At 35.5% G+C, this 144,179-nt stretch overlaps 1 protein-coding gene across 1 annotated transcript; it reads left to right on the top strand.

Annotated features, from left to right (window-relative positions):
- Positions 1 to 29,809: 29,809 nt before the first annotated feature.
- Bard1 (BRCA1 associated RING domain 1) lies at positions 29,810 to 100,627 on the top strand. Its single transcript, XM_026402362.2, has 11 exons — positions 29,810 to 30,054; positions 39,917 to 39,973; positions 45,220 to 45,368; positions 55,627 to 56,588; positions 65,627 to 65,707; positions 67,311 to 67,483; positions 76,177 to 76,285; positions 81,349 to 81,481; positions 82,029 to 82,121; positions 99,112 to 99,209; positions 100,179 to 100,627. Exons 1-11 carry the CDS (start codon positions 29,912 to 29,914, stop codon positions 100,509 to 100,511), a joined length of 2,331 nt encoding a protein of 776 aa, XP_026258147.2. The 5' UTR covers positions 29,810 to 29,911; the 3' UTR covers positions 100,512 to 100,627.
- The last annotated feature ends 43,552 nt before the right edge of the window (positions 100,628 to 144,179 follow it).

Here is a 144,179-nt window from a genome sequence, read left to right as displayed (position 1 = left end):
TACTGAGTAAGCAGAGGGGAGAGTAGTTAACATTTGAAGTTCAAGGCAGAAGTAGGGCTACCTCACTAAGCTCATGAAAACCAAATAAAGAGTTTGGGTTTTACTTCAAGTGGGGGAAGCAGCCATAAGAGAGTTTATAGCAAAAGGAGCAAAAAAGGGACTGGGTCTGTTTGCCCTTGCAAGATCACTCTGGCTGCTCTGTCGAGAATAAAGTATCAGAGTAGAAATTCAGAGAACTAAGAGTGAAGTTGTTGTTGTAGCCAAGGAGAAAAATGGTGGTAATTTGGGCCAGGATAAGAGTGAGGTAGAGAGAGACAAGTTAATGGATTTTTGATACATTTGAATACAAAGGCAACAACTATGAAATAAAGGTTAGATATTAAGAGGGGATGAAAGAAAGGGAGAAAAAGGGAGGAATCAGAGATATCACTTAAAATTTTTAATCAAGGCAGTATGTTGATGGTGTGCCACTTACTGAATTACAAGGCCAAAGGAAGGATACATTTTTGATGGAAAAATCAAGAGTTCTAAGAAAAGCGTGGACCACAGGTTGGAGAAAGTAACACACTAAAATAATATAGCAATTGGGTTATAGAATAAAACATATCAACCAGTGCTGGATGAACTACAATTAAGCAGGCAAGAAATGTGGTTATTCCAGAGTTATCTTTCCTATGCTCAGAAGACCAATAAAGGAGCACAAGTAATTTAATGGGCTGTAGCTTAGGGAGTACGGTGATTATATTTAGGTGGAAAAGTACAATGGAATCATAGCACATTTTACAGAATATTTTAAAACAATGATACATTCCATTTCATCATATAAAGAGTATTTTGTTGGCAGAAAAATTATATATATATATATATATATATATATATATATATATAAAATCTTGAAAAGTACATTTCTCATAGTATATACTTAAAAAATATTTGCTGAATGTATACAGTATGTATAAAATAATTATGAGTACATGTGCTCATGAAAAAGGCAAGTAAGCATCATTAACTGTTTATAGTTGTGTCTAATCTAACTTGATTGTTAGACAAATGGTAGCAAATAGCAAAGGTGAATACATAACAGCAGGTTTCCAGAAAATATATAATTTGAGAACACTGGGATAGTAGAATTCATTTTGAACTGCAGGAAAAACTAGATCCAGGTATCAGTTCTGCATAAATTATTTAATTTAGGACTCTCAAACATAAATGTCTACAGCCAGGCAGGAAGTAGGTAAACAAAAGGGACCAGAGGTATGTCCAGTTATGGATAATTTTTCAGATTTGGGAATACTTGCACATACATAATGAGATATGTTGGGGATGGAACCCCCCCAGTCTGAACATGAAATCTGATTGCCTTATATACCTTATCTACCTAGCTTATAGGTAATTTTATACATTTTTAATGGACCTGCATGTTGACTACATGTAAAGGGTCAGCCCTTCCCATGGTAAAATGTGGATTTTCCACTTCTGAGGTCATGTCAATACTTTTTTAGTCCGCTTTGGCATCACTGTGGACCAAATTCCCAACAAGAATAATCTAGAGGAGGTAGAGTTTATTTGGTATTCATAGTTTCAGAGATCTCTATCCATACGCAAGTGACTCCATTGTTCTGGGCACAAGGCAATGAACAGGGGAATGATGTGTCAGAAAGAAGCTGCTCCCTTCTTGGCAGCATGAAAACAGAGGGGAGAGGAGAAGCAGCCACAGGAAAGACACACCCTCTAGGACACCCCCAGCCAGTGACTCACCTTCTCAAGACACATACCAGCTGCCTAGAGTTACCACCTAGTCTATCCAAAGTAAAATGTACTGATTCAACTTTGGCTTTCATAATCTAATCACTTTACCTCTGAATAGTTCTGTGCCTCATAGTCAAACCATAATAATACTCAAAAAGATTTTGGATTTTGGAGCACTTTGGATTCTCAGATTAGAGATGCTCAACCTGTATTGGGAGTGGTGACCATGGGATAAACTGAGAGAGGCCACTTTCTTGGATCTAGGGGGCATACATTTCTCTGCTCTGGTAGATAGTTATTGCAATGCTACAACCTCATACTGCCAGATAGTCCCATTTTTCAAAAACTTTTTTAAACACTCCAGTTTTTAGAAAATATATCAACTGTCTAAATCTATTCTTGGACTCTTAATTTTAACCTTGAAATTCATTTGGGGGGCCTTAGATTATGTAATTACATGACATTGATGTACAAGCTAAATACTATTTTCTCCCCCATGGTTCATAACGCAAACTCCTTTACAAATTTGATGATATTATGGGCACTTTGCTCAAAAAAAAAAAAAAAAAAGAATCTCCAAATCGATGACATTTTGGATAAAATTTTACAATGTTCATAGATTCACTGAAGGTTGTTAATAAATTATTAAGAATTACATGGACTCATCTTAAGATTCCCTGGTTGAAAGAAATACAAAACCAAAGTATTACAATGATGTCTCTCTGTTTTTTTTTTAATTGCTGATACAATATACAGGCTCAGTTCTGTAGCTCAATTATAATTTTATAAAATCTTAAAATATCTGATTTTTGGTTTGACTTTGCTCCTTAGTCTTGGCCTTGTAAAAAAAAAATTCTTTTATTACTTCTATTCTCTGAAATTATAAACTATGTTTCAAATATAGTTGTCTAGTTTATTGACTCAAATTTTGCTGCCCATCTAAAAAATTCCTTACACAAGAAATAAATAAGAAATGATAGTGAATCACATTATGAGTAATGCTAGTTTAGTCATAAAATTTTGTATCAAAATTTTTTTAAAAATAAAAGTAACCATGAACTTGAGACAGTTTGTCTTGGCATCCTCAGACCTTTCTTTTCTGCTCTCATTTTCCCTGTATTGGTATTCCTCTGCCTCTCTGAGTGTGGCCTCAACTGCTCAGAGTTCTCCACAGGGCCGCTGTCCCTTGGCAGTAGTCTAGGTCTCCGACTCTGTGGGGCGAACCCCCTTAGCCTCTGCTGATGTCGCTGTCATTCAGTAGAACTTCAGGAGCACTTTATGACCCATCTTGACACTTCATTGCATTCTGCTTCACTATGTTATTATATGTTCCACAACTCGATTGTGTCATAGGGCTGCTTAATGTTTGGTGTCTTGTCCCTCTTACAAGCTCCATAGAACTGAGCAACGGGTTCAGGATATATAACAGCTTAGTAGTCACAGATTAAGTCTGATGGAACTGCTTCTGTTTCAAAGCTTCCTATTTTTCCACTTCTTTTTTCCAAATAGGGCAAATCACTCAATGAAAATGTCATTTTTAAAATAAGCTTTCACCTGCTGATGCAATGAAACCTGGATCCACAAGGGAACCTGAGGATTTGGGCAGATGAAGGATGTTCCTGTCTGGAAGCTGTAAGAACTCATGCTGCAATGGCTTTGACTGGATTCTAGGGATGATTAAGTGAACACAGATCACTGGGAGCTGAAGATTAACTAGGAGAATATGTTCTTTGCTATAGAGTAATAAGCTGGGAGTTTATGGTTTCTGATAATTTATCAATCCATTTTACATTTTTATTAAACCTGTGTTATTGGAGTACAAGTTATTAGAATTTAGATGTAGCCTGTTATTCATTGCAAAACATAGCCTTCAAGTAAATGCTAATATGGCTTTTAAAGGTTAATGTTGCCAGTGTCAGATTTTTCTAGGCAGCAGTTTAAAAGGCTTGACATTTGCTGAGTAGCCCCTGAGAAAGTGCTTCTTATTAAAAGTGCACCTCCTCCCAGAAAGTGCAGTTCCAGGAGCTAAACTCAGTGCAGCAAAGAGTAAGTGCTATGGTACACAAGGCATCCTAGTGTGGGGAGAAAAGAGTGCCTATATTTAAGACAGTGGAGACAGAGATTAGATTTTAAAAAAACAACAACTGTACTCTGCCCATTCCCCACTGTAAAGAACCCAATGTAGACAGGTAACAAGAGAGTGTAAAGAACAACCCCACACCCGCTATAAGGCCCTGGGAGGACCAAAAAATCCTTCCTGAAGGAGGTTACAAAACACCTAGTGTTTCAGAGACAAGTTAGACTTAATGAGGTTTACTTTATCGGTTGATTGATTGATTGATTGATATTGGTGGTGCTGGGGATAAACCCAGACTCTGTGTGCTCTGTCACTGAGCTAAAGCCCAACCCCTGATGTTTACATTTCTGATATCTATCAATACCACATATGTATCATCCATTGTTTCTTTTTTTAAAAAAAATATTTCTTTTAGTTATAGATGGACACAATACTTTTATTTTTTATTTGTTTTTATGTGGTGCTGAAGATCGAACCAGTGCCTCACACATGCTAGACAAGTACTCTACCACTAAGCCACGACCCCAGCTCCTCCATTGTTTCTTATATCTAAAATTTGTATTGTGTTGCTGGGCACATAGCACATGCCTGTGCCGGGAGTCACCCTGGAGACCAAGAAGAGCATAAGTTTGAGGCCAGACTTGGCAACATAGCAAGATCCTGTCTCAAAATAAGAATTAAAAAAAAAAAAAAGACTAGGGTCATAGCTCAGTGGGAAAGTACCCTTGATGTTTTAGTCAGCTTTTTTGTCACTGTGACCAAAAGACCCAACAAGGATAACTTTAGAGGAGGAAAAGTTTATTTGGCGCTCTTGGTTTCAGAGGTCTCAGTCCACAGATGACCAACTCCATTGCTCTGGACCTAAGGTGAGGCAGGGCATCATAGTGGAAAGGTGTGGAGGAGGAATGCCATTCAGACCACAGCCATCAGGAAGCAGAGAGAGCTCTTGCTCACTAGGGACAAAATATAAACCCTAAAGTCACCCCCAGCAACTCTCACCTCTTTCAGCCACACCCTACCTGCCTAAAGTTACCACTGTAGGATTAATATACTGATTAAATTGAGGCTCTCATGATACAATCATTTCACCTCTGAATCTTGTAGTATTGTCTCATACATGAGCTTTTGTGGGATGTCTAATATCTAAACCTGAATACCTGGATTCAATACCCAGTAAATATATATATATATATAAATTGTCATCTAAGGATGGATATCATTATATATTAAAACCAACTTTGTATATTAAAACCACTAGAGTTTTAATCAATTCTTACACAATTGAAATATTGTGAACTTCTCAAATTATATGCCCAGAGCAAAGGCTTGTAGAAATACCTTTAAAGATGAGGTGTACCTGTGCACAGGTGCTGTGACATTCCTCAGACTTCAAGGAACATATTCTATTACTAGAAGTTTATTGAGTGCTGTAGTTTGAATCTTCATTGTCCCACAAAGGCCCATTTGTTAAAGAATTGGTCACCAACCTGTGGGGTATTCGGAGATGGTGGGCCTCATGGAAGGAAGTTAGGCCATTATATGTGTGCCTTTCAAGGGGACACTGAGACTCTTGCTCCTTCCTGTCTCTCTCTTTGTGTTTTGGCTTCCCACAGTCATCCTTTACCACATGTTTCTGCCATGATATACTATGCTGCCACAAGCCCAAAGCAGCAAGACTAAGCAACCAAGAGCCCAAACTAAACTTTCCTCATTTTAAGCTGATTATTTTAGCTATTTTGCCACAAGGAAAGAAAGATAACTAAAATATTGGGCAGGGGGTGTAAAATGGTACATGGGAAAGGATGGAGGAACACTGTTTAAGCCTCATGTTTCTCAATCTAAAGATTTTAACATAGCTTCGAAAAGAAAAAAAAAAATGTTTCAGACTCTGATGTTGACCTAAATGAGTACAAATATAAAACTAAACCTAAATTCCTTAGGTTCATAACTCTTATAAACTGAAAATAAATACATAAATAAAAAAATATAATTTCAAATTAAATATAAAATGTACAATGAATGTAATTTCAATTGAAAACATTAGTATATATACTATTTGTTTGCTAATACAAAAATTATGAAACATACTCAGATTTTACATTTATATGTACATTTGTACATTTTTTTTGGCGGGGAGGGGAGTACCAGGGATTGAACCCAGAGGCCTTACCTTCTGTTATGATTTGGATGTAAAGTGTCCCCCAAAAGCTCACACGTGAGACAATGCAAGAAGGTTTAGAGGAGAAATGATTGGGTTGTGAGAGTCTTAACCCAATCAGTGATTAATCCCCGGCTAGAGATTCACTGAGTGGTAACTGAAGTGGTAGGGTGTGGCTGGAGGAGATAGGAATTTCAGGGTTGGCTTTGGGGTATATATTTGTATCTGGTGAGTGAAGTCTCTCTGTCTCTACTTCTTGATCATGTTATGAGGTTCTTCCCTCTGCCACACTCTTCCACCTTGATTTTCAGCCTCATCTTGCTTGAGCCCCAAGGAATCGAGCCAGTCTTCTCTGGACTAAGACTCTGAAACACGAGCCCTCAAATAAACTCTTCCTTCTCTACAGTTGTTCTGGTCAAATCTTTTAGTCACAGCAGTGAAATAGCTGACTGAAACACCTGCTGAGTCAGATCTCCAGTCCTTTTTATTTTGAGACAGGGTCTTGCTAAGTTGCTTAGGGCCTCAAACTTTATTAAAATTTTGTATGAGGTCATTCCTGGTTGTCATTTCATTAAATCTACTTTAAATAAGTACAGAGAGCCAGTTATTGGGGGAAGAAAACATCTATAAGATGTATCTCCTGTTCACTAAGTTGCTGAGGCTGGCTTGAACTTACAATCCTCTTGCCTCAGCCTCCCAAGCTGCTGAGATTACAGGCATGTACCACTATACTTGGCACAATTTTTAGCCTCTGTAAAAATAATACAGAGAATGTCAATTCACTTTAGTATTAGTAATTTCTTTTAAGTTATTTATTTTTATAGTATCTGATATTGACTCCAGGGGCTCTCTGAGCTATATCCCATTAATTTTTATTATTTATTTGGGAAAGGGGCTAAGTTGCCCAGGCTGGCTTCGAACTTGCAACCCTCCTGCCTCAGCCTCTCAAGTCACTGGGCTCATAGATGTGCACCTCTGTACCCAGCTAGTATTAGTAATTTTAAGAATGTGCTTGCTATTTGAAAATAAAAAGACCTCATACTTTATTAAAATTTTGTATGAGGTCATTCTCGATTGACATTTCATTAAATCTGCTTTAAATAAGTATATAGAGCCAGTTATTGGGGAGGAAAACAAAACATCTATAAGGTGTATCTCCTATTTACTACATAGAAATGTGACACGCCGCACCTTGCGTCTCTGTTAGTTTCCTACTACTGATGCCCAAATTGTCACAAATGTGGTGGCGTAAAACAACACATACTCATTCTCTTTCAATTCTTAAGGTCAAAAGTCAAAAATCAATTTTTTCAAGTTCCATTACTGAGAAACTGGTATTAACTTTAGTTTGCCTTTAACTCAGTTCATAAAATAAAAATACAACATAGAAACAGCATGAAATTGCATGACAGTACTCAACCGTAAGGTGGCCTTCCCAGTGATCCATAACATGCTTGTCTCAGTTGATTTTTCAGACTATAACGCTATTAGCAGTCTCCAAGGCCCAGTCTAGCAGCTATGGAATAAGCATCAACAAGTACAACTGTGAATAAAGGACTTCCGACAGAACTACTTCTCAGAAGGCAGCTCTGGGCACTGCAGTTTCTCAGGGGTGTGCAGTGAAATTGCAAGTTTAATTGCATATTTTTTTTCAGCAAAAGGAAAACACATTCCATGATTATGAGACAATGGAATAATGAGGGTCACTAAGTAGTTACAATTGAAGAATACCCAATACCAAAGAAGAATACCCAAATTCATTAAATCTTATTCATTATCAGTTAAGCTGTGTACAAGGTTAAACATATTGCTGAGCACTTATGACAGAGAGGGAGGTGAGCTGAACTTGAGAAAACTGTCCAGAAGCTTTTATATCTTTATGGATTTTATTGTATGCAGGAGGTTTCTTCTCCTTGGAAGAAAGGAAGGGAAAAAATTGTTAAGGAAGGAATAAATGCAGAATCAGGTAAAAGTGAGAGAAGCCCATAGGAAAGACCAAGTTGCAATGTGTCTAACTTTCGCAAAGAAATTAAGTTGGAAAAAAAGCAAAAGAAGAGATGCAATAAAAACTTAAAATTTATGAATGTTGTGACCTCTAGAGTGAGCGGAAATCCCATTTCAAGCCACAGCATTTACACCTACAGTTCAGGATTTTTTATACCTGTCATCTATATTGTCAAGAATTTGAAAGCTTTACAGAGATGGCATATGATGACCAAAGATGTTTTCAGTTCCATAGAGATTGTTTGGAAGAAAGATACAGTACTTACCATGGTTCAACATTTTCATATTGTTCGCCATGTACTTCTCGTGCTAATGTGTAATTTTTAAATCCCCTTAGGAAATTTTAAATAATTTGATAATTTTATATATACTGCTAAGTTTCTAAGAACTTACTAAATTTTGATATGCATGAACTAACCCCACTGTGTAATTGAGTTTACTGAGAAATTTAATTCAAAGACTAACAATCACTGAGATTAAGATAACATTTTGTTTGTATTACTCCCCAAACTATAATTGCATTTTAGATTGTCATAATTTATAATTATTTTTCCTACATATATCAAAACTTAACAAAAGTTAAGATCAAACTAATAAGCTGACTAATGATTTTTACCAATTTAAACTATCTTAGCAAAACACAATTAAAATAGAAAATATTTTATTGTTGATGAAATATAACTCATACTTAAAAGTAAATAAGCAATTTTTTTCTACTTTATCTTTTGTAAATATTAAGATGAATAATTGACTTACTAAAAACAAGGTGTGTATTCCCAAAAATTTTTATTATGCCTTAAGAATAGCGTAACAAGATTTCTAACAGTGAAATGATAACATGCTTCTAGGTTACATTTCCTTCCTATGAAAGTCTAGTCATTTATGTAGTATGTTTGGAATGACAGGTCATTCTTGATTACTCAGAGATCAGGATAGTCTTTCTCATGAGTTTTCATTATTGAATTTCTGGAATCGTACAAAATTATGTAGGGAAGTAAAATACAAAATACATACAAAGACATAATACAAAACTAGCCACCAAAAAATTAGTTACCAATCAACACAGAATTCTCTCTGACAAACTTTAGCTTCTAGATTTCCCAAAGCTTAAAGCATTAGTAGCTGGACGGCAAAATGTAAAATCCAATTCAAAGTGAAAATGCAAACATTACAGGAGATGTAATTTCTTGAAGTCATCAAAAGTACAAATGGAGATCTGTGAAAATCACAAGCACATGAGAGTAAACCACTCAACAACTGGAAAAGAGAAGGACACAAGTATGAGTATCCAAAGAGATTTATTTGAATATCAAAGGAATAAGACAAACCCTGAGAAAGATGTGGATTGAGAATGCCATTTTATACTATCAAAAACATTTTTTAAGTAAAATAGCTGTATTTTTTTAATAAACTATTTTTTAGAACAGTTTAAGATTTATAGAAAATTTGCAAAGATAATACAATGAGTCCTATTTATCCCATACTCGTTTTTCCTATTTTTTATATCTTATATTAATATGGTATATCAGTTCCTATAACTTAGCCAATGTTGATACACTATTGTTTAACTAAAGTCCATATAGATTTCCTTAGTTTCCTATCTAATGCCCTTTTTTTTTTGTTACAGGATCTTTTCCCAGATACTACCAATATATTAAGTTACACTGTCTCCTTTGGTCCTCTCAATTGTGATAGTTTGGCAGAATTTCCTGTTCAAAATTATTTTTTTAAAAAACTGGGTATGGTATCTTGGGAAGCCGAGGCAAGATGATTGCATATTCCGGGGCTGGGGTAGTGGCTCAGTGGTAGAGCACTTGCCTAGCATGTGTGAGGCACTGGGTTCAACTCTCAGCACTACATATAAATAAATAAAATAAAGGTCCATTGACAACTAAAATTTTTTTTAAAAAAAAAAAAAAAAGAAGTTTGCATATTCAAGGCTAACATAACACGATCCTGTCTCAAAATTAAAACTAAAAAGGGCATGGGATGTAGCACAGGGGTAGAGTAGTCTTGGGTTCTATCCCTAGTACAGCAAACAAACAAAAAACATTTCTTTTGCAATGTTAGAGATACAAACCAATAAAATTTTAGCTTTATTTTTCATTCTAAAAATCATTTAGTGGCGCTGGGGATGTGGCTCAGCGGTAGCGCGCTCGCCTGGCATGCGTGCGGCCCGGGTTCGATCCTCAGCACCACATACCAACAAAGATGTTGGGTCTGCCGAGAACTAAGGTAAAAATGTTAAAAAAAAAAAAATCATTTAGTTGTAGTTATAAACTGAAGGTGAAATTTGATCATTTATTTTCACAATTTTTATTTTCTTTTCCATGCCAAAGAACCATCAAATCTTTTTAATCTTCCTCCTCTTCTTTCTTCTCTTCCTTTTGCTTCTTCGTATTTATTATGAAAATTTGGCCCACATGTTAAGGAGGATCTACCTTAAGTGAACTTTTCTCAGAGCCAAATAGTGTCAGATGATGCAGATCATCTGTACAATCACAGAACAAACGATGAGCCAAAGCCATCTTGAAGTTCAATGTTCTGAAAAAGAGGAAAGGACAGGCACCTTTGGGACAAAGATGATAGCAATTGTTCAGGATTACCATCAAGTTTTTGGAAGAGTGTCCAAATCCTGTGTCCTGTTACCAATTCTCACTTCTCTTATCACTGGAGTAATGTCATTTAAAAAGACAAATGTGACCAGTAATATATCCTTCCCTGCACCACCTTCTTCACTTAGAATTCCAAACACTTCTTCAAGGTATTTCAAGCCTAAATAATACATCCATTAAATCTTATGCATTAATGAAGTTTATTTTTTTCCCTTTAACCTTCTGATAGCTTGCTTCTCTTAACTCCTAACAGTAGATATTTCCAGAAGTGCTTGTCTCCTTTTCTCTGAGAACTATCTTCTTGAATGTCTTAGGAATCAGGAATCATGTTTTGAACTGCTTTATATTTCATCTGGTAGAAAGGTACATTTCAGAAATCTTTCAAAATACTTTCTGAACAAAACAAAGTTCATTTTCTACATGAAAATCAAGTTTTAACAAAGCAAACAGTTGTAACTCGCAAAATCCCAGGAGGCCCTTATTGTATTACTGTTTTGTTGTGTGTAGAATAAATCTCTTTTATTCTGAATTTGAACTTTAATCTTTTCCCTATCTGATATATTTTCTTTTAATTCTAAATATCAGAGAATCCCCTTGCCTGAATAAAATTTCAATCTCTTCCTGGGCTGAGTAATTGAGAAAGAAGATCTGACTGAATAGCCTTGCTCACATGTTCTGGCTAAGGCCATCTGTACAAGTGAGGAAACAAGAAATATTGGTACATTCCTTCCCAGTACATTCTAATGTACCATAGCTAATTAGTACTTGATATTTTGATCATATTTGATTCTGGTATAGATGTATAACAGAAGTAAGTACTGAGCATAAATTTTAGTTTGAGTTCCAATATTAAGAGGCTATCTATAATTGCAAATTAGATTCTTTAGCTACCTTATAATTTAATCTCAACAGACTATTTTAAAGAAAATTGGACCAGTGATATGGCTCCATATTTAAAATGTGAAATTATAAAGAATTTTGTTATATTTCACTTAAGTAATTAGGTAAAATTAAATAAAGTAATTAGGTAAATGTGACTTTTTGATTATGATTATAAACTTTTATAAAATTTTCATGATACTCTTAATTTCACTGATGTAGAATGAATAGCATATTGTATGAGGAAGTTCCTATCCCTTCTAAATTCATGTTGGAAAGCAATAAAAATGGTGTATTATTTTTAAAAACAATTCACGATTTAAGGTTATTCTTCCTATACTTCACTTCTGTGAGTTAAAATACTGCTTTTCACAAACTTTATTTTTTACTTTTATCATGTTAAAAAATAACAAACTTTGTAAAATAATGTAAAAACAACATTTTTATTCAAAATTATTTTTATTCAAAATTTATTCAAAATTCAAAATTCAGGCATGTTACCAGACCCAATTCCAACTGTTTACCACTCAAAAGCCAATACTCACAAGACAAAAGTAAAAAAGGAAATTAATTTATTTAAGGGGTAGACATTCTGAGAAGATTAGGGGGAACTAATATCCCCAAAACAAAGACAAACTGAAGGAATTTGCATTCATGAAAGGGCTTTTATGGAAAGCTAAGAGTTTAGCCAGTTCATAGGCAGGAGGCCATGTCCTAAGTTGCTCACCCAGGTTCTATAACCAGCTCTGTCACTGAGGGCATGTTTCCCTTGGAATATCCTTGAGATAACAACCAACTTTAAACTCATAGGCCAGTCCCTGTAAATCTTTAGACAAATACATTATTTCCCTGCAAGTGAAATCATCCCAGTATTAATTAAAGAACAAGAGTAGAAAGTCCTTGGCCTCACTTGGATATTATCTGAAGAACATCAGTTACTTCAAGCTTGGAAAAATTAAAGATTGTTGACTAGGGAGTCTTGGGACCAGTACTTATTTAGTTCCTTTTCCTGCAGTAGTTAACTCCACAGTTATTTTCTTAGTCATTTTTAAAATTTAATTTAATTTTATATTTTGGTATGGGGATTAAACCCAGGGGCAATTTGCCAATAAGCCACATCCCCAGCCCTTTTTTAATTTTTAATTTTTAAAATATTTATTTATATCTTAGTTGTAGTTGCACACAATACATTTACTTATATGTAGTGCTAAGATCGAACCCAGGGCCTCGCACATGCTAGGTAAACCTTCTACCACAGAGCCACAACCCTGGCTGCATAATTTCTAATTTAAATACAGGATCTCAATAAGTTGCTTAGGGCCTCACTAGGTTGCTGAGGCTGTCCTCGAAATTGCGATCGTCCTTAGTCAGCCTTCCAAATTGCTGGGATTACAGATGTGTACCACTGTTCCTAGCTGTCTCCGTCATTAAATCAGTTTTCTTTAGAATTACAACATGAGGCAAAGGGGGGAAATGAGGAATAACTTTACAAGGGGCAATTTGCAAATTTAGAACTAATCTAAAGTGGGGTGACATAAGACACAAGGATGTTGCCATTATTGTAGTTTCAACCATTTTAATAAATAAACCATTTGTACTAAGTAGCATGAAAAAAAAAATCATTACATTCCAAGTTCATTCTACTTGGAAAATGAAGGTATTTCCTTTCTTTTCCAAAAAGTGTAGTGCCATTTTTTCACCTTAAGTTTTTCCTTTAAGAAATGCATTACTTGGAATTCATATTGCTCTGTTACCAAGGCTGGGTTCTTTGCTGCCTTGACAGGATATGAAGGTCTTGATTCATGTGTGCATAGAACTAAGCTATCACAGTATATCATAGCACTAATGAACTATTTTACTGGCTTTCTGTCACATTACAAATTGATTTTAAAATATGTTTGCTGTATGAAGGCAAAGACTGCATTACTTGTGCTTCAACACTGCATAAACCATATTTAGTGATCTGTTTTTTTATTCATGTTTGCACGGATCACATTGCTTACACTTCAGAATAGCCAATTGTCTGCCATAATTTACTGCAGAATATTTTTTCCCTATATTTCTAGAATCTGTAGCTCTTTCAACCATATGAATTTAAAAATAATGAGTCAGTTTAATCTTACATACTATAATAACATATGTATACACTGTTCAATTTATATACATTTGATCTTAAATTTGATATATAGTGGATTTGTTCTATGCTTACTTAGTTGTAAATTTAAGTGAAGTGCAACAGAGAAATGTATACTGATACTGATTTAGTAACTGCAGACACATTTCAGTTTGTGGAAAAGATGATGTATTTATCTATTTTATTGTCTTATAATGTCTATATGGGTATCCTTTTTTTTTCAAAGTTAATAGCAACTGTATTTGGAAAATCAATGGATCAAATACCCATTAAAATGTCATTACCATTTCTGAAAATATGTGAATAAAATCAAAATGTTGGGCTGGGGCTGTAGCTCTGTGGTAGAGCACGTGCCTTGCAGGTGTGAGGCCCTGGGTTCAATCCCCAGCACCACATAAAAATAAATAAACAAATAAAGATTTTGTGTCCGTCTACAACTAAAAAATTTTTAAAAGCAAGCAAACAAACAAACAAAACCCAAAGTGCTTTTGCTATTCTCTCACTCACCAATTAAAACAGAAGACTTCTGTGTCCCCCGTTGCCAAAATTTATATGGGAACTTGTCCCTATCAACAACTAGTCAATCAGTTCTGCAGTGGGCAGCAGTGGCCGTCCTCCAATTCAATTCAGTTCTGACACTGTGTCTCTGGAAGTACCAGTAGATCCCACAGGTTGAGGTCTCAGCCCCTCAAGACGGCTCCCAACTTTAGGTACCAACTGCAAGCTTCCTCCCTGGGGTTTGACTAATTCCTTAGTGTGACTCACATAACTCAAGGGAATACTTACATTTACAGTTTATTACCATGGGCATCACAAAGTTTACAGGGAAAGAGATGTATTGGGCCAGGCATGAAAAAGGGGTGTGCAGCTTCCTGCCATATCCAGGAACTCAGTCCTCCAAGAACATCCATTATCTAAACCTGTCCCTTTCATGTTAGATGAAGTTTCCATTATGTAAGAATTATTGATAAAAGTCACTGTTTCCATTAGTGACCAACCTAACCTTTAGCACCTTGTCCCTTCCCCAGAGGTCTGTCAGGAGAGCTGTGAATTTTAACCCTGAGTACTTTTCTGGGTGCCCTGGCAGCCAGGGCTCAGGTCCTTTGGTTATGTAAAGACTTTTAAAAAAATCACCTCCTTTTCATAAACTCAGGTGAGGTTGAAAGGGGGTTGTTATAAATAACAATAAAAGCTCTTTTACCTTTGAGGCTATTCAGCAACTGTCTTAGGAGCCAAGGACAAAAGTCTACCATTTTAAGAAAAGATACTTATTTTTCTAGTTATTTAGAAAACTTATAATAGTAGCCAGATGTGATGATGTCATGCCAGCTACTCAGGAGGCTGAGGCAGTCAGATCACAAGTTCCAAGCCAGCCTGAACAACTCAGTGAGACCTTGTCTCAAAATAAAAAATAGAAAGGGCTGAGTGGTAGAGCACTTGCCTACCATGTGCAAAGCCCTGGGTACAATCTCTAGTACTGCATAAAACAAAAACAAAAACAAGACAGACAACTACCAGATTATTCAAGCTATAATAATCCAAGAACTGGGGCAAAACCCAAAAATATCATCATAGCAAAACCCTATGTTACACCTGGTATGCTTGTCGACCATACTTATACTCATATAACACTCATTTGAAGTAATATTTAATTTTTGAATTATGATAAAACATTTAGGAGAGCTGAGCTTATCAAGATTGCTTTCTCTGTGAGGATGTCAGTCCTGTAATTTTATTTAAAGAAACAGAATATAAATAAGAACAGAAGAGGACATAGGGCTATGGTTCTATTTGATTCAAAATTAAATTTTTTTCTCTAAGAAAGAAGAGAAAATTATTGTTTTAATTTAATATTTTTTAAAAATTAGCCTTAGGTATGGATTTTTCACCATCTTGTGCTGATGTTGTATAATAAAAAAAATTGCCTAACATCTGAGGATATTGCTATTAAAGTTACAGTTTTTTTAGGTTTTTCTCTTTTGTTTTTTTGTCTGCAGTTCACCAACCAAGATAGAACAAGTTATATTTTGTGATTCTTACTCAATACTTCTACTGTTTATTCTGGCACCCTATAATTCAAGAAAGGAAATTTAATTCCTTCTTGGAAATGAAACATAGAAGCGAAATTTCAAAGCAAGCCACATTACCTATTGATCATAATGGGAATTGCACAAAACCTTGTGAGGTTTTTAAAGGAAGGTTTTTATTCCCAAAGGCAATTGCGCACTGACAATTGAAGTTAATAATTTTGTTTTAACTTTAACAAATGTGGGGTTGGCTGAGTACTTATTCTAGTTTGAACAAAGGGAAGTATAATAATAATCTCTCACATGTATGGTTTACAAATTGCCTTTACATAATGTATCTTCATTTGATCTTCACAGCAATGCTATGAAAAGGCAATTATTATTTTCCTTACTTTAGAGCTAATTAAAGGGAAGCACAGGTCGTATACTCTATGAGGCTGTGAGGATAGAGTTGGTCACTCATTTACCCCTGTGTTTCTAGAACCTAATAGTGACTGGCAGATGGGCAAGTGATAAGCTCTCCAAACCATTCGATGCATGAGATGATTTGGAAAAAAAATTAAGCATGAAATAGCTTAACAAAGGTTAAAAAAAAAAAAAAAGCAAATTGGAGTGTCTCAGCATTGACATATATTTTTCTAGCTTCAAGAACACCTCCCTGTTTTTTCTTTTCCCTCTGTCCCAGCTCCCTTTGATATTCATGCCTTCTTTTATTATACATCTTAAAAATATTTTCCTTTTAGTTTCAAGTACTCTTTACCATTAAAAATAGTTGGAAAACAAAGAGTGTTTTCTTTTTTCCGATCCTTCTTGGTTTTGATAATTACTGCTATCACAGCATCCACAATCACCTAGAGCAAAAAGCCAGAAAGATGTGAAAATCTTTGACTTGAAGTTACTGACTGTGAAAACAGAACTCTATTGAGAGGATAATATGATCAGAAAAAAAAAAAAAAAAAAAAACTCAGGTAATATGCTTTACCCATCATGATTGTCATTTCTTACCTCTGGCAGGATGAGCCTGCATTTCACAGGCTGGTTGAAAAGTTTTAGAGTGAGACTGGAAAACGGAAACAGCTAGTGGAATCTTTGCTTATCTTAATATAGTAGCAAAACATTTCCTGTTGTGGGCAGGAATTTGGGTTGTTTTTGTTTTTGTTTTTGTTTTACAAATAACATATATCAATATGTGCATACCTTGTTTATAAATCACCATGGTGTGGCCAAAGGGGCAGGGAGGGGTGGAAGGGAGGAGAGAGGGAGGGAAAAGGAGAGAAGAAGAGAGCATGGCTTCAAATATATATTAATATATATATAATTTAATATATATTATATATGATATATATTAATATATATTTATATAATATATTCGATATATTAATATATAACAAATACACCTATATTAATATATAAATAAATAAACACCAACCAACCAGTAAAAATACTAGAAGCCTGAGATACAGAACTCTATGAAGATTAAAAAGATTGGATTTCAGTTAAGACCCTCCTCCCTTCCTTCCTGTCCCCTCCCTTCTTCTCTCTTTTTTCCTCCCTCTCTCCTCCCTTCCACCCCTCCCTGCCCCTTTTGGCCACACCATGGTGATTTATAAACAAGGTGTGCACCTACCTTTGCTTTCACAGAAGGGACCTGTTGGGCATGTAGTTTCTTTACCTTTATACTCAGTTACGTAGCTTTTCCAGGAATCATAAATCTGCAGATTTCAGGTTTGTTTCCATAGCAATCTTGCATGCTGCTAAAACATTCCCTAATTGGCATCTCTTCTAAGTTCTCAGCCACTCAAATCCTGGAACTTTTCACTGGCTGCCTTTTCTTGTTTAAATCTGATCTCATGACATCTTGCCTCCTTTGCCTCTTCTCTCTCTTCTTCCTTTCCTGGCCCTAAACCTAGTTTTTCTTTCCTTGCCTCATGAAAAATAGTGTATACATTGTCATGATTCTACTTTGGGTTTGGCTAATAATCCTCATAGCCAAGGGTCTTATCAAGAATGGTCCCCAAACCATTCTATAAATTTGGTCTGAAATGTTAAGCAAGTAGATTTATTTATTTTTGGTACTGGGGATTGAACTCAGGGGCACTGAGCCACATCCCCAGCCCTATTTTGTATTTTATTTAGAGACAAGGTCTCACTGAGTTGCTTAGTTCCTTGCTTTTGCTGAGGCTGGCTTTGAACTCATGATCCTCCTGCCTCAGCCTCCCAAGCTGCTGGGATTACAGGTTTGTACCATTGCACCCAGATAAGAAAGTGGATTTTTAAAAATTTTTTAATTTTTATTATTGGTTGTTCAAGACATTACATAATTCTTGACATATCATATTTCATACATTTGATTCAAGTGGGTTATGAACTCCCATTTTTACCCCGTATACAGATTGCAGAATCACATTGGTTACACATCCACTGTTTTACATATTGCCATACTAGTGTCTGATGTGTTCTGCTGCCTTTCCTATTCTCTACTATCCCACCTCCCCTCCCCTTCCCTCCCATCTTCTCTCTCTACCCCATCTACTGTAATTCATTTCTCCCCCTTGTTTTTTTCCCTTTCCCCTCACTTCCTCTTATATATAATTTTGTAAAACAATGAGGGCCTCCTTCCATTTCCATGCAATTTCCCTTCTCTCTCCCTTTCCCTCCCACCTCTCATCCCTGTTTAATGTTAATCTTCTTCTCATGCTCTTCTTCCCTGCTCTGTTCTTAGTTGTTCTCCTTATATCAAAGAAGCCATTTGGCATTTGTTTTTTAGGAATCGGCTAGCTTCACTTAGCATAATCTGCTCTAATGCCATCCATTTCCCTGCAAATTCCATGACTTTGTCATTTTTTAGTGCAGAGTAATACTCCATTGTGTATAAATGCCACATTTTTTTTTAATCCAAGCAAGTGGATTTATAAGAGAAAGTTTTTGTACTGGTCTGTAAGTTGGAGGTAGAGCACATGCTTATTTTTTTTCTCTTAAGACAATGTCTTGTTAAGTTGCCCAGACTGGCCTGGAACTTGCAATCCAAGGAACTGGGGTTACAGGCCATCGTGCCAGCCTCCTGGGTTTGATCTTAGCAGCATATACACACAAAATTTTCAGATAGTCACATATATAGGTTGTATTATAATTGCTCCAATTACAACTTTATGTACGGTTAAGGGATGGCATGAAGAGAGAATGTAGACTGCAGCTATGCCACACCTATCAAGGAGCTAGAAGAACTGAATCATTTTAGAAAACTCCTTGGCCACAAATGATCTAGGAATCTCCAGGGGAAATAAACATATGCTAAGGAAACAGGAAAGAGAGCAAGTTGGGTTCAGAAATAATGCTTTAGCATCAAAGAGCCAAGTTGGTTTTGACCAATTTGTGAATTCCTGTTTTATCCTGGTGCTTTTCTGGATACTGGGGATGTGGTAATGGATAGATAAAATTCCCTATTCTCTTGGAGCATAGAATTCTATATAGAAAAACAGATAGCAAATTAGATAATTGGGATAAATATTTAATGATATGTGCTAGAAACAAAGGAAAAGTGGGCAAGGAAGTGTTCCTCCACACCAGCTCCTGGTGGCTTTGCAGAAAGCACAATGAAACCAAAAGAGTCAGTTTCATACCCCACTTCTGAGAGATAATGAAGGCAAAAGGCAATACTAAAAGTGTTCTGAGTCAGCCTCAAATTGAGGAAAAAGCATTTCTCCTTATTTTAGTAGAGCAGTGTTGATATGGCATTCTTTGAAAGTTAGCAGCTACAGACAGTTTTGGACTGGAGGGGTTCTGGAATCCAAAGAAACAAGGAGCTTGTGATCTCGGGGCATGTCAAGCTTCTGAGCCGAGGCGACAAAAATCCTCATGGGGCTCAGAGAAAGCCTGAGGGGAGGGGGAACAAAATCAGGATGCCATGTTGTGAAGGTAGCTATGTGTTTGTTAATAAATGTGAAACAGCCCAAGACTTCCACAGGATGGTAGTCATGGGAGACGGAAAACCTGACAGAATGGTTAGATGCGCTGATGTGCTGGTAAATATTGAACAGTGAACTTTCTGTGTGAAGTTCCAACATACCTGTTGGTTGAAACTCGTATTAAAATAATGGGCAAGACCAAAGTGAAATTTGTCCATCAGTGATGTGAGTGATCCATTTGCTGAGCCAGTTCTAGATACTACAGATGATATCATCTATGTTTTGGGTCTGTTCACAATGTAACAGCTATAGACATTATAGTGTCTTGATTTAACATCTGAGCAGCCACCTTAGATGTTAACCACTGTCTTATGAGATGTTTCCGCTTCCTGTACTTCCTCTTACCCAAACCCCCCACCCCCATTAGTGACTTATCCCATGGTACCATCTACCTAAACCAATCTCATACTATTCCCTACCCACCTAGCTCTGATGTAAGCACCCCGGATACTATCCCATAGCATCACAACTACAACTCTAAATTCCTACCCCACAAAAGCTGAACACCTGAACATCTTGGGGCCTCTCACTCCTATAGAGAGATGGCCTTTATGTGCCAGCTCTGACAAATAAACTCTTGTATGTATCTCTGCCTGGTCTCCATCTTTCATTTCTCGCTTACCCGTCTCTCATTCCTCACTTTCGCTTCAGACATGACATTGCTTTTTCTGTGCTGGGGATAGAACCCATTGTCTTTGAGATGCTAAGCAAGCACTCCACCACTGAGCTATGCCCCCAGCCTGGCATAACATGCATTTAAGTCTAATCTGTATTATCAACATTTTCTTCACCTAATTCTAGAGTCAACAATGAACAAAACTATATATGAAGTCCAAATTGATAGCATAAATACTCTTAACATGGCTGATTTGGGCTACCAAAGTGGTGTCACTGAACATAGGGTTGGCAAGAGATGTGCAAGAGCAACCCTTCAAATACTATAGTATTTCTGCCACAAAGATTTTAAAGCATGCATATAACATCAAGAACATAGATAATAAGAAAATGTAGTATAATACTTAGAAAGTTATGTTTTGCATATTTATAACGATTACTTTAAAATTGATTTAATTCTAAGCTCACATAATATGATTTTAAATGACTATTTTGAGTAAACAGATGGTAAAATTTCTAAAAATGTAATACATGGTTCTAGTGAGTCCATACTTGTCAGCTACCACACACCACCAAATGCCGAAGCTATATAAATGTAGATTATTATTAATAAAGTGACAATGTTCAATCTCAAGCTCAAGTTGTCCTGAAAAGCAACTTGAGTTGCTTTAAAACAGACATTTCAGTTCCTTTTTTTTTTTTTTTTCTATTTCCTTTCATTAGATTAGGGATGTCTCTATCTAAGCACCACATTTTCAAATCTCTCTTCAGGTGAGCAGATAATTATTCAGCCATTAGTTGATTCCTGCTAGCTTCCCTCTCCAATAGTGACTTTTCAAAAATTCCTAGGAGCTCCTTACTGCATTTGGCTATGTAATAACTGTAATCAGTGCTACCAAATATGTATTAAATTGAGCCAAATGAAATTGCTATTGTCTGACCTTTTTTGACCTACGGAATCAGCAATTTCAAATGCTTAAATCTAATATCTTGGCTCTAGTAGAAACTAGTGCTGTTTCCCTGTCATGTGTATGTTCATATGACTTTTCCTGTCTGAAATAATCTTACCCCTCCCTTCTATTACTCAAAACCTATCTTCCAAAGACTGAATTCCTATTTTCACCTCTCCTACCTAGCTATCCATGATCACTCCAATCTTCATTAAGCAATTTTAAGTATTCTCTCCCTTAACTTTTTTGATACTTATATGTACACCTATGATTGAATATGTAACTATAGTCTTCTCATGTTATTTGTATTGTTTCTTCCATTCATCTTGTCAGGAAGTTGGCAGTCAATTCTCTGAGAGGAGAGACTACAATTTAAAACTTCTTTTGCTGAAAATTAGTATGCACCCTGGTATTTAAACTGATTTGCCTTAAACAAATTTCTTTGACATTGGACTTAATTAAAACTAGTTTATGTAGATACTGAAAGCTCAGACTTTAAGATCAAGCAAACCTGGATTTATTTTCTTCTCTGCTACCTATAAGCTGTGTGTCCTTGGGAAAGTCACTTAACAATTCGAAGCCCCTTTTCTTCTTCTGTCAAGTGGAATGATGATGATGTCTATACTTTTGGGTTATTGTTAGGATTATATAATGAATCAGGATCATACACATTATTTTCTATAAATTAAAATAAATGGAATTTTTTCTCAATGATTTATATAATTTAGAGAAAGGAAAGTTTATCATTATGCATGTCTGGCTTAATGAAGACAAAGGTGCTGTCATGAAAGTTATTTTTTTAAGATACTGTATTTTGGTTTGACTCAACTTCCCAATATCCCTAAAAGTGGTGCATTTAATACTTAAAAATGATGCATGTATGTTTATAGATAGATAGACAGGTGGATTCATATAGAAATAACTACATGCATACCCATGCATGGCTTTTGAGGGGCACAGATATTTTTAAAAGCTGAAATACACAGTGTTCCTGTCCAGTTAAGTATCCAGGAGGATATTGTTGTTACCAAAGAAAATTTTTTCTTATCATTTTATTTTATTTTAATTATTTATTTTTTTGAGATAGGATCTCCCTGTGTTGCCCAGGCTACTCTTGAACTCATAAGCTCAGGTGATCCTCTCCCTCAGCTTCCTGAGTATAGTCATGTGCCTCAAGGCCCAATGTCATTTTATTATTACTTTGAACCTAGAGATTTTTTGTAAAGTAGTACATATTCTCATTTATTAAGAACTTATTATGTTGCAAGTACTTTGCTAAGTGCATCTGCTTATTTTATCCATACAACAGCAATGAAGTAGTTTCTGTTTTCTCTACTTCACTGATAAAAAAGACATGTAAGACATCTTTTGAGGTAGGGAGAAAAGTGACTATGTAAATGCATGTGCAGTAATATCAAGGAGAGATTTAATAAACTATCTCTCACAGAGAGTGATTTTACAGTAGTAACTAAATTTTAATTCAGCTTTCTAAACTCTAAAATGTATTGTTGAAGGGCTATTACGGTTCCTCCAAATACTAATAAAGTGAGTCCAAAACAAAGAAGGCATAATTTCCAAAATAATATATATGGATGGAAAAAATAAAGCTGAAATGCAATTTGTAATTGGTCACTGCTTTTATGGACAATGGCATATAATCATTCAGCATTTATGCCCATATTTATTGAACACTTATTGTGAATGAGATATACTTAAATGTATCGGTTACTTCTCAGTTGTCCTTTGAAAGAAATTTCAACTATTGCATGAATTTTGATTAAACTGATTACAAAATTTTGAAACACAATGAAGCCCAAACTAGGGCCAATGCTCATTTCGTAAATGAACATTTTATGTGCAAACAAACAGCTGCTGGGATCCAACAGAGTTTAAAACAAGCTGTTTGTAAATTTTACTGACAGCTGTTTTTGGTGATTTTTGTCAACAGAATTTTCCTGCTTTGCATCACAGCATTCTTTTATTATAGTGTCCCCTCGAAGAATAACTTGCTTGCTTTAATCACGTTTACAGAGATTTATGACTTGATGCTTATTCGGTGGTGGAGCTTCTCAACACAAAATGTCACTGAGCCTGTTATAAATTGCTTCTGGCATTCCCACTCTATCTTTTATTTGGCTGGGAGTATTTCCACCTGAAAGTGATAAATTCCTGCTATAACCGCTTTATGTGCTTCAGTAATTACACTGTACAGAAAAAGGGGGTTTCTACTGAGGTGTCTCCTTAAAAATAAGCAAGCAATAAAAGGCAGTGGAATGGGCTGAACTCTGAAGTCTATTGAACAAAAAACAATGACCAGTGAAATATCTGTGTCAGACCAAATTTGATAAATGATCAGGAAGTACAGAAGATACCAAAATCTTTACAACAATTGTTATAGGGACATATTAATGTAACTATATCCTTAGACTAGTTGCTTTCGATCCTGTGACAGAAATTTGGCAGATGCTTACAAGAATGGAGTAAACATCCTTCCAAAAACCATCTCAAACATCTAGTAGATACTTCTAGAGGCTTGGGAAAATTTTCACTGAATACCAAGGTCTACGTGACATTGTGACTGAATTTGTATGTGGGAAGCAGAGACCGTGGCAGTTCAGAATAGTTCAGGACAGCCCATTGCAGCCAATAACTTGATCAATGCACATAAGCACAACTGAACCAATCAAGAGAAGATCCACATTAATCATGATACCTATGGGTGGTAAGTATAGATTGGTTTTGGATCTACGTGGTGTGTTTACATCATAAAAAACTGTCTGTAGTACACAGGAGCAAACTAACTGTTTTTAATTACTGAGGTTTTTTTTTTTTCTCTTGAAGAAGGAAGAAAATGATTTTAATAAAAGATCTCCATGTTAATTAAACAAAAATTTTAAAGATTTTCATTATTAGGTCCTAATGTCATGCCAAGGATGGTGTTAGGAATATAGTAGCTGATGTATTTCAGATAATACTAAAAGAGATTATGATCATTAAATAGGATTTAAGCTTCCTTTCAGGGTTATTACATCATTTTACAAAGGAATTGCTACAGCAAGTATCTCTGTTCTAACAGTTACAAAATGAGAGGCTCCTTCTTGCGTAGAATATGTACTCTTTCATGAGAGAATTTTAAAGCAAATATATCTGGGTTAACTCAACAATGATAAAACCAGTCCTAAAAATGGGAAAATATATTGAGTGCTTATTGTACGTTAAGCTTCAATATTATGCATTGAAGTTCAATGAGTTAGTTTATTGTAACCAGCACCTTTGCTTGCTAACTGTATACCCAAACCACTGCTGAGATTGGCACATATTAATCCTAAATTTACAAAATATGAAATAAGTTCTCAGGTAGGTTAAACAAGAGATGAAAGACACAATCTTAGTAAATGGTAAGGCCTGGTTTATAACCTGGTTTTGCTTATCTCCACTCTGTACACTTAATCACTATGCCACATTGGATTTCAGGGAAAAAAAGTAGCACAGGGCATATCTCTTTAACTTTAGCTAATAGCATTTTCACACAGGGAGGCTATCTTAGATAATGCACAGAGCAACAGAGCAGACTCCATAGTCCTAGACTCTGGGGTGATTTGTTCCATTCTGTCAATTACTATATTTGATTACTACTCATCAATTACTTTTGAACTGCATTATCTTTTTCCCCCTAAACTCTAGATTCCCTTTAAGTTCTTGCAAACAAAATTTGTATCTGACAAAGAAGATGAACTCAAAAGTATCAAAGTGCTTGATCTTATTGCATGATACCCTAATGAAAAGCCAGAAGAATTAGTATAAAGGCTGGAATTTGTAAAATATCTTCACGCTCCTTGGAAGGAGTGTCTGGGTATTACGATTATCCCATTTTTCTTGTTAGATAGGCTTAGCCAAGTGAATACAAGAAAGATTTATTACTTTGTAAAACCCTTCACAATACAACAGAAGAAAAAACATTAGTGATGAGACAGTTTTCAACAAACCATAATATTGAGCCTGAAGATTAGGAAAGAGATTCAGGCTGGAGATGCCTTTGTAGCAGAGCAGCACTACAGAGGATAATTGAAGCACTATGTGGAAGAGGGAGGAAGCATGGAGAGAATCCTCCAGGACCAGAGTGTTACTCTGGGGGAGGGTGAATAACTTTGAATCTAACACACTTGGGGCTACTGCTTAGGTGGAAAAAAACAGACCAGGAGAGAGACGGAGCAATAAACCTAAACTTTTATGTACACAGGAAGTCCTTGCAGAGAAAGTCTGAAAGGAATGTAAGAGATATCATTAAGCCTTTTTTAAAGTGAGAAGATATTGTTAATGCTGTAAACTGAGCCTGTGCTAAGACTTTATTGATGGATTGAATTTCTTTGCAGAACTTTCTTCCTCTGGGAGAAGAATTTCAGGATTTTATTTATTTATTTATATGTTGATGTCATGAATTGAACCTAAGGCATTCATGCATGTGCTGTATTTCTGAGCTACTTCTCGACTCCAGAATTCCAGGATTGCATACAATGTGGTGTACCTGGAAGGGGGTTGCTGTTTTTTTTTTTTTTTGGAAGGGTTGCTGTTATGGTTTAGATATTAGGTGTCTCCCACAAGCTCCTGTATAAGACAATGCAAGAAAGCTTAGAATTGAAATAATTGGATTATGACAGCCTCAACCCACTGGGTGCATTAGTCCACTGATAAGAATTAACTGGGTGTTACTGTAGGCAGGTAGGGTGTGGCTGGAGCTGCTGGGTTGCTGGAGGTGTATCTTTGGGGTATATATTTGGTCCTTGTTGAACAGAGCTCTCTGCTTCTTGGTGCCATATTCTCAACTGCTTTCCTCTGCCACAGTCTTCCGCCCTGATGTTCTTCCTCATCCTAGACCTTAAGGAATGGAGTTGCCTCTTCATGGACTAAGACCACTGAAACCCTGAGCCCCCAAATAAGCTTTTCCTCCTCTAAAATTGTTCTTGTTGGGTCTTTTGATCACAGCAACAAAAAACTGGACTAAAACAATTGCTCATTGTTTACATACAAAGTACATGGACAAGTGAGAAGGAATTGGTTCTTGAAATTCAGGATCTAGTGCTGAAGGGATTAACTGGTTCAAAAACACAACCCATCTCCCCTGAAAGCAAAGCACTAGCAACTTGAGCTATAGCAGACTAAGGCTTGAAGGAAGAAAAAGGGATAGGAATTTGCAGTGGGAGAGTAACCTTGCTAGTTGTCTTTATGAGTTTACTATGGTTGTCAAGAATGCCATGAGCCTTGGGGAGAGGATAGAGGGCAATGTAGAGGGAGGGAAAACAGGAAACTAACAGGAGAAAGAACTCATTGCACCTGTATAATAACTGATTTATAGTATTGTACAAACAAGCCAATTACAGTTGTCTGGCCCCCAAAGTATTTTACCAAAATGTCATTTTTAAATTTGCTCTGCACAATTGTATCCTAACTTTAAAAAAAAAGAGTCTGAAAAAAATATAAAAGCATCTGATAAAAATACTCCATGGTATTTTTTTTTAGTAAGCAAAGCAGTAATGGTACTGATTATACACAGACACACAAAATCATCTTCATATTAGATACCATTTATTAAGTATTTATGATATAGGTGATTTATATTTAATCTCACTTAGTAATTTCAAACATCTACATGGTAAGCATCATTCTCCCCCTTTTGCAGATAAAGAAACTAAATGCTCAGAGAGCTTGAGATTTGACTTAAATAGTTCCTTATGTGAGATCAGAAGTGGGACTGACTCAAGATCCTCAGTTTACTCCATTAACACTATAGCGTCTGTTCAAGTTTTAACATTTACATTTTCTAGAGCTTGACTTTCCCAGTTCCCAGAAGACTAATCAATGGCTTAACAGGGTTAATAATCAAGGAACAACTTCTTAGGTACCTCTGAGTTTTAAAAAGTTATTTGGCTGTTATGGGACAGGCTATATGGGCAATGACCAAACAGACTCCATTTTACCTTGAAACTCCAGGTCATGTAAGAAATGCTTCTCCCATGAGAAAACTCTGCCTCTGCCATCTTGAGCCTGCTTAGCATACCCTGCTTAGAAATGCAAATGTTTCTGTTCTTCTTATTCAATGTAAAATTGTTCCCTTTTTGGTTATCATTTTTCTTGGGCAATGTACCCTAACCACATAGAATGTTAATGTTTGTCTAGAAGTTAGTAACCATTCTTTGACTTTTTACACAATTAGGTTCCTTTTGACCCACCTCCCCTTTTGCTTATGATTTTAGATCTCATGATTTTTATTTATGGTTTTGAATCATGACATCAGCCACTTATGATTAATGTACTGATAGGCTTTACTTGTGGTTTTAAACTATAAAAGCTATGCTCTAATTCCTGGAAGGGGTCACAGAATGCAGGCTTGCAGCTTGCCCTCATCCTGCCAGCTCTGGTGAATAAAGATGGTTCCATCTCCTACTTTAAAATTGACTCAAATTTATTGCAATCTCACCATAACATGGCTAGTTTATATACATTCATAGGTTTAGTTAAAACATTTGTAAGACCTAATTTAGGAGCTGGGAATATAGCTCAGTGGTGAAACACTTGTCCATAATATGGGTGGACTTGGGGTTTGATCCCTAGTACTGGAAAAAAAAAAAAGACCTAATTTAGTTTTGTTCATTGAACCTACACTAACAACTGGATGATTTCAATCCAGCCACTTAAACTTGTTGAACCTTCATAATTTAGTGGAGCTGTTGAAAATCAAAAAGTCTGGGTTAAAATTCTGCCTCAAATCAATTAATATCTCTGAGCTACACCTGTATCCTCTTATAAAGGATGCCCCCTCCTTCCTTCCTTCCTTCTTTCCTTCCTTCCTTCCTTCCTTCCTTCCTTTCTGACATGGGGATTGAATCCAAGGGCACTTTACCATTACACTACATTTCTGGTCATTTTTATTTTTTATTTTGAGATAGGGTCTTGCTAAGTTGCTGAGGGTCTAACTAAATTGCTGATGCTTAAACTTGTGATCCTTCTGCCTCAGCCTGGCTGGGATTACAGGCTGTGCCTGGCAAGTATGCTATCTTGGTTGGGGCTATTATAACAAAATACCATAGTTTTGATGGCTTCAACAAAACAAATGTATTTCTTACAATTCTGGAGGCTGGATGTACACATGTAAATTTGAGGTAAATCCAAATATTCAATTCAAAACAGATACAATACTCACTCATAGTGTTCCTTGGAGGCTTAAAGCAGGTATTATGGTGGTGGCAGTGGTGGTAGTGATGGTGGAGCAAAGCAGGCCTGCTGTAAATGTAGTCCAGTGATTCCAATCCTTAAGACCTATTTAGAGTCATGCACTACATGTTACAGGCTGTTGCTAACCGGGGATCAGGTCAGACAACCAATCTTTCGGAGGGTTTGGACTGGAGGGGGAAACACATATACTCATATATATATCTATGTATGCAGATTATAATGATAGGAAGCACTTGAAAGAATCTAGTTGAGTGACCAGGAAAACATCTGAAAGGCTGTGTTGGGAGCTGAGATGGGTAGAATGAGTCTTGGTCAACATGGGGAAGAGGACAAGTCCAGATTCCAAACTGAATCTTTGTGCAAAAACCCAGAGGCAGCCAGGTCCTTATTTGAAGGAAAGTCCTGTAGGGGTGGGACACTATTAGGTGGGGGATGTTTTGAGAAGCATCATAGGTCATGTGAATCAAAGGGCAGGGAAATATCCTTAGAGTTTGAATAAAGTGCCAAGATGAATTTTGCATTTGGAAATATTTTAGATATTTCCTAGGATAGGAGGGAACTTGGTGGACAAGCAGGTGCCAGTTGAAGTTTTATATGTCAGCACATGTGAGGATGAGACAACTGGGGCTGCAGAAGAGACACAGAAGTGGGCGCATTAAAGAGAAGGTTGGGGGAAAAAAACAAAAAACATGGACTTGGTGATGAATTGGGGTGGAGAATGGACAGGTGCTCCATTGGTGTTATTTGTAAAACATGACCCTTATGGAAAAGGTAAACACACTCTTTAATAAGCAAAATGCTTTTTGAAATTTTGTCATATTGTAAAGTAAGCCAGAACTTCTTAAACATGCATTTGGAGAGATTTTTGCAATTAGTTTAATAAAATGAGATAGAATCCTTCCTTGTTTTTAATTGGCTCTTATACTCCACATTGGGGTAGGGAGAGGGAGAAAAGAAAAAGTTAGTTTCTTTGGGGAAAAAGAGAGTGCTATCTGCATTGTCACAAAGCTTTTCCAAGTTCAACAGTTGGCAAAACTTTTTTTTTTCTTTGTGGTGCTGGGAATCAAGAGTGCTTCAAGTCCACGCTAGGCAAGCGCTCTACCTAGGCGACACCTCCCGTCCTAAGGGGCACTCTTTATAGTTAATGGCAACGAAAAGTTTCTCCATTGGTGGTTTTCAGTGAGTTAAATTTGGGCGAGAGAACCGTGGACTGGCAGAGATCCTGGGCTCCGCCTCTCCCAGCGGCCGGCCCCACTTCCCGCCAACTCCAGGCGCGCCTCCGTGGCCCCTCCCACTCGGCCCGCAGCGTGCCCTCGCGGCCCCGCCCCTTGGCCCCGCGCGCCGGGACTTTCAGCGCGATTGGGCCGCTCCGCCCCCCCGGCGTCCCGCCCGCCCAGACGCGGGAACGGGTCGACCGGGTCGGTTCCCGGGCCAGCAGTGTGCCCCACGCTGCTGGAGTCCGCCTGGCCCCTCGGCCCCCAAGGAGCCCTTCCCGCGACAGCTAGGCGATGCCGCGCAGCCGGCAGCCGAGGGTCCGCTCCGGGAACGAGCCTCGCCCCGCGCCCGACATGGAACCGGCGGGTGACGGGGCCTGGGCCCACAGCCGCGCCGCGCTCGACCGCCTGGAGAAGCTGCTGCGCTGCTCGCGCTGGTAAAGACGGAGCCTGGCTCCAGGGGATGGCCGCTGGGGCAGTGGCTCGGGGCATGGTCGACCCTCGAGGGTCCTCTCCCACTTCCCGTTTCCTCCTGAGGTTCCCGTGCGGCTTTCGGGCCGGCGTGCAGTTAGTCCTGCCCCAGCGATCTGGCGTTAGTCGTCCCCGCCCAGGTCCCCATTCCCATCCTCTCCAGCCGGCTTTTCAGCCTCTTGCTCCAAACCGAACTAAAAGGGTAGTTCTGGAACTTTAGCGGGCTGCAGAAGTGCCTGGAGGTGTGGCCAAAATTGTGGGTCCCTGGCTCCACCTCCGGGGTTTGAACCTGTAGGGCTGGGGTGGGGCTAAGGCTTTGGCGCGTTTTATGGTGCCAGGAAGGTGGGACGCCCTTGAACCCGGAATGCCCAGGGCTGGGGCCGCTATAGAGGAACTTGAAGTTTGAAGGGTAGTTAGTCTTTGCTGAGCTGGCCTTTTGGACATTTTCCTCATAACAACTTTAGGGGAATGGAGTGGAGTGTTGGAGACGCTTGTTAGGGGCGTATTGACAATAACGATGTGATGGGCACTACTATTCTAATTTTCCTTTCCTTGGTTGGATCATTAGGCCTGGGATATCCTGTATCACCGAGCCACATTTCTAGCTCCCCTCTTAGACTGCGTATTCGTTCCAAAGGCATCATTTAAACGACTGGTGTTTCTTGCTGCTGCTTTTCCTGTAGCCCTTTCTAGTATAGAATCCAAGAAGGTTTGTGAGTTCCAACAAGGGCTTTTTCATATCTTTAAAAGCATTTATTAAGCAACTGTTGTATGCACAGTTGAGTATTTCTGCATCAGGATCATCCTGGCATACTTTCTGCTTTTAACTGTCACAACAGTATTTCCTTTTGGACTTCGTTTTGATTTTTTTTCCCTTTGATTTCCAACTTGTAGAATTCAGTTATTGCTGTGTTACATGCACAGATATTTTTTTCTTTAAAAATAAAAACGACTTAACTGTCACAGAAATTTTGCACTTAATATTTTGTTTTACAAAAACTTTATATCTAACAAAATGACATCATTAGGCTCGTAAGAACAGTGGCATTTTTGCTAGAATGAATATATGAGGATATTCTGAGTTGTGTGTCTTTGTTTTCCCTAAACATATGGGTCATTCGTCTGAGAATAACAAATTTAAAAGTAGCATTTCTAGTTGCAATAATAGAAGCAGTTGTAGAAGCAATAATAGAAGCAGTTGTAGTTCACGCCCTAATAGTCAGTACTCTAAGTTAAACATTTAGATGACCAATTTCTGAATGGAAACATAGCATTTCACTTACTTAGACTGTAGACTGCCTGAGTTCATGTTCCAGCTTTGACATTATTGAATGAGCCAAGAAGTTCATTCTCTGTGTGTAAGTAATGATGAGCTCATTCTCCTGCAAGAATTTATTAATAATAATTATAATAAATTTTATTGACCACCTGCAAGGTGCCAGATACTGCTCTGGGGACTTTGTAATAAACAAAGCAGACAAACAACTTTTATAGACCTTATATTCTGTGTGGAGAGGGGAGAAAATAGATGAAATTATACATGTAAATTGTTGAGTGGTGATTATCATAGAGTAAATGATAACTAATAAGTGTCATAAAAGTACAAAAAGATGTCTCTGCTTCTGAATGAACTAAACAGGAAGAGCCAAAGGTCTGATGGTAGCCATCAGTACCTAGGCCCAGATTTTTTTTTTTTTTTTTAAACATAGGTTTATTTAGGAAGGTAGATACACACTCAAGGGAGAATGAATAAATCTCATAAAAAGGAGAAGCCTTTGGGGTAAAGCAAGGAATACGCACTCCAGGGAGAATGTGGGCCATCTTCAGGGGGAGAGATAGCCCCAGATTTTTTAATATCTCTCATCTAGTTGGTGAGAGAATAATACTGAATTCCGTTTTTTTTAAATTTAATATTATAAACCACCAGTGGATGAACTGTAACTTTTTTAGAGTGTATATTCTCATAAGGCTCCACAGTTTTTTTCTGTAAAGTGTCAGTACATATTTTAGACTTTGAAGCCCTTGTTTCTATTCTTGTTTTTGTTTTTTTTACATCCCTTAAAAATGTGAATACCATTCTTTGCTTGGGAGTTGTATGAAAACAGGCTGCTGGCTTGATTTGGCCCACAGGCAATATAGTTTGCCATCTCAGTTTTAACAGGAAAAATATCTTTAAATATAAAAATTTTTTGATCTAAAATTTTATATCACATGGCACTTAATATTTAGAAGTGATTTTGCTTTCCCCTCTTGAAAGTTTGGAACTACTTATAGTGAGCAAAGATGGCCTGTTGTACCTTACCTTAGGGGGAAAATATATTCTTCTTATCTCTGTCTTTGCCCTAGTAGCTGTGTGACATTATTGCTGGAAGGTAGTGACTCAGGGTGGCCCGCTTCTTTCTTGCTTTCATTTGCCACCATTCAAAGCAGTGTCATGTTATTTGAAATTGTGTCAGTATGTCCTTTTACAGAGTTTCAAAGTTCTATCCAGTGGGCTAGTGATTACCCCGATTACCCTCACATTCAGCTTGCAGCTGTCATCTATCTGGTGTTCCCAGCTGTCACCTGTCTTGTGTAGCACATTGGATCTGTTTTGCAGCAAGCATTACTTGCTGGTGAGGGTGAATTGGCTATATTACAGGGCATCCTTTCTTGACCTTTAACATGAGTATAGCTTTAAGGTGAAGCTGATGAAAGTGTTCAAGAGGCCAGATGTGACATTTGTGTTAGGGCCAAGTCTCACAACCAGATAGAAGCTATTTAAAGATTTGGAAAAATGAGGCAGGAAGACCTTATCAATTGAGAGGCTGGCAGAGAGCATAGTAATAATGTATTTCTACAGGAAGCAGGAAATAGTAATAGGAGCTGCCCTATAAAAGCCCCAGGCGTTATATGGTGGAGTTTTGTGAATTAATTAAGTACCTCTTGTCATAAATTGTGGGTAGGGTGGTTTGGACTTACGACCATTGTGTTTTGGGCCTTTGTTATTATTTTTTGCAGTGCTGGGATTGAACCTAGGGCCTCATGTGCTCTAGGCAAGCACTCTTAACACTGAACTTCATCCCCAATGCTATATTGGGCTTTACAATTTTTTTTTAATAAAAAGCTAAAATGTGATTTTATAGCTTAGAGTAGGTGGGTCCCCCCTCCCCCAAATCACCCTTGTCATTTAAAAGGCAATCAAAATTAATTTTGTATTGTTTTATATTTTGAGGCAGCCTAGTTCAGTGGTTGTTTGAGCATGGATTCTAGAATCAGACTCTCTGATTTAAAATCCTTCAATGATTTTGGCCATGTTATTTGATCTTTGTATGCTTCCTTTTCTTTATCTGCAAAATGAGCTAGTAATTGTTTTTACCTTGCCAGGTTGTTATGGGAATTAAATGAATTAATACTCATAAATAAAGGATAGATTTCCTGACTCCAGCATTCAGCTTTTATCTTTGTTTAGGAGTTTTGAATGTTCAGAGGCATTCTTAATGGGCCAGTGATCCTTTAATGGAATGATTGCTCCCCTTGGTTTGCTCTGGTGCTGGTTATTCATTAGAATAACAAGAAATCACTGAAGCAGTATATTAGTTAGCATTGATGAATTTTATACCCTTACAGGATGTATACTTAATTTTAAGGGGTAAAATGTACACACAGTTCAGGGTATATTGTGATGAAGGCCAAGGGGATGTGGAGAAGCATACTTTGGGTGGGGGTCCAGTGCAGGAAAGCTTCATGGACTTCTGAATTAGTCTTTGAGGTATGGATAGATTTCTATAAATGGAGCCATTTCTAATAATGAGAGGGAGGATTATTAACAAATGACAGTGTGCTAAAAAGAATTGTAGGATAAATGAAGCTAAGACAGGATCAGATTGATACAGATTGTTCCATTTGTTCATGTAGTTAATTTCCTACAGAAAACAATTCACATAGCTTTCCTGGACTCTGTTGTCTTTCTCTATAATATGAAGAACAGGGACTAGCTACCTTTAAAACCTGTCTGCACTTTGCAGGTTTCGTAATTATTAGTGTTATTGGGTGTAAAATATTGGTAAAACTTTTTATCAAAATTTAATGTAGGGCTGGGGTTGTAGCTCAGTGGTGGAGCATTTGCCTAGCATGTGGGAGGCACTGGGTTTGTTTCTCAGCACTGAAAATAAATTAAAATAAAGGTCCATTAACAACTAAAAAAATATTAATGTACACAAAAAAGGAGCACACACATTGTTGGTGTTCAGTTTGCATCATATCCTCCAAATTTGAATTTAATGTTTTGTGGGATTTATTTATTTATGTGATATTTTGATTGATGTTTGTCTCCTTCGATTATACTAAATATTTCATAAAGACAGGTTTACATTTTTTGCCACAGTGCCAGACATGTAGTTTTTTAGTGTTTCTTAAATCATGAAAAAATTTAGATCAGGTAGGATCACAGTTACAAAATGGTAATACCAGAATGACCTAGTTAATTCACCTGAATCTGCAGGAATCCTTCTGAGGTTTCTGGGGTTAATTACTCACACTGAGCGGAGACTTAGGCCTCAGGGCATTTGTAGATCTAGGTCTTTCTTTTGGGAGTTAGAGCTAAATCCACCATACCCACAGTTCTGTAATGGGTGAACACCTACATAGCATGACTGCTGGAGAAACATACAAGACATGTGGACACCCTTTCTTAAATTTTTCTTTTACTTTTTTTTTTTTTTAACAAATTATTTTGAGATAGGTCTTGATGTGGTCCCTAGGCTGGTCTCAAACTCCTGAACTCCGGTGCAAGCCACTGCACTCAGCTGATGACCCTTTATACTGTCCCCCATAGCATAGGAAATGACTTTACAAGTGAAGTTATTGTTAAGCAAGTCTGGATTCAGGAGAGATTTTAGGATGGCAGCAGGAAGTTTGATGCATATAAATGCTGATTGAAGGACCACTTCTAAGGGGGAGAAGAGAAGAGAGGAATGCCTAGGTGTGAGCCATGTACACTTAATATTTGAATGTCAGGTGGAAGAGATGGGGCTTTAAAAGATCAGGAAGAAGAGCAGTTACTTAGACATTGCTTTACTTTGGAGAAAAGAGAATAAAAGATGGAATAGCCAATACTGTTTAAGTCAGGCATACATGGTATTCTCTGAGACTGAAATAGTAGATTCTCCTATAGTAATTAGATTTTATATTAATTTCCTGTTAAAAGACAGACTTCTGTTGCCCATTTGACTTTTGGGATATTTGACTCTATCATTCAACATTTATTGACATTAAACAGTTTGATAAGATTTTGAATTTTCCCATGTGATTTACTTGAAAAGAAAAAAATAAGTATATGTAAAAAATAAGTATATTGAACAAGATGCTTCCATGTCATTATCCATCACCATACTTACTAAAGACTTTGTGTATTTATTCTCCTAAAGATAAATATAACAAATTATTTGATTGGTTTGGAGAGACTGTACATTTTCATATAAAACACATTGGTCCATGACTTAAAAATACTTTGGGGATTCTCTAAAATGTAAGAGCACTGAGGTAGTTGTCCTGCCTAATTTTAAATAGCATTTGATTTCTTATAGGAACTTAGGGAGCCATTCAGTTAAAAAATAATTCTCAGTCTTGTAATCTAAACTGAGTCTTTTTTTCTTTTCAAGGAAAATTTTATATCAGTAGGATCTTTTTTTAAAAAATTATTTGTTCTCACAACTTAGTTCTTCCCTAAATTATAATCCACTGACTGCACTGATCTAGCCAAATCAACTTTTAAAAAGTTATAGAAGTATGACTGAAGATGGGAAGAAAGTAGTTTAGTTGAATTTTGAAGGTACAGAAATCCTGTTTCATGCAAGTAAAGTCTTACTCATCTGGATTTTTTTATTCTAATATTTATGTATATAAAACAGAAAAATAGATTAAGGATAAAAAGGAATTGCTAATACAAATACATTTTTGTATGTAGTCTTCTATTTGGTTTATTCATTAAGGATTTACTGAAATTTGCTCTCATGTAGCACCGTGTTGGGCAGGTAATGCTGGGTTGGGGAGCTCAGATAAATGAAATTCAAGGTTTCTTGTCTGAAAGGCTATAATCTATTTGGAGATAAGGAAAATAGAGAATCAGTTAAAATTAAAACAAACAAAAACCCAACAACTTAGTTGATAATTGATAATGACATGGAATGGAATGCTATTGCTCATATTTTTGGAACCTTATGATGTTTTATTCCTCTCAAGTCATATATTAATTTGGTTTTTATAACCATCCAGCTAGATTACAATTTCCTTAGGAAAGAGCGACACATAGTCAACTTCATGATCTTTATTTTTCTCTGGTGTCTGATGCGAATTTTGCATAAATGATGGCATGGAAACAAAACCCCAAGAATTCCTGTGCTTATTTGTTTAGCATCATTTTTATTAAGTGGGTAATGTGTTGGCAACTCCTGGGGCTGGAATTGAACATAAGATACTTGAGAATTGTTGCAGACACTGGTTTCACCAGAGTAGGACTTTTGTTAAGGAGCAGTGACAGAAAAGATGGCATGGGTAGAGTGTTAGTGATTATGAAGAAAATTTTAATGTTACATTATTTTTTCCCAGTACTGGAGATTGAACCCAGGAGTGCACTGAATTATACACTCAGCCCCTCTTGATTTTTTTATTTTGTGACAGGGTCCCAGTTGCAGGACCTCCTAAGTAGCTGGGATTACAGGTGTGCACCGCCATGCCTGGCTTACTGTTAAAATTTTAAAAAGTGAAAATAATACACACATGAATTCCTGATGGAATTAGTTGAATTACATTTGGCCTGGGGTTGTAGCTCAGTGTTAGAGTGTTCAAGGCCAGTCCCCACCACTAGCATGCACAAGGCCAGTCCCCACCACTGCAGAAAAATAAAGTTGGTTGCATTTAAAATTTTGGTCAATAACTCCTAGTTGTAAAAAAAAAAAAAAAAAAGTTCTTTTATTTCATGGCATCTTCTCAGCTAAAAGCCCTAGCCATTCTCAAAAAGCCTGGCTTTGGTATAGATTGGTGCCACCTCTGTGCATTGTCTGCCCTCTATCATCTTCTCTTGAACGCCATTGAGAATTGGCACTACCCAGTCTCTGCCTGGTCCCAAGCATACAGATATGCATATGCTTTTCATTCATATTTCCCTCATCTATTAACAACCTCAAAAAAGTCATCTAGCTCACTAATTAGAATAATTAGTTCTACTGATCAGTTATTCATAGATATTAAGTCACTGCTAATTACATGATAGCATCTTATTGCTAGGGTGAAGGGTAAGAACCATAGATAAAGGGTTCAGACTCATCTGAAGAAGTCAATTTAAAGTTTTGGAAGCAGAATCAAGGCACTGAATGAAGAATCAACAGAGAAAGCCAGGAGGCTGAGCCTGCATGGAGGTGGGTGTGCTGACATCCAGAGGTAGGAAAAGTAGCAGCTAAGGAAAAGCTAAAATGGGAAGGAGATGGAGTCTGCTGGTGTAGAGCACTTACTTTAGAGCTTTTATTTGTTCAAGACTGGCAGGAGCTGGGTCAGAAGGTAGAATGGGAGGCAGAGTCAAAAGGAAGTGGTTTTTAGGTAGGGGGAGAGATTACCTGTGCATATTTAGGTATGAGTGAAAGAAGAAGCATAATTAATGATAATGAGTTCCTTTAGGACACATGGAAGATTTGGAAGCTAGAGACAAAGTATTCCATCTGAAGAAGGAAGAATGAGTGAAGACCTTGGGGAAAGGGAAGATTACTAGTGAAGTCATAGAAATGTGTCTAGGTTGTCACAAGCTCATACCATTGAGTCCAGTAAGGTTAAGGAGGTTTGGAAGCATGGTGATTGTTTTAAATGGGTATCTATTGGTTTGTTTATTCAAGGATCATCTAATTCATCTAATACATCACTTTGGTGAGATACAAAGTTGAAGAAGATGCCAGTTTTTTAGGGATAAATTTGTGTATCTTTTTATCATGGTTCTTCATAGCCTTAGCAGGCAAGGAAGAAATAGATTCTAACTTGTCTAGCTTTGGAGATTGGTGTTCATCAGTGTTGAAGAGCTCAGCGGTATTAAAGTACTGGTAAAAATGGTTCTGAGGAGTTAAACCTGCAGCCTGTGCTGGATAGGGAATGCAGGGAACTACTAGGCTGAACAGAATCTTCTCAGGTGGGGAGCAATTGGGATTGGCAAGGGTGATGAAATTAAAGAGAAAGAGGAAGGGTATTGTGATAAGAGAAAGTGTGATAATATCACACTTAGATCTTAAGAGGCAAAGCTTACAGTGAAGTAAAATTCAGCACACTCGATTGAAAAAAAGGGGTTAGTTTTCGTAGGTCAAATAATGAGCAAAAATTTTAGGGCAGTTTGAACATTGTATAAAAAAGATGATCTTAATTGCCAGAATCACAGAAGTCATATTTTTATCTGTATGTTCTATGTAGTGTGGAGGAAAAATCAGTTATTGTGAGTTTTTAAAAAGTAATGGGTTTTATAATGTCAGTGAGCACCCTTTTCAGTAGCCTGAGAAATAATATTGTGGCTGTGTACTCAGTTCTTTGTGTTCTTTCTGAAAGCTCAATTTCACTTTAATGTTTATATCTATTAAAATGTGCAGTGTGTTGCATTTGATCTTTCAAGAAATGGGCAGGACTATTTTTATTGATATGTGGTATGTGTGCAAAGGTAATTGAATAATGATAGTATAAATACCTGGAGATCCTGGGGTTGGCGTTATAAACCTAGTGCACATAATGTTCATCCATTCACAGCCTTACTTCTCTGGGTGCTCCTGCCGCATAATATGCACTGGCTGTAGTGATGTGTGTTTTTGATGTGTGTTTATTAGGTAGTACCGGCGGCTTCTTAGCACTATCAAAGTTAGCAGGTATTTGACGGACAACATTGGGAATATTTTGTTTCTGTCTTCTCTAAATGAAGTGAATATCTTTTAGTCTATGGACTGCCAGCTTGATGATTTCTGTTTGCAGTTGCTGAAAGAACAAAGCAATCAACTTGCTGTGAATTGAGAGTGACTGTTTTTTTTTTTTTTGGACATGACATCTGTGAGAAATAGATGGCTACTTAATTGTCAGAAATACATGTTTGCGGGGCTGGGGATGTGGGTCAAGCGGTAGCGCGCTCTCCTGGCATGCACAGGGCGGTGGGTTCGATCCTCAGCACCACATAAAAATAAAGATGTGTCCACCGAAAACTAAAAAATAAATATTAAAAACGTTCTCTCTCTCTCTCTCTAAAAAAAGAAATACATGTTTGCTTAGGGGAATGAATCTGTGGATTCTTATGGTCAAGGTGACTATATGTCCTAGTTTTCTTGGAACAGTCCTAGGTTGCATTTGTTGGTTACAGTTATCAACCACCCAAGAAATTTAATTGTCAAGAAATTTCTCCGTTGGATGATACATTATGTCATTGTGATTATTGGGTCACATTTTGAGATTTGTGGTCTTTACCATATTGTTTTTATTGTTTGGTGAAGATGGACCTTATTAGGTGAAAGAAGATACCAATGGTTAGTTTTATCACCAAGAAGTTTAGAGGTTTAGTGGTGATTAAGCAGGGTCATTCCTTTGACTTACATTATAAAAAATGTTACCACTTGCACTGGGTTTTGATAGTTTTCAATTTGAATTCAGCAGTCATACTATGAGCATATTTAACTAGGGGAGTAAAAGCTTTTTAAATGAATTTATTCTTAGTATTTTCTTTCTATTTGGTGAAAGGAAAAATGTGGTGGTATTGGGCCTTGTTTTTAATGAAATAAAAGTTGGGCATGAAATGTTCATAATTTCTTAAGTCTTAACTATTTTTCTTTGTTCAAACAGCACTAATATTCTGAGGGAGCCCGTGTGTTTAGGAGGGTGTGAGCACATCTTCTGTAGGTAAGTAATTAGGCCTTGATATATATATATATATAATGTAACTATATTTTTAAATAGGTAACCATTGTGTAATCATGTTGATAATGGTACTTCATGTCTGTGTAACTTTCATAGCCTGCAAAGCAACTTACTGTGTATAATCTCATATTGATCCTTATAACTGACTTAATTTACAAATAAAGATTAAGCTCCAAGAGTATAACTTGTCCAAAGTCACAAAGCTTAGTCCTTTGCTTTGCTACTTTTTGGGGAAGAATTAATGTCTTTTATATAATTCAAATGCCCTTTTTTTAAATCTAGACTTATAAATTATGAAAGTCTAATTCTTAGAATTTTTGTGTCAGTTTCCTGGGGCTGCTGTAACACAGAACCAAGAATGGATTGGTTTAGAACAATAGAAATTTATTGTCTTCAGAGTTCTGGAGGCTGAAAGTACAAGATCAAGGTGTTGACAGAGTTTATTCCTTCTGAAGGTTCTCAGAGTCTATTCTTGACCCCTCCTTGTTTCTTCAAGGTTGCTCACAATCTTTGCAGTTTCTTGGCCTGTAGATGTATCTCTCTCTTCCTTCTTTGCTTTCCTGTTCTTGGCATTCTCCCTTGTTGGCATGGCATATTTCTCTCCCTGGTCACATTTACCCTTTTCTAAGAATACCAGTTCTAGGGATTATGCCTCACCCTAATAATTTCATCTTAATCATCTACAAAGACCTTGTTTCCAAACTATGTCATATTCACAGGTACTAGGGAGTTGACTTCAGCATCTTTTGAGGGAACACAGTTCATATAATTGTATGGAATCATATCCATGTTATAATGTGAAAGGCCCTGGTTTATAGGTTATAAGATTATATTTTTATCTCATTTTGTTTCTTTGTCAGGAGAAATTAGTTGCAGAGTTTAATGTCTTGACCTAAGCATATAATATAGGCTCCTTTGAATGAGTCTTTTAATTATTTCTAGTTATGTGAGTGACTGTCTGGCATGAACAAACTATATTCTGAAGTTTGAGTATGTATGAAAACAATTTAATATGTGAATTCAGTGATTTGAGGATATGTGGGAGGCAGTATGCTTTATTTCTTTCTAGAAATAAATCCATATTACTTGAGGGTACATACAGTATGGAGGAGGGGTTAGGAGATGGTATTATTGCCAACCTGATATCTCCATTTGTATAATGAAACCGCATTTCAAACTTGTTATGTTCACAGCACATCTCTTGATAATCTTCCCTTCATCCTGTTCCTGCCTGGGCAGTCTTCATTGAAGACTGTCTTTGCTTAAGGCAGAAAACCGCAACTCATACCTGATTACTCATTCACCTTATCCCACATGATTAATTTCTATCAATTGCACCTTAAAATGTGCGCTGAATCATGAATTTTCCTACTTTTTTCTATATTTGCCACTGAAAATCTTTTTTGTTTTCCTTCTCCCCAGACTGTTGTAATAGTTTCATACCTGGATTTTCCTTTTTGGCATCATTACCTCTTCTCCATTTTCTACTTTATTTATTTTTAGTACTAGGGATCTAACCCAGGGCTGCTTTACCACCTAGCTACATTGCTAGCCCTACTTATTTATTTATTTTTTTGTGACAGGACCCTGCCTCCAACTTGGGATCTTTCTGTCTCAGCCTTCCAAGTCACTGGGATTATAGGTGTGCTGTGCCTGGCCATTTCTACTTTCTTGTCAAGTGTTCTTTTAAATGTGTAAATCATATCCATATTATTGCCCTCCTTAAAATCCTTCAGTGGCTTCCTATTACAATTAGAATAAAATACAAACTCTGTATGCAGGTTCACAAGAGGCTGTACAGGAACTATAATCCTGCCTGTCTTGTGGACCTCATTTCCCTGTGACTCACATTATTCTAGCCACTTTCTCCTTAAACACTCTAAACTCGCCCCGGGGCTTTTGCACTTGTTATTTCTTCCACGTGGAATATACCTTGAGTCTGACTTTTCATGAGCTATGTTTCAGCTGAGCTGTCACTGCCTCCTAAAATACCTTCTGTGATCCCCTTAAGAATTCATCCACTCCCTGTCCCCACTCTGTAGCAGCACATCTTGTTTCAGTTAATGCACCATAGGTTTGCTCACTGTGTACAATAGGTCACCAACAAAACTAGTAGAACATAATGAAATTATATGTAAAATGTGTGTGAGGAGAAAGAATCCATACCTTTAATCAGATTCTAAGGGGTCTGTAACTTAAAATGGCCAATAAAAGATTAAGAGAGAAATGAGAATATCTTGAAAGAGAAAATGATTCTGTGTATATAACATGAACAGATGAAAGAATCCATTCTGTGCAGTTAGGATTTGTTGTGATTAGATTATGCCAAGCATTAGGGCAGGTGTTTAGATTCTTTGTAGATTTTTTAAGTTTCATAAAACTGATGACCAGTGAGTTTTAAAAGATGATTTTGATATAATTCAACTGAAATAGAGGTAGGGCAGGGTGAAGAGGTACAGATTTTAATATTAAGTGTTGTGGTAATTTCAAGGTATGGCTGACTCTCTCCACAGTTCTCTTTCCTACATTCAATCAAACAGATCAAAATATTTAAAACAAAATTTCATTCCTATTAAACATATACAGGATTTTTTTTCATTTTCCCTGAATAATACAGTTTAATAATGACTATTTTATAACATTTACATTGTATTAGGTATTACAAATAATAGAGATGATCTAAAGTATATGGGAAAGCTGAGTGGGTGGCATGCGGAGGAGTGCAAGTTCCAGGCCAGTGTCAGTACTCAGCAACTTAGCATGAAGAAAGAATGAATACAGGAGAATGTGTATAGGTTATATGCAAATATTATGCCATTTTATATAAGGAACGGGAGCATTCAGAGATTTTGGTATCCACAGGGTATAGGGGACTGCAGAAGTCCTGTAACCAATCCCCTGTGAATATTGAGGGATGGTTATATGCTTGTGCCAATCCCTGATAAAGTATTTCATGTGCTCTCTTTAAGGTATAATTAATTTAAGGCATGTGACAAGAATAATCAAACTTTTGGTCTCAGATCATTTTATACTTTTCAAAATTGAGAAGCATAAAGAGCTTTTGTTTGTGTGTATGTGTGTTTGTGTATGAATTGATTGTATATAATGGAGACTTTTTTAAACATAATAATTCATTTAAAATAGCAATAAGCCCATTATGTACTAACATAAATAACACTTTTAAAATAACTATTTTATAATCCAATTATTATACATTTTTGCACATCTCTTTAATGTCTTGCTTAATAGATGACAACTAGATTCTCATGTTTGGTATAGTTTTTATTCTGTTCTGATGTGTGTCATTTTGATTCAAATGTGTACGGAATATCTCACCTTATGCATAGTTGTTGTTGGAAAAAGTCATGTTTTAATAGCTCTTTTAGGTAAACTATACCAAAACTTGACAAGTAGAATCTGAAGCTATATGTTTTTGGACTGTCTGCATTAAATTCCATTGGTTTCTCCAATACTTTGAATTGATCTTTTGGCTCACTGCATTAAGTAGATCTATTGAGAAATGATGTATTTTTCAGAATTCTGGATTGATGTTTATATAATAATTTGAGAAAGTTATAAAACAGAATACTATTGAACATTCCTAATCCAAAAATCTGATACCCAGAATGCTCTGAAATGTGAAAATTTTTGAGTGCTGACATGATTCTCAAAAAATTTTGGATTTTCATATTAGGCATGTTAAACTGATAAAGTCTGTACAGATATTCCAAAAGTCCTAAAACTCCAAGCTCTGAAACACTTCTGGTTCCAAACAGTTCTGGTTTCAGATGAGGGATGCTTAACCTGTATTTAAAATATAAAATAGCCTGCTCTAAGTAGTATTGCAGTGTTGGAAAGTGACTTAACTAACTGGATCTCATTTGCTTCATCTGAAAACATGGCAGTGGTTCTTAAGGAATGGATTTCAGATTGTATTTTACTGGTATTCCTCAAATGTTGTACACAAAAATCTATTTAAATTGCCTGGGTGTGTTGGGATCAAGAGAGTTCTTTTTCTTTATTTTGTAAATTTGTTTTTTTTTTTTTTTCTGTTCTGATTTGAGATAGTGTCCACTATGTAGCCCAGACTGGTACTGGGCTCAAATGATACTCCTGCCTTAGCCTCCTGAGTATCTAGGACTACAAGTCCACACTGCTGTACCAGGATCAAGTTAAGCAGTGTAAGCAAACAAACTTAAGGAGTTGCTTTGGTAAAGAATTTGGGCATTTATTAAATTAGATTATCTCAAAGGTCTCTTCCAGCTCCAGAATAGTTGTTACAGATTCATTTTTAAAGTTTTTTTTTTTTTTGTGGAGGGGGGAGGTGTTTTGTGTCAAAAATAATGCTAAGAACCAAGGACTAAAAAAAAAAAAAAATTGAAATACCACAGGTTTTGTCTAAGGATAGTTCATATTGTAGTCATTCTTTGTGCCTATAAATGAATGGGTTACATGGCAGTATAGTGCTTGGGGAAGACCTGACTTTTACAGTTATTATACTCCCATGTTAACTAACACCTATTTGATGAGGCAAAAGAAGGAGTAGATTTATAGGATTCTGGAGTTCCAAAATATGCCTCAGGGGGCATTGTCAAGCTCCATTACTCTTTTTAAAAGTTTTTACGGGAATCTGTATTTATGTTCATAAAATTTCCAGAGGGTTTGTAATCCCAAAAGTTAGAAAAACACTTTTATCCTAATGTTGAGACTGTAACACTCAGACAATTGAGGTAATTGAATCTACAGATTAACTTATCTGAAAGAACCAAATATCTTTTCTCACAAACTAAAGCCTTAACATACTTGTCCAAAAATGAAACTAAAGATACTTTTCCAGTCTCTTTGCACTAGTTTTAGGCATTTCCATGAAGTAGAGTGTTCAGCTTTAGGATAGGAGAGGTTGAGATGCATGGCTACATTGACTTAGATACTGGATCTGTTTATTTACATCTTCCCTTTACCTCATCCTTTAGCAGCTATAGATTTATTTGCCTGATCATTGTCAGTCAAAGTCAAGTCTCTCATAGCAAATTACATCAACAGCTTTAGATTTAGATTTTGTGTGTGTGTATGTGTGTTTGAAACTATCTAAAACACCAATTGAACAAATTGGCTGTTACATGTTAGAACAACCTCTGCTGTTTACTTCTGCTCAAAATCCACTGTTTTTTTTTATTTTGTTTTGTTGGAGTTCAAATTCTGATGTTTCTTTATTTTTTTAATTTAAGTGATTGTGTAAGTGATTGTATTGGAACTGGATGTCCAGTGTGTTACACTCCAGCCTGGATACTAGATGTCAAGATCAACAGACAGTTGGATAGCATGATCCAGCTTTGTAGTAAGCTTCGGAATTTGCTACATAACAATACGCTTTCAGGTGAGAAATCTCTTCTTCCTTGGTTAATCAACTAATGAATTGGTATTAGTCACATAAAGCATCTTACCAGAAATTATGAATGACATTTCAGACTTTATGATCTATAGTGATTATTGTTTTTGTTTTTTTTGAGAATCATTTTGATAATTGATAGGAAACATAAGAGATGATCAATCTAAATCCCTTATTTAGATTTAGATGGGAAACCAAGGTCCAGAAAGGTTAAGTGATCTTGCTTTCAGTCACTTATGTAGTTGGTAAGAAAAGCAGGAAAGATAGAGTCCATTCCATTTGATTGTCAGTCCAGCAACTTTTTTTACTACTTCATATTGGCTGCTTTTTACAGTTATAATTTCTGTGGAATATATATAGAATAGTGATTTGGGCCTTAATAATGCCTAGTTCACTTAAATATACTTTTGCAAGATAGAATACAGGATCACTTTTCTAGACTGAATTAATTAGATGAACACATTTTGAACGAGCAAAAATCTAATATTCATTTTCTTTTCTATTTAAATGGGGGTTAATGTTTTTCAAATTGTTCTTAGTCTCTGTGTATTAACCATATATCTTTCCGTTGGGCTTTCTACTGAGAACTAATTAGCTGTGAAAAGAAAGGAAAGTGTTTTGAATCTTCATAATTGGATATTGGAGTTATCTTTTTATTGACCATATCATGTCATTTTAGTGTGTGTTTATAGGAGAACCTTTTCTTGCTTGGCAGGATGCCATTAATGATTGATAATGTTCATATAAAATTATTAAATATCTGTTTTTCAGTCTTTTGATCTTTGAATTCTGTCATGATATGTTATTGTCAGTTAATAAAGGTGAAATTGGAGAAAATAAAGAAATGAGTTAAATAGGTAATGTTCATACTTTTAAGAAGAATTTAAATCATAGTCTACCTTTGACGAGTTTCATCTCATTATCTGGATCATTGTATTAGACTTCATTTTTTATGATGAAATATGCTATGATGATAAAGTTCTTATTTTCAGATATAGTTGTCCACAATTTTTTTTTTGAGGTGCTCTTTAAAAAAATAATATTATAGTTATAAACCTCTTTTAAGAATATAGAGGGGAAAAGTTTTGTCATTAGTTTTCTGGGGCTCTTTTTCTCCTTATTCAAAGATGTGCTCGATGTGTTTATTTTCTAGTTGGAAAGATTGGTGTATGATCTTGCCTCCCCCACCATAGCCCCCCACCTGTAGGCACTATGGATTGATGCAGGGATTCTCAGGCAAGGGTCTGTGCATCTTAAGCAGTGTTTGGAGTTGGTCAGGAAGGATCAGTGAGCCCTTGATTCAATTGTACAATATGAACAAATTTCATGTTAGTGTGAACGTGGCTTCATAAGATTCTTAAGAGTGTGTAATATGTTAAGATAATTTGCTGTGTATTCACATTTTGGGTTTTATCTTGAACTTTTTTTTTTTAACTCTTTAAACATTTACTTCTTCAGTTTTAATACACATGGATGCTATTATAGGGCATGGGGAGGGGCTGAAGAGGGGCAGGGTATAGCCTCCATTGGGATCAGAATGTCAACAGTATTACTTATAAATTATATTACATCAATTTTATTTACTGATCTAGGCAGCCAGAGGATGGAAGGATAAAACACATTCATACCAGGGGTGAGGGATGCTAGCAGGAGACACAGTTTTTTAACATTAAAAAATGTATAAAGTATTTAGCAAAAGTTACAGAAAACAGACCAAACAAGCAAGTTTCTTTTGTTAGAAAATACTTTGAGACTCTTAGACAAAACTCTTCTAGTTACTGTGTAGTAATATATCCATTTATTAGAGATACTGTAACAAAGTGTGACAGACTGGATGACTTAAAGAAGAGAAACTGGTTGTCTCAAGGATAGGAGAATGAGATCAAGGTATATGCAGAGTTGGTTACCTTTGAAGTCTGTGTGGGAGAATCTGTTCTGGGATTGACTCCTTGGCTCAGAAATGGCTGTCTTCCTGTTCACAAGATGCTCTCCTTGTATGAATGTTTATCAAATTTCCCATTTGTCAGATGTGGTGGCTCTTGCTAGTAATCCCATTGACTCAAGAGACTGAGGTGGGAGGATCACAATTTGAGGCCAGCCTGGGCAACTTAGTGAGATCCTGTTTCAAAATAAGAAATAAAAAGGATTGGAGATGTAGCTCATTGGTACAGCACCCTTGGATTCAATCTCTGGTACCAAAAGAAAGAAAAGAACTTTCCTTTTTTTTTCCCCCTGGAGTACTGGGGATTGAACTCAGGGACACTCAACCACTGAGCCACATCTCCAGCCCTATTTTGTATTTTATTTAGAGACAGGGTCTCATTGAGTTGCTTATCACCTTACTCTTGCTGAGGCTGGCTTTGAACGACTCAGCCTCCCAAGCTACTGGGATTACAGGCTTACACCACTGTGCCCAGCTGAATTTAACTAATTACATCTACAATGAACCTGTTTCCAATGAAGGTTATATTCTAAGACACTAGGGTATATGTCCTCAACAAAGAACTTAGGGGACAAGTAAGGGACAACAGTTTAACCCATAACAAGTAACAATGACATTTTTAATAGTGATAAAATGAGACGAGGACCATGCAACCTTAATTGCCCTCAATTATGGCATATGGGGATCCTGGGGACCTTGGGGTACAAAAAAGAACAAGATCCACTCTTCCAGAAATTTTACTGTACTGAGTCGTTTGAGTCATTGGTATAATTTTCATATTTTATAGACTATGCAATATGAAATGCTCTAATATTTCATTATTAAAAAAGGTTTAGGAAAATTGAGTTTAGAACAAGGTTCTAGATGACATCTGAGGCCAAAAATATTGTCTCATCTAAGTGTAGGTGAAGTTGGAAGAGAGAATTAATGGTAATTCCTTTTCTGAAGGCATTTTGTGTTTATTTTCCTTACTCTGATGAGTGAAATGCAAGGCCCTGGGTTCCATTGCCAGCACCAAAAGGAAAAGGTAATAATCCCTTCAGTCCTCGACAGAACTTAATAATGCTGTCTTCAACATTACCTTATTTTAAGATGAATCAGAACTTCACTCTTTCAGATAAAGCATAACCAGTATTTTAGGAGAATAGAGAATCATCTTTAATTCCCTCATCCTGTAGGTGAGTAGACTGAAGACCATTTTTTTCTTCCAATTAGTGCAATTTTTTGTTAGAACTTTTTGTTGAACTGAGTTGGGTGAAAAATGGCAGTGCTATTACTGATATCATAGAGACTAAAGTTAAGTAAAATAATATTAAAATAAATTCTGATATTTTGGTTTACATGATTCCTTTTGTATAATGTAATACCCTTTTTTGCTATTTTGATAGATAGTAAACCCATAGTATAATTAAACTGAAATGTATCTATCCAGGTATGTTAATTCCATGTACAAAGCTTTTTAAAATTTTAATGTAAATTGCATCATTACAAGTTTGTCTACTTAAAGGCCAGTATATTCCGGGAGGACTTTAGGAGTATGTGGGATTTTTTTTCTCGGAGTATATTCCTTTATTTCCTTGTAGTTTATCTCGGTGGTACATTTACTACAGTCCTCTGTGTTAGTTTATCTAGTAAGTACTTTTAAAACTGAAATGGTAATAAGGTATACCATATAGCAGCTAAAAGGAGATAGTAATTGCAAACAAATGATGTCAGTCCTCTTTATATGAAAATGATCTCATTATAAGATAAGGGTGTTAGATTAAGTGAATCTTAAGGTCTAGCTCCAAAATTGTATAATTCTGTTAAATCACGTGTTGAAGATGATGAATTAAGTGGAATGGTTAAACATTTCTCACTTTTTCTCTGTCTTTTTAAAAACCATGTAGTTCACAATTTATCATCCAAATGAACCTTGTTACTTGCATTTACTATAAAATATATAATTACTGTAATTAAGGTGGGTAATTAGGAAGAACTTGTCAAATCATGGACATAGTGTATGGTATATTGAAGATAAAGAAGCCTGATTTATAGTAATACTTGCTTAAATGAGCTTCCAACAGATTTTTCTTGGTTCAGTGTACATTAAAGAGAAGAGGTTGTCTTTCATATTTTTCTGATGGCCATTTAGGGATAATTTTACCTTATTCTTTATAACATAATCTTCTTTGTACTAATAGAGTAAAATTTTAAAGTTTTTATTTTCCCTTGAGCCTTATCATATTAAATTAGACCTTGCAGGTGCTGGTTGAGTTTTATGAAACTTGTTGGTGTTGGTAACATTAAAAAAAATGCTTTGATCAAGCTTTCATGGATTCACAGTTTTCCAATTTAGAGAGAGATGCCAGTCTTTCTGGAGTGATTATATAATGTTTCATATGTGCAGTAACATTTTATGATAGATGAAGATGAGGGCCTGAATAGCTGTGTTGCTGTTGTTTTTTAATAAAACTAAATACTTCTTATAAAATAATCATTCTTTGGTGAAGGTGTTAATGTTACACAGATGATAAGAAAAGTACTTTCCTTTGATTTTTTAATAAGGGACTAGTTAATCAAAGAGATTTCTCAACTTTTGTTGTGAAACTTATAATAGAGAATAATTTGAAAGGCACACAATGTACATCATTATAATCCTTTGATGTGGATTAATGATAGTGAAATCACATTTTTCTAATTGCTTCTCTTTTCTATAGTTTTATTAAATTTTAAGAAAAAACTTGGCCAAGCAGCTCCTTAGTAACATGTGCATCTCTGTTCCTGTATATTTTGTGGTGTGCTCTGAAATATTTAAATTCAGAGAATAGAATTCTTTTAACTGTCATCATTAAGAAATTTGCTGTGTAGAGAAAGGACCAGTATTTTTCTTTAGATGATAATTTATCATGCTTAGAATCCTTCACCCATAAAAAACAGTTATAGCTGTTAATTGTATGATTTATATTCTGGTGGTAGTATTGTAGTTGCTTTTTACAGTTTTATCTTAGATATGCTGTGTAAAAGTCACCAATCTACGGTCATGTTAGCAGTTGTGGTTCTTGCTTAGTTATACCAAATTAGGTAATCAAAATCTTTTGAGCAAGGTAATTATTACAAGATGATCAATAAAATTATTGTGTTTGTATACATTGCAGAAATAGATACTCTTGTCATACATTTCTTTATAAGTTACAAAGTATGTACATCTGATAAGGAAATTTGTTTCCTTTTTAGATTTAGTGTTTTTAGTCAGTTGAGTGTTAGTACACTTGTAAACCTTAATTTTCTTTTAAAAACTCAATTCTGCATTTTGTAAGATTATAAACATTGAGGACTTTGGGATTTGACTTATTTTTATTGAAAATGTCATCATCTGTGTTTAAAGAAACAAATTTTAAAAGACCAAATACAGGTTTTTACAGATTACCTGAAGGTTAACCTTTAAATCTTTGTAATCCTGAGTCTGTCTTTAAAAGTAGTCCTGGTAACATTTCCTTTTGACCTTTCCTCTAGTCTTGAGATTATATCAGAAATGGCTTGGTTTTCAAATCGACTTAGTGGTGCAAAGAAAAGACCTTGTTGAATTTAGATGTAAAATCACATTGTGAACAGATGCCTCATTCTGATTGTTTTAGTTCTAAGATCCTGTCTTAGTAACACTTTGTGGACCATATGATGTTCAACTATGATATTAAAAAAATATTTGATCTGGCACTGTGGTACATACTGTAATCATAGCCACTCAGGAGGATTGCAAGTTCAAGGCCAGCCCTGTGCAACTTAAAACCCTGTCTCCAAAAAAAAAAAAAAAAATATCTATCTATCTATCTATCTATCTATCTATCTATCTATCTATCTCTGGGCATGCAGCTCAGCGGTAAAGTACCACTGGGGTCAATTCCTAGTACTGCAATCAATCAATCAATCAGTAACCTGATAGAAAGGTTAGGAGGGTCTTTCCTTATTCAGATACATACTTCTGCATCTAGGTGAGTTATTGGTTTTCTGTCTTCAGTGAAATGCTTCCTTTTCACCAGAAGGAAGTAGTCACTGTTTGGGAGTATACTTGTTATTTTTTTTTTCCCCCTTCCGGTTAGGTAGGGATCAGGTTTGAAATTTCTACTGAGTTAAAGAGTAATTATCTATTTCTCAAAATCAAATATTTTTTATTTCTTCTTACCTTTTACTTGGTAAGTCTGTCTATAAAGATGGAACTTTTGTACTCATGGATTATGAGGTAAAAGACAAGACAAAAGAAGTGACTTTGAACTTTATATAAATTGAAACAATCTTCTGATATGTTAATAATTTTTTTTTCATGGTATTGTGGATTGAACCCAGAGGCACTTTACCACTGAGCCACATCTACAGCCTTTTTTTTTTATTTTGATACAGGTTTTTTTTACTAAATTGCTTAGGGCCTTGCTAAGTTGCTGAGGCTGATCTTGAACTAGTGTTCCTGTTTTCTCAGTCTCCCACTTTGCTGGGATTACAGGCATGTGCCACTGTCCCTAGCTGGTGTATTAATAATTTTAAATTGGTAAACAATAAAACCATGGGGTTCTCTGAATAAAAAGTGACTGGAAGGAAATAAAAATATATGATAATGATAATATACTTTGTAGTATTTCTAGACATGAATGCTTATAGTTGTGTTGTGTTTTGTTTGTTTTTTGCAACTGTGACCAAAAGACCTAACAACAACAATTTTAGAGGAAACGTTTATTTGGTACTCACAGTTTCAGAAGTCTCAGTTCATACAGCAGCTGCACTGCTCTGGGCTTGAGGTGAGGCAGAACACCATGAAAGGGAAGGGTATGGAGGAGGAGAGCAGCTCAGAACATGACAATCAGGAATCAGAGAGAATTCTGCTTACCAGGGACAAACTATAAACCCCATGGCCACACTTTCAGCCACATACAACTTACCTACAGTCATCACCCAGTAAGTCCTATCAGTAGGTTAATGCGCTAATTAGCTTAAGGCTCTCCTAACCAATCATTTTACCTCTGAACACACACACACACTCTCTCTCTCTCTCTCTCTCTCTCTCTCTCTCTCTCTCTCTCTCTCTCTCTCTCTGTCTCTCTCTCCTCTCTCCCCACCTCTCTCTTTTAATTTTAATTTTTTTATTTTTTGGTACTGGGATTGAACCCAGGGGCACTTAACTGCTGAGGTGTTTTGTTTTGTTTTGTTTTTGAGACAAAGTCTCCCTAAATTGCTTAGGGCCTTGCTAAATTGCTGAGTCTGGACTTGAACTTGCAATCCCTTCTGGGATTACAGGCATGAGCCACCTTGCCTGGTTGTGCATTTGCATTGAGCTTTGGGTGCATTTGCATTACCTCTTATATCTAAACCATAATAATGAGAACATTGAAAAGAGTTATTCTCAAAAAAAATTTAAAAATTAAAATTATTTTGTGTCTTTAAAGTAACGAAAGTTCTTAAGAAAAAGCCCATTTGAAAATTTTACATAGCACATTTCACACAGAGTGGCTGCTATTAGTCCTTAAGAATGAGGTGCACCAAGTGTGGCAGTTGGCATTTTTCTTAAAGAATCTAATGTTTAGAACTCATTTCTATTAATTTTTTTTCTTTTTGGTTCTGTAATGTAGGAGTTTCTTTTTTGTTTGTTTGTTTACAAAATTCTTGGCTTGAATGAGAAATGACATCTGAGGAGGAAAACATGTCAAGTAGTTTCCTTTTAAAATTCTTAATAGGACACATAAAGCATATCCCAAATGCATGCTAAAAATATATGCTTTACCACTGAGTTGCAACTGTAGTCTTTAAATTAATTCTAATGTCTCTTATATAAATACTTTTCAATTTTGAAGAGGGTATCAAATAATTTATTCATCAATATATACTGGGCATTATCCTTGTATTCACCACTGTGCTGCCTGACCTGGGTTGATTTTATGTATGTGAATATGGATAGGAGGGGCAGGAAGAGCGACTTCAAGGAAAAAAGAAATTCGCTGGGTTTTGTTTGTTTGTTTGTTTATGTGATACTGGTCATTGAACACAGCACCTTGTGCATGCTAGGCAAACATTCCACCACTGAGCTATCCCCCAGCCCCAAGAGATTTTTTTTTTTTTTTTTTTTTTTTTTAAAGAAAATGAATGGTATCAAAGGCAAAAACAAAGTAAGACAAAAAGGAAGCTGGCTGTCAGAATCAGAAAAGTGGGTGGTTTGTACAATTTGTTGGATAGGAAAAACTTTTACTATACTCTTTTAGACACAAATTTATTCAGTGAATTTATCACATTTTTTGAGACTTATTCCTAATACTCTAAACTTACAGATTTTAACCCTGTCATTTTACATAGATTTCTATGTCTTTTCATTCTCTATTAGAACCATAAAGTGTATGAAGGAAAAATTTCCTCTCTTAGTTTACGGCAAAACTAAGAAGAAGGTGCAGAATTCTTATTTCCCCTTTGCCCCCGTTCATGCAGAGTCTCCCTTATTATCAACATCCACTAGAGTAGTGTAGTTGCTGTAATTGATGAATCTATGTTGACTCATTATTCTCAACTAGTCTATAGTTTACATTAAGGTTTACTCCTTTTTTTTCCATTCAAAATTATTTTACTTGTTAAAATTGTACATATTTTGGTGGAACTGTGTGATAACTCAATATATGTATACAATGTATAATTTTCCAATCAGGATAATTTGTATTTACATTTTCTTTAACTTGTATCATTTCTTTGTTTTAGGAATTTTTCAGTCCCATCTAGCTGTTCATGAAATATATCACAAATTTATGTCAACTGTAGTCACCCTACTGTGCTATAGAATATTAGATCATATTCCTCCTAATAGTATTTTGATACCCTTTTCCAATCTTCTATCTCTACACCTCTACCCTTACTAATTCGTAGTGACACTCTTTTACTCTCTACTTCAATAAAATCAACTTTTTTAAACTTATTCATGTGAAAGAGAACATATTTTTTTTTAATACCTGGCTTATTTCACTTAATATTCTCTAGTTCCATTCATATTTCTACAAATAACTATCTCTCTCTTTTTTTAAAAAAAACCAACTGAGTGATATTCCATTGTGTATGTATACTGTACTTTCTTTATCCATTCGTCTGTGGGTAGATACTTCTTGGGTGAATCTATGTCTTAACTATTGTGAATAGTCATTTCTTTGTTGTACTGATCGGATATCCCGTGGTTACATACCCAAAGGTGGAACGACTAGTTCATGTGTTAGTCTAGTTTTAGCTTTTTTTTGGTACCAAGTTGCCGCAGTCTGGCTGGGCACAAATCACGAGCCACTGAAGCAGGAACAAACTTTATTTTTGAACTGCAAGAAAAAACCTCACACACGCTCCTGGGGAATTCTCCGGAATGCCACGCGGCTCCTCCAGGAACCCCCAGCCGGAAATATCTCTCTGGGAAATCCCTCCTCCTGCACTTCCCCAACCAAAGGGAACTCTCGGGGAATCCCCAGAAATCCCCATGAGAACTCCAAAATAGTGCAAGAACTCAAAAGTAGTGGCAAAGGCGGATATTAATGCCTCGCCTGTCAATCAATACTGTTGGCAAAATGCCAGGGGCCATACAGACTCCGCTGTGGCTCTCAGCACTAAGTCTTCAAAAGAAAAAGAAAGAATTACGTTGAATTTTATCAAATTTTTCTTTCTGTATCTATGGAGAACGTCACATGATCTTCCTTTAGTTTGTTGATATAGTAAATTATATTGATTTGCAATTTTTGAAACATTAAACACTAATTATTTTCTGCTTATTAAATCCTACATCTGTCCTTTTCTTCTTTGCTTTCGTTTTCTTTTCTTTCCTTTTCCTCCCCCACCTCACTCTTTCCCTCCCTTTCTTCCTTTCTTTAAGTATTAATTTGAGACAGGGTCTTGGTAAGTTGCTGAGGCTGGCCTTGAACCTGTGATCCTCTTGCCCCTGTCTTCCACATCTCTGGGATTACAGGTGTTCACTTCCACACCCAGTTGTTTCTTTCTCTATTTTATGAGTGTATTTCCCTCCATATCTTTTATTGCCCTCTGTCATACTATATATTTCACTTATTTTTCTGTCTCCCTTCAGTTCCATGTTGAGTTCTCGCTTTTCCTCTAGTTTCTACTATGGTGTCTACCACAAAGAAGGATTTAGCAAATGCTTGTTGAATGAGCGTCTGCCTTCTTGCAAAGAGTGCATAGTCTAGGATTGAGAAAGAGGTACACAAATACAAATTTATGTACCTTAGAAGAACTATAAACAAAATTCTTTGTTAGCTCAAGATGGGAAAAGTTAGTCCCTATAACAGATCTTTTTCTTTTTTCTATCAGATTTGAAAGATGATACATCTAGAACAAATATATTCAATGATTCGGAAAACAAGAAGAATTCAATAAAGATGTGGTTTAGTCCTCGAAGCAAGAGGGTCAGATATGTTGTGAGTAAAGTTTCAGTGCAGACCCAGCCTCAAAAAGTAAAAGATGATAGAACTCAGCAAGCATCAATGTATGAATTTGTTTCTTCAAGTCCTCCTGTAGTTGTTCCTAAGAGGGCTAAAAAGGCTTCTACAACATCTGCAAAGAAGCAAAAAAAGAAAACTTTAGCTGAAATCAACCAAGAATGGAATTTAGAAGTAGAAAAAGAAGCTGGTGAACTTGACTCCAAAGAGGAATTTAAGGAAAGGGTGGTATCCTTCTGTAGCTCACCATCAGTTATCACTAGTCCACAGATAAATGGTGAAATAGACTTATTAGCAAGTGGCTCTGGAACAGAATCTGAAAGCTTTGGAAGCTTAACTGAGGTCTTTTTACCATTGGCTGAGCATATAGAGTCTCCAGACCTTGAGGGGAAGAATGAGGTGACTCCTGAGGAGAAAGAGGTCACTGACAGTGATCTTACAACTAAGGCAGCTTTGGTCTCCGGTCTCCCTGGCAAACGTGGGTGTTGTCGCAGGTTGTCTGGCTCCACGTCTAAGAGATGTAAAAGCAGCATTCCAAGCACCAGTGGAGATTTCGTTAAGCAAACAGTTCTCTCAGAAAACATCCCATTGCTTGACTGTTCCTCCCCACCTCCCAGCAAACTTAAAGGGGATGACATGACGAAGAGGAAAAACAGTAATACATCAGATGAGTCCATTAGCCTTTCACCATGTACACCACCATCTACACTGAATAGTTCAAGTTACCGACGAATGATGTTGAGCCCCTCTGCAAGGAAGCTGTTTCCTGGTAGCTCTATGGTTGGGAAAAGAAACCATAGAGGAGAAACTTTGCTTCATATTGCTTCTATCAAGGTAGGATGGTTACTCTGAAGTGCAATCTTGGAGTGAAATTGTGTAAGGCAGTTTTCTGTTTGTATAACAAATACCTGCTGTAATCAGCTTACAAAGAGAGGTTTGTTTTGGCTTTTAGTTTTGGAGGTTTCAGTTCAGGACCAGCCCCAGTGCTTTGGGCCTGTGGTGTTATAGCATGGTGGGAATGTGTGGTGGAGCAGAGTGAAAGAGGAAGAGGAAGAGGAAGGTGCTGTGGTCTCACTGTCCCCTCTGAGGGCATACCCCCAGTCACCTAAAGATTGATTGCTCACTAGGCCCCATTACTCAAAGTTTTCATCACCTTCCAATACTATCACACTGGGGACCAAGCCTCTAACACATGGACCTTTGGGGGACATCGAAGACCCAAACTATAGCAAAGAACACCCTTAAGGCAATTTCTTTGGGGTTTATGAAAAATATCCTAGGTTTACTAGGATATTACTGCAGATACCATACTTCTTCAGAACTGGGGAAGCGAAGTTGACAGGGACTGTCTCTTCACCTCAATTAGAGCAGTGATCCTTGGGTCTGGGAAGTATGATCTTATATTATAGGAGAAAACTAGTATTCAAATATTGCAGCTTCTGCTTTGCCAAGTACTTTTGCTGTTGTCTGGTTCTGTTTTCATCATTTTGTTTAACCATTCCACCCAAGCTTAATGAATATAGACAATAGCTAAGTTATTGCTGGCAAGATGTTTTTACCTAGCACAAGATCTGGAGGCTGTGTGAGAGGGGACAAGCTTCTGTCTCTGATGCTCCTTGTGGGCCCTGCCAAAATCCGGAACATTGAAAGATGTATATTTTTCAAGTGACCCTGGGCATTTGACTATCACAAATGGCTCTATAGGTGAGCATGGTGATGTATACTTAATCCCAGTGACTTGAGAGGCTGAGGCGGGAGGATCCAGGCCAGCCTGGGCAATTTTACAAGACTTTTTCTCCAAAAATAATATGTACTGGGGATGTGGCTCAGTGGTAAAGCACCTTGGGGTTAAAGTCCTAGTATCAGAAAACAGAACAAAAACAAACTTCGGAAGTTTGCCACAAAGGAGCTACCTGTGCCTCACAGTCAGCCATTTCTTTTACTAGCCATTCATCAAATTAATTTTCTAATTATTGCCTCAGTACCTGGGATGGCAGTGCTATTCTTTGGAACCTGGACAGCTTTCTGAGAATGAGGTGCACTTGTGTTGACACAGTACTGCCCATAAAAGGGGATAGTAAGCTCAGTAGTCTTATAGACTGCTCTGATTTCTTGCAAGTAAGTGATAGGAAAGATAATGTGTGGAGCTTAGTCCTAAATTAGAGGAACTCTTATGTTCTTTCAGTAACTTCACGTGGAAAATTCATGAAATCTTTAGATGGATAGAGAACTGGGTGGTGTAGAAGGATTCCTTTGGAGGTTCTTAAACATGAAGCTGGTGGGCAACATAAAACATCTGGGAAAAACAAGCTGTGGACATTTGAGTATGCCCAGCAGTTCCTGTATTTTTGTGTGGAAAAAGGGAAAAGCACAAAATGAGCATTTCTTAATTATTTTTCTTCCCCTTTACTTTTTTTTTTCCCCTTATTTTTCATCTCTTTTTTTTCTTTTTTTTATTGTTGGTTGTTCAAAACATTACATAGTTCTTGATATATCATATTTCACACTTTTATTCAAGTGGGTTATGAACTCCCATTTTTACCCCGTATACAGATTGCAGAATCACATCAGTTACACTTCCATTGATTTACATATTGCCATACTTTACTTTTATATTAATGTAGACTACTCTGTTACTGTTGCCCTTCAGGGGCTGGGTAAAGGGGACCTGCAAATCACCATGTTAGGGATCTCATATTCTTTAGACAACTCAAGATTTTTGACATTTACTATGTTTAGGTTTTATAAAATCAGGATTTTGGGGGGGGTTATTGTTTTCATAGGTGTGCATATTATATCTATGCACATGATCAATTATAATCTTAATGTTACAGTGTTGTCAGTGCTTCATAGACATAAGTAGTTACTGTAATAGTATTTTTTTGTTCATTTTTCTTACCAGTAGATAGGAATGTAACCTACTTTAGTTTGTGTTTTGCATTTTGGAAATTTTCAAACCACCAGGCAAACATCCACTTATGTTAGTAGAGAATTTTTCTTCTGATTCTAAGAATAATTTTTCTTATTAATGAGGGTATTCTGAGCCTAGGGTCTAGGCTACGCTAGGTTTTGGTACCTCACCCCCCCTCATTTTTCTTCCTTTTTTTTTGTTTGTGTGTGTGTGTGTGCGTATGTGTGTGATACTGGGGATTGAGCCCAGGGTTGTTCCACAACTGAGCTACATTGTCAGCCATTTTTTATTTTGAGACAGAGTTGCCCAGGTTGGCCTTAAATTTGAAAAGTTTCTGAATAGCTGGGATTACTGGTGTGTTCCACTGCACCCATTTTAATAAACCCTTTCTTAAGGAGGTAGAGTAAATATTTACAGCTTTGCATGCCATGTGGTCTATGTCATGACTGATCAACTCTTTCATTCTAGAGCAAAAGCAGCCATGGACAATAATATATAAACCTATTAAACATTATACTCAAAGTCAGATTGGCCCACAAGCCACAGTTTGTGTTCTTTTGGTCCAGGCGTGGAAAAAAGCTACAATAGAATATTAAGATAAGGAAAATATAGTGGCATGATCCTGTCTTTGTGAACTTTCTTTGTTGATATATTCATGATTGATTCGTGTGAGTTTTGTCAGCTTACTTAGAATCTTACTAGAATTAGATTTACCCATTTTGTTCTTTTGAACTTAAATTATTAAATGCTGTTTTTCTTATAAGTTGGAAGGCACTGATACAGTACATAAAGTTTGTTCATTTCTATTGTTTTAAAATCATGAATTAACAATAGTTTTTTTTTTCATTACTGTAAACAGAATGCATATCCCCCACCTAAGTTTGATCTTCAGTGAGACATATGCTTGGGAAAAACAATGGATTCGTCATTATATTTATTCTTGTAGAAAAATATTTTCATCTTATTCTTATCCTGATTTTCTCATTTGTAGCCGAGAGTGACCAATCTGGGTGTACTAGAAAACCAAATATTGTAATTCTGCTATCTCAGTTATGTTTTTTACCCACCTACTTCAGAAAAGGATTTGAAGGGGCTTTAAAGTTAAAGCTACCATAAAATGGAACAGGGAGCAGGGAAAAAGGAAAGAGTTGCTACTGCATAATGAATTTAGATTTGGTGACTCTTAAGGCAGCCAAAGGAAATGAAGGAAAGTAGCAGGTTTTGTGTTGTCAAAAGATAAGGTTTTTCTTGGTGGTTGTTTTTCCCTAAAGCATATTGGTAGACTTGCAGTTTTCATAGTTATGTGTAGTTTTCTTGGGTTCAGGAGGTGTGGTTGCCTGTGCATACTTGGTATGTGTATTGAGAGGGCACAGAATATAGCAGTAGGTGTACTATTATGTTGGGTTGTTTAGGTTCCTCTGCTGCAATTAGGACTTTGCAGAATGATCTCTGAACTTGGGAATCTTATTAACATTAACATTCTTTAATATCTTGTATCAAACTTATCTCTAGGCATCATGTTTGGCATTACCCTTTGTCTTTTTTCTCTGATCACTTGTGTTAGCTTTCTATATAATAAGCTTTAGTGACTTAAAACAGTGCAAATTAATTTTCTTACAGTTCTTTGAGTCAGAAATTTGGTATTAGTCTCATCAGATTAAAATGAGTCTGTCAGTTGTGTTACCAGAGGCTTTAGTGAATGATCTGTCCCTTGCTTATTTGGGTAGTTGGCAGGAACTGCAGAGTTCTTGGTTTCTGTCTTTCAACTGAAGGCTGTTCCCAGGTTCTAGATTCTGTCAAATTCCTCAGTTGGTGGTATTCTTCCTCTGTCTTCAGATCCAGCAATAACAGGCTGAGTCCTTACATGCTCTTTCTGTCGTAGCCAGGATAGGTTCTGTGCTTTTAAAGACTGATTAGGTTGGGGCCACTAGCACAGATGAATCTCCCCTCTCAAGGTCCACATCCTTGGTCACATTTCAGTGTTCCTTTTCTATGTAAGCTAATATATTCTCAGGTATTGAGGTTTAGCATGAAGTCATTTTGGGGAACAACACCACAGAGTTAGCTCCCTAATTTCTTGCACTGCTTTCCTATTATATTTTCATGACAACTAGAGTAATCAGAGAGTCAAAACTTGGCTTCTCTGCCCACCCCCATAATTCTATAACCCTCTTCTTATATCATTATAACCCATGTTCCTATTTGAGTATCTGTCACTTATACCTAAAATGCTGTTGAAAACATAATATTATGAGAGATTGATTAACACTCATATTGTTCATTCTTTTGATTTAGTAAAACATAAAATACTAAGAATATAAAGAAAATTTTCCATTTTCTATTATGTGATGACATAGTAGTGCATGGGAATTTGTAAGTACTGGAGTTAACATCGCTGTCATCCCAGGTTCTCTGGCACAGATTCTTAACATGGCCATAGTTACTTGTAAATCATGCCACAGCACTGAACAAGTGAGATAGAATGGCTCAAAGCTGGCACGCCGTGATATATTTGTGATTCAGACATAATAGATTATATTTTGAAGTCAACTTAAAGGCATGGTCTGCTTAAACTATAACAAAGCTGGTGGAGATCTGCTGAGTAGAGCTGAGCAAATCCCTAGGGAGGTGTCTCCTTCAGGGTTTGACTTTGAAACTCACTATACTCACATCATTTTTATGTGTCCTGCATTCTAGCTTCATGAGAAAGTAAAGGACATGAAAGTAAACTGGCATTTATGATATGTTCACAATTTTAATTGTGGAACACCTTGGAATCAGCATTCACATCTTCCAGTGAGTCTCCCACCATTCACGTGCAAGTCTGCTTTTATAATAGTAGTGATTTATTGTAATATTGAGTAGGTAGTCAGAATCATTTATGAAATTATTAAGTAAATTCTAAGAAGTTAGAGAAGTGTTTAACATTTTATAGTGCTATCCTAGATGGCTTTTTTATTTTTAAAATAACATCTCATTGCTAAAAGGGGAAGTTTTAGCTACTTGTCCAGTTTCTTTTTATGGAAATGTTTAACTATGCTGGGTAAGTAATTTTTATTGTAATATTTTCTACTGATTTTATGAAGATCTTTATTAGTGATATTTTAGAAGAGTTACCTTTGTAACATGGAAAATAATTTTGTTTGTATTTTTGGAAAGCTAATTTATATTGCTAAAATATGCACAAATCTGCAATATGTGAGAATATGTGAAGAATTTTTCCTTTCATTGAAAAGTTAGCATATAAAAATTCAGTGGACACATTCTCAGACTTTAAAGTATTACTTGAAAATACCAAATCTGTTTTAAATTTCTTATAAGCCTTTGTAAATTCTTTGCTTGGATGATTTCCCTCCCGCCCCCTTTTTAGCTGTGGTTTATGGAAACCTCAATTATTCTTCTAAGTTATGAGGAATAAGAGTGAGTGCTTCTTACTCAAAATATTCTTCTAGAGAAGAAAGTAATTTAAAGAAATGTGAAGCAGAAGTTAATTTATTTCCTGGAAACTTCATATCAGTTCAAGCCTATCCAGTTACATTGGACCCTATCTAATTATCATAATTTTATTTATGTGCGTGACTATAAATTTACATAAAGTAGAAAGATGAAAATATGACAAACTTTTAAGTACTAGAGAGGAGAAAGCAGATTGGGTATAAGAAGTAAGGAGTTTGCTAATCAGTTACACATTTCAAGGGGTGAAATATTAATAGAAGACACCTTTAATAGTATGAAAAGGTGACATGAAAGAAAATAGTGACTTAAAAGAAATTTCTGTATTCTCCAGACTGTCACTCTATTTCTATTCTATTTTAATGTTCCGTATGACTTCCATTCTGCACTTGTGTTTATATTTTCTGGACTTCTTTAGATTATACTTTTTGTTATTACCATGTAGAATCAAAGCAAGGGAACTTTTGAGGAGGGTTTGTGTGTGCGTGTGTATTTTTGTGGGTACTTTCATGTCGAAGGTAAGGAATGTGTATGGTTCTGGCTGTTTATCTCTTCGGTGTTCAGGGGATTGCTTAAAATAATTCAAATTTATTTCTTGGTCGATATTCCTGAATTCATTTGGAACTGACTTGGGTGTAGAACAAAAGTTGCTAAATACATGTTATACTGGAAGAACAGAATTTGCAAGCTAAGGGATTTTGGGAAAATGTGGGGGGTTTTTGTAACTAGGATAATCAGTTTGGAACGTATATAATGCTTACTTTTAGGTCGGTTAAACCTTTAACGTTATTTTGTTTTAATTTAAGACAATAAAAACATGATGCGTGTGAATTTATTTTAAAACCTTAAGCTACCTTCTAAAGGTTCTGTACTTGAGAAGTAGCCAAAATATGAAAATAGAAATAATTTTTTAAAAAGCAAAAAAATCTTAAAAATCAAATGTTAATTATATTTAGGGGATTAGTGACTTGTACACATCCACCAAATAGAGGAAAATTTTCATTTCAAGAGTATTGGCTAAATATAGTTAGATAAGAGTAAGAAGTTCTGGTGTGCTGTTGCATAATGGGATGAGTATAGAAGATGATAATATGTATTATATATTTCAAAAAGGTAGGATAAAATTTTTTTAATCTTTTCACCATAAAGAAATGATAGGAGATAGATATGTCTATTTAAATTTAAACATTATATAATGTATACATATACCAAAGCATCATTCCCCATAAATGAGTATAATTTTTATGTTTTATGTCTCAGTTTAAAAAATATAAATTAAGCTGAACATGGTTGTCTGTTATCCCAGCGACTCACTAGGCTAAGACAGGAAGATAGCAGGTTCCAGGCCTTATGCAGCTTAATGAGACCCTGTGTCAAAATAGAAAATAATGGAGGATGGGGATGTGTCTCAGTGGTTGAGCACCCCTGGGTTCAATCCCTGATGCACAATAGGAAAACAAAAATAACACACACACACACACACACACACACACACATATAAATTTAAAAAGTATTGGGGGTAGGAGATTTCATCTCCATTAAAGAAGTATTTCACAAAATAACTCACAACATTGTATATGTTTTTTCTGTCATATGTAGCTTATTTATTTAGCCTTCTTCAAAATAAATTCAGTGATTTCTTTCTTTTTTTTTTTTTTGTGTGTGTGAATTTAGTTAAACTATACCTCTCCTGTTAATCCTAAAAGAACAGATTTAGTTGTATTTGCTGTGACCTGAAATGGTGTAATTTCAAGAGAATTTTATCTTCATCTCACTGCATAAATGCCATTTTTCTTCCTAAAACTTGATATTGTTTTAAAAAGAGGCGATAACTTTTATTTTGTAGTTAGATGTTTCTGGTAGTACTAGGGATTGAACCCAGGATCTTGTACATGCTAGCCAAGTACTCTACACTGAGCTACATTCTCAGCCCCCAACTAGAGATTTTTTAAGAAGGCTTTAAGAATTGACCAATACTGAAAGAAAGAAAGAGGGAGGGAGGGAGGAAGAAAAGAGAGAAAGAAAGATGTCAGATATTTTTGCATATTATATTAAGGTCTTAGTTTGGGGAAAAGGAACAGTAGAAATTTGGCCTAGTTTAGCTGAGTGGTGGAATGTGTGCCCAGCATGTGTGAGGGCTTGGGTTCAATTTTCAGTCCTTACCCCCACCAAAAAAAAAATAAATAAATAAAGAAGAGTGAGATGAGATATTCCCTGAGATTAATTCTTTCAGTCTTAATTTATTTACCAGGGTTCACTTTCATTGGAGGTTGGCAACATAGTTTCCAAGCTATGTCATTTATTTTTTTCAAAAGATGGCTTCTTAGTTCCATTCACTTATATTCGGATTTAGTTAGATCAGGATACATAAGACACAGAAAGTTCAAAATTGGAAAGGGATTTAATTTTAATATCATTTAACAATGAAAAGTACCTTAATAACTTAAAGATAGAATTAGTATTGTCTGCCTTTAATTTGTTTTCCTTGCCTTGTGCCTTAATTTAATTCACCTATTCTTGATTTTATTCATCTTTTTCAAAAACAGGCTTTGATTACAAAAATGTTTTTCTTATTTATATCTTTTTTTCCTTTTTTCTCCACTATATCCTTGAGCTGATGTTATACAATAATTGCATATACTTCCAGAGTGTTGAAATAGGGTTGAAAACCTTTTGTGTAGTAAGAAAGATTTTGTAAGGAATATCATAGATTTGTCAAAATTTATTTTCTGTAATTCAGTTAATTGATAATGGATGATGATTTTAAATCTTGAACTTGGGATTAAACGTCGAATGTTTATTTCATGTGTTGTTTTGAATACGTTCTTCTGATCCCTTTTTTGCCATTTTAAATAGCTACTGCTTCTGCCATGAAATACCTCTAAGCAAATAAGGTGAACATAAACTAAATTAATGTGTTAGGATAAATAAAGTAAGTGCCAGTAAAGTAACAGATTTTGGCAGTTTAACATTGGCTTCACTCAGTACCTTTCTTGGCCATAAATAGTGTTTGTTTTAAATAATACTCAGATATCATTTTCATGTATGCGCAAAAAGGATTTTTGCACAAATGAAATGACAACTTTAAAAACTTCATCATGATCAGATGGTCTTTGGCCAGGATTATTTATATAGTATCTTGAGATGAATTTTGAATATGGGTTACTAATAAAAATTTTGTACTCCATATTCAAGGATAGACAGTATAATGCAATATATTGGTACTATTCATACATGCATAGCCTAATATTTCTTAGTTCTTGAGCAATAGATAGTAGAGAAAAGATTTAAGCTTAACTTTTTCTTGAAGAAGATGGAATCTTTAAAAAAACAAAAAGCCCAAAGCCCTAAGTATCTTCCTTATGTTCTTGATACCTTTTTCCCTCCCAGCAGTACTGGGGAATTGAACCCAGGGCCTCCTGAATGCTTGGCAGTCACTGTACCACTGAACTACACCCCCAGTTTTTGATATTTTTTAATATGTTTTTCTTTTTCATTGTTCTACTAGGGTGATGTTGCTTCTGTTGAATACCTCTTGCAAAACGGAAGTGATCCGAATGTTAAAGACCATGCTGGATGGACACCATTGGTAGTTTTCTAGTTTGTTTTGTTTGTTTCTGGTGCCGGGTATCTACTTTTTTTTATTCTTCTTCTCTTTATGTTCATAGTTCTTAAAGTTTATAGTTTTATGATGTCCATATATAAGCCTCTGCCATCTCTATACTCGTTTTGAACTGAAGAATTTATGTTTTTATTAAGTATAAAAAATAATTATTTTCCATCTTAACTTTTCAGTTTTGACAGACAAGAAATTGGCTGCCTTTTAACTACCTTTAAATTTAGGAATCCAGTTATACTACATTGCTGAATTTAACTAATGTATAGAGTTAATGAACATCAGGATTCATTCTATAGCATAGCATGTCACTGGAACCTAATTAAGTGTCTTAAGTCTTTACTTGTTATTACTATAAAAGCAATGTGAAGAATACTTTGGAAAAAGAATGGTAAAAAGACTTGGAAACAATTGCTATATGCATTAATTACATTAAGACAAAAGCATGATATTTGAATGAAAGCATAGAGTGTCAGCAAATGAGGGTTTTTCTTTATCCTTTAAACAAGAAGTTAAGCACAGAAATTAGGAGGCTGTCATTAGGCTAGATGCAGAAAAGGTTGAAAGGTATATATAATGACTTTTCCTTAGCAAATTCTTAAACTGGGAGGGTTTAGTCTGGATCACAGTCACTTTATTGTTTAGAATCCAAAGGCTGGCTAAACATTTCAAAGAAAAGTTATTTATTTATTTATTTATTTTTAATGCCACTAAGGCAAATGATAGTAAAGGTCAGTGGGTAATTTCAAGGATCTGATGCCTAGTTTGAGTTCCTTTTTCCTAGTTACAGACTTAGACATGTTGAATGTAGTGTTGCCTATTATGAATTGATATGTGCTAAAGAAAGCACAATATACCAGATATTTATGAGAATACAATATAGTGAAATTGTTGGAAGCTCATTAGAAATAAGGAAAGATTTGCATGTAATATATCTTTGAATATTCCATTGTTAGCAGTTCTGTTATTTATTTAGTAAGCTGTTTTGAAAGCCTACTGTGTTCTGTTATCACTGACACCAGCCATCCAACAACCTCTAACTTTAGCAGAGAACTTGTCTTTTAAATAACTCTTAGGCCATTCACTCTACTGGGTGCACGTGTCTGTGTGCTGGTCTACCATTTAGTATTGACCTGATACAGTGCATTTTCTTCAGCCTTAGAGAATTTCAGATTTTATACATGCTCTGGTTGTTAAATACCAGGTCTTTTTTCCTTAGTGCTCTAAAAGTATTGTGGAACAGTTGAGGAGCTATAGTTGGTTTAAAGCTGCATTATCTTTAAAACAACAACAACAACAAAGAAGAGTGCTTTATCCATGGTTCTTCTTTTCTGTGAATTGCACAGATTTTTGATTACCACATATCTCACCACAAAGATGATATATTCACAGTGACTTTTACTCTTCCATCAACCCTATAGTCTGTATGAGTATTTAGGTAAGGATAAGTTTACTGACTGAGGTTTCCATTTATTTCTCTAAGTATGGTGGTATTATATTATCTTTCACTTTTCCTCATCCTTCCCCCTGCCCCCACTTTTTTTGTTGTTGTTGTTGTTGTTTTTAACTGAATTAGCACGAAGCCTGCAACCATGGGCACCTGAAGGTAGTGGAATTGCTGCTCCAACATAAGGCATTGGTGAACACCACTGGCTACCAGAATGACTCACCACTTCATGATGCAGCCAGGAATGGGCACGTGGATATAGTCAGGTTGTTACTGTCCTGTGGAGCCTCCCGGAATGCAGTGTAAGTAGTCCTCTTAAAAATTGTTTTTAAATTGACTTGTTTTCTCAAATCAAGGTACATGATGAAGCAAAGACTGTTCTACCCAAGTTGATGTTTTCCTCTCTTTTCTAAAAGTAGAGTTAGATGTGACCATTAGGTTCCATATTTCAAATCAGCATGTGTGCTCTTTTTCTTGATGAGACTTTACATACTGGAGATTTGCTATATTTTTTCAGAAACAGTTGCCAATAGTTTCCATTTTGGAAACTTTATTTTATGGGCAAATTCTCTTAGTGTTTATATTCTGTAGATTGATTCATGCTTATTTATAAAAATTTATAACTTAATTATTTTTTTGTGCTCTCAGATTCATTAGAATTAGTTTAAATATTTCATTTCTTCATGCCTTTTTCTGCATATTTAGTATAACAACAGTTAAAATATATAAGATTTCAGATATTAGGCAAGTGCAGTAGAATTATTTCCTAGATTTTTCACATTATTCAAATGAGGCTCTGAGTAAATTGTTTTGCAGTGTCAGGGCACAGAGGCACATTAGTGAATGCTGGCGGCTGCATTTTAAAATTGCTATTGTCAAGAGTATCACAAGCAAATGCCGTATGTAGATTTTATATCTTTAATCTGTAACTTGGCTCATTTCTCCCTATATATTATTTTACTCTTTTCAGTTAATTAGGTAGTTGAAATGAAAATGTCAGAATTGCCTCTCTGTGCCCCAGTTGCTTCTATAGGTTTTGAAAGAGCACACAAAAGTCAGGCTTACCCAGTTTACAGAGGAAAATAAGAATCGGAAAATATAGAGCTTCTAAGTTGTAATATTTTATAGGTAACAATTTAACATAATTGAAAAACAAAATAATAATGCAAGAATGTACCATACCTTAGTGCTGTTAGTTTCAGTAAGTGTGTCTAATCTCCTTTATTTCTTTTCACAAGTCATAAGATAGTTGGGGGTTGGGGCATACTGTGTGTGTGTGTGTGTGTGTGTGTGTGTGTGTGTGTGTGTGTGTATACATGAATCTAATAGAGATATCTATGTCTATATAAGGACCTAACAGATTTGACCCTCCTGAGGGTGTAGCAAGCCATTTGATAAAGCAAACGGGTTCTTGGGTCAGGTGAAACTGAATAGTTTCCATCCTGGGGTTCTTAAATCAGCCATGACTACTATAATGAATGGAGCACTGGTCAGGGTGTTAGGGAATCCAGCTTTTATTTGTGACTCCATTATTGACTTTATAGCCTCAGGCAGGTTAATTTCTATGCCTTGGTGTCCTCACCTATAAAACATGGGTGATGCCTGCTGCTTTTCTATTTCTTCAAAGCATAGTGAGGATTAATGAGCCAAAACACAGAGCCTGTCTTTGTGGTTTGTACACCATGATTCTTCATTGTAGTGTGAGGACTTATTAATATACAAGGAGTGGGTATAAGACAGTGAATGAGCCTGCCTTCACAGGTATCTTCTCAGAGAGGACAGGCACTTGTTTTAAATATACTTACCTAAAGAAGTGACAGACTTAGGTTTATGTATAGCCCAGCACTGTCCAGTAGTCCTTTCTCTGGTGATGGAAATGTTTATATCAATGCTGGGCATTCAGTAGCCAGTAGCCATCTGTAGATATAGAACACTTGAAAATTAACTGTCACTACTGAGAAACTGTACTTGAAAATGTATTTAATTTTTAATTAAATAGTTACATGTGATACAGTTGGGAAGAGGAGTTTATTTAACAAAAGAAGATAGGATTGATACTGGATAAAAAGGTCTCAGTCAAAAGTCAGATGCAGTTGTTGATGTAGTTCTTGGGCATAATAGTATGGTCTCTGTTTCTAAACATTGTTATATATTTTGTAGACTATTGATTATCATTCTGAAATACTGTCCCTGTGGTTTTTTGCTTTTTGTTTGATAGTAGTTCTTGTTCACCTAATTGGTCTTACCAGTGTCCTGCTGGCCTCTTCCTTTTCAGATTGGTTTTCTTTAATTCATTACCCATTCTGCTGCCTGAGTATTTTCAAAAAATACAAGTTCTGTCAGATTAAGTATTTGCTTAAAACTCTTCACTTCCTCCCTCACAATGTTTTTAAAATAAACTTTAAACTCCAAAGTATGATTTTTAAGACCCTGTGTGGTCTGGCACTACTTACCTCTTCAACCTTGTCTGTCTTACCACTGAACCTCTTGTCCCCCTTTCCTATAAGAATTTTTTTTCACTAGCCTTTCTGAATTTTTATTTCCTTAAAATGTGCCAGGCTATTGTGGAAAAATGAACAAACAAAAAAAGCCTTTACATATACTTTTAGTTTTTCCTCTGGAGTATTCATTTTGGTAATCAATTTCTCATTCTTTTGAGTTTCATCTCAGATAGCACTTCCTTTTGGTTGCTTTTCCTGATTCCTCATGTTTGTCTATAGTGGTTCTCCCTGGTCACACAGTTTAAGTGCTGGTGTGTTTACTTTATATTATCTTCTTTTTAGATTGCATGTTTTATGGATCAGGGATCATGTTTGCCCTTCCAGGCTCAGTCAAATGCCTAATATAGTCTATACATACAATTTTGTGTGGAGAGAATCATCAAGTGTTTGAACAAATGGAGATGTAGTATACTTTTTCCTCTTTTGATAAAAAGTCAGATGAGATAAGAGAGAAATTGCCTCCTTTTGCTACCAGCTTTACTGTAAGTGTGACAAGTATGTTGAAAACCAAGTTTCTATAAGTAATACTCTTTTTTTTAATAGTAAAGGATCTGGTTCCTGGTGCTTGTTTGAATAAATATCATGTGTTCCCAGGGAGAATTCTTCTTCTCTTGCCCTTCTGGCATTGTGGTATGTTATCTTTTGGGGATTGTGACTGCCCAAGGCAATTCTTGTAGTATTACAACTTTTAAGGCCATTTTATCCCCCTCTCCAATTTGCCAGTGTTCTCAAGTTTAAAAAATATTGTACTAGGATTTTGGTTGAAATTGAGTAGGAATATAGATTGCAGTGGATTATTAAGGTTACTTTTTCATTCAAGACCCTCATATGTTTTAAGTCTTCTGTTTCATATATCTTACAAAGTTTTTAATCTTTTGTATATGTGTGTGTGTGTGTGTGTGTGTGTATACAGATACACATAACTGTTTTTTGAGGTTATTTTAGGTATTTAGTTCTTTTGATGACCTAGTTAATTTAATGCTTTATTAATAAATATAACTTACTCCTGATATATAGGAAAACTATTGATTTTAGTCCCTTTCTTTTCTATCCAGCCAACACCTTATATTAAGAATATCATTATGATTTATTAATTTTCATTTCTTACTACAATTGTCCAAGCATATAGAAGAATTATTGTAAAATAATGGTGATAGCTTGTTTGCTTTGTCCTTTTTGTAAATTCTGACTGTAGGTTTACAATCAATTTGACATTGATATTATAAATATTGATGTTTTTTATTGTCCTGTGGAAGCTTCCTTCTAGTTGTTTACCATTATTTTAATAAGTCTGTATTTTATTAAATGACTTTCATATTATATGAAATGATCCTGTACTTTTTGTGTGGTGATGTCACAAATACATGAGACCCCATCTCATATATTTAATGTTGAACCATTCTTTTTTTTTTTTTTTTTAAAGAGAGAGTGAGAGAGGAGGGAGGGAGGGAGGGAGGGAGAGAGAGAGAGAGAGAGAGAGAGAGAGAGAGAGAGAGAGAGAATTTTATTTATTTTTTAGTTCTCGGCGGACACAACATCTTTGTTGGTATGTGGTGCTGAGGATCGAACCCGGGTCGCACGCATGCCAGGCGAGCGCGCTACCGCTTGAGCCACATCCCCAGCCCTAATGTTGAACCATTCTTGAATTCTTAAGATAAACTTGGTGTGGTATATTGTTGTTATTCTTATCATCATAACTATTCTTTTTTTTTTTTTTTCTCTTTTTCCTTTTTTGAGACCGGTCCTCATTATGTTGCTGAGACTAGCTTCAGATTCCTAGTTGCCGAGCCTGGCTTCAAACTCTTAGGCCCAACTCTTCTCCTGCCTCAGCCTTCTCAGTAGCTGGGACTGTATGCATGTACTTGGCACACAGCTTCTTCAAACAAATATTTATGTCAGTTCACTAGGAGTTTCGCATAATTATAAGTTAGAATAATTTGAGATTTTTCATGTTTTGCCTTCAGATTTTGATATCAAAATCATACTCTTAGTTTTTAAAAAGTAATCAGAATGCTTCCAGTCTTTTTTCTTCTGGATCATGAATAGAGTATCTTGCAGAAATAAGCTTGTACCCTGAGGTGGTACAACATTATCTATTTTGATAACTTACATATTATATGATTTTTAGAGATCTCTCCAATTTTGTTATTAGTGGTATTACTCTGAAATACTAATTAACTAATAGAGGAATCAGGCATTAAAGAGAAGATGGACTTTTTTTTTTTATCCCACTAAGTTTATGCTTACATAGTTCCTGTGGGACTATAAAAACAAACTGCCTATTTTGCAGTTTTATCTGAGGCTATGATTTTTCAGGAGGATGCCCAAGAAGATTATTGTACTGGTGGTTAGCACTGAACACAGCAATGAGACAGGGTCTGTAAGGAAATACCATCCCTGTTTTATTTCCCACATGTATAATGTTGACATCACAAACCCTTAAAACTTGAAATCTTTCTTTATGTATTTTTTAATCACATGCTGTGGTGGTCTTTTTATATACTGAATGCTAAAACAGTATTGTTTCTGTTTTCACATATTTCAGGGCCCTGTAGCTAAAATATTTTTTTATTTTTGTTACACCAAATATATAAGGAAGCAATAATTCTGCTGAGAGCATGTTTGATAAAAGGACCATATCCTCACACCATGTGAAGATTTTACTCAGTATTTGGTACATGGTCTTCTTTTACCTAACAATGGGGATACATTCTGAGAAATGGCCTTGTTAAGTGATTTCATTGTTGTGTGAGCATCCTGTCCTACATAAACTAAGATGGCTGTGACATCATTAGGCAGTATAATCTCACAGGACCAATGTTATATATGTGGTCATTTGTTGACCAAAATGGCATTATGTAGTGCATTTCTGTATTTTCATTAAACTTTACAACTTTTCTGCTGCTGTATGAATTTTAGTTTTAATTATTTCAGTTAGAGGTAAGCCAAACTATAGAAAGGAGTAAAATTTTTGTAATATAGTTCTGGGGGAGAGAGAAGGAAAAAAAAAAAAGACAAAATCCAGCCTCTAGTTATTTTAGATGTCTTTAGGAGAGAGAAAAACTTGTTAGAAGAGGACTGGGGGAGCCAGATTAGAAAATTTTAAGGTTCTGGAATTAGATTGTAATGAGTGCTCAGATCACATGACCCTAATAGTGGAGGCAGTGCTTAAGAACTGTCTTTTCAGTAGTGATTTATTAATTGTAAATATAACTGAGAACCTTTTTGTAGCCCAGAAAGTGGGGAGAGTCAACAGCTCAGTAATATATTTAGGTAACTGTTAACGGAAGACCAGATATTAAATAAAAACAAAAAAAAAAAGAAAAGAATGGAATATTATCACTGCAAAGCCAATTGAGTTAAAAAAACTTCTTGAATATAGGGAGGAAATTTTGAAATCTTATAAGGCATGATATCCAAGAATTAACCATATATAGCACAAATTAAAAATATAGACGACACTCTTTATTTGCCATCTTGATTATGTAATTTATAGGTTCTCAGTGATGTCTTCCCAACCCAGTTTTTTCCCTTAGAGGCTATGCTCGGATGTTGAATTTTTTTATTGCAAGGTTTTGGGGCCCTGAGTCAATATGGAGGGAATGACCATGCAGTAGAAAGTCATGTCTTTATTTCAGATTTTATCTTTTTTTTTTAATTAATTTGAACATTTTTCCATTTTACTGTGAAGTCACACTTTAATAGCTTTTAATGTATTTTCAGCTTTTGTTATGTAAACTTTTTAAATAATGCTAATTCATTTAACTCTGAATTTACTTGCTTTTTGCTCAGGTAATTTACCTTTCTGAGCTAAGAATTCATTGCCCAAGAGGGAAGATTAGTTCTATTTTAATCTCAAATATTGAAAAAAATTTTTATATCTTTTATAATATTTATTATCTGGGAATTTTTGTATTGTTAACTGTTCAAAATCTTGTTGGCCACCCGTCTGCCCCACTTCTTTATGTATATCCCAGTGCAAACCCAGGACTAAAGTTCTCACCCTTGTGGAAAATATCAAATGCTTTTTTTTTTTTTTTTTTAAATAACAGCTATGTAGGATTTAGAATTTGGTATTTGGTCTGCTATTAACAGACTTTTCCTTGGCAGAACATTGAATTCTTAGTTAGAAAATATTATATGGATCATTGGACCTATTAATTGTCTTCCTGTGCTAGTTAATTCTCTAAAAAATGAAATCACCTACAACAAGGATAATTTATGTTTTACAGCTTTAAGAAAACATGTTAACTTTTTTCAATGATTGTACTTTTTTCTGTTCACAATAGGCAAAATGACTTGAAAAATTAAATCTTTATATTTGCAATTTTGTACTTGTTCATAAAGGATTTCATTTATGGACCATGTTGGCTTTCTGTCATGGGTGACGGGTTTAGCATTAGTAAAAATGTCTTTTTTGTATTTGCTTTTGCAGATTGGATGATCTGTGTGTTTGAGTACAAGTTTAAATTTGTACTTTTCCATTTTTACTTGTGGTGTTTTTCACTCAGTGCACAGTTGCAGGCAGTTTCTACTGTGTCATTCCTGTAGGGAAAAGGACATGGAAGGGTTTTACCTGCATTGTGAACTTTGCCCTTAGGGCAAAGTTGAAACATTAAGCACTTCAGCTTAACCCTTCCTTTCCATCAGTCTTGGTGATCAGAAAGAATCCTGTTAGGAAAAGGATTTTCATTTACCTCCTTACACTCTTTAGATTGTACCAAACAGAAAATGAAAATTTATTCTCATTGTAATATTCAGAACACATGCTTCTTTACTTTTCCCTTACTAAACATGCAAATTATCATTATAAATCCTATATGAAGTATATCGTAAAATCAAGGGAAATGATATACTTCAGATATAACTTACTATGTTCCCTTACTTTCCTTTTTAATCTCTTTTAAAAATGCACTTTGACAATGTTAAGGCAGTTACGCAGACAATATGTCTGCCAAGCACTGTTTTAAGTGGTTTTGATGTATTAATTCATTTCATCCTTGTAATTTTAGAAAATAGGCTATATTATTATTTCCATTTTACAGGTGAAGAAACAGAGGCACAAGAAGCTTAAATGATTTGTCTAAGGTCACATAGCTTTTGATTGGCAGAGCTGGAATTTAAGTTTAGGCAGTCGGGTTCTGCAACCCCTGCACTTAACCAGCGTACTCTGTTAGTGCCTTCTCTCCTGCTTATGGCTGCTTAGGAAACTGTTCTGAGGTGGAAGTTCAGTTCTTAAACACCACCCCTTTGTTTTTACATAATGTGGCTGCAGCTTACACTCCAGAATGCCTCTTTACCCATCACCCCATTCATTCCCTGTGGTGCGTGTCTTACTCTCTTTCTTCACTTTGTCTTTTCTTATCTTCTGTTTCTGATTTACTGTGCTACCTTGCTTAAAGGCCTTCACATACACTTTTCTATTCTTATTCTACCTTCTCTTCATTCCCTTTTCAGACCTTGGAACCTTCACCAGACTGCAAAGTCCCTTCTGTTTGCTTTTCTCTATTTTGCCCATTGAGCTTTGTGAAGGTAGAATAACCTTTTATCTCAATGGTTCTTTAGAGCCTGCAAGAGTTCTTGGTACATTAAAAAAAAAAAAAAATAGCTATTGAAATTGAATGCATGAATATTTTCCAAGCTGATTACAGACCATATGTAAAGAAGTGGAATAGATAAGAGTCCTGAGGTTGTAAGAATTACTTACAATTGAGAGACAGTGGATGGACAGCATTGAATCTTACTGGAAAGAACAAGAGCATGTTATCTTAGTCTAGTCATTGGAAACTGTTCTTCTCTATTTTTCTATCTATAAAATAAGGGGCTCCTACTGTGATGTAAAGTCTCTTCAGTGTAACACTGTATCTTATGAATCAGTGCATGCTGAGAAGTCTACATCAAATTGCTCTCTGGACCACAATGGTTTGTTCTGTGATGGCTGTAATTATTATAGATTAGAGTATATATATGTATTAAAATTAATTTTTAAAGTGCCATGTTTTCTGCTTTATTATTTGTCATGCAGCATAGTTTTCCTTCTAATGGATCTAAATGCCTATGCTGTGTTATCTAATTTTGTATTTGTTTATACAGACTATAGAGCCTATAATAGCTATAGTAAATGATTTATATTTGCATGTGAAAGCATCTCATCCGTAGTGATTAATGATTAGGAAACCATGTTTTAAAATGTGAATATGAATACAGAAAACGAGAGTTGTGGAAAAATTCAAATATGAGTTAAAACATATTCAATTAAAAATACTCTGTGTAATGATTTGGTGTCATATTGAAATTTCACATCTTTCTTCATTGAATTCAGTAGCTTTTGATACTGGATCCATATGCCTAATGTGAGTTCTGAGTCATTTATTTTCATTAACATTGTGTATCATTAAGGATGTTAAAACAATTATTCTACCAGTACATCCATTTTGTTAAGAATCAAGTCACACATTTTATTTACTTAGACCCATCTGCATTTATTTTACCAGTAACATATTTGGTCTGCGGCCTGTGGATTATACAGACAATGAAAATATGAAATCATTATTGCTGCTACCAGAGAAGAATGAATCATCCTCAACTAGCCATTGCTCAGTTGTAAGTATAGATTTAGCTTTGGGACATTTATATCTTTTATTGAAATTGGTTATGAAAGGAACATAATGGAAAAATTTCCAGTTAGCAAATGGCTTTCATTCATCAAACAATTATTGAGCACTTCCTTAGTAGTAGCTACGGTGGATTCAGAGACAATCAGAGTAAGACTATCAAGAAATATTTATTGAACATTCTCTGTACTTAAGGCAGCATTCATACAACAATGAATATGACTGATACAACCCTTACTTCAAAGAACTTGCCTGCTAGTGAAAAGCAGAAAAGAGACAGATTGAATAGATAAGTTCAGGGGACTTACCTGCTAGTGTGAGATAGAGAAGAAAGATAGACTGTGAATGTGTAAATATTGTAAGTATTATGGGGAAGGGAATCTGTAGTAGTGTACACCAATTTTATATCAAACAGAGTAGGTTGTTGGATATGTGATTTTGGAGCTAAGGAGAGAGGTACAAGTGACAAAGATACAAGAGATAAAGTAGAAAGAACGCCTTTTCCTTAGGAACCCACAACTAAGTAGGGAATACAGATATAAAAATTTTACTACACATTGTAATAAATTTATAATAGAAGCACTAAAAATGTACAATAGAATCATAGAGAACGTAAAAGAAAACTTCAGAAGGGTTCAGGAAGAACTTCACAGAGAAGATGACAGAAGTTGTCTCAGTCTTCAAGGTAAGAGTTTTAGCAGGCTATCTGTTAGAATGCTGTTAGATACAAATATTAGAAAAACTTTACACAAATGATTAAAGTTTTCAATTTATTATCTTAAAGGTGATCCCACCATAGGCTAGCTCTGCATTGTTTTACACAGCAGTTAAGGACTGTACCAAGGACCCAAATTCTTTCTATTTGCTTTGCCATCCTGTATTTGTAAGCTGTGTCCCCTTAGTGGTCATAGGATCATCGCCACAATTTCAGATGTGACAGTGGCCACCTGTGAAAGAGTCATTAAAACTTTTCCCAGGGATCTTGTTGTTAATTTCCCCAGTGTCCGATTTGTCAGAACCAGTACTAAATTTGTTTTGACATACCTTGGGCTTGGAAATAGGGTCAGATCTTAAAAGGTCCATACCTGGACTTTTGGTAGTGTGGAAGCAGTGAGGAATGGGTTTTGTCTGGACAACAACGTTGTTCACTTTTATTAGTCTTAACATCATGAAGAAAGTAGTTCAATTTTAAAGAGCAACTGCTAGGAGGGAAGGAGACATAAAGAACCTTAGAAATTCAAGGCACTGTACAGTGTAGGGTGAGAGGAACTAAGGTTTGTTAAAGTGGAATTTGGGCTAAAGAACTGGGTTGGGATCAGCCTGTGAAAGGCCTTGAATTTCTTGATAGGGACTTTAGACTTACTGGGGACCTTTAGTGTGTTTAACTGGAATGGGGTGGTCTGGAGGACCCAGTTGTGAGAAGGAAGAGATTGAGGCTGACAGAGAGACTGTTGTGGTAGAGTTCAGGTGTGAAATGGTGAAGCCTGGAATTGAGGGTGGTGGTAATAATGTGGAGATGGAGAAAAGAAGGAGTTTGAGAGAGAAAGAAAGAGTTGGTGGACTTGCTGTATCTTGGTAACTGCTCAGATGAGGGAAGGGGATAAACTGAAGGAAACAGCATTCCCAGGAGACTTCCTGTCTAGGAAGGGCAATGGATTAGTGATTGATGCCTTGTTGAAGTTACAGAGATGGCCGAGGTAGTTAGAATTTGATGTGGCCATAGGTTCCATCACAGGCTAGTTTCTTTTATAGTTGCAAGCTCTTTATCTTCTGCTTTAGATTGCAACCTTATAAATGTGCTCCAAATTATAGTTTTGGAAATGAGCTAGAAGAGAACCTAGAAGTCAGCAGTTTAATTTATTCCTTTTACAAATGAGAAAACTGAGACCTAGAGAGGTGTTGCTTTGCCCGGGGTTATTAACCAGACATTAAAAAAATATATTTCTTAATGGACCAGTTAGAACTCAAATTTCTTAAGTCTTAGGTCAGTTCTCATTCAGTTCCACTATACTTAATAACTACTTAATGCTACTTATTTTATTCATTTATACTTGAACTCTCCTGGCAGAACACAGCATATCAAAGTTGTCATTTGTCAGTGTTCCTTTTATGTAAAAGCTGAAGAAGGATCACATTAAGTGTGTCAGAAATAAAGATATCTTTATGGTATTCTTGGAGTCTGAGGATGGCAATGCCTTCAGAAAATAAGGATTTTTATTATTGAATATGAGAAATCTGTACTGTCATGTGGATATGGCCTGTGAATATCATTATTTACTGTCTTAATGGTTGATAACGAGGCTGAAGAAAAACCATTACCTGATCACAAGTGTAAGTTGAAAGCATAGCTTCTTTATGTAGAACCCTTAAGATGTGAACTCTGGGAACTGCTGCCCCCAGGCATTTTCTGCTCACCTTTTTAAGCCACATGGGCTGCCTTTGAGTCCACCAAGTATGTTCTCTGTTAGGTCTTTAGCACTAGTTGTTTTCTTTGCCAGGAACAGATGTGGGGAGCCAGATGTTCATGTGACCTATTTCCTCATTTCCTTCCAGTCTGACTGTGCCACTGCCTGTGAAAGAGCACCTCCCAAGGTTGTTCACCCGCTCCCCCTGTATTGTCATACCACAGATTATCTGGTATCAGATGTTTTTACTGAATTGTTTTTTTCCCCCTGCTCCAACTAGAATATAAACTCTGTGAAGGCAGGGACTGACTATCTTATTTACTATATTAACTCTGGCATTGAAAACAGTTTCTGACATATATTAAGGGCTTAATAAGTATTTATTGACTGTGTGCAGGAGCACTGTAGTGCCCTGTTAGAGGCATGCTTGTCCCTAAAATGAGCACAAGTGCTTGGTGGCTGGGTCTGGAATCCTTTCCAAGAAGCTGCTTCAGGGAATATCAGGTGAAGGGAAGGGTTGAGAAGTATTAGTTAATAACTATTTGAATACATTGCTTTGAATCTGAGAAATACTCTCTGATCTTAAAGACCAACAAAACTGCTGGCCATGTTCATTTGGGGATTTCTCTGCCCATGATCCCTTTTGAACAGCACATTTATTTTTTTATTCTTTCCAGATTTTTAACTCCATTTTTATAAACTCATCACTAAAAATAATTATCTGAGAAAAGTACCACATTGAATTATTATTTGAGTAAGAGTGAGTTTAATGCCGCTGAACAAAATGTCTAATTTCTATAAAATCAGGGTATTGAGCTCTTGGATTATTTCTTGAACCTCTTTGGAGCCTCATGGTTCTGAGACCCTTTCTTATTCAAATAGAATCCCCAGCCCCCATGCTCCGTCCCTCCCTAAGTCAAACGTGTGGCTTTGGCAGCTATTTGCTTTATATTTTATTATAGCATTCCTTCACTATGAGAAATTAGTTTCAGTTTCCGTTTTTTATGGAGATTTTAAAAACTATGATGGGAAAATGCTTGACCCACTTTGGTAGTTTTCTTGGTACAGATAGTATAACATGCTATATTTAGATATGATATCTTTCCACTTTTGTGTTTTGTGCAGTAAACTAATTTAGCTGAAATAGAGTTATATAAGTTGAAGAGTAATGTATTCTATTTAGAGCTAGTTTTATTTGCCTAACTCAAGATTTTTTGACATACTGTTTTTTAATATTATCATCATATAGTAATTGAACAATTATAGAGTATATTGAGTATACTGAACATTTTCATGTTATAGGGTGTTTACAGTGTTTAGTCATGTTTACATTGTTTTATAATTTAGTGACTAGGAAAAATGCTTATAGAAATGTGATTGTAAATTGGTGTGGAATATGTACCATGCCCAGTAAAACTGTTGCTATTGGAATTTGCAATGAATAAGTAAGTATGCTAGTTGAACTTTCTGAATACTATTATTTTTAAAACAAAATCTATGCAAATCTTTTTAAAAATGACTTATATGCTTGCTTAATACATAGTAGAATCTCATTTAATCTTTTTTGAGGGAATGAATAATGAATTATTGAAATTAGCCTATTTATAGATGTAGCCAACGATTTAGGTATAATATGAATTATAACTGTTGTGCTGTGTGAAGTGAATACTGACTTTCTCCCAGCTCTGTGGGCTTGTGCCTTCATCATTCTTCTCATGTACTTCAGAGCTCTGGAAAGCCCAAATGCCCAATATACATACATACACAAAGGGCCCTGTGTCTCATGTTTGAAAAGGACAGTATTGCATTTGGCCTTTAATCCTTTAATACAGCAGTACTGATTTAACTTTTCTTCTTCACTGGATTATTACTTCTGTTTCATCAGGTAGCTTTTGGAAATTCATTCTAATTCTAGTTATTAAATTTCTATTAGCTGTTCTTTAGCCACTTTGTCATTGTTTCTTTGCATCTTCCATTTCTAATCTTTAATGACATACATTGGTGTCTTCTCTTTATTTTTGTATCTTTTTGTCTCCTAAACTCTAAATATAATTGTTAAAATAAAAGTGTAAGTCTTTGTTAGAGTACTACTTCCTCTCTCATGAGTGACATGGACTTCTCACTGTTATGGATCCAATCTCCTAACTTGAATCCTTTTTTCTATTTTCATTTTTCCTTAGCTTTAATAAACATTTGTCTTCTTTGAGGCCATAAAGCTTCAGTGTTCTTTGACTTTACAGATAATCTCAATTTCAACTAAATTGAACAAGTTGAGTTTAACTCTGTTGAATAATTGGAGGAGGCAAAGAGAATTGATCATTTTAATTGATACTTTGGGTTTACCAGTGACAGACTAAAATTTTAAACCCTACAGAGATCTGGTTTGACAACAAGGAAGAACAATGTCCTGGGTAAAGAGAGCTAGCCCAATTTATGTTTTCTTGGGAGGAAAATAAAGGAACAGAAAAATAGTTACTCAAATATGTTGAGCATCAGGGACGTGAGTGTAGGTTCATTAGACATTTTGGGGAATTATTAAATAGAGTAAGTGAAGTAATGAAATTCAGTCTTTTATCAGGTGACATCCTGTTGAATGTCTCTCTCTTTCTAAATTTTACTGCTGTGGCATTTCCTTTTTCACTAACAGGTGAATACAGGGCAGCGTAGAGATGGACCACTTGTGGTTATAGGCAGTGGACTTTCTTCAGAACAACAGAAAATGCTCAGTGAACTTGCAACAATTCTTAAGGCTAAAAAATGTGCTGAGTTTGACAGTACAGGTGAGGATTTTGATTTTATTTTTAGCAGAAAAAAATTTTAAATAGGTAATCACTTTGGAAAATTAACTTGGTTAACTTGGATATGCTTTAACCATTGAGATATATACTTTGTATCTTGTAACAACCTAAAATGTTTTTGTAGTAATAAATTACTTACAGGTTTAATGTTACTACAAAATGTGAAGTTTGAAACCTTATACATGTTTTAGGAAAGTATGTCAGAAGAACAAATTTATGGGTTTGCCAGTGACATTAGAATGCTATGTAATGCAGTAATTCCTCAGTTATAATTTGAAAATAACAGAAAATTTGCATTTGCTAATGTGACTTCAACTTTACTATTGGTAAACTATTGATCTAATTTTTCATGTTGATGGTCAGATTAGAGAATGATATAAAAAGTCCTTTATTTGTGTATAAAAATTGTGACCTTTGAAGAAAGTTCAGGTGTAAGTTAATAAAATGTACTAACTGGTTATTTTTTTAAAGGATATTAATTACTTTGGTTTATATCTCTGTTTTTCTTACTACTATATTTGTGTTTTAGTAACTCATGTCATTGTACCTGGTGATGAAGTTCAGAGTACTCTGAAGTGTATGCTTGGAATTCTTAATGGATGCTGGATTCTAAAGTTTGAATGTAAGTATTGGTTTTGGGAGAATTGCAACATGCATGAACCGATGTAGTTTACTTTTCAAAGTGCATTATTAATGTGCCTAATTATTTAAGGAACATATGCTACTTTTCTTACTTCTTGTTAGTCTCTGTATTTTGAAAAAGCTTCTGATATTAATGCTATTATGTATATATTTTTAATAAAATGTCCACAAATATATTGTGATTTTTCAAGTCTTTTTTTCTATAATACCAACTTTTTAGTAAGGAGTAAATGGAGTACATTGTAGACTTTCCATATTACTGTTAAATGATGTATTTAACTTAACATACTCCTGTTTTAAATATACTGCGTAAGAGATGTATGAAATGAAAGTAGTTTATTGCTTTCCCTTTAAGATTTCTAAAATATTACCTACCTGACTCTTTTTTGTTCTCTTAGTTTTAATTCATCATTTTTAGGTAGCTGTTGAGAAATTTAGACTGCATTGTACTACCAGGTCTGGGGTAAATACATGAGGTGTTACCTGAACCTCCACTGAAAATATGGCCCTCTTTCCTTGTTATTGTCAGTCAAACATCAGTACTTCTAAGCTGCCTTCCATCTCTCCTGCTGTCACATGTATGCTTTTTTTGTTTATTCATGTAGGACTTTAAAAAAAAATGAAACCTCATACTTGGTTATTTTCTACTCCTCAGTAGCTAAGTATCTACCTTTGATGTAATAGCTGAAGTAGGACAGTGGATTAACCTACCTTTGTTAATAAATTGTTTAGAAAAGATTAGTGGTTGCAAAAGAATACCATGGGAAGTCTTGTGATTATACAGTTTAGGATCTTGATCATAGTGATGTTTATGGTACAAGCCTGCACGTGTGATAAAGTGTCATAGTTACATGCACACACGCACTAGTGCATATGTAGTTGCTGTGAATTGTGTTGATGTAGGGTTGTTGATAGTGCTAGAGTTGTTGGAGGGAAGGTAGCTTGGAACTTCTCTGTGTGACTAATTATTTCAAAATAAAAAGTTAAAGAATAATGGATATAATTAGTGAAACTTTCTTTCTAAGAAGTAAATAGTATAATAAAATTCATTTAAAAAAACATTGTTTTGTGGCTTTGTTCTTTGAAGACTTCATGGTATAATGCTTAATTTATCAAGATTTTAAAAACAAAAAAAAAAAATATTTATTTATTTTTGGTACCCAGGATTGAACCGAGGGGCACTTTACCACAGAGCTAAATCCCCAGTCCTCATTATTTTTTTTTATTTCAAGACAGAGTTTTGCTGAATTTCTGAGGCTGACCTTGAACTTATAATCCTCGCGCCTCTCAGACTATAATCCTCGCGCCTCTCAGACTCCTGAGTCCCTGGGATTACAGGCGTGTGCTACCAAAGATCTTAATTGTATTATTTAACCCGAGTTTGAAATTCTTTGGTTTGTAAACAGTTTTCTTTGTGTTCATGTCCTTTTCAAATGAGGCTTCTACTTTCTCTTTTCGTTGATGCTGTTTCCCGCTGATGTGGTTGAACCCACCAAAGTGTCTTGTAACTAGCAATTTCCATTCCATCTATCCTCATTAGTCTCTGTTATTAATTCTTCCATGTTCTGACCAGTTTGAGAAATAAGTGATTGGACTAATTGATCATTTGCATAGGGGAAAAAAAGGTTTCTTATTATGTCTCTTTACATTTGAGCTTTCTTTTTTCTTCCAAATCTGTGGTCTTATTGAGCCTGAATGTTTAAAAAACTCACTTAAAATGGCACCATGACTATGTATTCTTTTCTCCTGTGCTGGAAACTTTGCCAGTACTTATAAAAAGAAATAGAGTTTCATAATGATAAAGTCTCAGTAATAAAAAGGCTATGTGAAATTTTGAGTGTTAAGATGTTTTCCACTTTGAGTCTAGTTTTTGAGAATATGCTGAACATTGGTATTTGGTTACATAAACAGGCTACCCAATACATTTCTATAAAATCTACCTTCTTTTGGAGATGTGAGTTTTGTCACCTCATTGGCTTGGCCATGTTATTTTCATAAAATTGCTGATGAACTCAAGCTCACCTAATATTGTGCTGTGTAGTGATTCTCACAGTACTGATTAACATCTTCTAATATCAATGATCTTTTTAGGATAGAGGGTAGTTGGAATATCTTACTGAAGTTCATATTCTTATATTTTCTAATATAAAGTCAAAAGTGAAGTAGGCTGAAGGTTTGAGACAATTATTTTAAATAGTCACTGGGTTTATAAAAAGAAGGCAAAAACTCTCAAGTACCTTTTTTTCTTATATATATATTTCTCACAGTTTCTATATTGTTCTTAGTGTCAAGCATCTCAGTTTGGTCTGAAAAAGTGTTTCAGAGCTATTCAAACTATCTGAAAATCATTTAAATTAAAAGAAAAAGAAGTGGACCAAAACTTTCAAAATTAATTGTAAAGATGTATGACTTAATAAAAACTAAGTCTCGAGTTTGAGTGTAGGCCCTAGCTTTTTTGGTAGAGAAACCTGTATTTTCCCATAAATCAAATAATTCAAGAGGAATTTTATTATCAATTTTTTTTCTTGAGATACTTGACTAATTTTACAAATTAACAAAGAATTATTCAAAACTCTTTGATCCAGTAGTTCAGAATTTAACTATTTTCTGTTTTGCCTTATTTTGTTAATAGCTCTTATTTTCCATATGTAAATATTTTATATATTATATCTATTTTCCATATATGTGTGTGTGTGTGTGTGTGTGTGTGTGTGTGTATCTTAGAATGGCATAGTCATTAGACTTAGCAGGAAGATTCTGAGACTAGGCCCTCATTATACTGTTGTACCAGCCATTCTGTCTCATCATATTGTTTAACAGGTTTTTTACGGGATAGTTTTTATCTTATATTTTGCAGAAACTATAAATAGGGAAAGATCCTTCATTATGATCATAATTGTGGGGGGACTGGGGATGTAGCTCGGGATAAAGCACCTACTTAGCATGTACAAGGTATGGGTTCAGTCCCTAGAACCACCAAAAGAGGGAAAAAGAAGATGTCAGATCTGTGGATAAGATTCTGCCTCTGTTGTAGTATGGATGCTAATTCCTCATGAGCTTCTAATAACCACCTTTGTAGAAGGTGAATTTTGGTAATTAAACAAATGATATGACTAAAAGAATAGAAATTACATAAATAAGATATTTTATAAATCTATTATGAATAATAAGTTGAAACTGCATACCAAAAAGTGCAGGCTACACCTTCAATAAGTATTTTTTACCCACCGGTTTCTTTAGTACACTATTTTCAACATTTCTCTGGTTTAACCTCTTTTAAAAAAATTGAATTCTGCGTCTTTGTTTCTCACCTCATTGTGAAAGGCAAGCAGATGGCTGTCATCTTTAATGTTCTCCCTCTTCCCCTTTTCTCATCTAAGTTTAAATAAAATTGCAGCTGTGGAAGTTTTAAAAGTCTTAGCACCTAAAGGAGTTGCTAGGGGAATGTGCCAGTCATTTTGCATTGGACTTGTGTCTGACCAAGGAAGGGCCGTTTTTTGTTTTTGTCTTTGTAGCAATGGACCCTAACAGACAATCGTTACATCGCGGGATTATAACTAACCTCATAATCAGCTTAACAAATTCATTCTTTTCTGCTAAAGTGAGCTTCTTAAATGGATATTAAGAGTGTTTTGGAATTCTAAAGATAAATGTAATTTTTATTCAATAATGTTCGCTAATTATTAAAAAAAAGATAACAAAGTGTTTCTATAAATTAAGATTGATGATGCAACTCCATGCTTCCAGAAGACCTCCACTAAAGATTCTCCAAGAATAAAAGAAAATTCTTCAACAGTCCTACTTTAAAAATTTACCATAAACAAGTAATACAGGTAAAAGAAAAAGAAATGCTAGCATTGTTATTTCTAATAGCAAGAAGTAGGAAAATAACCTCAATATGAGAGAATTAAGATTCTGGAATGCTTAAAGGTATTCTCTGAGGGCTGGGTCTGTGGTTCAGTGGTAGAGTGCTTGCCTAGCACTGGTGAGCCACTGGTTTTGATCCTCAGCACCACAAAAAAAAAAAAAAAAAAAAATAAATAAAAAGGTTAAATTTTTTCTTTATTTTTTTTAAAGTTATTCTCTGAGAAAAGTTTGTATTTTTATACAAGTAAAACAAAAGTATTATAAAAACAGGATTTTTTAAATTAAAAAAACATAAAACCAATTATGTCTTTCTTACAGCATAAATTATGAATCCTTGTAGGCAAAAGAAGAAAAGTATAGTAGGTTGGAACATTACTAAAGAGGCTCATTTGTTTTTAAGAGTTTTGAAAACAGTGTGTGCCTATTAGTTTAAATTCAAATTCTGTAAAAATAAATTCAGAATTTCAAGTTCTAATATATTAGATAATATATTTTCTTTTTAGTCTTTCCCAGCAATTAATTGAATAGGTAAGGGCTTTGGTCTTTAAAAAGGAAAATTAGAACCTGCATCTGTGGATATCTACCACTTAATTAATATACCAGATCTTTTATACTTGTTAATGCAGGCCTAGAAATACATTTTCATATGATTTTACTAATCTAAGATTAGAAATTTATACTCAGAATTTTAATATATCACCTCCAAAGAATCATGAACATAAGTTTTCAATTGTTGGAGTTTGGGACATTAGACTGATGAGGTTGTCATTAGACTTTAATGACATCTTTAAACAGACAATTTTGGTAGTATTTATTATATAAGGTGGGAGAACTGATACTCAAGTTTTGCTTAAGAAAATTTTATAATAGTAGTATATTTTTAGTGATACAATTTACTTCTTAGTATGCATTAAGTAAAATAAACTTAGCATATTATCTTAAAAGAAAATGTATCTTATATACTAAATATATGTACAAGTAGAATAGTAGCTTAAGAAGTAGCCTAAAATAAATAATTGTTCAATAGAATTTATATGGAATCACAAAATCTACTGATCCATGACTATAATTTCTGTGATATTTCAAACTAGATGTTTATGATGGAGTGAATTGAACATTTAGCTTTAATTTTACAGTTTCAGCCTTCATTTTACTGTCTTCCGACACTGTGTTTTTTCAGGATTTTGTATACTGTGTTTATTTCTCTATTCATTTAGTTGGTACCCAATTTGTCAGAAATTGCAGTGATGGTATAGTTGTTCTTTCTCTGTTTTCGTCTTTGTTGTAGGTTTCTTGTGATTTTCCTTTTTTCTAAATTTTAGTGGTTTCATAGTTTACTTGGCTAAAAACCTAATGTAAAAACATTTGCCAAAAAAGAAATTAGTTTATTTTACAACCCAGATATTGATTATGATAAACTCTGAAGAGAAATTCCTGTTTATTTTACTTATATACTATTATTTTGAATGACATAAGTTCCTACTTTGGATCTAATGACATGTTTTATTAGGACTTTTGGTTTTGCCATGAAGTGATGTTTGATTAAATTTTTTTAAAGGACATTTGTTGTTATCCAAGAGTGATACTTAATTCTGATTACTGATGCTATTTCAGTTACAAATAACTGGCAGCTCCAAAATAACAACAATTTGTTAAAATATTTATATACTGTTCTAGCCTTTGAAGAGAATGAGTACATTCTGTGACCTTCTATGTAGGGTTAATCCCTTCCTTTTGGATACTTGAAACAGATCTTTATTTTGAAGCTTTATTCCATCTTCATTTTATTCTCTGGTCATATTGCATAGATGTGGATTCATGAGTTCCTTTTTCCTATTCCCTCTGCGTTGTATGTTCCTTTTTGTTTTCTCCTTCTAAAACTAGAAGTAACCAGGCTTAATATAAATCCAAGAACATCATTAGTGATTCATACTGCTAAAATGGAAAATATGCTTTTATGAGGTAGGAGGCAGGAGTGGTTACTAGTGATAATAGAATAAACAAATACCTCTCTGTACAGTATAAGTTTCTTTTTTAAAAAATTGTACAGCCCTGAAATTTCTAAGCTACATTAATATGCAAATATTCTAGGCTTTGTGAAGGTAGCCAAAGCTGCCTTAATGAGTTTAAGTTAATGACTTTGAGTCAAGTAGTATGTTGGGTTTGTGTATGTGTATGTATATATATATAAAGTATTAAGATCCCAGGGTAAGGAAAGTTTACATGAAATGATGGATATGATCAGGAATAAATCTGGGCTAGAAGAATCTCTTCATTTCAGTAGCTAGGTTGTTGCTACTATTATTTGTTTTTCAGTCAAAATCTTTGAACATGTGAAAAGAAAGATGAAATAAAGCATACATTTTATAAAGATAATGGCTTTTTTGACACATTTTAAAGTATGTATCATTCTGGCATATGAAGAAATCTATGTTTTCATAAATAACATTACTTACTCATGTATTCATTTCATTTTGGAAATCACTAGCTGAGACAGCTAACAAAAATGTGACCTTGCATTTGCTCCTTTTTTTTTCCTTCAAAAGGGAGAATAAGAGTCTGTCTTTCTGCTGAAATATTTTGGTAGCAGATGATGGAATAACTGTGTACTTCATTAAAACATTTATTACAAATATTAAATAGTTCAGTTTAGTTTCATAAGTATTTTAAATTGGTAGAAAATGATTTTGTTAGTTTTAAAATCTTATATAGAGAGATTAAAGATTATGATATTTACTATACCTTAGATGAGTTAATTATTAGGAATTTGTGAAAGTTCTCATATTTTGTTTTAAATGGAAATAGGTTAAGAATTCTTGTTACAGATTGCTTAGCTTTTACTGAGTTAATAAAACCTTAAAATAACCATTATTTAGGCCTGCTAAATATGTAGTGTTTGACTGGTAGATTCTTCCATTTCATTTGATATTAATCTGTCATCATTTAAACTGTTGTCAGTTAATTTTAAAGCATCTCATTTTCTTTTTTTACTTACTTAGTAAATTAGTTCAGTTGGTTTACTTCAAAGGAGGTTCATTGGAAGTTGTATAGATTTGTGACTATGGTAATGTCTACTGAGGAGTATGTCCTCATTCTGAAACCTGTAGGATGTAAGTTAGAGTGGCAGCTTTGGCATCAGTCAAGTTAAATGAGCTCATTGATCCACAGAGGCAAAGCCAAATGCATTATCCCTCTCACTGTACCATCCTTTCCCCCTTAAAGTAGTCAGCAGTTTTTGCCATTTTTGGCATACTTTTTGGCTAATCTCTGAAAAAATAATTTTTATTTCTATTAAGTACTTATGTGATTTATCGTAAGAGAAGTTATAGTTCCTTGGATGATTTGTTTTTTTTATGATTGAGAATAAAGATTTAAGGAAAAAAATGGCTCAGGAGTTGGAGGATATGAGTTTTCATTTCAGTTGTTTCACTGGGAAAGCTGCTTAAATCTTTTATGATTTATGGAATCTATTTGATCCCTGTAGGCATCCGAGTTGCAACCCTTGGACTAGATGTCACTCTCACTTTTCAAAAAATTTTTAAGATTTTCTGTGCTATGACAGCAGCTCTACCAAAATACTTTGTCACCATTCAAACATGTTGCTTTAGACCTAGGAAATAGTTTCTTAGTTTTTAGGGGGGAAAGAAAGAACTATTTTTTTTTTCATTCATCTTTAGTTGCTACTAGGCAGCATAAGGAGTTGACAGATTGTTACTTATAGTAAAATAGTATCAGCAGAGTTTTTTGGTTTAGTAAATATAACTAGAGTACTGGATTTTTCTGACCCTTACAGAAAATTTTCAACTGCCACAGAGCTGACATTTGTATGAATGCAGGCATATGCACACTATAAAAGTAGCAGTGCCTTCCCATTGGAAGTGCCACGTGGCTCTCTTGATGTATGCCATTTTATTTCTCTTGCTGCCATACTTAACCAAACTCTGTTGTCTGTTCAGGCTACATTCTTTTGACTGGCTGGTGGCACACATTGTTAGGATCAGTTGACACCATTTTAATGTGTTAATTGTGATAGTTTAAATAACCAGCCAGATGAACCCATAAAATGGATAAGCAACCAGCATAGGTACAAACCACTTCCTTATTTCTGTAATTAGATATTAGCTACTTCTGATATAGTAGGTATCAGAGCAGCATTTAGTGTTTGGTCCTTGGCTCTGTGTGCTGGTGTACTCATTCACCTAAAGAAACTGTTGCAGATACTCTGTAAATATCCTTAGGAAGGACATTTAGGAAGGGGACTGCATTCCAAAATGATTAAAAAAAAAGAGAAGAAGAAATGAAAATTATTATCACATGTAAAATAATGAGTTTAAGTTAATGATTTTACTACATTGGTAGTACCTTTTGGATTGGTATTTAGTATAGAAACAGTATATGATGTAATGTCATTGGGCACACTGTCAGTATTTCTAGGATGGTATTTTGACCTTGTTAAAATTTTTATTTTGAGTTTCATTTTCAATATGTGTTAGAGTTAAATCTTTTATATTAGATTCATTAGTTTTTTACTTAGTTATTAAAAAATTTGATACTAAAATTTATTATGTGCAAAAAACAATTTATAGAATATTTATAAATTGCAAATACTAGGATTCGAAAATTCATCTTAGCAAATTCAGGTGATATGATTATTCTATTAAAAACAATGAGGGAAACAGATTTGAGCCCTATGACATAGGCAAAACCAACAAATAAGACTCACATGATAGGGAATTATGAATGTCCTGGGTATATTGGAATATATATTAACCACTCCAAGTTAAGGAAAAACGGTCTCTTGACAGAGCTCTGTTTTCTGAGACATGGAGTATTAAGTTATTAAATCTTCTGATATTATATATTAAGCAATATTTTGGAATCGTCAGTTAAAGCAGCTTTAAAGCTTTGGACATATTCACAGTCATGTCTTTTAGAAGGTTTATTTGTGTACCAGAAAGGTATATTTTAATGTAAAATGCCACAAGCATTAGAAAACTGAGTGGACTTGGGTTCCAGTCCCATTCTACCACTTACTAGCTAATGGTTTAAGTCACTTAACTTCTTTTGCTTCAATTCTCTCCCCTGAAATAGAAATAATATACAGTAAATCCTCATTGTTCAATAATTCTTTCTATTTTTTAATTTGTATACTTCTAAAATTTTGTAATCCCACAATCAGTGCATTGCTTTTGTAGGCATAGGCAGAGTAGCTTAGACTTTTGAGTTGCCAAATGAGCACGTTCCCAGCTAAGGTCAGAGATGTTCTGCCACCTTTCTTCAGCTCTTACTCTAAACAATGAAGTATCCCTTTCACACTTTTAAACAGTGCATGGTTTTCAGAATTCTGTTCATTTTTGTTCATAATTTCACTGTTTAAAATGGCCCCTAAATATAGTGTTGCTGTGCTGACCAGTGTTCCTTTAGTCAAGAATCAACCTTTCAGAGAAAACACTTGTTAGAAAAACTTTGTTACAGCCCAAATTGTAGAGCTCTTGGCTTGAGTTAATACTTAGGATAAAAACAATAGAATGACTAAGGTTTTTTTTTTTTTTTTTTTTTTTTTTTTTAACACAAACACATTGTCCTGAGTAATACCAGCTACTGAGTAGACTAAATCTCTGGAGTTTTGGGGTTTTTTTTTTTTTTTTTTTTTGCAAGTTTGAGGTCAGCCTCAGCAAATTTGTGAGGCCCTCTCTCAAAAAATACAAGGACCTGGGATATAGCTCCGTGGTAAAGTGTCCCTGGGTTCAATCCCCAATATTAAACAACAACAACAAATCGCAAACACACATAAAACATGGTTAAGTTTTGGTCAGTAAACAAAAATGTTGGGACCAATTATAGGAGCCTAACCCTGTATTTACTCTTAAGAGCAATAGTTCAGTGTCCTCAGCATTTTTATAGAACCATGACTGCTGCAGATAATGAATATCTACTTTAACAATCTTGCTGGATTGGGAGAATGTTCTAAATGCCTACAACTCAGATAGTAGCAGTTATTGTAATAATTTTTATCAGGGTCTTTCCTTAGAACAAATAATTGTATCTTTGGTCATTTTAAATGAGAAGTCATTTTAAAAAGAAAGTATAATGGAATAAATTGGGCTTTAATTTTGTTTTTCCTTTTTTCCTTTAATTTAACCAGAAAGTTATGAGTATATGATTTAAGCAGATTTTCTACACTTTTAAAAAATATATATTCTTTTAAAATTACTTGGATGAACTTATGATTGTGATTATTATGTTTTGTGGACAATTAATGTTTGAGTGTTTACACATTCCTAGTATAATAATGCATTCTGCTCCTAGCGTGAGTATTAATGTAACAGATTCAGAGTTTATATAAAGTGCTGCTACCATGATGGTTCTCCACTAATGAGAATTTATGGGAAGAAGGTTTTGTCTTACATTATAAAGGAGTAGAGATAATACCATGCATCTTATCTGATCATAATGGAATGAAACTGGAAATCAACGATAAAAGAAGGAAGGAAAAATCATGCATCACTTGGAGAATGAACAATAGGTTACTGAATGATCAATGGGTTATAGAAGACATCAAGGAGGAAATTAAAAAATTCTTAGAGATAAATGAAAACACAGACACAACATATCGGACGGAATCTATGGGACACAATGAAAGCAGTTCTAAGAGGAAAATTCATTGCTTGGAGTTCATTCCTTAAAAAAAGAAAAAAAAAACAACAAATAAATGATCTCACACTTCATCTCAAAATCCTAGAAAAAGAAGAGCAAAACAACAGCAAAAGAAGGAGAAGGCAAGAAATAATTAAAATCAGAGCTGAAATTAATGAAATCGAAACAAAAGAAACAATTGAAAAAATTGACAAAACTAAAAGTTGGTTCTTTGAAAAAATAAATAAGATTGACAGATTCTTAGCCATGCTAATGAAGAGAAGAAGAGAGAGAACTCAAATTACTAGCATACGGGATGAAAAAGGCAATATCACAACAGACACTTCAGAAATACAGAAGATAATTAGAAATTATTTTGAATCCTTATACTCCAATAAAATAGAAGATAGTGAAGGCATCGATAAATTTCTTAAGTCATATGATCTGCCCAGATTGAGTCAGGAGGATATAGACAACCTAAACAGACCAATATCAATTGAGGAAATAGAAGAAGCCATCAAAAGATTACCATCTAAGAAAAGCCCAGAACCGGATGGGTATACAGCAGAGTTTTACAAAACCTTTAAAGAGGAACTAATACCAATACTTTTCAAGCTATTTCAGGAAATAGAAAAAGAGGGAGAACTTCCAAATTCATTCTACGAGGCCAACATCACCCTGATTCCTAAACCAGACAAAGACACTTCAAAGAAAGAAAACTACAGACCAATATCTCTAATGAACCTAGATGCAAAAATCCTCAATAAAATTCTGGCGAATCGGATACAAAAACATATCAAAAAAACTGTGCACCATGATCAAGTAGGATTCATCCCTGGATTGCAAGGCTGGTTCAATATACGGAAATCAATAAATGTTATTCACCACATCAATAGACTTAAAAATAAGAACCATATGATCATCTAGATAGATGCAGAAAAAGCATTCGACAAAGTACAGCATCCCTTTATGTTCAAAACTCTAGAAAACCTAGGGATAACGGAACATACCTCAATATTGTAAAAGCTATCTATGCTAAGCCTCAGGCCAGCATCATTCTGAATGGAGAAAAATTGAAGGCATTCCCTCTAAAATCTGGAGCAAGACAGGGATGCCCTCTCTCACCACTTCTGTTCAACATAGTTCTCGAAACACTGGCCAGAGCAATTAGACAGACGAAAGAAATTAAAGGCATAAAAATAGGAAAAGAAGAACTTAAATTATCACTGTTTGCAGTTGACATGATTCTATACCTAGCAGACCCAAAAGGGTCTACAAAGAAACTATTAGAGCTAATAAATGAATTCACCAAAGTGGCAGGATATAAAATCAACATGCATAAATCAAAGGCATTCCTGTATATCAGCGACAAATCATCTGAAATGGAAATGAGGACAACCACTCCATTCACAATCTCCTCAAAAAAAATAAAATACTTGGGAATCAACCTAACAAAAGAGGTGAAAGACTTATACAATGAAAACTACAGAACCCTAAAGAGAGAAATAGAAGAAGATCTTAGAAGATGGAAAAATATACCCTGTTCATGGATAGGCAGAACTAACATCATCAAAATGGCGATATTACCAAAAGTTCTCTATAGGTTTAATGCAATGCCAATCAAAATCCCAACAGCATTTCTTGTAGAAATAGATAAAGCAATCATGAAATTCATATGGAAAAATAAAAGACCCAGAATAGCAAAAACAACTCTAAGCAGGAAGTGTGAATCAGGCGGTATAGCGATAACAGACTTCTAACTATACTACAGAGTAATAGTAACAAAAACAGCATGGTACTGGTACCAAAACAGGCGGGTGGACCAATGGTACAGAATAGAGGACAGGGAAACCAATCCACAAAACTACAACTATCTTATATTTGATAAAGGGGCTAAAAGCATGCAATGGAAGAAGGATAGCATCTTCAACAAATGGTGCTGGGAAAACTGGAAATCCATATGCAACAAAATGAAACTGAATCCCTTTCTCTCGCCATGCACAAAAGTTAACTCAAAATGGATCAAGGAGCTTGATATCAAATCAGAGACACAGCATCTGATAGAAGAAAAAGTTGGCTACGATCTACATACTGTGAGGTCGGGCTCCAAATTCCTTAATAGGACACCCATAGCACAAGAGTTAATAACTAGAATCAACAAATGGGAGTTACTCAAACTAAAAAGTTTTTTCTCAGCAAAAGAAACAATAAGAGAGGTAAATAGGGAGCCTATGTCCGGGGAACAAATCTTTACTCCTCACACTTCAGATAGAGCCCTAATATCCAGAGTATACAAAGAACTCAAAAAATTAGACAATAAGAAAATAAATAACCCAATCAACAAATGGGCCAAGGACCTGAACTGACACTTCTCAGAGGAGAACATACAATCAATCAACAAGTACATGAAAAAATGCTCACCATCTCTAGCAGTCAAAGAAATGCAAATCAAAACTACCCTAAGATACCATCTCACTCCAGTAAGATTGGCAGCCATTATGAAGTCCAACAATAACAAGTGTTGGCGAGGATGTGGGGAAAAGGGTACACTTGTACATTGCTGGTGGGACTGCAAATTGGTGCAGCCAATTTGGAAAGCAGTATGGAGATTTCTTGGAAAGCTGGGAATGGAACCACCATTTGACCCAGCTATTCCCCTTCTCAGTCTATTCCCTAAAGACCTAAAAAGAGCGTACTACAGGGACACTGCTACAGCGATGTTCATAGCAGCACAATTCACAATAGCTAGACTGTGGAACCAACCTAGATCCCTTTCAATAGACGAATGGATTAAAAAAAAAATGTGGCATTTATACACAATGGAATATTACTCTGCATTAAAAAATGACAAAATCATGGAATTTGCAGGGAAATGGATGGCATTAGAGCAGATTATGCCAAGTGAAGCTAGCCAATCCCTAAAAAACAAATACCAAATGTCTTCTTTGATATAAGGAGAGTAACTAAGAATAGAGTAGGGAGGAAGAGCATGAGAAGAAGATTAACATTAAACAGGGATGAGAGGTGGGAAGTAAAGGGAGAGAGAAGGGAAATTGCATGGAAATGGAAGGAGACCCTCATGGTTATACAAAATTACATACAAGAGGAAGTGAGGGGAAAGGGAAAAAAAAACAAGGGGGAGAAATGAATTATAGTAGATGGGGTAGAGAGAGAAGAGGGGAGGGGAGGGGAGGGGAGGGGACGGGGGATAGTAGTGGATAGGAAAGGCAGCAGAATACAACAGACACTAGTATGGCAATATGTAAATCAGTGGATGTGTAATCGATGTGATTCTGCAATCTGTATACGGAGTAAAAATGGGAGTTCATAACCCACTTGAATCAAAGTGTGAAATATGATATGTCAAGAACTATGTAATGTTTTGAACAACCAACAATAAAATTTTTTTTTAAAAAAAGAAAGTTTTGTCTTATAGGATTTACAAGTGTAAGAATAAACTTAATAAATAAGCAAGTAAATTTTGTTCACATTCTACTGTTTGTGCCTAGAGAAGTAACAAAAAAAACTTGACTTTCCATATTTTCTTAGTGATATTCTGCTTATTATTTCAACGTTGTTTTTTTTTGTTGTTTAATACCATAAATAATAAAGACTTACATCCAAATCACTAATACTTCTAGAATATTTTATTGGCAGTTTTTAAATATTGAAGATAAATTGGTCCTACATTGTTTTTAGAAACAATTTTACACTCAGATGTCTTTGTTTCCTTTGCTGTTTTATGTACCTTGACTTGAGCTTGTCTTGGTGGCATCCTTAACATCTTTGGCACAAATTTTAATGAAAAACTAAATTTGATAATGGATTAATTGGTTACCAATAAATGAAAATAAAGCAATAAAATTTCACTTTAAGCACCCAGTTAAAATAAAGCCTTTCGATTTTAATGGAAGTGATCAGTTAGATTATGGAATTAAAGAGTGGCAGGAAACAGTAGGAATATAAAAAATGAGTAACACTTCCCTTCTTAGGGGCAGAGACTAACTCTTTTGTACATAATAGGCACTTAATAATTAAGGTACAGGAAGGAGCACTACAGTGAAAAGCTATTTTGTTAGGAAGTAGTTAGCTTCAATTTGGCCATATTACCAGTGATCTTAACAAATCACTTTATGCTTCTGCACTTGACTTTTCAAATCAATAAAATAAGAAAGTTAGGCAAGACCATTAGGATCCTTTCTAGGTCTTTAATTCCATAATTTTAAATATTTTCAAAATCCAAGTGTTCAAGGAAGACTTTGGAATAAATATAATAAATAGGGTTCAAATATCCCATTTTTCCTCAAAACATTAAATTTTTTCAATTTTTGTCTCTTAATGCAAGTTCTGCAGATTGATTCATGTAGACATTTATGAAGTTTCATTATTTTGTGAGTTTAGGATAATAGAGAAGAAAGTTTAAAAAGAGTTGTCTGATAAAGTCGAGCTCAGCCTAAAGTGAGATGTTGTTGACTTTTGCAAAGCACTGAGTTTGTCTTATACAGCATCAGGTTTGCTCTTAAGGTAACATAGGGCAAGAGGCCTTTTATCATACTCAAATGCAATTTGGGACAGTTCTGATGCTTTGAGTGATTATCTTTTGTTTCTGGCCACCCTTCAGTTCAGAAAGGAGCCCTGTATATATACAGATATATATATCTGTATATATACATTTATAAGCTAAGAGATTCTTCTACATTGGAGTTACTCTACTTTTGAATTGAGTAGGGATTACCTGGACAGAATTTTATCACCAACATTTTTCAGGTTTTCTAATATGATGTTAAATCAATTTGTTTCCAGCATATATGCATAATTCACAATTGAAAGTAGATATTTATGTAGCTGTTAGTTTTTTTCTGGTTAAGTTTTAAGCTAGTAGATATCAAGTGATAAAAGATACAACATTTTTACATAAAAACAACTTAAAAATAGCTAAGAATTTGAACTATAATTCTGAAGTCTTATAGATGCTGTGTTTTTCTTTTTTTTCAAAATTTTGTTCCTACAAATCCTCATGGAATTTCCTCAATGATAAAATTGAGGTTATTGATCACAATAATGTCAAAGACAAGTAACAAATGATTTGAAGGCTTTGTTTTTATCATGAAGGTAATTATTACACAATTTAGTTTCTAGAACACTTCTTGTGTTTTTATCCACAAGAAGCTCTGTGAATGAAGTAGGTGATATTGTTAGTTTCATTTTTTCTCTTTTCATAGGCAAGGAAACTTAGGTTAAAGAGTTTAAATAATATTCCAAAGAAAATGATTGGGATAACAAAGTCATTTCACTTCGAATCTTAAATTGAGTTTTTTCTGTGCCATCAAACCTAGGAGTATGGTAAATATATATGCATGACATTGATGTATATATATTTACCATTGATGGTGCCTTTCAATACACTAAGATGTGGTCTTTAGATTAAGCTGCTTGGGTACTCCCATCTGATGATCTTTGGCACCCGAAGACTCCTGTTATCTCCAAACTTAGCTAGACAGTTGGTGCTGGCTGTTAGCAGGTGGTCCTGCTTAGGACTTCTCCTCCCAGGAGCCCATTAGAGGAATGACTTTAGGTAGCATCATGCTGGGCACTGGTTGCCCTTGCTTTATAAACTGAATCTGAGCACACTTATGCAAGCCATCAGAAGACTGTTCTTTTTCTTGTGAAGCCCAACCAAATATTCTCTAAACTAGTGACTTCAATGTCAAATCCCAGGCAATAAATGCTGCTTATTTTTTTTTTTTTATTTTAACAGGTACTGTCGAACCTCTATCATATGACTAGCTATGTAGGTGCTGTGGACTCAAGCATTTTTCCTAATGTTGAATTCTTTGCAGTCTAACAGCCAAAATGAGCAGTCAGATGATAAATGCTTAGTTCATATTATTGTGTGCTGGACTCAATGATGCTACAGCCCTCTGCATCCCACCCCACCCCACATTGTGGTACTGAAGATTGAACCCAGGACCTTCCTTATGCATGCTAATAAATAAATGTTCTGCTACTGAGTGAACTCCCAGCCTTTTATTTATTTTGAGGCAGGATCTTGCTAAGCTACCCAGGCTGGCCTCAAACTTGCAGTCCTCTTGCCTCAGCGTTCTGAATAGCTGTGTGATGGACTTTTTTATTCACATTAATTTGGGTAATTGCTATTAGTAAAACTGTTTATATCTTTTCTTGTTTTTGAAATAGTGTATTGGTTTAGATTGTTCACAAAGGAGTTTAAAATTACTGTTTAGTACTAACTCATTGCTTAATCCTGAAGGAAGGATTTCTTATATTTTCTTTATATGGAATATCATTTTTGCTATATTTTGGCCTAAATGAAGTTTCTATTTCAGAATAATACTGAGAACAACCATGAAAAGGAAAAAAAAAAAAACTTTAGTAAATCGTCTAATTTCAATGAGAGAAAAATAGTGTTCACTTGATATTTATTTTGATTTGTCCTTGTATTTTGTCAGGGGTGAAGGTCTCTCTACAAAACAAAGTATGTGAACAGGAAGAAAAGTATGAAATTCCTGAAGGCCCACAGAGAAGCAGGCTTAACAGAGAACAGCTGGTATTTTTCTTTCCATACTACTTTCATTGTTCTTATTATAACTTCATATTATTATCACCATCAAGAAAAACTTCTTCTGCCCTTTCAGCAAGTACAGGTGACTGATTAAAATTTTAATTGTGCTTATTTCAAGCACTTGATTCTGAAAGATGATCACGATGTGCAGTAAAATCCAGAAGGTAATAATTTCATACTGTTAATGGATTTTTGGCATCTTGAACATTCCCATAAACCTTTCAGAATCTGAGGTAAATCTCAGATACAGGAAGTAGCTTGAAAGAAGACTTACAGCTGCTGCTCGGATTTAGTTACCATATGTCTTTATTGCTACATATTGCAGTTTTAATGGATAATATTCCATTATCATATTGATATATATATATATATATATATAAATGTATTAGAAATGACAAAAAAATTTAGTGGAGGGAATTGTGAAACTATTTTTCTGTAAAGCACACAGAAGTATGTCTTGTAACTAATTGGGTTCCTAGCCATCATTTCATAATCTCTGGAACCCTTAGGTCATACTACCACTATGGCTGTCCTAAGGACCTGAAGTTGGAATGATGCAGGGATCTGATATGAGTGGGCAGAATTGGATGGTCTTTATAGTTTAGTCCAGTGTCCCTGAAGCATATCTCAGATATTCTAGGCCTAAGTATGCTGATAAAAGAGGTTTGATGAACATTGTTTAAAAAAATACAAAACACACTTAAGCTTTTAGGAGAGTGAAAAGGAATTGAGATGGTAGTGACTGATTGGTTAGAGAAAAAATTATAAATAGGAAACCGTTATTTGCATAAGTATTTTTCTTGATCCAATTAGTTCAGTTGAAATACAGCTTGTACCAGCACCTCATTAAGTAGTATCTTAGCTGCTCTTGACTATTATTTTTATCCTTCATTCCTGTGCAGTGTTTTTAAATATTTCAATCAGCTTTTAACAAAATTTTCCTTGTTATTTCAGTTGCCAAAGCTATTTGATGGATGTTACTTCTATTTTGGGGGAACCTTCAAACATCACCCAAAGGACAACCTTATTAAGCTTGTCACTGCAGCAGGGGGCCAGATCCTCAGTAGAAAACCTAAGCCAGACAGTGATGTGACTCAAACCATCAATACAGTTGCGTACCATGCCAAGCCCGATTCTGATCAGCGCTTCTGCACACAGTATATCATCTATGAGGATTTGTCTAATTATCGCCCAGAAAGGGTTCGTCAGGGCAAAGTCTGGATGGCTCCTTCAAGCTGGTTTATAGACTGTGTGATGTCCTTTGAGTTGCTTCCTCTTGACAGCTGAATATCATACCAGATGAACATTTCAAATTGAAGTTGCACAGTTGTGTGAACTTAGCACAATCTTTGATCATTCACATTTTTACAGATAGGTAGACTCATTCACATTACTACTACTACTACTACTACTACTACTACTACTACTACTTTTTTAGTTTAAAAAAAAAAAAGATGCCAGATTAGGAATTCACACTCTGTGTTTAGCATTTAGATGCTGGGACCACTTTTAAAGAATTTTTCTTTCTGTACCTAGGATTATAGCTCAGTGGCTCAGTAGCGCAGTAGTAGAGCATTTGCCTAGTGTGCACAAGGCCCTGGATTTGATTCCCTAGCATTGAAAAAAACTTTTTTTTTTTTCTTTTTAAGATGCCTGTTTTTGATTCATCATGTGCTTCTACTCTATCAGCTATCAAAGATTAATGAGAGGCTATGATAACTGTTGGTTAAATCTGTAAATGATATCATCATACTCTCAATTTTTTAATATTCTTTGATGTAAAAAGTCCACACCTGACATCAGCAAAAATTACTTTCCATCCTTTATTAAGCAGAATATTGTTAAATGATTTTTTTCTGCATTTAAAAGAGAGTACCTGGTCTAAATATGCCATCATAGGTGTTAAATCCTTCTATCTGCAATTGTCTTCATTTTATATTGTGTGTATTTAGTTTCTTATAATTTTCTTGAATATCTGTTTCTTAATTTTTATCCCTTTTTAAATCTTGTATATTCATCAGGAAATCATGCTTTGAACCATGGCGGCATTGTTTTTTTGGTAGTGAAAATCAATGTTAAACCTGTTGTACATATTGTTAACTGTCACTTTATAACTGTTTATCTGCTATCTGTTATCTATTGTCTATGTGTATATAGAGTATTTTCTCTGACATATTTTAGTGTCAGTATTCCTTAGAAGGTGCCACCAATCCACAAAATTGTCAATCAGATGTCATTACCTTAGATTAGAAGTAGTTTTTTGTTGTTTTTTTTTTCCCCTGGAAGACCTTGCTAGGTATTGCTAAAATAATTTTTGTGTTTTTTTGTGTTTTGTTGTTGTTTTTATTTTTGTTTTGCGGGGCTAGAATTGAATCCAGGGTCTTGAGCATGCTAGGCAAGTGCTTTAACACTGAGATACACCCCCAGCCCAGTCTAAATAAAAATTTTAGGTTAGCATGTAGGGTAAAAGTTGGAGATTATTTGATTTAGAATGGATTTTTTCCCCCCAAGTAATACGAAAGGGCATAGCATTAAATGTATAGGTAAACATGAGAAGGGATTGCTCCTGATACCAAAACAGTCTGTTTTGCATAGTGGTCAGGGTTAGGGCCAACCTGGGGAGCTTGCTTTATATAGTCTGAATATTCTCCTTGTACATTAACAGGAATAGAATACATAATTTTAAAACATTTTTTAAGAAGCAGAATTTTTGCCTGTTATGGGGACATACACCTATAATCCCAGCTATTCAGGATGCTGAGGCAGTAGGATCTCAAGTGCCAGCCTAGCCTGGGTAATTTAGTGAGACCCTGTCTCAAAAGAAAAAGGAGAAAAAACAGGATTCTTCATGAAATCTTTCTTAGAAATTGAATGTACTTAAAATATTACAGGCTTGGAGAAGGAGATGCTATGAGACTGCCACTTTGGTCTCTCACAAGCCAAAGAGAACAGTTTGATAAAGTGGAATAGAATATTCCTAATTTTTAAATACTGAGAATCTAAAGGCTAATCAAGATTTGAGACTCACTTATTTAACTTGGAGATTCTGCGATAATTTGAAGATATGTTTTACGTCAGTTCCTTTTTTGACATATTACTTTTTTCATGTCAACACATGTGTTAGGTGAACAAAAATAATATTTTTCTGACCCTGACATTACAGGGTGAATTAGCTCTGAAGCTCTCTCTCTCTACGGCCATTAATGTGTTTGTTCCACATTTCATTCTGATGGAGAATGATGAACATCATTGCACCAAATGAATCTGACGAGTTGGATAATGTCTGGCCTAAATAATTTATAACTCTGGGATTCGGTTGTCATTTTGGATTTATAACTTATTTTAAGTCACTTTCTGTTGCTTATGATCCTAGGTCACATTCCCAGACAGGTTTGTATCTGTTCCTCGCATCTGAATTCCTTTTTGTGAAAACACTTTGGAGTTTTCTGCTCACATTCCTTCATTCATTTTCTAGGTTTATTCTCCCTCTCTGCTTTCTTTCTCCTCCTCTAATAAGTAATATTTTTGGTTTCTTTAAATATTTATCTTGACAGCAGTTGGTTTATGTTAAGCTCTTGAAACCTGGAGTTATTGTATAGATATACTTGTAATTATTTTCATTTTTCAATCATATCTAAGCTTCCTTTTTATTTACCAAAAATCATTAAAGTTATTTGTGTTTCTATGTGTGTATGTCTTCTGTAAAGTGATTTATTCTGCACTATTAGAGAAGACTGAGACTCATCGTGACTTGTGAGGAAATCTTTTAGCTTCTTGAACGTTAATACTTTTTAATTTTACTTTTTAAGTGAAGTATATTAGATCCTTCATTATGTTAAATAAATTATTCTGAGTAGAGTGTAACTGATGGTTTGGAATCTTCAAGAGCACCAGTCACACAGCCGTTTCTTCCTGGTTCCGTTGGAGTCATTTGACCTCTCACCTTGTCTCCCAAGGCTTCCTGCACGTGCATTCTGCCTACTTGTGCTGCTTTTCCTCTTCCCCTGACCACCGCTGCTTTGTAATTATTCATCTGTCTCTACAAATGCTTTATCATATCTAATTGGTAATTCTTTTCTTCTGACTTGCTAAAATAATGGAAACCAGATAGGAAGCATATTAGAGTTATGATGAAAATAATATGAAGGTGTAGTGATGGACCTGAGCTAGATACTTGAATTTTTATAGACACATCTTGCCATTTATTTCATCTGTCTCAACTTCTTCTGAGCCTGTTTTGTGAATTAAATAGTTACATGACCTCTGCATAGATGAAGGTTATGTTTTGGGAGGCCTGTTATTTCCTGTGGGAATAAGACTCAGGAGTAGGCAGGTGAGTCGGGGTAGAAAAAGAGATAATTTATGTTTTAAATGTGTTTTAAAGGGTCATGGAACTCATTATAGTCACAAATGTCTACTCTGTTTCCTAACCAGAAGAAACTAAAATGACAAGAAATAATGCTTATTTAATAACTAAGAGCCACTAGTTTTTTGAAGTGAGGTCAAAATACAAATTATAAACTTAATGTATGAGTCTGTTTCAACCTCTTTCAAAGATATGTGCATCATACTACCTTTTGAGTGAAGATAGAGCAGTTGCTCAGTTGAGAGCTAAGTGTGTCTATTATGTTTGGCTAATTAAGCTGCGTGCTCCCTTGTGAATTAGGAATTGGCCATTATTTACTTCCTAAGGTATGAGGTGTACTTTTTGGTACCTGAGAATTTCTAAATGATGATGCTGGTGAGGTGGGAAAAAAAGCCCTGGGTTATTCTGACTTTGACTTGGCTTCAATGATTAACTACTAACGTCCAGCTTCTGAGGTGGGGGTTTCCTGCGCAGGCTTTTAAGTCTGTCAGACCTGTGTTTATCATCTCTTTTCTAGTTTATCTAACTTGGGTCTAAAGTTATAAAGTGGAAGATATACTGTCCTCTATGCTGAGCACATCCAAGGCACTTGCAGGATCACCCTTCAGGACCTCTGAGACCAGGACAGTTCATAAATGTCGCTAGAAGCAGCTCATGATGTCTGGTTGGCTTCTATCTCTGATGTCTTTTCATCCATCTGTGCTATTGTAGCCATCTGTAGCCTCCTCTGCCCATTCAACTCAAATTCTGTTTAGCTTTTATGCCCTGAAAATATTTACGTGGACACCAAGATGGCTTAGGCCTCTGTACTTGAGTAATGTACCTTAGGAAGCCCTGTGATAACTTTTGTCAGCATAGTCACAAAACCTTTCTGCCACCTCAGCTTGAGCCTTGGGGTGACATGACTTTATACTTCCCTCTAACAATAAATAAAGCAGGTTGATTTATTTATTTATTTTCCTACTTCTGGTTTATAATTTGTGAGACTTGCATTTTCACTCAATACTAGTTTGTCAAAAACCACTCCCCATTTGCCTACTGCCTAAAATAATGCGGCCAAACCCATGTCCAGGGATCATAAACTAATAGTTTTGTGTGGCCTTCATAGTATTAGAAAACACTGAACACCATTGATGGGGCACAGATACTCCATGCCACAGTCCCAACCACTCCTTACTCTCTCCATTCCATTTATTTATTTAATTAAATATTGCGTTAACCCACAACTCAGGAATAACAACAATTAACATTCTTGTCTTTTTTAAAAAGTATTTATACAGTCAGCTCTCAGTATCTTTGGGGATTTGTTTTAAGATCCCCTTGAAAACAAAAATGTATAGATGTCCAAGTATCTTACAGAAAATGGCATAGTCGGGTGGAGAGTCACTTGAGCTCATGAATTTGAGACCAACCTGGGCAAGGCCCTGTTTCCAAAAACAAAAGAACAGATGTGGTGGCACGTACCTGTAATCCTGGTGACTAGAGGCTGAGGCAAGAGGATTGCAAGTTTGAGGCCAGTCTCAGCAAATTAGTAGATCCTGTCTCAAGAAGGCTGGCAACATAACTAAGTGCCTTACATCATCACCAGTACTGGAAAAAAGAAAAGCATAGTATTTGCATCTAACTTGTGCATACTCTCCCATATACTGTACCCATCTCTAGATTAATTCAATACCCAGTACAATGGCAATGGTTGTCACACTGTCTTGTTTAGGCATAATGATAGGAAAAAGTCTGCATGTTCAGTACAGATGGATTCTTTTATTCTGTATATTTTACATCCATGATTGAATCTGTGGGTATAGAATTCATGAATATGGAGGACTAATCATATAGCTTTTATAACTAAGAGATTAAAACTTTATTTTGGGGGGTGGGGGGTAGTACTGGGAATTGAACTCAGAGGCACTTGACCACTGAGCCACTGCCCGGCCCTGTTTTGTATTTTGAGTCAGGGTCTCACTGAGTTATTTAGCACCTTGCTTTTGCTGAGGCTGGCCTTGAACTCATGATCCTCCTGCTTCAGCCTCCCAAGCCACTAAGATGACAGGCATGTTCCACCACGTCCGGCTACATTTTTATTTTCTGTATTTTATCATGTAATTAAACATAATTTTCAAATAATTGAATAGTATGTTATCAAAAGAATGTGTCTTAATTTATTTAACCAAGTCCTTGATATTGAATATTTGGATTATTTCCTTTATAGTAAATCTGTATAGAACGTCTATATAATAAGTTTTAAATGTTAACCAAAGTCAGCATCTGTCATTTGTGCAGAATGCAGAGTACATGCTACACATTTTAAGACCTATAATTATGTTTAAAATATAAAAATTAGAAAATGAGCCTTAATTGATTGCCATGAGTTGATGAGATTACCTGGAAGCTTCAGAACACCAGAGCCCTTATGGATTAGAAAGTAATCAGAAAGAAGAAAAGAAATCATCTTCTTTGGTAGTGACCTGCAAATCAATCTGCCCCTGAGGGGCTTTTGTGTTAAGATGAGAATCTAGGCCTAAAAACCCCCAGTGACTTGCCCAAGGTTGGGCTGCTCACTAATGCCAGGGCCTGTGTTAAATACAGGTTTCTCTTCCCTTTGTCACACCACCTCCAAGAGGATATTGGGTTTTGTTTTGTTGGTGGTGCTATGACTTGACCCCAGGGCCTCATGCATGCAAGGAAAGCTATATCTCCAGCCCCATATTGGGTCTTTAAAAGCATTTGCAATCAAGTGAGTCTGTGATCCAATGTCCACTTGCATGAACTTAGGCCTGGGATAGTAAGAAGTGGAGATGGTATTCCATATTTGTTGTAAATTCATCTCAATTTCAATAAACATTAAAAACACTGTATTTTGATTATGAGGAAAAAAACTAGAACTTTTTAAAAAAAACTTGCTCAGACACAACCAACTGGTGATTTATCAGCTAGAATTTATTTACCATCACTAAATTAAGCCATCTTTGAAAACTCAATTTTTTAGGTTTTTGTGTGTGTTGCTTTCCTCTGCAACTCACAGGAAGTACAGAATACACTCCATTCAATTACTGTGACTCAGCAGTAGATGTCTCACATAGGAGGCCATGCTCCCTAGTTGTGGGTAGAAGGCACAGTGAACTGTTTTAGTCAGCTTTTCTACTTATATAACTAAAAGACCTGACAAGAACAATCAGAGGAGGGAAAGTTTAATTTGTGGATCACAGTTTAAGCTGTCTCAGTCCATATATGGCCAACCCCATTCTTTGGGGACAGAGGTGAGGCAGAACATCATGGTGGAAGAGCGTGGTGGAGGAAAGATACAGCACCAGGAAGCAGAGACTAAGCTCAGCTAACAAAATATGTACCACAAAGGCTTGTCCCCAATGACCTACCTCCTCCAGCCCCATCCTACTGCCTACAGTTAATCATAATCAGGGAATGAATGCACTTATTTGGGACCAAATCATTTCACCTCTAATCTTTCTTGCATTGTCTTACACAGGAGCTTTTGGGGGACACCACATATTTAAACCATAACACACACCCTCAAAAGCTAAGAGGATGCAGAGAAGGATATGGTTTGAAAAGTTCTCCTGGTGATCTTAATGCCTGTTCTAACCACAATTGCAAGACACTTTCATTTATTGTTGGAATTACTTGTGAAATGGTTGCACCATTTAGAAATTACATTTCAGATTCTAGCATTGGTTGCAATGCAAAATGTGTGTGTGTTTGGCTAAATATAACCACATATTATGTATTCAACGCATCTAATTCCCCAAGACATATCTAAAGTGAAGATATATGGAATTTGCTGTACAATGTGATGATATGCCTTAACGTCATTACTGTTCTTATTTTAATAATCATTTCCCCTTTTATGTGAGTGCTGAAATTTTGACACCTTGTGGTAAATTCAGATTATTTTTCTGGCTGTGGAAGTAATGATTATCATGTTTGATGTTTAATTTATATTAAAAGAGTTCATAAATTCTGAAAAGTAAATGAAGTCTATGGAGATAATTTTTTTTCTGTTGACCTTTCCTTTGCAGATAGGTGACAGCATAAAGAGCAAGCAGTTGACTTTTTCAGTAAGTGTCCTCTTATTTAAAGTGCCATGTAGAGATTCATGTGTCATTTTACATACGCATTTTATCCTTTAAAAAAGACAGACCTGTCTAAAAGGAACTTGAATAAGAGTCTGATAATGATCCACTGAGTAATTTGTACATTGATTCATTGAATATTTATCAAGAACCTCCTATTGGGTATCATCAGACTTACATAAGACATGGCCACAGTCCTCAATGGATTAGCTACACTCCAATAGGTGCTATTTGGGGTAAAGCACGTCCCAGTTAACCAGCCAGGAGAAATGCCTTGTAAGAGACCTGCACACTAGTGGGTCAGGACACCCTTAGTAGTCTACCTTGCTGTACCTGATGCACTTGCTAAAAAAACCAACAGGTGATGGTTCTGGACATAATCAGGTATTTTGGGAAAGGTACCTAAGATTTACTTTAAAAATAGGTAAATTAATATTCACCATAATATGGGCTAAACATTTTTTTTTCTCTTGAATGATACTTGTAGTTTTTGCAGAAAAGAATGACATTTTATCAGTATTTTATTAGAGGTTTTTTTCCTCCAATTAGGAATTCAAGTCAGAAATGGGAACTGGAGCTTGCTGAAACTATGAATTTAAAATGAGGGTTTTTTTTTTTTTTTTTTTGCTATTCATGTTTAATTTGCTAAGTTAGCAAATTTAATTTCATGATGATTTAAACAGTAGTTAAATCTATCCAGGTTTATTTCATCTACTTTAAAAAAATGCATCTTTTTAATATTCATACCAATTTTCTATGAATTCAGATATAGTTGTTAGAAGGGAAGGGGTTTTTTAATGTCAGAATAGCTTTAAAATGGATTGTTGGCATTTAAAAATTATGTAATAAAATAATTTGTGTACATGTTTTGAAAGTCCAATAATGCTTACAAATTTAAACTTAAAAATGTGTCTCTGGGGCTGGGGATGTGGCTCAAGTGGTAGCACGCTCGCCTAGCATGCATGAGGCACTGGGTCCGATTCTCAGCACCACCTAATAATAAAATAAAGATATTTAAAAAATGTATCTCTTATACCTCTCATAACCTGAGCCCAGAAACAACCACTTTGTACAATTTTAATAGTCTGTTTTGGTATTTACCCTCTGCCACAGTCTGGCTGGGCAAAATAACCCGGAGGGTGAGTGACAAGGAACTTGTGAAGGTTGATAGAGCAGGAGTGGGAGCCGCTTTATTGCAGGACAGCAGAGGTATATATACTTAACTAATTACACTCAGCTTATCTTAATTAACATAAACTAGATACAGCAGTCAACCAATAAGGAATCCTCATCATCTTAATGATTACACACAGCTTAACTTAATTGACATAATCTAGACACAGCAGTCAGTCATTAAGGAATCTCTATCATCTTAATGGCTCCCTGGCATTACTTCTCAAACCACTCCTCTTGGCAAAGTGCCAGGTGCCATCTTGACTTCTCTGTGGCTCTCAACAACCCTCTACATAGTAAGTATGTCTCTATTACATTTTCTTGATTCATTCGTTTTAGATGCCTGTTGATTCCTTATTGTAGTAGATGGTTTGGGCACTCTAAAATTCCTTCTCTGTCTTCCCGTCTTACCAATAGGTAATTCAAGTCTCTTTTCAGAGTTTTCATCATTATTACTATGGGTATATATGGAAATATATATTGTTCTTTCAGGTTGTTTGTGATAATTGCATTTATTTCTTGTAAACCTTTGTTTTTCTTGAATTTTTAAATCTGCATTTCAATGTTTGAATGTATATCTAAATATTCCTTTATTAATTCTGACATCTCTATAAAAAGTCTCATTATTTTTAGCAAAACAAATCTTTTAAAATAATAGATTGTTTTCAGTTTTCCTTGGACATATCCATTCTGAAGCCCTCCGTTTTCTCTCCCATGTGGACTGGCTGCCTGTGAGATCTGTTGCCTACTTTTCCTCCTGGGACTCCCCTTTCCCAGACCCTGGGAATCAATTGCTTCTCTTCTCTGTTGGATTTCTTGTTTTCTACTTTACATCTGTATTTTGTTGGAGTTTATTTTCTAGTAGCTCATGAGAAAGAATATAATCAGTAAATATTTATGTGAAAAAGGTTTTCATTCTGTCATCACATCTGTTTGACTTTACATAATTCTGAGGGGCAATTACTTTTTCTCATGGTAGGGTTTTATAGGATGGATCACCTCTTCCTATCTGTGTTCCCCTACGCAATGCTGGCACTTGGGTTTGACCTTACTGCCATCATTTATTTTTATCCACTGGATGTCGAGGATTACATTAGGTTGCTTATTATTTTATTAGAGTACAGTTTTCAGACAGAGAAAGTGGCAGTAAAGGAACAGTGTCTTTAATGTTCATACTCATTCTTTTGAAAAGCAGAAATTTTTACCTTTTTTAGGTATTTAATGGTTACTTCTGCCATTTGGAAATAATTGGCATAGACTTATTTAAAATAACATTTGACCAAACAAGGCAAGCTAGTTATATGGGGCTTGGGACAATTTGCTAACAAATCTTAGCAAACATTTGGGCCTTTGCATGATGGTTGTAAATGACTGAAATATCCCCCACCTAGAAAAGGTCAGTGATTATAGGGCTGGGGATGTGGCTCAAGCTGTAGTGCGCTCGCGTGGCATGCGCAGGACGCTGGGTTTGATCCTCAGCACCACATAAAAATAAAGATATTGTGTCCACCGAAAACTAAAAAATAAATATTACAAAATTCTCTCTGTCTCTTAAAAAAGAAAAGGTGAGTGATTATATCAGTTGTATTCTTCATACAAAATATCAGTATGTTTATAGTAATCTTTTTAGTAGCATGCCTTTTTTCTAATGTGTTACCTTCCTTGATCTAATATTATTGGGTTGAGATTTATAAATTTTGTAATTATAACTCAAAAGTTAAGGAAGCACTCACAGAAAATCTGATCAAATGCAAATGTAAGTCATTTAGGTGTAAGAGATGAAGGGTTTTTTTTTTAAAGCATAAAAGGAGAAAATTTTCAGTTAATGATGACACAAAAAGATAAGTCAATCAGTAGATGACCAGCTGGACATTTTGGAAAATGGATTATCAAGTAGAAATCTAACCAACCCACTAGAGGGGAAAAAGAAGGAGGAGGAACAAAAAAAAAATTGAAGTATGTATAACTGCTAGTCTTTAATTTCTCAAGAATTGGCAAATAAGCCATTTCTCTTTACTGCAAGATAAACTTGTGGTTTTGTGGTTTTCATCTGTAAAAAAAAATATAGCCATTCAAATTTCATTTCATTATATGTGCACATTGTGGGAGTTATGAGCAATAAACCAATTAGCCTGTTTTAGGTCTTAAATAATCTGTAGAAATATCATATTTAAGCCAGTCACCGTGGTGCAGGCCTATAATCTCAATGGTTTAGGAGGCGGAGGCACAAAATCGTGAGTTCAAAGCGCCAGCCTCAGCAAAAGCAAAGTGCTAAGTAACTTAAGTCCGACCCTGTCTCTGAATAACATGCAAAATAGGGCTGAGGATGTGGTTCAGTGGTTGAGTGCCCCTGAGTTCAATTCCCAATACCCCACACCCCCCAAAAAATATATTTAGGTGGTAATCTATGGGGAATACTATAAATATTATATTATGATTTTTGAAAGAAAGGAATGCATAGAGCATAAAGGAGGAATTCAAGGATGCAAATGTCCTTGATGGGATCATTCTGACCAAAATTGTCAGGCTGTGCTTTGTGTCAGGAAAAAATGAATTAAACTCTTGATCCTGAGCCATTTCCTTTTCTTGTTTTGAAACTTTTCCAAAATTTTATTCCTTTATAAATCATTGCCATTTGTAGGTGAACATCAAGATCACTAAAAATAGCATACTGCTTCAGTTCTCATCTTGTTTAAAATGTTATCTCACATGTAAGCTAAAAGGCAACACAATTGGAGCACCAACTTTTATCTCCTTTGATTATTGGATTTTCTTTTGTTCTCCATCTTGTACTGGGGTGTTTTCTTCTTGCTAATTCAGTCACTAGGTATTTTAAATGGGGTCTTCCCTAATAGAAAGGGTTTTGCCTTCATGCGGGTCCTTACATATTGAATAGGAGGCTGATTGCATTGTCCTGGGCTTACTGTTGTTTTCTGCTTCTGCTAGGCCTCCATTCACACTAATACCACCACTCCCTTGCTCTCCTCTTTTTTTTTTTTAAACCCTTGTTGACTGTTCAATGGCAGTCAGTCTCAAAAAATCTGAGCTTATATTCTCTCAATCATTTTCAGCTTTTTCATCCCAGAGGAAAAAAGGGTTCTACAAGATTCTTGGAATTGCCTTCAGAAGTTAACCTACTTCCATGAATGGAACACTACTACTTCTTTTTTTTACTTGCCTTTTAAATTATTAGATTCCTTTCTTCTCTCCCTCACTTCTCCCCAGAATTTGACTTCAACATTCACTCAGAACTGCTCTCAAAAGTTTTACCAAAATTTTTATTTTTAGGTGAGAATCAGTGGCCCTTGGCTCTATGATCAAGTTGGTATAAGCTTCTTAAAGCAAGGACTGTGGAGTAATGATAGCAGTGGATGTTTTCCCCACAGGGTGTCTGCTGGGATCAGATACTGTTATGGTTTGGGTCTGGAGTGTCCCCTAAAGGCTTATGTATTGAAGTCTTGGTCTTCAAGGCGGCAATGTTCTGAGATGTGATTTTGAGGAAGTGATTGAATCACGAGGGCTCTGACTTTATCAATGGATTAATCTATTGAGGGGTTCATGATCTGATGGCTGGCATTACTGGGAGGTGGTGGAAACTGTAGGTACTGGGGTATGGTTGGAGGAAGAGGGTCACTGGGGACATTTCCAGGAAGGGTACTTCTTGTTTTTGACCTCTTTCTCTCTCTCATTCCTGGCTGCCATGAAGTAAGCAGCTTTCCTCCACTATACCTGTCTGCCTTGATTTTTGCTTTACTTCAGGCCCAAAGCAAGGGAACTGGTCAGCTATGGACTGAATCTTCTAAAACCAAGAGCCAAAATAAATCTTTCCTTCTTTAAGTTATTCCTATCAGTGACATAAAGCTGACTAACACCAATATTGTTTTCATTGTTATATATGATAGTAATTCTCACAACTTTCACTTCCTTCTTTTGTCCTATTTTAAAGATGAGAAAACAGACTCAAGTAACTTGACACAAGTCACACAGAGTCGTGCCAAGAGAGACTCAATAGCCCAAACTATGAACTACCACCTTCATTATCCACAACATTTCTGAACCTAGATGTGGTTATCAAAGAGTCTTTGGTGCACAGAATAGGCCCCTGAGCTCTCCGGCGCAAGGTCTCAAGAGTCTGAAAGGCAGTAAAACAGGCATAGAAGTTAATGATGGGCAAAATTTAAGTTAGAAATATTAACTTGAAAGATCATGGCAAGAAACTTCATGTCTGTGCAAAGGGAAAATGATGTCTTGAAGGGCCCTAAAGATTAAATGGAACCTATAAAGTGGGTGGCATAAAGACATCAATAAATAACATGGTATCTGTTTAAGGAGTAGATCAGTCACATGGATCTAAAAGATAGTGGGCAAACCAGACAGGGAATTATTTTTTTATTATGTAACCTGAAGTCCAATGGCAAGTGGTCCAAGGCTGGTCCAGTGGCTCTGCTTCTTTACTTTTCATTATTGTTACAGGGTAACACTAAACATTGTTACAAGAGTCCCACTAAAATTCTGTCACTTCTGTGTTTTAGACTTAAGGAGGAGAGAGCTAAAGAGCCCACCAACTCTGCAGTCACACCTCAAAACTGCTTCCTATGTCTATTGGCCAGAGAGTCACATGGTCATTCCATCTGCAAAGTGTTGACTCTAACAGCAACAACAAAAAATGGAGCTGTTAGCAAGGAAGAAATGTGCTAGAGTGTGGGTGTGCATGTCTGGATGTGTATGCACATGATGATTGTACGTGTATATTATATTCCAGAAGAGCAGCAGAAAAAAACAAACACAAAGCTGGAGGAGAACAGGTTTACCACCAGCCCCAGTAGCAGCAGCTAGTAGAGGCCAGAGGGGCCAGAGGGAGTAAGTTGGAAAGAGAACGAGAAGATGCTTCAGCTACATATGTTAACTGTAATTAATGTAGAAAAAAAAAAAAAGGATCACAGTCCTTTCAAAAGAATGACATGCAAATATTTAAGAAGGAAAAAAGAAGGGTACATTCAGGTCTTAAGAAATTGCTTTAATTGGTTAGATAGAATCATAACAAAGCCTCTGTGCTGGGCTTGAACTCCACAACGATTCACTATCTGTCACCTTATCCTTTATCCTTGGACAACCTTGTAAGTGAGTATAGTTCAGGCAATAATGTGGAATCTTCTCTCAACCTTTCCTACTCCCATGGGAAAAGCAAAGCAAAACTACGGAACACTCACTTAATAGAAAATGGCCGTAGCCTTGTCTTTACTATAAAAGACAAGAGCTAGTGTATGATGATGGACCTCATATAGTTGGCTTGGAGTATAGGGGTCATAAGGAACCCATTTATCATCAGTGTATCCTTTTCTGGAGTTATCCTTTCTTTGAAGGTGTCCTATGCCCTAAGATGATCTAGTGAATCTGTTGTCATTCACCCCATGGATGTTGATTTCACTAGCTGTTAGGGTTTGTAGACAAGTCTGGATGGTGCCTGGCATTTTTTCCAGAGGGAGTGGTTTGTGAAGTAACGCCAGCGAGCCATTAAGTGTGGAGATTCCTTATTGGTTGACTGCTGTATCTAGTTTATGTTAATTAAGATAAGCTGTGTGTAAGATATATATACCCCTAATGTCCTACAATAAACGGCTCCCACTCCTGCTGTATCAATGTACACAAGTTGCTCGTCACCCCCCGGTTATTTTGCTGCAGCCGGTCTGCGGCAACTAGCCTAGTTGATCTATGCTGGAAAATAGACTTTCAATGCCCAGGCTTCATTGGTTAGTCTCACCCTGAGCACATGATCAGATCACATTTACATTGCATTTAGGTGTAATTGTGATTATGAAGTTAGCCTCTCCTGACGACAAATGCAGATTCAGTTATTCTAAGCACATTTCTAAGGTTAAGATAAAACCGGGAAATGGCAACTTTACAGAGCAAGGCCATTTTAATGATATTGAGTTTCACTTAATCCAGTTGGCAATATTTAATAGCTACGGTTACACATAATAGGTAAATGAGATTTTTAAAACCCAAATAATGGATTCAATAAAAGAAACTATATGCATTCCAATGGAAGATGGATGAAATAGAAATAGAAAGAAAATATAACCTATGAAAGATACTGTTCAAGTTCACTGCTTATAGTAAATATCTTATAATGCTGGGAAATGAACTGGATGAAAAGGATAACTATGACTCTTCTCATCTTCTTTAAAACATGAAGGTAGTATGATTTCAATACACCTGATATTAAAAAAGTATAGTTGCCTGTATTCTTCTTCTTCTTCTTTTTTTTTTTTTTTTTTTTTGGTGCTCTGAATTGAACCCAGTGCCTCCTGCCTCCTACATGCTAAGCTCACACTACCACTGAGAGTGAGAGAGAAAGAGAAAGAATACACATTTTTCTGTCTTCTGGTATTTATTTTTGCCTTTTTAAATGATAGGCCTTTCCAGAGATCTACCTTGTCTATTGTTAGACTACTTACCAAAAAAATGCAGAAAAATAATGTATTCCATCTGGTGCAAAAGGAACATTAGATAATTTGGTGAAGTATTCAAGTGCTGGGCAGTCTTTGGGTTTTTCCAGAAGCCCAGAACCAAGTCTTAAGTGTGTAGGTTTGAGTTGTCATTGCCCTTGGAGGAGTACTTGTGTCCTGCAGTGAAGAGTTGAGCTGTTTCACTGTGGCAGTGATTGAGTCTGCCGGCTTCAGCTGCTGGGTTTTTGCCATTATAAAGATAAGGGCCGATGCAATCATCCTTAGGCCCGTGATATTTATGTAGATGTACTCTCCATGCCTTGAAGAATTCTGCTTTACCTAATTTTAAATCACTGCTAGGCATGATTGGGCCAACACAATGTTTCTCAATTTCTTGGAGCTTTGCTACATATTTCTGCCACATAAAAGTCAAGGATTTTATTAAATTAAATCTCTTTCTCCTGATAATGAGATCTGTGACTGCCACTCTTATATCAGAGCACATTCTTATATCCACGACTTGAGATGTCAAGTATTTCTGTCTCTATCAGAATAAATACCAGCATTTCTGAAACAGGGTTCAAATTTAACATTTTACCCAGTATTTATGTTTATCTTATATATTTAGAGCATGACACTTAAAACATTGTTTTGTTTTCCAACAAGGAAAAGTTCCTTTTGCCTTGTGCATCATTGCTGATGATGGTGACTCTGAAATCAGAGTTTAGTCAGCAATACTTTTGATTCATGAGGCAGAATAGCAGGCATTTTGCTCTTCTGTAGCAATATTGGTTCTGCAGGGGAGGTGGTAGTAAAATATTTATTTTTCTGAGTAAACTAAGCAGACATGAATCAGAAGACACACGGGAAAGAAATATATGATCTTCTGAGATGCTGTTTTTGCAAAGGCTCTTTTCGACAATAACCACACTTTATATCCCTGTCCTTTACAATATTCTGTAGTTTCTAATATAACATAAAATAAATTTACACTTTCCTTATAAAGACAGCAGTTGTGGACTCTGCTATCAATCCCTCAATTCAAAGTGTATTGTGTGTTCTAAAGCAGACTGGTAGAGCTGAAAGCAAGGTAGACCAGTTGTTGAAAATTATATGGAATCCCCATTAGACTATTTACTGTTGGCTTGGCCAGGCCTTTCAGCATCTAATTTTCTTGACTTATATTTCACAAATAACAATCTCTAGGCATCCCATGAGGTTGCTTTGGTGTCAAGTAAGATAATGCATGTATAAATTGCTAGGCTTCCATAGATACATGAAATTATGGCTTAGGAGGCTTTTGACACTCTCCTACCCTTTGTAAATTCAGGGCTTATTCCAACTAAGCTAAAAAAATGTAGCTGATAGCTGTACACAGTCAAGGCAGACAAAGTAAATGGCAGTTGCGAGAAATGGGAAGAGTTTTTGATGTCATATAGGTCTGAGGTCTGATATCTTGGAGGTAGATAGCATTTCTAGCAGCTCCCAAAGTCAAGTATAGATTTGCAATAATTGAAATTATTGTTATAATATTTACAACCTACCTATATTTGAAATGCTTCAAAGACACCAGATAATTGAAGGTAAATAAAATCAATAGTATCTTTAGGAAATGCCTTACACTGTATTAAAATCATGGAATGTTTTTGTTGTACACGAAGGCATAGTTATTATGTAGTTCAGATAATAGTTCAAAGTGTTTATTATCCTTCTTATAGATGATTTCATAGTAGTAAGTAATTTCCTGAGAGAGATGGTTTACATTCTTAAATAAAAAAGATATTCTTAGATGAAATCTTTTTAGTCCTAAGCCTCATAATGTTTTTAGTCTCACAGAAGATAGAGAATATTTTCTTGAGCTATTCTTCATACTTACATTACTTCAGTGGTATAGGGGAATCATAAATTGCTATCAAGATTAGTAGATTTTTAGGCATGCATAGATTCCCTATCACTTTTACAAATTAGAAAGGGGGGCTATAAATGGCACAGACTATTAAATTCATGAAGTAATCACATGAGAGGAATCTAAATAATGTCTATAGTCTGAAGGTTTGTTCTTTACAATGTAGTAAAGATATGTAAAATTCAAATTTGGCTCTGAACTTATACACTTGCAAAATGCTACATAACAGTACAGGAAATATGTTTTGAAAAATAGTCAGAAATCAAAGGTCAATTCAATATGACTAACAAAATAAGAGATTGCCAAAAGTGATTTTCTTTTTCTTCCTTCCTTTTTTTCTTTTATTATTGGAGGAAAACATTCTATCTGTAAATGTCATTCTTCTTAAAATGCTCAAGATAATTTCCAGAAGAATAAGTCTTTTATTGAAATTCTTACTGCTTATCAAAAAGTCTTCATTCTCTATATATTCACTTACTTTTGACATTATAAATGTATATCTCTTGAAAAGCATCATTTCCTCAATAAATATTTACATAATGACTAGGTCCACTGATAGTCAAGGCAGTATGAATTTGAATATGAGATGGGATAGTCTTGATTCAGGAAGAGAAATTGGCAGTTCCTTATGAATTGACAAGTTTAAAAAAATTATTATTTTGAAAAGACAACAAATACTTTAGTTAAAGTCAGAAAAAAACAAATTGTATTTTATCACTGATTTAATGTGGTGGTGGTGTGAGTATCAGTTATATATTATTGTATAATGAAGTAATGTCTTAAAAATATATTTCACGAACCTGGCTTGACAGGCTCAGCTGGAGGGTTGCGCTCCTTATGGTGTCACTGGGGTGGTTGACATTTGTAGATCTGACTGTGCAAGTTCATCCCATGTAGCTCACACGTGTGACCAGCAGTTGTATTGGCTGCATGAGCCCCTGGTACATTGATTCTTCACCACGTGGTCTCTCAACTTGGCTTAGACTTGTAAGATATGGCAGCTGGCTTCCAAAAGGAGGCATTTTGAGCAGTGAAGGAAGAAAATGTTTTTTTCTTTAGGACTCAGCAGCTACACAGCATGGCTTATGCTGCCTTCTGTTGATTGAAGCATGTCACAGGGTCAGACAAGTTCCTCAGAGAGGAAACAGAGTCAAGATCAATGGAAGGAGGGGCCAAAGAATTGACAACAGTGTCAACCTGCTACAGGATAAAAGCTTTTATGTTTGGTGAGAAGTTGTCATGACCTCCTATACATTGATTCACACCCTATCATTTAGATATTTGGACTAACTATCATACCTCAGAGCATAAAGATTCAAAGCAGAGTTCCTTATATACATAGAACATTATGATTTTTTGATCTTTCACATGGCTTTGGAATAATGTGTTTATACACACACACACACACATTTACATATGTATGTAAAAATGCTGCAGAATAATTAACATAAGTTCAAAAAAATAGAAGAAAAACTTCAAACTTTTACTTTTAACTCATGTGAGCTCATAACAAATTTCTAAGTGCAGTTTATAAATACAAAATGTTTGTGCTCTCACCATGTAGTTAGACTTGGTGGACTGACAGAAATGTTCATATTGTTACACATACTCCTCATGGCACAGATTCCTAGGTGTCTCTTATTATTTGTTTTCTCCTCCTTTCTTAGTGTAGATTTATACATTTTTAGCTTAAGACTGCACTTCCAAGTGTCCATGGAGTTAGTTATGTGACAGAGTGACAATGCTCAGTCATAGCAAGTGTTGATAAGCCCCTTTTGTCTTCTCTCATGTCACTGTTTAAAGGGGAGGGGACTGCCAGACAAGGATCCTGTCCAGATGTCACCCAGTAGGAAGATGAAAAGAATCTTGTTCCCCGATGCCATAGTGGTGCATCTGTGCCAGGCCAAAACTGCTAACACTGAGGTTCTTTTATATGAGAGAGGTAAGCTTCTGTTTTGCATAAACTACTTTAACTTTGGACATTTTTGTTATAAGGAACCAAGCCTAATCCAAATTGATCCACCTGATAAGCAAGTCCTCCATCCTGGACGTAACTAAATAAAATCCAGTCAGTGTTGATGACTATCTTCTCTATAAGTGATATGTTAAACATGGTTCTCAGGTTTTGTTCTTGTTGTTTGACACACACACACACTTTTTTTTTTTTTTTTGGTCTTTTTGGCCTGGCACTAAGTGATTTAGTGCCCTTAAGGGAACACACAAACAAACTAAAAAAACCATAACACCACTATCATGTGCATATGTACTCATTTACATGGAAGGAAAATGAAGGAATCTTTTTTTCCAAACTGATATCAGATTAGTTTGTGGTTCTTGCTTGCCAAGTCATAATTGGCTAAACACTACATCAAAGAAAGCTGATTCTTGTGTTTGTTGCCTTGATGATCACAGCACTACTAAGAGTCCGAAGCAGGAAACGACTTAAGTCTAATTCAAATCAAGTAGAATGTGTGTGTGTGTATGCGTGCACCTTCATGTGTGTATGTGTACGCCTCCATATGTGTATGTGTTGTTGGAGATGAACCCTGGATAGTGTACATGCTAGGCAAGCTCTGTACTCCTGGGCTACATCTCCAGAAAGTATTTTTATTGTCATATCAGTATGATGAGTAATAACATCCATTATTTGTACAAAGAAAATTATGCAACATTTTTTACATATAGTAATATTTTTAATACTGCTCTGAACTTAGAATTGTGATTTACACTCAAAGTACTCATTCTTTTTAAATAGAAGACTTACTAAGATATAATGTGTGTAACCATAAAATTCATTCTTTTAAAGTATACAAATCACTGAGCTTTAGTATATCCACAGAACTATGCATCCATCACCGTCATTTAATTTCAAAACATTTTCATCTATCTAGAGCAAATATTCTTACCCATTAGCAATCATTCCCCATTTAAACCTACTCCTTCCTTTGCCAAACACCAATATCTATTCTGTCTCTATAGATTTGCCTGTTCTGGTTATTTCATATCACATATATCATATAACGTGATCTTTCTGACTAGCATAATGCTTTCAAGTTTTATCTATATTTAGTATTTATCAGCACTTTGCTCCTTTTTATGGTTGAGTAGTTCCACTGTATGGATATAGAATATTTTCCAATTCATTAGAAGATAAATATTTGATTTGGCTGTGTCCCTGAAGTATGATGTTTTTAAGTCCTTTGGGTATAGACTGAGGAGTGGAATAGCTGGGTCAAATGGTGGTTCCATTCCCAATTTTCCAAGGAATCTCCATACTGCTTTCCATATTGGCTGCTCCAATTTGTAGTCCCACCAGCAATGTATAAGTGTGCCTTTTTCCCCACATCCTCACCAACACTTATTGTTGTTTGTATTCTTAATAACTGCCATTCTGACTGGAGTGAGATGAAATCTTAGAGTAGTTTTGATTTGCATTTCCCTAATTGCTGGAGATGTTGAACATTTTTTCATATATTTGTTGATTGATCTTCTTCTGAGAAGTGTCTGTTCAATTCCTTGGCCCATTTATTGATTGGGTTATTTGTTTTTGTTTTTGGTGTTTAGAACTTTTTGAGTTCTTTATATATCCTAGAGATTAGTGCTCTATGTAATGTGGGAGTGGTAAAATATTTGCTCCCAAGATGTAGGCTCTCTCTTCACCTCACTGGTTGTTTCTTTTGCTGAAAGAAGCTTTTTAGTTGAATCCACCCCATTTATTGATTTTTCATTTTAATTCTTTCTCTATAGGAGTTTTATTAAGGAAGTTGGGGCCTAATTCAACATGATGGAGATTTGGGCCTACTTTTTCTTCCATTAGTCAGTGTCTCCGGTTTACTACCTAGGTCCTTGATCCACTTTGAGTTGAGTTTTATGCATGGTGAGAGATAGGGGTTTAAGTTCATTTTGTTGCATATGGATTTCAAGTTTTTCCCAGCAACATTTGTTGAAGAGGCTATCTTTTCTCCAATTTATGTCCTTGGTGCCATTGTCTAATATAAGATAACTGTAGTTATGTGGATTTGTTTCTGTGTCCTCTATTCTGTACCATTGGTCTACCAGTCTATTTTGGTGCCAAAAACATGCTGTTTTTGTTACTATTGCTCTGTAGTATAGTTTGAGGTCAGGTATACTGATGCCACCTGTTTTGCTCTTCTAGCAGCACAGTTCACAATTGCTAAACCATGGAACCAACCTAGACGCCCTTCAGTAGATGAATGGATAACAATAATATGGTATACATACACAATGGAATAGTGTTCAGCATTAAAAGATAATAAAATCATGGCATTTACAGATAGATGGATGGAGTTGGAGAATATAATGCTAAGTGATGTTAACCAATCCCAAAAAACCAAATGCCGAAAGTTTTCTCTGATATAAGGATGCTGATTCATAATGGGGTTGGGGGGAGCATAAGAGGATTAGATGAACTCTAGATAGAGAAAAGTGGAGGGAGGGGAAGGGGGGAACATGGGAGTAGGAAAGACGGTGGAATGAGATGGACATCATTACTCCAAGTACAGGTATGAAGACACTAATGGTGTGATTCTACTTTGTGTATAATCAGAGACATGAAAAATTGTGCTCTATATGTGTAATATGAATTGTAATGCATCCTGCTGTCATACATAACAAATTAGAATAAAAAAATTTTAAAAAGAAGAAGATAAATATTTGAGTTGTTTCCACTCTTTGGCTCTTATAAATCATATTGCCACAAACATTTATGTGATGTTTTTGTGTAGATATAGGTTTTCATTTCTCTTGGGTATACAACTAGGAGTAGAATTGCTGGGTCATATGTTATTGCTATGAGCTGATAATTTTAGGAATGGTCAGACTGTTTCCCAAAGTGGTTACACCATTTTACACTGCCAACAGCAACGCATGAAGGTTCTGATTTCTCTATATACTTCATAATACTTGTTGTCAGGCCTTTAGACATTCTAGTAGATATGAAGTGGTATTTCATTGATTGTATTTGTGTTTCCCTGATGATTAATAATATCTAACATCTTTTCATGTGCTTATTGGTCATTTATTTACCTTTATTACAGAAATGTCTATCCTTTGCCTGCCCCTTTTACAATTGGGTTATTTATATTTCTAGGTCTGTGATTCATTTTGAGTTGATTTTTGCATATGGTTTGAGGTATGGATCCTTCCTTCTTTTGCTTGTAGTTATCTAGTTGCCTCAGAACTCTTTGTTGAAAACATTATTCTTTCTCCAGTGACTGGTCTTGATATGTCTTGTCAAAATAAATTGACCAAAAAAGTAAAAGTAAAGATTTATCCACGGACTTTCAATTTTATTTCTTAATCTATATGACTAGTTTTTCCTTTATTTTGGCCAGCACCACACTGTATCAATTACTATAGGTTTATAGCAAGATTTGAAATTGTAAGTTGTGAATATTCCAATTTTGTTCTCCCTTTTCTATATTGTTTCAGCTATTCTACATCTCACATTTCTATATGAATTTGCTCATTTCTGCAAAAAGAAAAACAAAATAAAGGAAGGAGGGAATAAAAAAGAAAAAAAATGAAAAACTATATGAAAACTAGCATTTTGGTAGTGACTGCTATGAATCTGTGGATTAATTTGGTGGGTATTGTCATCTTAGCAATATTAGATCTTTCAATTCATGAACTACAAATGTCACAATTTTGTCTCATTTGTTAATTCTATTTCATGTGCTTTTTTCTTTTCTACAAATATATTGAAAGGGCGCATGGGCTGAAGCCTTCAATTAGTGTCATAGCCCTTCAATCATTTACTGTCATTTGAAAAGGGGCCAATAAAAAGGGGAGACAAGCAAATGCATAACTGAATTCCATCTTGGACAGCTGACCTATGACTGTTTTGCAATGACAAAATTATTCCAGTGTGAATGTACAAGAATGCAACTACAAATTCCACTGCTACATATAATCATAAGGCACCACTTTTTTTTAAGTTTATCCCAAGTGGATCTCTCCCAAGTCTTCCATCTCTCCCAAGAATCAGCTGTGAATTCTGCTCTGATTCCTTTAAATTAGCTTGATAATGAGATTTTCCAAGATGGTTTCTATTTGCTAAGATGCTTGCTAACTGGTAAGAAGCAGACTCTTACCAAGAAGCATCTGGAATCTTCTTTCACTGTATTTGCCAAAGGTTTCCTAATTTCTGACAGTTACATTTTTCCTTCTTTTTAAACAGTTTGTTCCATGACAATAGAATGCACTTTGACACATCATACATAAATGGAGAGTAACTTCTCATTCTTCTGGTTATACATGATGTAGAATCACACCAGTCATGTAGTCATATATGCACATAGGATAATAATGTCCCATTCATTCTACTATCCTTCCTACTCCCATACCCCTTTCTTTCTTTAGATCTCTTGAGTATAGATCTGTATGAAGTGGAATTAAATGTCCACCTCTGTTGCCATTTAACCTGGAAATCCTTTCTAAGTTGTTATGCACTGAATTGTGTTTCCCCCACCAACAATTCACGTATAGAAATACCAACCCTTAGTACTTCAGAATGTGACTGTTTGGAGAAAGCACCTTTAAAGAGGTAATAAGGTTAAAATGAGGTCACTAGGGTGGGTCCGAATTCAATATGACTGACATCCTTATAAGAAAAGAATAGGACATAGGCACAGAAAGGGAAGACCATGTGAAGTCACAGAAGATGACCTTCTGCAAGTTGGGGAGACAAACCTCAGAAGAAACCAACTTTATCAGCACCTTGATCTCAGAGGTCCAGCCTCCAGATGTGCTAAGTGATAGACTTACACTAGTAAGTGACCAAAATAGACTGAAGACTGTTGTAGTGTGAACTGATCAATATAATCAATAAGTCATAGACATAGGTTATAGATTATTAGAATAAGTTAAGATAACATAGATGAGCAACAGTAAGACATAAGTTCATAGATAAGTTCACCAGGAATAAGCCTAAGTAATAGTAATAAGATCATGTAACTGTAAGACACAGGATTTAAGCCACGGGAAAAAGATATGGAGCAGTGAAAGGTGTTAAGTCATATGCCAGTATAGTTATAGATGAATGTAGGCCGATAGGTTAATATAGATATAGACAAGGTTAAATCAATATAGTTGTGAACAATTGGATTAGCTTGATCATGTAGACATAGGGCTTATAGGTATCAGTAGTAAAATGATGAGTAAATGAGATAACTGCAAGCATCAAATAGGTTACTAGCACCGGGATAGTGGGAATGGAGTCACTGTGGCTATATGAATAAAAAGCGTGGCCATAGGGACTCTGTCTTAGCTGTTCTAGTCTCCACCTTAGTTTTTCTGTTTCTGCTCCTGTGAAGAGGGAACTGCATGACCCATTTCTGAGAAACAGAAACGAAAGCTGTCTTCTTTTAAAAAACTGTTTTTCTATACTTTGTACCCCACAGAATGCACCCAATTCAGTATACAGTGGTGGTCGTGGTGAGCTCCATCCTGGGTTTGAGTACATTTATGGGTCTACATGACTTTAAAATAGATTATCGCCCCCATTCAGCTGAAACTCAAGCTTCTGTACCTTGCTTGCTTGCATGATGCTGAGAAAAGCCCTTGAGTTGTGGTTTTTTTGTCCTTAAATTCCCAAGACACAGGCCAGGAAATTGGTGTTCTCCCACAAAGCATCAGTGTCTACTGGTGGGAGACAGTCCCTGGCCAGTTAAATAAAGATCTCTTTTGTTTGGATTTGAACTTATAGTGTTTTCTGAGGTGGCTCCCTATAAGGAAGATTTCTGATTTAAGTAGCTCTTTCTTACTACATGACACCTGTCTTGCTACTAATTGGTGCCTGGAATAAAGCATTATTTGGGGGCTACTAATAACCACAATCCATTGTTTATTCTACATATCTTCTGTTCTTATATTCTATCAAATTGTTCTTATGTTGAGCTGAAATTGTAGCCTAGCCGCTAACACAGGTTACTGCCAGCTTTTCCTCAAATCACAAAATAAAGATATGTATTTTCTATTTAATGACTCTTCATTAACTGATCTGTCCCCTTTCTTCTATTTTCTTTCCCCGATTATCTTTTCCTGATTAAATATTCTTGGTTCTTTCAGCAGTTTCTTTCTTTTTTTTTTGGGGGGGGGGAGGGACAGATCTGATTAGTTATTTATTTATTTATTTTTATTTATTTTTTTAATTGGTTGTTCAAAACATTACAAAGCTCATGACATATCATCTTTCATACATTTGATTCAAGTGGGTTATGAACTCCCATTTTTACCCCAAATACAAATTGCAGTTTCTTAAAAAAATAAAATAAAATAAAATCTTCGCAAAATATACATAACATAAAATTTACCATCTTCGCCTTTTTTAAGTACATAGTTCAATGGTGTTAGAATAGTTTCACATTGTTGTTCAGCCAATCTTCAGTGCTCTTTCATCCTACAAAACTGCAACCCTTTAACCCCTTAAGCAAGTCCCCATCCTCCCACGCTAGCCCCTGGCAACACCCATTCTGCTTGCTGTCTGTGATTCAACCTCTCTAAGTACCTCATAGAAGTTGGATCAGGCAGAATTTGTCTTCTTGTGACTGGCTTGGCATAATGTTCTCAAGTGGTTTCTTTGGTGACAGGATTTTCGGCTTTTTCCCCAATCCCAGGTGATCTTTTCTGAATCTTGTTTGCTCATCCTCGACTCAAGAAGGCGAGGCCCAGGACAGCACATATTAATCCAAAGAGTCGTCTAAGAGGCAGAGAAAAGAATTCATTCTGGATATAACATTTCTAATAAAGGTCGTGAGATTGTCTTGATCACTCCCTGCCACTGTTGACTCATACTGAGCTTCACTGTAAGGTCAAATGCCCCAGTCCTTGAAGGCAGTTCTTCCCCACTATCCCTGCTTCCCTCCTCCCACCTCTTGCCTTATCTATCACCTAGCACAAGGAACACCAGAAATTACATACGAAGGTCATAATCAGGTTGGAAAAATATGAAGAGTGAATTTTCTTATGCAGTTTCTTCTGTAATAACGTTTCATATTTTTATTAAACTCTGATCCACAGAGAGAATCAACGCAGTGACTTTGGGAGATTCAAAACCATAAAAATTATTAATATGCACTGACCCTACTATCCAAATTGGTATTCTATAATGACTCAGAATTAATATATTGAGCAAATTTTTTTCACAGTAAGGAACAAACATATAAAATTGCACATTTTTCCCCTTGCAAACACATACTACTTTTTATTTAATAGGCTAGCCATTCTCAATGTCAAGCCATGTTTGTGTATGTATGATAAAATAGTTTGTAAACCAAGAACAGCTCAGTGGTTACTAATGAGAATACTTAATTTTTGTTAAAAATTAAGGTGGACTAGGGGGTATCTTTCTCATTTATTTTATGGTATGGACAATAAAGTTTGAATCGCAATTATTAGTTACCTAGGTGGAAATTGTACACAATTCAAAACTTTCTCCTTGGAATGCAACTGCTATTAACACATAGATACTATTTCAGGGACTATGAATCATTTAAATTCATGTAACTTGAAATTCAAATTAATTTGATTTTTCTTTTTAATTTTGCCAAATGGGTAAATTTATAATAAGAAAGAAATTAAATATAAAAAAATAAATATACACATTCCATCCATGGGACTATTTTTAAATATGTTTTGGGTCTCAGCTATTTCTTTGTTTAAACAAAATTTATGTAATCATGGGAATGTGAACATTATCCATCCCATATGTTTAAACAAACTATACATATCTACATATGTGTGTGTATACGTATGTATATTAGAAGAGAGCGAGAGAATGAGAGAAAGAACCCCACTAGCATAAGCATTTAGGATAATACCTATCCAGTAATACAAATATAATATTTCTTCTATGTCATGAAAACTCCTTAAGTATTTAAATTATATTTTTGAGACACCTAAAGCAAGTGACCATTTCATGTTAGTCAAATTCCCTAATTCACTGATCCCTGCTAGGGAAGCATTTTGGCAAAGTAGTCATTAAAATAGATTGCATTTTCCCTTGCGAAATGGACAGACCATAGAGTATTAAGTTTCTGTTTGAAGTTGAAAAACGGTTTAGCAGTGTCATAGTTTGCTAATAGTTCCCTCTCTAAGTACATAAAGCTTCTTAAAATTGTATTGCACTTTCAGGCTGTCAGCACCTTCAGAAAGTACATATTAGGAAAAATGCATAAAAGCACAATTTATAATTCTATTTATCAATAAGCAGGGTCAAAGAGTGTTACTCTATATTGAGAATCATGTATAAAAAATGTGGCGAAGGTGCTCAAATTCTCTGATAGACCATTTCTTGTTACCTTCACTTGGCCACAATTCTCACAGATTGACTAGCTGTTTTTCTTCTATCTATAGATCATTTCAAAGAGGTCATATTTTACTGATAAATCATTTTATCCTATTTAAATAGCATAACTATCTCAAGTTTCTATTTTAGATGAGTATAGCTTCTATGGCTTTTTGTCTTTGCTTTGTTACTTTGAACATACTTGTTACTTGTGTACCCCATTATTTTATCACTCTGCATTATCATTTAACATATCACCTCCGGTGACCTCTTTAACCACCATAATCTTAGCTCTTTTGGAGTTTGAGTTCATAGACTTTAACTTGCTACTAAATGACCAGAATTTAACTTGCCCATTCACTACACATTTCTAGGTTTTGCTAACAGGTAGCAAAGTTTCAGTGTGACACTCATTTCAGGTTCTCTAGGCAGTTAATGGACTTTTCTTTAAAAACAAACGAACAAACAAAAACAAACTTTTCCTTTCAATAACCACTCCCCCAGATTGCCAGGCTGGCTGGACTGGCTGCTCTTGGAGATGCTCCCATGGTCTGACACAGGCATGCCTACCCCTTTTCTGTGTTATGGTTGGCACCCTCCTGCCAGTGCTGGACCTGCTGCCATTATTGATGCCTCAAAACTCTGCAGTCCGTTCTCTTCAATACCTCCTTCACACCTCCCCTCTACTTTTCTGTTCTTTCTCAATTTTCTTGCTGGTCCTCCATTAATCTGGTTTGAGAAAAAGTCAGTGTATTTCCTTCCTTTCTGTTGAATCAAACAAGCACCTGTCATCATTTGTAGTGTTCCCTTGTCTAATTTTGAGCATCACCGAGGATATTGGGTCAAGCCATCTTTTGGGCATCCGCTTTTCCACACGTTGGTTCTTATACTTGCTCTGGTGTGCACAAAAACTGGCTTCTAGAACTCAAGAATTTGCAAGGCAAGTTCCAGTGTTCAGTCCCTTTAAAAAAGCCTAGAAAACTCACCTATATAAGTTAACCCAGCAGATTTCCCTTCACATTTCTTCTTTTATTTTAAATTTATTTTTATTCTGATTTGTTATATATAACAGCAGGATGCATTACAATTCATATTACACATACAGAGCACAACTTTTCATTATCTCTGGTTGTATACAAAGTATATTCACACCATTCATGCCTTCATACATGTATTTAGGGTAATGATATCCATCTCATTCCACCATCTTTTTTACCCCCAAACCCCCTCCCTTCGCCTCCCACTCCTTTGTCCTATCTAGAGTTCCTCTAATCCTCCCCAACCCCACTATGGATCAGCCTCCTTATAACGGAGAAGACATTCAGATTACTCAGCATTGCTGAGTAATATTCCATTGTGTATTAATAGTGTCAAAATGACCATACTACCAAAAGCACTATACAGATCGAATGCAATTACAATCAAAATCCCAATGACATTCCTCATGGGAAATAGAAAAAGCAGTCATGAAATTTATCTGGAAAAATGAGACCCAGAATAACTAAAGCAATACTTACCAAGAAGAGTGAAGCAGGTAGCATCAGTATACCAGACTCTAAACTGTACTACAGAGCAATAGTAACAAAAACAGCATGGTATTGGCACCAAAATAGACTGATAGATCAATGGTACAGAATAGAGGATACAGAGAAAACCACATAATTATAGTTATCTTATTTATCTGTATTCATTGGAGAAAAGATAACCTCTTCAAGAAATGGTGCTGATAAACTTGGAAATCCATATGCAACAAAATGAAATTAAACCCCAATCTCTCACCATGCACAAAACTCAAAGTGGATCAAGGACTTAGGAATTAAACTAGGGACACTGTGCCTATTAGAAGAAAAAGTAGACCCAAATCTTTATCAACTTATATTAGGTCCTGACTTCCTTAATAAGACTCCTATAGAGCAAGAATTAAAATCAAGAATCAATAAATGGGATGGATTTAAACTAAAAAGCTTCTCAGCAAGAGAAACAACTAGTGAGGTGAATAGAGAGTCTACATCCTGGGAGCAAATTTTTACCATTCCCACATCAGATAGAGCACTAATCTCTAGGATTTATAAAGAACTCAAAAAGCTAAACACCAAAAAATCAAATAGCCCAATCAATAAATGGGCCAAGGAACTGAACAGACACCTCTCAGAAGATAATATACGATCAATTAACAAATATATGAAAAAATGTTCAACATCTCTAGCAATTAGAGAAATGCAAATCAAAACTAAGATTTTATCTCACTCAGAATGGCATGTATAAAAACACAAAAAACAGCGAATGTTGGTGAGGATGGGGGAGGAAAGGCACACTCATACATTGCTGGTGGGACTGCCAATTAATATAGCCAATATGGAAAGCAGTATGGAGATTCCTTGGAACACTGGGAATGGAACCACCATTTGACCCAGCTATCCCACTCCTCGTTCTCTACCCAAAGGACTTACAAACAGCATACTTCAGGGACACAGCCACATCAATGTTTATAGCAGCACAATTCACAATAGCTAAACTGTAGAACCAATCTTGATGCCCTTCAGTAGATGAATGGATAAAGAAAATGTGGTATATATACACAATGGAATATTACTCCCTTCACATGTCTATGGTTAGAACTGCATTGTTGGGTCAATTATGCAATTATTTTCAGGGGAAGGGAATGGAGTTGCCACAACTGGCATATACTACACAAGTTTCAATCTCAAGAGTTGGGGAAAGCCTGAGCTTGCTCTGAAACACATAGACACAGACTCCTATGCAGAATCAAGGTCCTGTTAACAAGAAAAATCCAGGGATGGGTTTGGCTATAGGGTAGGCCACAGTCACATCTGCTACAGAATTGAAGGGCTTTGATTGTCCATGTGTGAACTGGGCCCCAGTCACTGAGATCTATCCAAATGGCCTTTGGTTGAGCCAAAACTGTCATAGTGTCCTTTTGATTTTTGTAGCACTTGTTGATGTAATGCTCACTGACACTTAGCACATATGACCTTTTAGAGTCAATTGTCCTCTCATGTCTATGTTCTGCTTCCCAACATGGATGCCAGATGGATATTTTGGAGGGTGGAAATAAAAGAAAAGGGCTATTTGTGGACTAAGTGTATATCCATGCTTCCAATCTCAGTTGCACTTCTGCATACAGAGCAGAGATGGGTCCTGAGCACTGGAAAAAGTTGTTGGTTAGTCTTGCCTTCTCTTAAGCCAGAGTCTGCAGAGTACCAAATGTGGCTATGCGGGGCCCACAGACATGCTACTTCAATATTAGAACATTTTTTATGTTGAATAATTATTAATATTAAGAAATACAAAAAAATTCTGATTTCCCATTTCTTCTGAAAAATCTGTTGCTATGATACCAACTGTATCCACATTCTTCAAGGCAGTGATTGGCTTCTGCTGCCCAGTACTGTCTTTTTTAGAATGGAGTCTGTGTTCTTCTGTTCTCCTGCGTGCTTCCAAGCCTGAGTTCTTACACTAAAAGCATTTCACTCACTTAAGGTATCCATTGTGCCTCTGTAATATTTACATATGAGACCATTCTGTATACTGCTATCATGTTAACTCTTAAAAAGAATCTCCCACTCACACTTTGGGTTGCTTCCAGTGTCTCTCATAATATTTCCTGCCTCCTTAGCAGATTCTGCTTAATTACATACATGGAAATTCCGTATGTCTACTATTATACCCTTTATCTTGCCATACTTCAGGTGATGGCGTCACCACTTGCTTGCATGAGGTTGATCAAAAAACATTTTTGTGGGAGAATGAATGATGCATCTGTTCCCCCTTACCCCCACAAATGTCAATGCCCTACTCTCTGAAACCTTTGACTATCTTATATAGCAAAAGAAGATTTTGCGGATATGATTTAGTTAAGGATTTTAGGCTGAGGAGATTATGCTGTATTACCCAATGGGGCCTAATGTAATCATGAAGGTCTTTTTATGAAGAGGAGATCATATTAGGAAAAGCTGATGGGGTTATGAGTTAAGGAATGCCAAGGCAGCCTTTCTAAGTGGCAGGAGGCAAGGATTGTTCTCCAGAAGGAATCAACTCCCCTGACTTTTAATGTAGCTTAGACAAATTCACGACTTCTGACCTCCAGAACTGTAAGATAATAAATTTGTGTTGTTTTGAGTCATCATATTTGCAGTAACTTGTCACAGCTGCAATAATAAATTACTACAACTTCCTTCTCTATCTTCATTTATGAAATCTCCTTCTTTGAGAAATACCTCTGGATTACCAAAACACTGCACAGTCTTTCACTGATCCTTTATAATTGTATGTCTTTGTTCCCCCTCTGGGTTGCAAGCTCATTGAGAATAGGCCCTTTGTTATTTAATGTGTTTTTTTGTAGGACGTATTAAGTGTTTGATCACAGTTAGTAGTGAAGAAATATATGTTGAATAAAGAAAAAAGGGATAGAATGGAATACTAGGGATATTGCCAAAATGGCCATGAGGAACAATTGTAGGTAAATCTACTAGGATGCTTAAATAATGAAAGAATAAATACATATCTTGGTATCTTGGAAATCAGTAGATCTAGATGAGTTGCATTAGTCTGATGTCTATCAGATGACAAAAGCCACCTCTGTTTTTCCTCTTGCAGGAAAGGAGAGAAGCAGAGAGGAGGTGGGAACTCCATTAAAATGGGAAGAGCAGACTTCCCATTACTTCTTCAGCTTGGATGTGGTATGGATCATGGAAAGTCTGCATTGCATCTTGGAGCACTAGGAGTGGCAATTTCACTCACTGAGTTTTAAATTCTACTTTTATTGAGGGCTCCTACCAGATGGTAGGGATTATAGAATTCTAAAGTCATTTTTCCTTGTAGAACCTCTGGTCTAGAATGCTACTCCAGTCTAGAAATTGTAGATTCCTTTAGCAAATAAGGTCAAGATAATTTCTCTTTATTTTTGTGACACCCATTAGACTAGGTTACAGCTGTCTACATGGACAATGTGCTATTTCAGTGCAACTTAGACATTGGCATCCAGGCAGAAAGTCTCCAGGGAAGGTTACACATTTGCATAATGTCACCCAAGGTTTGTGTTTCTGTATTAACTGACAGCAATGGGCAATGACAGGATGCCAGGCAGCTGTGTTGATGACAGAGCCTCTGAAAATAGAATGCATGTTCTTTCAAGATGACATCAGCCTTCGGTTATGGGAAGATGGGAGGGCATCCAAAGGAAGGGGAGACAGGAAAGGTGGGAAAGTGTTGCCCAGGGTTGGGAAGGTCAAGCGTAACATTTGATCATTGAATGAAGGAGGAAAGGAAATGTTTTACTTATATTAAATTTTAAATAACAGAATGTGAAACTTGGCACAAATGGCTTAAGAATTTTATTTAACTAAAGGGTTGATGGAAATAGACAAAAAAAGATTAGAATTAGAATTCAACTTATATTATTACTGCTATTTTCCCATTCTGCCTTATTGATCACAAGCTAAATCTTGTTTTCTTATCGAGTAACCCAGTGAAATATGTTCTTGCTCTTTGTCCTTGTATTGGCTCACAAGAGCCAGCTCTATTTATCCTTCTTACCCAACCAATGAAGAACTCAGCATTTGGTTCAATCCTATGAACGAATCTACTTGGTGTGTGAATGTACACCTTGGAATGTGAAGTACATTCTACTTGGTACTTCACAGAGGATGTGATTGTTATATATGTGTGGGAGTGGGGGTGGTAATTACATTACACAAATTTCCAGCTCTGTCTCAGTAGCTACTATGATATTTATATTCTCAAACCCACTTCAACAAAGGGTCTTCTGATTAACAGGACCTGCCAATTTCAGGAAGCAGAGAGTGATTACCTTTTTTTACTTGGGCATCCCTTTAGAATTGCCGCTAACATTAAGTGGTTCATTGTCTTAGGTTGGATTCCGCAAATGCACACTCTGAGGTGAAGACTCAAGTGCAGGCAATTTATTTAAGGTGTTCCTATGAGAAGCTGGAAAAGGAGTGAGGGAAGCAGAATACAAAAGGGGGAGAGGCAAGCAAAGGTATTTGCAGGTGAAGTCCTAGACTTGACTTGATAGTACAGGGGGTATAAATTGCATATCAAAGTTTGTGACTTGAGAAATGAAAGCTGGGCCTCCATGCTCTGGCATTGTCAATTTTGGTCACGTGTGCAACCAGAGGGTTAGAAACCTTCATATACTTGAGGCTTTTGATATGAATAGACACAGGGCTCCAGTCACCTGAGGGCAGTTCCTCAAAGAAGAGGTACTTCTGTGGACCCTAAAAGGCAAGTGCATAATAAATCTAAGGTGGAGAGACATGAAGTATCAGAAAGAAGGATCCAAGAGCACCTTGGATGAACTTTGACAGAGCCTGCTACACTTATCAAGTATTCTTTCCAAATAGTGAGTGATGGCAGCATCTCCCCTTCCATTTTACTTTTATTTCTCTTCATCAAAAGATTTTCCTGCCCCTGTAGATTGGATGTCATAAAGACATAAGACAAAATGGTAGAGCAGAAGGAGGAGGGAGCAAAGAAGGGAAATAGGTAAAACTATGGCATGAATTAAGCAATAGTAATAGCTTGTTACATACATATATGAATGAATCATAAATAATTTCATACACATACATACATATTGCAATAAATTTCACACACATATATTTTTATATATGTATATGTGTATATATATATGTAACTAATTGAATATAAATAGATAAAGAAGTAAAAGGATGATCAATAGAAGATAGGAAACAGAATAGAATGCAGACAGGGAGGAAGGAAGGAAAAAGGGTGAGGGAGGGAATTGAAATAAAATTCCTTGCGTGGTGTATTTTCTTGTCGAATGTTCTCAAATGCCATGTATAATTATAATGCTCTAAAAAGTAAATTAAAAATTTAAAAAGAAAGAAAAAAATATTTTTCCTGCTCCTGATTATTTAAATGGTTATTAATTAAGGCACACTGGTTTTTTAAAATAGTGTCAATAATGGAAGGTTATACAGGTCAAAATTTGCCATCTGTATGTAAGCTCTTTATACGTTTTTTTTTTTTGTTGTTGTTTTTTCTCTATGGTGCTAAGGATTACATCCAGGGCCTCCCGTATGCTAGGCAAGTGCTCTGTCACTGAGCCACAACCCAGCCCAAGCCCTTTGTATACTTGACTCTGTTTGAGTACTTTGTTTAAACTGATTTACTGGATTCTGATCCTTTACCCCAAGTGACTTAGTCTTGTTATTTCTCTGCATGTGTGTTTCTAGTTAATATCCAGTCTCACTGCTTTTGGAGTGGCGACTTGTCTAAGTGCTTTTGTTCCGTGATCTATATTTTAACCCTGTTTTGCATTACTGACCTTCATTCCCACCTTGCAAAAGATAACAATGATGATAATAATAAAAATTACAACTACTATTTATTGAGTGCATCTTTGTGCAGGCAATTTAGAGATAAGGTTTTTACATTAGTCTGAATATTGGGCATTATTATCTTCCTCATGTGGATGAGAAAACTGAGGCTAAGCAGGGAGAACAAACAAAATTGCCAGTATCTCTTCACTCTTTTTACCCTTTTATTTCTCCACTTCTGAGTGACTAGATTTTGAATATTACAAAATTGGGAGAAATTAAAGGCAAATACATGTCTATTTCCTTCAAGGTCACTAGATGGTTTCCTTCTTTAGTGAGGCCTCCTGGTGAATGAAAATTCATTCTTCAATCCCTATGTGTAGACTGTTAACTAACAGCAAGAGAGATAGCTGTTCTTTTTGCAGCCTAATGTTTTTTTGAATTGATAGTTTCTGTCCTCATTAGAGGCTCTTAGCATATCAAAAAGGTGTTTTAAAAATCGCTCTGCGAATCCAAAGAGCAAACCCAAGCACATTTTGATGTGTTCATAATGAGCTTGCCACTTCAGTTAATAAACAGGCTGCAGCACTATGAACAGAAGTGCCCCCCAAATGGGCTACATAGATCAGTTTAGTGATGTCAAAGGCCCCAGGGAGCTCAGCATCTTTCTGATATTATGGCTCCTATGATCCCACTGAGCAGTACAAGCAGGGATGTGGTCCACACTGGGACCAGTCTAGGCTGCCACCTTTATTTTCTAAAAGTGTATATTATACCATTTTTAGGTCATTTTTTATTTTCTTTCAAAACCAAATTGGGATTTCTCATCTGTTTCCCAAGGTAGGAACTTCATTTACTACCATCTTATGATGATCTGGATATCTATTGATGTCGTGTTAACACACTATGTTAAATTTAGTGGTACATGTAAGAAAACATTTTATTACATCTCACAATTTTGTGGGTGAGGGCTTCTAGAAGAGCTCAGTTAGGGGACTGTTTTACACTGTGAGGTGTCAGTTAGGGTCACTAGGTCTTCAATTAAAGTCTGGAGTTTGGGACTAAGAACTCAGTAGATGGATTGAAGTGCAGAATGAACTCAATTGAAGAAAGAGTAAGTTAGAAGATCAATTTGAAGAACTCTTCATGAAAGCATCAGAGATGGATTTTAAAAGATGGACAGAGGAGAGAAAAATTAAGAGATATGAAGGGCTCAGTTAGAAATGTCAGTTCTCTTTAATACCCAGAATGGGGAAAAATGGAATGGAGAAAATTTCTAAGTAAATAATGATAAATACAAGTTCAACATATAAAAATCAATAGCATTCTTGGGCAAGAAATAACAAAACTAGAAAATACAAGAACATAAGATACTGTTCTTAGTAGCAACAGAAACTATAAATCTTCAGGAATAAACCCAACAGAAAATGTAAGATCTTAAGTAGAAAAAATTCTTAAAATTATTAAAGTTAATAAAAAAAAGACTTAAATGAGCCAAGGGAGACATATATTCAAGAATAAGATCACCTAACATAAAAAAGATCCAACTTCTCCCCCAAAGTAATCTTGAATTTAATGCTATTGATATTAGAAATCCTAGAGAATTCTTTCATAAAATTAAAAAAAATTGTTTTCTAAAATTTATATGAAAAAATATGTATAAATTTATATGGAAAATACAGATACAAATTTATATGGAAAATATTTTTGTTTCTAAAGAACAAAAATAGGAGATGCATCATATCAATTCTTGGGATTTATTACAGAGAAGCAAAAACAATATAGACCCGGCATTAGAGAAGGGAGACCACCAAGGAACAGTATGAAAGGCCTAGATCTGCAGACGTTTGGGAACTTCGTAGATGTGGTCATGGCAGTACAAATCAGTAGGTAGAGGGTGGATTCTTAGTAGAAATTGGAAAAATTATTCCTCTATGAAGAGAAAAATAAAAAATTGGGTTACAATTTAATATCATGCAGCTCTCAGATGAGTTAAAGACTTAAATGTTAAAGTGTAAGTAAAATAAAATATGGAAACATCTTTATGATCTTGTATTTTGTGAAAGGATATATATTTTTTTAAAATCAGATTTCCAAAGTATAGTCCATTAGGTAAAAAACTTCATCCATTTGCCTTTTATCACAAATGGGGTGTTTTTTTTTCTGCTTAATAAAGTTTATCATAACCAAGTTAAGATATGGTGTCTAAAATATCAGAAAGGATGGAAGTACAGACTGAACTCAATTGTCTAAAATATAAGAAATAATTGCAATGTCTAAAATATAAGAAAAGATTAAATTTCTAGAATACAGAGAAAATATCCAAATTAACAGGTAAAAGGAAGGACAATGAGTAGGAAATTAGGTAAAGACAATACATATGTGATTTAGAGAAGGGGAAACCAAATGGTTAATAAGTACATAAAGAGATATTCAAAAGAAATGCAAATTGAATTTTGTGATTATCATTAATTTTGCCAAATATAAAAAATGAGAAAGTCACATTGAGGAGATGGAAACTGTGGGACGGAAATTCTCATGCACAGTCATTTGGGGGCTATCCTGGCAGTGCTAGTGACATCAAACATGGATATATATTGGATCCCACTAGCCTATCCATTGTTTAAGAAACTCCCACAAGGACCACACAAGGAGATATGCTGGACGAATCTCACAGCAACCTTTTTGTTGGGCAAGATTTGATAATGACCATCTCTAGGGGAGCTGGCATTTAGCTCTGCTATGATATCTACTTCACTGATATCAGGATTAACCAACTACATCAACAAATGACAATATGGCTAGAATAGAGAACAGTATAAAGTATTTTAAAAATGAGATTTCAATTCAATATCATGAATGAAATGTTATATAACCTCCAAACATATTCCAAGAATGCATACTTATCTACATACACATAAGTAGGGTATAGGAGAGAACTTTTGAAAGATAACAAAATGGGTGACTAAATATAGGGGAAGGGGAAAGGGAGTGGGGCCAGGGAGGCAAAAAAGGGTAATGAAGTAAAATTAAGAAGTGCAGAAACTAGTGACAGTGGTGTGCTGAGCGTCTCATTAGCTTGTTTCTGTGCACCTTGCCAAATGAGTGGGCAGAGAAACGAGGAAAGGAGAGCAAAAGAGAGAGTGGAGAAAGGTCTTAGGAGGAGGGAGGCAGAGTCACAGGAATGCAGTGACCCCAGAGCAGGTCTCCAGCTTTCAATTCCCTAAACTTCCTGTCATCCTTACACCTGTTCATTCATTCAATCAGCAGAAAACTTCCCGTCAGCATTGTCAATGACAATAATCAGGATGGCAACGACTGGTAGTGTTGGTAGAAATAGCAAATATCAAAAATTAAAAAAAAAAACAACAGGAAATAAATGCATTGCACTTTTTATTAAAGCCTCAAGAACTGTCATGTAATTCTGTTGACTGCATTCCAACTTCTACGAAGAGAAAGCTACTTTTGAATTTTCTTTTCCCTACAGTCATAGGCAAAAGAATCAGTTTTTTAAAAAAATAATCACTTTTAATATAAATGTTAATGCAATCACAGACACTAAGGAACTGAGCCGGTTTGTCTTCCCTCATCACCCCTCACCACCAGTTACAGACCTGTCTCACTAGAAATCAGCAAGCAACTTGAGTGAAAAATCACACCTAGTCTGTGTTTTCTATGAGTGACTCTGCCGTCACCTTGCATTTGAAAACATGGATGTGACTGACATGTGCCCAAGCCACTTGTGATGAAAGCCCATTGACAACTCTCAGGAAATCTTAGGTGGTAGATTTCTTTCCGGATAGCACACAGAAGCAGAAAATCAGTTAGTGATGCATGTGATTTTCAAAAAAAAATCTCATGATTTTTTAGATTATCAGAAATTCTGATGGCAATTGTTTGGTATCAAATTCTAGACTCTGGGGACTGGGGTTGTAGCTCAGTGGTAGATCACTTGCCTTGCGTGCCTGAGGCACTGGGTTCGAAACTCAGTACCACATAAAAATAAAGAAAGACATTGTGTCCATCTAACTGAAAAATTATTTTAAAAAAAATTCAAGACTCTAAGGAAATCATACCAAAATAGAAGAAAGTGAGAATTCTAGTCATATTTACTTATTTTATGAAATGATAGTGAAGGGAATTTTATTTTTCTCCTGAAATATATTCCTTTTGGGGATTATTACACACTAAGAGGGAGGTTTGGGATAAAGAGAAGATAGCCAAAAGCATGTAATGTACCTCCTGCCTTCAGGCTCAACAGTCTTCCACCATCTACTCTCACCTCTGCCTTGACAGTACTTTGAAAAGGCATTGAGATCTGTAGTTTTCTTACTGTGACAAATAACAGAGAATTGAATTCTATAAGGAAAACAAATATACAAGTAATACAATTATTCTGCCTGAAAAGCATCCCTCAACATATTCTTGGGTATTTGTGTCTTTTCACAATATGAAATAATGCTAAAAACACATCTTCAGTTGTTTCCAAAGACTGTGTATCTGAAATGATCATCTATTTACTATTTAAAAGCCCTGGCAGCAGATTTTTGATTTCTGAAAAATAAATATTTATCCATACATACAAACATAAATATACATACACAAAACAGTTTGTAATGGTTCATATTTATATGTGTGTATATACATAAACATACATGTATACATACTTACATAAAAGAGTTTGTAACTTAGAGTTTGTGTATTTACTTTTCTATGTGTACACATGCACAATTATACAGTATACACATGTTTTGTACATGTTTAAATGTCAACTATTGAAAAGTGACCCAAGCCCATTTGGTCCATCAAAAATCCTTTTTTGGAAGCTCTCTAGAGTATCTAGTAAGTAGAGAGGTGTGAGGGTTATTGTCCATGTGCCTGGGCTGGACTTCACTAGTGCCTCCTGCCTACATCCCATCAGTTTGGTAGTTTAAACTCTTAAAAGTGTCTTTGTTTGATGGATAAATTATATGGCTACCCTGCTTTAGTCTCCTCCCTTTCCATCTCTTTACCAGGGAATATTTTACATTGAAAAAAGGCTTAGACCCAATTTTGTGATATATAAAAGATTAGATTAGCAAGAAGGCACAAAAAACACCCACACCACTTGTTCTGGAAGCTTGAAGAAGGGCCAGGTCTTTGTTGTCACAGGCCCTCTGGCAGCACCGTGTCTAAAGGTCTGATGTAGCATAAGCCTAAATTCTGAGAGATCTCTTTAAGAAAAAAAAAATAATACAAGGTTCCAAATACAAAACTGGAGATAAAAATGAATATTCATTTAAAAAGAGAAGAGAAAGCATAACAAATCAAACTCTGCAGAGCTGACAGATCCCATAAACAACACAAAACTCAGACGAATAATATAACATCCTGGCTTATCACTATGATAGTTTTTTCCCCAATAATTTTCTTTTTTGCTCAATATTCTTTGGCCACGTCTTCATATAATGACAAATTATAAATTACTTGCTTTTATTTCACTGTGTCACCAGTATTTAACTTATTGGTTTACTTAAATATTTTTTTTCTTAGCTATTCTAGTACTTATAATACAGAATCTACTTTCAAATGTTACACAACTTGATATATAAAAGCTAAGGCTCTATAAAAGTGTTTATTAATTTCTCCTGTTCATTTGCTTTTGTTGATATCATTACATTTCTTCATCTGTTATGAATCCCCATGTTATTATTATAAAAACTATTATTTTGTAATTATTTTATTCTGTCTTCTTATAACTCCCATGTTATTATTATAATGCAATAATAATACTCTTATTGTCTTATAATTATTTTTAATAAATTAAAATATTAAAAATATAAACCATACACCATCCACATATTAGCTTTGTGTAGGTGTCTTCATTTCTTGGTGCAGATTTAAGTTTCATGGATTATCTTTTAACTGGAATCAGGAGCACTTCAGAAAGCATTTATATCTGTACAGGTCTGGCAGTGATAATTCTGTCTGGTTTTTGTCTTTATTTTTCCTTTATTTCTGAAATTTTTTCCATTGGATTTAGAATTTTATATATATATATATATGTATATATATATATATATATATATACATATATATATATATATATATATATATGTCATTCTACTATTTTAGGCTTGAATTTCTACTGAGAAGTCCACATAATTCTCATTTTGCTTTCCTCTAAATAATGCATCTTTTTTTCTTCTGGTTTCTTTTAATATTGTCTTCTTATCATTGGTTTTCAGCAGTTTGATTATGATGTGACTGGAATTAGTTGAGCACATTGGATCTCTGTGTGTTTATAGCTCTCATTAAACTTGAAAATTTGGGGCCATGATTTATTCAATCCACCCTCCTCTACCCTTTTTCTGACTCTTGAATTTCAATGTTTTAATTTTTCTAGAATTCTCAATATTGTCGAATAAGTAAATAAGTGCTAGCTTATTTTGTTCAGGATTTTGTCTCTTCTATGACTCAGTTTAGATATTTTATTTTGCGGTATCTTCAAGTCATTGTAGTATCTGACCTAATGTTAAGCAAAGAAACAAAAATTGTCATTTTTGACTCTGTACTTTTCATATCTAGAAGTTCTATTTAGGTCTTTTCTGTGAGTTCCATTTCTTTGCTTTATTCATGTTTTCTGTTGCATCTTACTGTTACCTTTACTTTGGATTAATATTTTTTTTTCTTGGTTATGGGTTGTAGTTTTCTCCTTTCCAAATCTTTGAAACTTTTGATGGAATGCTAGACACATCAAGAATCCAGATTTTGGGATGAAGACACACCTCAATGGAAGAGAAGTTTGCCTAGCATGGGTGAGGCTGGGGTTCCATCCCAGCACTGATTGGGAAAAAAAAAAAAAAAAGAAAAGAAAAGAAAAAAGGAATCAAGATTTTTGTTTTCTTTTTTATAAAGGAATTTTTAATTTTTATCAGATAGTTGAGATAATGCCATACTTTTGAGGCTTGCTCTTTGTCTTTCTTCATGTGAGTCTTAAGCATCCTTTCCTGTAGACCTAGGTTAGCCCTATCGCTAAGGTGTGACCCTTATGGAGTCTCCATTGAATGTCCTTGTGTCCTTAATGAAATCTATACAATATTGGGTTGGAACTTGGACATCCCTCAGCTCTGGGTGAGCACTGGGAATTAGCAGTTGTCTTGTAATGTTACTGACTCAGACACTCCAATGTAGATTTCCCAAGCTCTTTTGCATAACTCTCTAGTTTCTGCTTACAAATTTCATTTGTCTCCATGAACCCTGTTCTTTGTCTCTTCTGGTCAGCAGGATCACGGTGGTTTGCTTGGGTTTTCTCCATTCCAGTGCTACTGCCTGGAACAAATGCTTCTGTGAAGAAAGCAGGGTGATTGTAGAGTTCAATTACATTCGTTTTCCATGTTTGTGAATTTCTGGTTTACTGTGCTGGGCTCTCTGTTATTTGGTGTATATAAATTCTGATTTCATACTGTTTACTTTTCCAATTGCTTTTGTCTGGTTGGAAGTCAGATATTATTTAATCCACCATGGCTGGACAGAAAGGTTATACCTTTTAATCTTAGCAATAAAAAGTTTTAAAAATATATTATGGAGCTGGGGCTATAGCTCAATAGTAGAGCGCTTGCCTCATACACGAGAGGCACTGGGTTTGATCCTCAGAACCACATAAAAATAAATAAAGATATAAAACACATGTACATATTAGATCACATCCAGGGTAAGAAGAATATTTGTTTTGTTCATCGATATCAGTCAAGTGCTAAGATAACTATAATTACGCAGTTGCTCAATAAATATTTGTTAAATACATAAATAAATAGATAAAATCTATTTTTTAAAAACTAACTTGACCTTGCTATTGACCAGGAAATAAGACTGATGATGTAGTTATATTAACCTATTTTTGGAGAATGGGCTTTTAATCAATACTTTTAAATGCTAATTATTATTAATAGTTATTTCACTGCTGATTGCTGATTAGTGCACTTAAATATTAACTACTCCTCCAGGGTATAAGAATAAGTTAAACCACCTTCTTGGTTTAATAGTAGCCTAGTATTTCATTGACTAGGTGTTTCATAATTTATTTAAAACATTTCCTGTTGGATGGATGTTAAGTTTTTGCATACTTATTTGCAGTTACAGACAGTAATTAATAGCTTTGTATGTGTCCTGTTGTCCTGTGCCACACTTTCATTATACAATTGTAAAAAGTTATAATAAAAATGTACCCCAAGCAGATGAACAAGTAATCCTTCAATAAAACAGTTCTTTATTACTGCATAATACTTGCATCTTCCCTGTTCAAATTATTATAATATAAAATTTTAGGCATAAAATGTTACCCCACAACATTAACACTGCTTTATAAGTTTCCTTTGTCTCTTCTCAATGGTCTCTGTGTAATAATATATGGTATTACTATGATAGAAATCCTTTTATTGAGAAAAGAAATTATATCATTGTACTTTTTTATCTCTGAGATAAAAAGAAAACCTTGAAACTCTGAGCCTGTGTGTGTGTATGTATGTGTGTGTGTGTGTATGTGTGTGTGTGTGTGTGTGTGTGTGTTTGTGTGTGTGTAAGTGCTTCCTTAAATGAAAAGCCCAATTCTTGTTTGCTTTTTCTCCTTTTTTTAATCTACTGTGTAATTCATTAAATTGGCTATTTGCATTCACAAGAGAATTGCATTTCTCTTGCCTTTATTTCCTCATTAAGTTGTCTTGGGACATCACCTCTGACAGGAAACTCTTTTGAATTTCTAAAATGCACAATAGGCTCATGCTGATAGAATTATGACTACAAGAAGTTAGCCCAAAGAAGAAGAGTATAAATATACTTTCATATATTGAGGAAAATAATCCAACTTTCCCAAAGAGTAATTGTGGGTCATGAAGTCCTTCAAATACTTTCCTTGTTCTCAATTAACATCTTTGTATATTAAAAGAATTCCCAATAGAGGTCTAAAGACATTATTAAAACAGAGCAGAAGCTTGGATTTTGCAATGTAAAGATTCTTGAAAGACACGAGAGCCTGGGTGTGGAATAATTTTTCACTCCTGACAATTAAAGGTCATTTTGTATGACATTGAAACTGTAATTTTCTTAAGGTTTTGATTCATTATTGTTTTTTCCTTCTCAAGACTTGGAAAGTTCCCCCAATCTTGCTTACTCCCCAGTGTTCTTTTTATAACAACATCCCAAAACATTCAGAATTGAGGATCTTAGGAATGTCTTGAAAGAGGGAGGAAAGCCAAAGGACCAGCTCTTTGCAGACAGTCTGTCAGGTTTGGGGTTCAGGGATATAGAAGAGGAATGGAGCCCTGGGTGTTTTGGAAAGCTAATGGAGTCACATAGCTGTGGGAA

This window comes from Urocitellus parryii, chromosome 1, assembly GCF_045843805.1.
Source record: "Urocitellus parryii isolate mUroPar1 chromosome 1, mUroPar1.hap1, whole genome shotgun sequence".
NCBI lineage: Eukaryota > Metazoa > Chordata > Mammalia > Rodentia > Sciuridae > Urocitellus > Urocitellus parryii.
The sequence above is the reverse complement of the archived record's forward strand: the minus strand, read 5'-3'. Positions and strand labels throughout refer to the sequence as shown.

Bases quoted from the DNA above. Each gene is read 5' to 3' on its own strand.
- Bard1 (XM_026402362.2), top strand. From the start codon at position 29,912: ATGCCGCGCAGCCGGCAGCCGAGGGTCCGCTCCGGGAACGAGCCTCGC. The intron at 76,286-81,348 runs GTAAGTATAGAT...TTTCACTAACAG, and splicing joins CAACTAGCCATTGCTCAGTT to GTGAATACAGGGCAGCGTAG. The intron at 82,122-99,111 runs GTAAGTATTGGT...GTATTTTGTCAG, and splicing joins CTGGATTCTAAAGTTTGAAT to GGGTGAAGGTCTCTCTACAA.